The following is a 144,179-nucleotide window of genomic DNA, read 5'->3' on the forward strand; positions in this document are numbered from 1 at the left end:
AAATCTCTGGATTTCCAAGTTCTACTGGTCCAGTGAATGTGAATCTAGGTATTGCTCCCAAAACCTTCTCTTGTGCACTGTCTTTATGCACTGCTGTTAAATAACCACATAAGAACTTGAGGACTCTCTAATCCAATTTGTGTGGCATTTTGCAGTGCAAGCAAAGGCCCCTGTAAAACCTCCAGTAAAATGTGTGTGGAAAAGGGGTGTTTCCTTATAGTCATATATTAATTGCATATATGAATTGCTACTGGGCATAGAGTTCAGGATGTACAGTAGAGTGGACACATACACATTAGGACTGGAATAGGAGACAGCTGTAAAGGTGTGGCAGGGGTTTAAGAGACTGTAGAAAAACTTGCTTATCTGTGACAGTTGTTATACTTGTAATAATGATAGGACAACAGTGATTAAAAGCACAGGAAGTAGTGGTGTTTCAGAAGCAGCACATGTCATTGTCAGTCTGCAAGGTGTTTATAAATATGTCTTTTGTTTTGGGTCTATGCTTGGGTAAGCTTTTACAAATGGAAAATCACACAACCGCTTTGTGTAAGGAACACAAGCACAGTGGATCCGATCCTTCAAAAGCCACTTGTCCTCTGCTGTTTCTGCCTTCACTGGGAATTAATGGTGCTCACTGGCTTGCAGTATTTTGGTCTAAATTACTATAGATTATCAATGCACTGTCAGTATATGCACACAATGGTCTGTTTTAAATTTTTAATATATTAATTGCAATAATATTATTATCAGTGTAACATGGACTTACAACTGTCAATTCAGTATTATACTCTGCTCTTCCCTCAGTACCAGAATACAGATAATTTGGTATGTCCTAATAAAATTCTAGTTAAAGATTTAATCTTCTGCCTGGTATGAGATTTTACACAATTCCTAGCAGCTGCTTTTAAAAAGAAAAAGAAAGAAGCCATATAGTGTTACCCACTAGCTATTCTGTTCAAAATTAAAAAAACCAAAAACAAAATCAATGTACCAAGCATTGGCTAAAACCCCTAAAAAGAATTGCTCTTTGGCCATGCTATTTTATTAAGCACTATTTTCCCAGATTATTGGTCCACGTCATTGTTTAACTTTTACAAACCCACAGTCTTTCACATCTGCTAGAACAGTTAGAAGTGAAACACTGCTTTGCTGAAGTCGGTGACTTCATTGACTTCAATGGAGCAAGAATTTCACTTTTTATTTTTGAGCCACAAAATACTTTGGATCTGATTCTTTACTAGGATTTTACAGTAAGGCCACTCAGCACTATTTTGACTGTGAAACAGTTTACCTTAAGGCCCCTCTATATGACTATAGTTATGTAAAATGGTCTTGCTGCATATGAGAAATGGGTCTGTTTTTGTACCAAAGAATCTAGTTACATACCTTATCTTTGTGTTACTGAGAAGTTAGGTGTGCATGCATGTATGACCAAGTTCTTTTAATTGTATGTACTTGGAATGATTTTTTTTAAAGAAATAAAATTATCTATATTACAGAAAGAGAACGCTACACAGTTCTAACTTCATGCTGATCTAAATCTGCCCTCTAGATGCTAAGGGTATACTCATGCCCAGCTTTGGTTGCAATTCTGTTCTTCTTTTTTTTTAAAATCTGTATCTGTAGATCAGGTTCACTGCACCTTCTTGAAGACTTGCTTACATGTGGTTCCACATGCTCTTATTTCCTGAAAAGAAAATTACTTGTAAGTGCAGCATTTATACAATATGCAAACACATGTACATTGTCTCCAAAACACTTATTTGACAAGCTTAACTTAAATATTTGATTGGAAATTATAGATTCAAATTAAGGCAGATATATGGAACACTATTTTACTGAATGTATGATGCAACAAGGACCAATATTGTGTATTTGGAAAGCAAGCTAACTATTACTACAGGACTTCAGACACCTAGACATAATGGGCTAAATGTGAGGCCTTGACTGGTGGTGTATTCTCACATTTATGCATGTAGTTATTTAAATCCACTGAAAATGGTAATTTATCTGCTTTGGATGCATAAGTAGCATATTTGCCCCCAATAACCAAGCAGCTGGACAATCAGCTCTACAAGCTGTATTTCATAACCAAGGTTATTTAAAACAAACAAAGAAGACAGGAAAAAAATGCCACAGAGCCATCCATAAATCTGCTCCAAATCGTGACTATACAGAAGAGGGAACCAAAGAGGATGCAATTCTGTGAACAGGACAGGGAATGGAGAACTGGCAGAGCAGCCTACAAGTGAGTTGATAAGTGATATTACAGAAAAAGTTTTTTCTCTCTCTTTTTGGTGGGTGTGGATCTTTGTTGTGTTGGGCAACTAGTGTTGCTTTCTTGATTGTCACTTCATGGTCCATCATTGAAGACAACTTAAAAAAAATCATTTGGTGATCTTGGGGTCAAAGTAAACCTCCAGAGGAGGATTAAGGGAAGAATTATAAAAGATCCAAAGGTTTTGTAGCTGACAGAGTGAAGAAGGCTTGGAGAGTGAGTTCTGGAGGGAACCTTTTGTAGAAATCCTCAGGTGAGCATGACAAAAGAGGAATATTGGTAGTGTGAAGGGAGCAAGCAATATAGAGCAGGGTTGTTAACTGAGGCAGATGGTCTGGAGAGTTGGCATCTGATTTAAAGTTCAGTGGAGTTAGAGTTGCATTTTAACCTGTTTTACTTTATGGGTTTGAGAACTGTTTTACTTTGAAAGGGGTCTCATGAGTGTTCCACTTGCACTAATAAAATATGTCACTAGTAGGGTGTGAATTGAACTCTGAGAGGGGTGGTGTTTTTTTCCTGTGTGGGAAAAGTGACCATCAGTTGGATCCATGGTGGTAGATAAGCACCCTGGCTATAGCAGGGTGTATGGGTTGTAATAAGCAATGAGGCATGTATAAAATTATACTAAAGTTAAAGACAAGTAAATAGTGAAGAATTGGAGATGCCTGAAGGAAAAGGAAAGGTAATTTTTATTTAATTATAAATAAAATGTATTAAATTTTTTATTTAATTATAAAGGGGAGAACACTCACATGGAGACAGCCCAGCCAGGGACAGCCCGGTAAATGAAAGAGTCAATGAGACTACTGAAAGGGGGATGAGGGTTATTTGTGTAGTACACTCTGATTTGGGATTGATTAGGACAGTACCCTAGATAGGAATTCACCCTAGATGGAGTCTATGGGAGTCTTGTCATTGACTTTTCCCTTCATATGTAGGGCCTTAATTGTGCATGGTACTCTGCAGGGGTGAACTTCTGCTCCTGAGTAGAACAACACTGAAATAAGTTGATACCTCTACATATTCAAAGGGGTAGGATTGCATAAAAGAGCTTGGAAAATGTGGGCTAAGACCTAGAAACATGAGAATCTATTTCAGAATCATTAAGGAAGTAGCATCAACGATTTCATATTGATAAAAAATGGAAACTGTAACTCTAGTACCAGTTGTTTATGATGCTGTCTGTAGTACTTCCCACATTAAGTCTAGAAAAGACAGCTATAAAAGTAAATACCAGATGAGATAAATGGCCGTTCTTCCATGACTACCACTGTATGAGTTAAACCTCAGAAATACAATTCCAGTTTCTGGCAATGTGCTCTGGAGAAGATCCTGTAAGCTACAACCCTATAAGATAGACTTCAGTAGTGGGGAAAAGTATTAGGAAAACCTCCTGTAGGACAGAACAGAGCCCCACTACAGTCTCCTCAGTACAGTTAAAACCTCTAGCTTGATTTCAAAAGGGGAGGTTTTTGAGAAAGTTGATAAAGCAATCTGAGGAACTGGGAGATAGTTGACAGGCCAGCACCACACAAAAGACTAATCTAGGTCAGTCAGCTTACTGGAGTGAGCTGCTGAGATTTTAAAATGTACTAGTAAAAGGAAGCAGTTCAGTATGAATGAAAGCACTTGAACTGCAAGTGCCAGTTTTGGGACTCATTTTTTCCCATATAGATATATATAACCAAGCAGTAAGGTTATGAAATCTGCTGCTGATTTATAAAAAGAAATAAATAAAAACATGATAGAAGCAGTCAATACAAAATAAGAGTAATACAATTTGAGAGGAAGTGAGAATGGCTAGGAAAGTATCTGTTTCAAGTCACTGTAGCAAAATAGAATCTGAAGAGAAGAAAAAAAAAACCCAGACCAGGAAATGGAGAGGGAAATCAGTAGATGATAACTACTCAAGCCCATCGTATAACACTCAACACTGCAGAACTGTGCAAAGGATTAAATTAAACATTTGGACCACTGTATAAAGGTCAATTGAATCCTAGAATTATCAGAATGGGCACATCTACATATGCACTTCAGTGTGCATTAGCTTATTTTAATTAGCACATTTTAATTAATTATTTTTATTAGCACATTAAAGCATCACAAAAAAGTGCTCTTTAGCTAATACACATTAAAATAGGCAAATGTGCCTTTTTCAAGTACCTTACAATTTAGTACCTTACAATGGAGGTACTAAATTTAATGCGCATTACCTAAAGTACATTATTGAATGTGTAGACACACCCAGTACCTAATATTTGATGGTGAAGGCATCAAAGGACTTCCTAATATCTAGAGATCCAGTGATCTGAGTTGTGCAAAATCATTACAGAAAATTGAATTTTAAACTTTTTCTACTACATGGTCAATGGAGACTGGATCTCAGTGGGCATGTCTACATAAGACACTTAATGAGAATTAGACTAATTCTACTGCATATTAGCGTGACTGGCAAAGACTGCTAATATGCTAATGCACAGTAGTTTGAGTCTAATACGCATTATGTCACTCAAAAAGCATTCATCTGTGCTAATGCGTAGTAGCACCAATTTATGGCACATTAAGTAAGTACTGTTATTACAGGTACTAAACTTAATGCACCATAATTACAGCTCATCGATGAACATGTAGATGCACCCAGTAAAGTCTCCAAATGGAGTAAATAGGATGCCTTCTTAAGTTAATGAAATGCACAAGATGATAAATATGGGAGGGTGGGCCATTAGAAGCCTTTAGGTATGATATAGTGGGTGAAGTGGCACATGCTACCATGCTGACCTGGAAGCAGCAATATAGGTCACATGTTTATTTTGATTCTGTCCCTCCCCATCAATGGAGCTGGAGAGCTTTTTTTAGGGCTGTCAAACAATTAAAAAAATTGATTATGATTAGTTGTGATTTTAATCACACAGCTAAAAACTCGATTATGTGCAGAAAAACTCAAAATTATACAGGTACTTTGTATGATTGGGGGGGTAGGTGTGAGGTGTGTGTGGAGGGGGGATTTTGTGAAGGTATGGGGGCATGTGTGGGGTTTGGAGCCTGGGGAGGGGGGACCCCCTCATACTGTGGCAGGATGTGGGGTACTGTGGATCAGTAGTGAGGGGCAACAGCAGGGCTGGGGGGACTGTGGCTTGGGAGTGAGGGACAGGGCATGGGCATATCTTTGCCTTCCACCTCCACAATCATATTACCACCCCCCACACAGGTGTCCTCTTTTTTGAAACTAGAAAAATGGTAACCATACAAGAATGCTACCTGGCAGTGTGTAGAGCAGCACCCAGCAGGTAAGTCAGTGGAGGGGAAGGAGTTGGGGAGGGGGGCAGATCAAGGCCTCTATGGTGAGGGAGGGGCAGGGGCTGGGGTGAATGGGACCCCAGGGCCAGGGCAGGGAGCAGGATGGACCAGAGGTACGGGGGGGGTGGCTCCCTGCCACTGCATACACCGCTGGGTGGGCATGGGGGGCACATGCACCCCAGATTTGTGTATGGGGTGGAGGAAGGCTGCCTGCTGCAGGCTGGGGCTCTGCATCCGGCTGCCTTTGCCATGGGAGCCACATGCTGGCTGTACTGTGTCGCCTTGTTTGGCTGATGGGAGGGGGCACAACGTGGCATTGCATAGCTCTCAGGGCAAAGGCAGCAGGGTGCAGAGCCCCAGCCCACAGCAGGAAGCCCACCTCTGCCCCATGAAGAAATATGGGGGGCACATGCCCTCCATGCCTTCCCCAGGGGTGTGCGCAGCAGCAGGGAGCTGCTCTCTACTCCCTGCCCCTGGATGAGCCTTGAGCCTCCCATGGCTCTACCTCATGACCCAACCTGGCCCCGGGGGCTCATTCACCCCAGCTCCTTCCCCAGCTCCTGCCCCTTCCCCTCCTCCTCCACAAACTTACCTGCTGGATGCTACTTGACATGCCACCAGGCTACATTTCTGGCTGTGGGTGCTGTGGGGGAAGGGGGTGTGTGTCCTGCCTTCCTGTGGCAACAGCTCAGAGCCTGTGCCCTGGCTGCCCTGTGGCTCCTCTGTACTGCCACCACTGCCCTGCTGGGTAGGCTGGAGGCAGCAGTGACAGTGGTGGAGAGGAGCCTGGGCGTGGGCTCCAAAACTATATGCATGATTAATATGTTTAAAAAATTAACACTTTAATTGGTTCTTGCATTAATCACACACATTTAATACTGATTAATTGTCAGCCTGACTTTTGATGTATACTGTAAAGAAAAAAGGCAGGAAGCTAAGGAGTCTGTGGGATTTAAGAACATAGTTAAATGCTTTGAACAGGATAGGATTGTCTACATACAGAAGATTAATCATACACTTCAGTTCTTTGCTAAATAGTTCTACATTGGCATTCTGGTTCAGTAAAGAACTGGGCTGATGATGAGGTCAGCTGATCCATGACTGTATAGATTGCACTGTAGGCAAATGGTATGTGGTCATTTGGGATGGTGTATCCAAGGGAGCCAAATGCTAGATATGTCAGTCCCATGTGTGTGGTTGGAAAACAACTGCCATGCCTTTCTGATTTTAACTTGTTGGGCTGTGAGATTTAGGATAGACCCATGGCCTTTACCTTTTTGACAATCAGATGGCTCTGGCTGTGATCATAAAGAGCTTCAAGGTTATTGTGCCACTGATAGATACTTACCATCCTAAATATTGAGTGCATTTACTAGTGAATGGGAAAAGAGGTTTGATTTGATTCCTTCAGTAGGAAAAGTACCTTTTATCAGGACTGACATGATACTGATGATAGTATGAATAGCTCTCTGGGAAAAATCTGTTATAAACTTACTTTAGGTGCTGTTAACTAGGAAAGATGAAAATAATGGCCAGAATGACATTTTAAAAACTAAATTGCTCTCTTTCACTTTCTAGGCTGTAATTCATGCTGGCCTATAATTATTTAAAAAGAATAATGGTATATTTTCCCCCTATGGGTTGTTGGATATAGAATTTCATCAGTCTCCAAGCAGTTTATTTCACCAAGCATATGAAGGACATTCTTTTAAATGTCTTTGTCTGTGTAAACATTTCAAACCAATATATCAGAGCAGACAGCCAACACAAAGATTGTCTGAATTTAGAATTCTGTTCTTTATATATGGGGGCACAAAAGAACAATGGCACCATATGAAATTATTGCTTTAGAAGCAAGTCGAGTACAACACCAATACTTAATTATGCCACAGTATGCCAAGATAACCTGCAGCAAGCTGTGTGCTATTACATTTTTCCATTTGAATAAATAATGAAAAATATGATGACATTCAGAACATGTTACATGATCTTACCAGGTGCAGTTCATTTCCTTCGATCCACTGGGTCCAACCCCGACCTTCTTTTTCTCCTTTCTGTACACAAAAAAGCTTATCTCCATCCCAGCTCACAGTGGTCTGGTAAAATAGATACATTTTCAACATTACAGTAGCATTGAACTTCATTTGTTACACTTATGTAAAGTCATTGCCTTTAAATTAGGGCTTTGATGCAGTAGAATAGATGTTCTCATCGTTATACCCCATAACTAAGAATAAGTCTTGTACAGTATTTTAGGGTCTTGAATGTGATCAAGACTGATTACTGACTGAACAGATTGCTGCCACTTTGATAGTCTTGGAAACAAAGTTTGGGTGTTTGAATATTTCTTACTTCTTCATAGTTGCAAGAATTCCAAATGAAATAACAAGAGCTATTACTTTTAGAAATCTGTTTAATTTGAGTTTTACTGCAAATACTTTTTATATGATTTCTGCACAAAGACATTCAGTTTTAATAGGGAGGTGCATTATGTCCACATGCAAATGCTTCCAATTTTTGCCTCTCAGAGAGGTCTCACATCCATGAGTTCCTTCCACTAGTGTTTCAGGCTCATTTATATGTTTGTAAATAGGCCTGAAAACTTGATGTTCCCCTTCTTTCTTCCACTGCATGACCCCCTCAGTCCTAAGGAATAAGGAATTACTACGCAGCTCTAAAAAGTTTAGAAGCCATATTCACTATGAACTGTCAAAGATGGAGAAAATGTTTACTTTTACTGGAATTAAATGAAAAAAATATATGCATCTATCTCAGTTTTAAAGAAAAAAAAGTCAGCCTACATTTGTTAAGGTCAGGAGTTGAACGCAGAATTGGTTTTAAGTACTCCACATCCCTATTCTTTTTCTTTTTCTTCTTTTTTAAAAAATATGTGTATGTTACAAACAATTAATTCTTAAATGATAACCATAATAGCCGCCATCTATAATCGGGTACAGCAGGCTGTCTCTACCCAGGGGAAACTTTAGACTAAATAGGCATGAAAAATGAACTGCTAGAAAGAGGGCTAGGGTAGATAATCACAGGTAGTATACGTTGTCTGCGTGCACTGTACGGGGTCTCTGAAGACATACAATTCAAATGTCCTTGTTCAAAGTTTCTCTTTTTTTTTTTTATGGTGCATTTAAAACTTTTTATGCATCTAGCCTCTGAAATAAGCCATACTGAACCTACTAGCACATCACACTCCTTTTACTGTTTAATATATTTTTATCTGACTGAAATGTCTTTAATATTTTCATGTGCAACATTTTTTCATGGAGTCTATATCTTGAAATGTATTTAATTCCATGCATGCTTCAGTCATTCAATCCAGGAGTAGAAACAACAACTGATGACTTAATTCACAAATAACAGCTAGTCAAAGGGCTTTAAACTAGATGGCAGGGGGATGGGGAAATGCTAACTGGGGCTTACCCGGAGACCAATATACAGGAAAGCTCCATCAACAATGAAACCAAGCAAGCCACTCTTATGGGAGCTAAGAAAACAGCTCCCCTTCAATACAACAGGCAGCCAGTGACCTCAATAGAAGGACTTAGGTACCTGTACACCAATGCCAGAAGCATGGGGAACAAGCAGGAGGGAACTACTCCTCCTGCTTTCCACTGGGCACTACAATCTAGTAGAGATCACAGAGACCTGATGGGACTCCTCTCATGACTGGAATATAGCCATAAAGGGCTACATCCTTTACAGAAGGCATCGGGTAGGGAAGAGAGGTGGGGGTGTTGCCCTCTATGTGAAGGGGCAGTACACCCCTCCCTACAGGCCAATGTTAGCCCCAAAAAAGAACAGCTTGAAACCCTCTGGGTCAAGCTCCAGGGGAGGTATGGCAAGAGAGACCTGACTGTAGGTGTATACTACAGGCTGCCTAACCAAGAGAAGTAACTTGATTTAGTGTTCGCCTATGAACTAACAGAGGCTGCGTGTGCATTGGACATGGCTGTCATGGGTGACTTCAACTACCCAGACATCTCCTGGGAGGAATGCTCGGCTAGCTCAGATCAATTATGATCTTTCCTGAACAGCACTGAACAGCTTTCCTTGACTCGGGAGGTGCACAGGGCAACTAGAGGCAATGCAGTTTTTGACATGGTCCTGGCCAAAGGGAATGACCTGGTGACCAACTTAAACATAGAGGGCAGCCTAGGCGATAGTCACCATGAAATCATTACATTCGTGATCCATTCCAAGGTTGACAAAACAGATACCAAGCTCAAAGTCCTATACTTCAAAAACGCAAATTTTAATAAGCTCAGGTCAGTAGTAGAGAATGCCTTGAGAGACCAAGGACCACAGGTAAAGGAAGCACGAGAAGAATGGTCATTCCTTAAGGATACAACCCTTAAGGCTCAGAGAAAATCCATTCCCGTATGGAGAAAAAGTAGCAGAAGGGTCAAAAAACCCTCTTGACTGAGCAGGGAAGTTGCAGCCCACCTATAGAAAAAGAAAGAGGCGTACAAACAATGGAAGCTTGGGACAGCCTCCAAGGAAGACTACTTGACAGGGGCCTGCACTTGTAGAAGACAGATTAAGCAAGCTAAGGTAGAAACCAAACTAAAACTGGGTACAAGAACCAAGGACAACAAGAAGTCCTTCTTTAGATACATAGGGAGTAAAAGAAAAACTAATGAGAGTGTGGGGCCGCTGCTCAATGCCTCAGAATACCTGGTCACTACCACTTGGGAAAAACAGAGCTCCTAAATGACTACTTTGCCTGGGTTTTTCCTAAGACCAAGGGGAACAACACGCCAGGTAGGGCACAGAACAAGCAGGGCGGGGTTGACACCATTCCCACCATTGCTGTAGAACTGGTGCACAATCAATTAGAGAAATTAGATGTATATAAAACAGCAGGACTGGATGAACTCCACCCAAGAGTGCTGCAAAAGTTGGCCGAAGTAATTGCAGAGTCTCTGGCAAAAGTCTTTAAAAAATCATGGGCCCCTGGAGAAATCCCAGAGGACTGGAAGAGGGTCAGTGTTGTACCCATCTTCAAGAAGACCCAGGAAACTACAGGCCAATTAGATTAACTTCTATTCCAGGGAAAATCCTAGAATCATTCATTGAAGAGGCTATGTGTGACAAACTTGCAGAAGGCATGATACTGAATGACAGGCAGCACGGCTTCATCGTGGGCAGGTCTTGTCTGACTAACCTCATTTCTTTCTATGATCAGGTGACTCGTCACCTGGATGAGAGAAAGGCAGTTGACATCATATACCTTGACTACCAGGTCAAATACCTTTGAGCTGGTATCCCACGAGGTACTGATCAGAAAACTGGAAGATATTGGGCTCAACTGTGGGTCCCTCAAGTGGGTGCGAAACTGGTTGTGGGGTAGGACATAGAGTCCAAATGAATGGATCAGTGTCATCCTGGCAAGATGTGGGCAGTGGCGTACACCAGGGGTCGGTACTTGGCCCAGTGCTGTTCAATATCTTCATCAACTACCTGGATGAGGGGCTGAAAAGCCCATTGGCCAAGTTTACGCCAATGAGCGTCTGAAAAGCCCAGTGGCCAAGATATGGGGTTGTACGGACACACCCGCAGATAGGCTGCAGATACAAGCAGACCTAGACAGGCTAGCATGTTGGGCAGAATGGAATCAGATGAGGTTCAACATGGAGAAATGAAAAGTGCTGCATCTGGGTAGGAGGAACCCCCAGGACACCTACACGCTGGACATCGCTAACCTGACCAGAACTACAAATGAAAGGGATCTGGGGGTAACAACAGACCCCAGCATGAATATAAGCCGGCAATGCGACGCAGTAGCCGCTAGGGCCAATAAAACTCTGGCATGCATCAATCGATGCATCTCCAGTAAAGCCAAAGAAGAGATTCTCCCACTTTACTCAACATTGGTGCGGCCGCAGCTGGAGTATTGCATCTGGTTCTGAGCACTGCACTTCAAGGACGTGTTAAAGCTCGAGAGGGTCCAGAAAAGGGCCACCCATATGATCAGGTACTTGTATGGTAAGCCACATGAGGAGAGGCTGAGGGATCTTGGACTCTTCAACCTAAAGAAAAGAAGTCTGAGAGGGGACCTGATTGCGGCTTACTGCTATATCAGGGGCTGTTCACCAGGGCACCCTGGGGGAAAACTAGAAACAACAGCTACAAACTCATGGAAGATAGTTTCAGGTTGAACATTAGGAAAAACTTCTTTACAACTAGGGTGTTCAGACTATGGAACAAGCTCCCCACGGAGGTGGTGCAATCATCTACCCTAGAGGTCTTCAAGAGAAGACTGGATAGTCACCTGGCTGGGGTCATCTGACCCCAGATGTCTTTCCTGCTTATGCAGGGGGCTGGACCCAATGATCCTTCAGGGTCCCTTCCAGCCCTATGATTCTGTGATTCTAAAGTGAATAGTTCCCCAACAATTCATAGTGTGAAACAAGTTGACAAAACTGATTAACAATTCTGAAAAAAGCATACATCTAAAAAAGAACCTTTTATGTACAGATTGTTCCTGAATACCGAAGGCTAAATTTATAAAATAAATTATTCTCTGTATATACTTTGCCTAGATAGTGTTAATCATTGGAGGCAAACTAATACCATGCTCAGCCTGGTTCTGGTTTGTTTTTACAGCAGAGCATGCCAGTAATAGTCTTTAAATCTACTCTACAAATCAGTGGAGTTTTGTAGGCCGCCTCTACACATGCATGACAGGAAACACGATTGTGGGATCACACACTAGATCCCATCGTGCCTTATTGCTGAAGGCCTGCTATATGGACCCAGTGTTTCCAGCTGTGGGACTCTGGGTCCTGGCAGCTTGTAGGGTGCTGGGACCCAGAGACTGCAGCTGCTGGGGCTGAGACCCAGCGGTTATGGGTCTCTCGGCTCCGGCTGGGCAAAGTGTACCCAAGTGTCTGGGAGCCCACAACTGATGGGGCTTCCAGACACGGGGGACAGAGGGGAGACCCTGCTACACATGCAAATGAGATCACTAGCAACCTGCTATAAAGTCAGTACACATTTTCTACTGTGTACGGTCTCACTTCATAGCTGGTTGAATCCTTTAATCGTGTGATGAATACTTTACATGTGTAGCTGGCCTCAAGGGGCATTTTTACACATGCTTTGAAAAGCACCCAGCACTGCATCATTTGCAGTTGTGTAAGTGGCAAAATGCATGTCAGCGCGCAGAAAATGGTATGATCCGCTTTTGAACTAAAACGCATAGAAGGTGTTGTAGTTCAAAAGCACACTGCTGCCATTTTCTCCATGCTGATGCACATTTTGCCACTTGCACATGGCGCTGCATTGCTTGCAGTTGTAAATTAGACTCAATGAATCGAGACTGCTCCAACACACCATATCTCTGGTGCGTCCAGGCACAAAAATGTATGTGTATAAATGCCCAACGTAATTGTATAATTAGACATTTAATTGTACAATACCTGTAAAATATAGAGGGGCCCATAGATATCAAGTTAGTGTGAAATCAGAATCTGATTATCCAATACTCAAATTGACAATAAGCATTTTTTATGTATTGTTGCCTAAATTCTAAAATGTGCAGCAGTTTTTTTTACCCAGAATTCTCAGCTGCCATCTTTTGCTTTTGGAAGCATGTATATATGTGTGCACTTAAGCATAAATTAGGTGGAAATTAGGAAAACAAAGGGTGGGGAAGGGAAGCAGGGAAACGAGGGGGAAATAATGCCAAGGTAAATAAGGGAAACTCGCTGTATTTGAGGTTGCCAAGGTAGAAAAGAGGCAGTCTGTGAAAAGGTAAATAGCTTGAAATTAGGAAGACAAAGGGTAGAAAAGGAGGGGATGGGAGGAAGTGGGGGGAAAAAGAAAAGTATAAATGGTAAGGTCAGCCAGGTACCTAGTGAATAAGATGTCAGGTGGGTTATAATGTGTCGTAAATACAATTTCTATATTGAGTCCAAGATTTTTTGTATCCAATAGATTTATGAAGTAAAGTTCATAGGTTCATCTACGAAAGGTGTTTTGTAAATTTTGTAAATGTGAGGATTAGAACTGAGAGATTGGAGAGGGAGTGACTGTCTTGTGAGAAGTGTGCACCCACAGGTAATTGGGTATTTTTGTCTTTGATAGATTTTTGGTGTGCATTGATTCCAGTACACAGTTGTTGTTTGGTTTCTTCTACATATTTTCCATCAGGGCATTTGGTGAACTGGATGAGATATACAGTAAAAGCTTTGTTATCTGGCATGATGGGGTAAGCCAGGTGCCGGTTATAAAAATTCCAGTTACCTGATGGCAGGGGGTTTTCAGTTGGATGCAGAGCGGGAGGCACGTGGAGCAGTGGTAGCACAGGGTGGTGGGGGCAGTGATTTCCCCCCCCCCCCCCCCCCCACCACGTGTGAGCTTTTCCCCTCTCCCTCTCTGCGTCCGGCCAGCCGACTGGGAATTCTGGTTAATAGAGTGTTCCAGTTACTTAAAGGCTGATTAACACAGCTTTTACTGTGTAACATTTTCTGGAGGTGCAGGTGTAAGAATCTCCAGAAATGTTATATATTATAGGCACAAGCCTGTTGAGTCTCTAGGTTAGGGTCAGAGGAGAGAGCAACAAGGATGATGTTGTGGTGTGGGTCTGCTATAGGCCACCAGACCAAGAGGACGTGGTAGATGCGGCTTTCTTCAAACATTTAGTGGAAGTTTCCCAATCGCAGGCCCTGGTTCTCATGGGGGACTTTAGTCACCCTGACATCTGCTGGGAGGGCAATACAGCAGTGCGCCATTTTTTGGAGAAAGCAGCCAACTGGAGCACCATGCTCTTCTTGACCTACTGCTCACAAGCAGAAGAATTGGTGGGAAATGAAGTAGTGGATGGCAACTTAGGCAGGAGTGACCACAAGATGATTGAGTTCAGGATGCTGAGGAAAGGAAGGATGGAGAACAGCAGAGTAAGGACCCTGGACTTTAGAAAAGTAGACTTTGACTCTCTCAGGGAACTCATGGGCAGGATCCCCTGGGAAGCCAGTGTGAGTGGAAGAGGAGTCCAGGAGAGCCAGCTGTACTTTTAAAGAAGCCTTACTGAGACTGCAGGAACAAATCATCCTGATGTGCAGGAAGACCAGCTTGGCTTAGCAGGGAACTCTTCAGTAAACTAAATCACAAAAAGGAAGCCTTATAAGAAGTGGAAACTTGGGCAAATAACTAGGGATGAATATAAAACCACTGCCTGGGCATGCAGGGATGAAGTCAGGAAGGCCGAAGTGCAACTGGAGTTGCAGCTAGCAAGGGATGTGAAGGGGGACAAGAAGGGTTTCTACAAGTATGTCAGTAGCAAGAGGAGGATCAGGGAAAGTGTGGGTCCCTTACTGAATGGGGGAGGCAACGTTGTAACAGGATGCAGAAAAGGCTGAAGTGCTCAATGCCTCATTTTGCCTCAGTCTTCACAGGCAATGTCAGCTTCTAGGCTACTGTACCAGGCAGCAAAGTTTGTGGAGGAGGTGAGCAGCCCACAGTGGTGAAAGAACAAGTTAGGGACTAATTAGAAAACCTGAGCATGTACAAGTCTATGGGTGTGGATGGGCTGCACCCAAGGGTGCTGAGGCAGTTGGCTGATGTGATTGCAGGGCCATTGGCCATCATCTTTGAAAATTCATGGTGACCAGGAGTGGTTCTGGATGATTAGAAAAGGGAAACATAGTGCTCACGTCTAAGAAAAGGAAGGAGGATCCAGGAAACTACAAACCAGTCAGCCTCACCTCAGTCCCTGAAAACATCATAGAGCAGATCTTCAAGGAATCCATTTGTAAGCACTTGGAGGAGGAGAAGGTGATTAGGAATAGTCAGCATAGATTCACCAGGGGCAGATCATGCCTGACCAACCTGATTGCCTTCTAAGACAAGGTGACTGGCTCGGTGGATGTGGTGTACCTTCATTTTTAGCAAGGCTTTTGATACAGTCTCCCACAGCATTCTTGCAGGCAAGCTAAGGAAGTACGGGCTGGATGAATGGGCTGGAAGGTGGACTGAAAACTGGCTGGAGCATCGGGATCAGAGAATACTAATCAATGGCTTGATGTCTTGTCAGCCAATTTTAAGTGGAGTGTCCCAGGGGTCAGTTCTAGGGCCAGTTTTGTTCAGTGTCTTCATCATCTACCTGGAAGATGGCATAAAGTGTGCTCTCAGCAAGTTAGCAGATGACACCAAGCTGGTGGGGAGTGGTAGATACACGGGAGTGTAGGGCTAGGACTCGGAGTGAGCTAGACAAATTGGAAGATTGGGCTAAAAGAAATCTCATGATGTTCAACAAGGACAAATGCAAAGTCCTGCACGTTGTACTAATGCATGGGATTATTCTGTCCTGGCTGGGGGCTAATTGGTTGGGCTCTGCAGGAAAGGACCTGGAGGTTATAGTGGACAACAAGCTGAATATGAGCCAATAGTGTGCTCTTGTTACTAAGAAAGCTAACGGCAGACTGGGCTGCATTGGTGGTGTTAGTTGGTCAAGGTACACTTTAGCTTCTTTCATTCCTTGGAGATCTCAGAACAGCAGAGACTTGCTATGCCTGAAGAAGGGTGCTTGTGCCCAAAAGCTTGCAAAGAACTTTTTTCTAACTACTCAGTTTGTCTAATAAGACATCACGTCTATCCAAAGAAGCTCACCTCCCTATGTCCTTAGACCAACATGGCTACAACCAAAAACCTTGCAATCTTTTTAGGAAATATTTTTGTTATTTTTTTTTTTTAAAGACCAGACTCTTGTTTCTGATATAACAGAAAATGGACTGAGAAAATACTAGTGAGAACTAGTGAACAGTTCCCTTTTAACCTAAATGGAATAGGGCAATAGTTTTGGGATACAGGAACCTGAGTTTTGTTTCCCTTGATGCATGCAGTTTAGTTGGTGACTGGTGTATGAATACTGTTAATGCTATATTTTTCCAGTTATGGTTTAGCGGCTGTCACTAAAAAGCTATTATTTACCAACAGTTAACATGTAGTAAGTAGTATGTAGTGTGAATTTGAAAATAGAATATATTGAAAATGGACATAACAGTGACATCTCAGAAAGTACTGCTCTGGGCTGTTCATATGTACTGCCTTTTTCATCGTGTATGTGAACAGCAATCATCTCTTTCCAGGTTAGATCAGAATTTTTCCAGTAGTACATGTTCTTGTAGGAGTTAGGCACCATAATGGCTAGATTATTGAGAAAAGTTCTTCCTTGTTATGATGTAGAGGAAACTCTGATTAATGCCCTAATTTATATGGCAAAAACACTTTTCCTGAAGTCAGTTAGACTTTTATGGACTGAAGACTTATGAGAAATCTTAAACACTTAATAAAATTTGCTACGGTATTGGGTGCTGTGTCTTTAATAGTCACACCAGCAATGCTCTGAGTGGGCATAGAGACTGAATTCGTGCCCCTTCCTCTTTAGTCCATCTGCATCAGCATGTTACTTGAGGAACTGCCATTTCAGATGTTTACTGCATAATGCCATCTGGTGGATGCCACATATACATAGCAGAAAATACTGCAAGAGGAAATAGGCTAGATATGAAACCAGGAAGTTTGTAACTGCTGAGATTTTTAATACTCTATCATCTGGGACTCATCATGTAATATCTTTTCAGGACTGAAACAAGACTCCCTGCTTCCTTGAGAATCCTCTACTACTTATGGGGCAGACTTCAGTCTCTGTTCTTGTAAACTTGGCATTTTCCATGTGATTGTGACATCTTAAAAAAATATGCTTTGAAGAAGAACAAATAGTATAAAAGATTCTACTAAAGCAGAAGTGCTGCACTTAAAACATAATGCTGAGTACATTATAGACATTTTAGTATAGTTTAATCTTAAGCTAGCTGGGGGAAAAAGTATTCAGTCCTATTATGATTCACATGTTTGGGAGGAAGCAGTAGAAAGGGCCCTGCTGGAGTCTACTTTGTGAGATAAACACTCTTCTTTCTACACTAGAAACTTAATTATTCTTTGTATAACTGGAATATTTGTTCAGTGACTCCTGGCTGGGAGCTGCACTGTTATTCTAAGAATGTAATTTAGCTTTTCAGGTTCGTAACTGCTAGAGCCGCTTCTACTTTAAATAGAGAATGAGCCTTCTATATCTTCCCTACCACTTTTCATTTGCTTAAAATATACTCATTTAATTTATTGTAAACATTAACCAAGGCAAAGACCATTGACAACAGAAGGGAAAGATAATTGCCTGCAAAAGAAGAGCAGGCAAGAGAGAGATGCACACGGCAGGCCCACAGAATTGCCTAGCAGGCAACATGTGTACACCTGAGGATAACACCTGTCTTGAAAATTGTACAAGACTGACTTTTTAATTTTAGTCTTGCAGTTTTTCCTTCTTTTGGCAGCTCCTGAAAAGGAACAGAAAGGACAAAAGAGCTTGGTACACTGAGATAACTAAGCCTTAGGTCATTTTAAGAGGTATTGTGTAGTACTTAGAGCAGATTTCTAAGCCAGGACTGCTTTCTTATTTCTGATACTGTCACTTGCTTGCAGTGTGACTTTGGGCTAGTCACTGCTGGTCACATCTGGACTGGTAAACTAATCGCCTAAACAGGATTTAGGTGGAATTAGGCACCTAAATTGTAGAATGATAGGGCTGGAAGGAATGTCAAGGGATCATCTAATCCAGATTCTGCTCAAGGCAGGAGCATCCATGTCTAAATCACTTTAGCCAAGAGTTTGTGTAATCTGCATTTAAAGCCTTCCAGTGACAGTGATTCCACAGTCTCCAGGCAATTTGTTCCAGTGATTTTGATTGCTCTCATAGTTAGCAAGTTCTTCCTAATATCCAATCCAAACTTCCCGAGTTTCAGTTTCAGTTCTGTTGCGTGTGGTCACAGAGAATAATTGATTGCCATCCTCTTTTAAAAGTCTTTGAATACAAAAATGGTTGTTATCAAATGCCCCTTAATCTTTCTCTTCTCCAAGTCAAATAATCCCCTAAATTCCAACCTTTCCTTGTATGTCATGTTGTCTAGCCCTCTTTTCATTTTTGTTGTTCTTTTTGTTTGTTTGTTTTTAAACTTGAGTTTATCCACAACTTCCTTGAAGTACAGTGCCCAACCCTGGACATCATACTCCAGATAAGGCCTCACCAGTGCTGAGCAAAGTGGAAGATTTACTTCCTCTGACTTGCATACAATATTTCTGTTTATGAATCCAGCTGTGCTATTACCTTTTCTTTTTTTCCTCCAACAATATTTTGCTGTTGACTCTTCTGTAGTTGTAGTTAGCTCTAACCCCCAGGTCCCTAAAAGTGACCCAGAATAACCATGGTCCAGGATCCACTAAACCATTAGTTATTTAATTATTTTTATGCTTGCATTTTGAACTGCAAAGGATCTTTAAGTCTCTAACTTCCACCTAAGCGAAGCCAGGGGAGACAAAGGAAGGAGCCTGACTGAAATCTAGTGGTTGGAGCACTTAACTAGGAGAAGCAAGTCCCAACTCCAATGATGGGCTGTTGTAAAATGCATAAACAGCCCTGGGAACAGTGACTGGAACCCAGGAAGACTTTCCCCTCCCCTTGATCGCCCAGAGAGTTGCAAGGACAGGAGGACATAAGAGAAACTGAATCAGGATCTACTTTAGTTTATGCCATAAATCCTAACAAGACTGTCTATGTTGGTTCATGTCGCCCCTCCTTCATTCACAGCCTAGAACTTCTAACACCTGTTCATGCCTTTGGCTCCTATTTAGTATGGGAACTACTCTGTAAAGCTTCCCATAATGAATTATTCATCTATAATATTAAAATTTCCTTTTTTGGTGTAATAAAACCTCTAATTTTCTATATGCAAGTTACAAAAAAGTGGTTTCAAATACTGTTAATTTACTTTTTAAATATTGATGTAATAGCTGAGCACTTTGAAGTGGGGTCCTTCAAAAAATGTAATTATTGTACTCTATCCACTGGCAATTGGTCTGTATCCCTGACATTATCAGAAAGAAACAATGAAGTCTAAATGTTTAGACAGCCAATGCATTTATATTTTTTCAACCTTGTTTTGTCTTGTATGATGGAGATGAGCAGTGTGGTGTCACTGGCTTTCTTGGGTTCAAATATCTTAATTTTGCTTTGGTGTTTAAATCACCAGCAAAACATTTGATTCTTATCAGCTCTGGTGCTGTGAGCTCTAAGGCTTAAATAGATATGCAGAGGAACACCATCTTTCTAAAAGTGGGTCCAAATTAAATTTAGAACAGTAGTAACACTGTTTTCCAATGTGAGATGATGCACATTTATTAAATAGAACATTTAGTAAATACAAAACAAATCTTTTGACTATCTTTTTTGCATTTCCCCTGGTAGTAACAACACTAGAATAGTGTTGTAGGCATTACAGCAGAGGTTACTTCTAACTTTCACTGATAAGCTGTATTGACCCAAGTTAGAAATATTGGCTTCCATGATTTACTCATATTCATGAGAGGAACTGTTTTATCAGAAAACTATATATTCTTCTGTGGGCCCTAAAAGCAAAAACCTTTGATGCTAGCTGTGTGGAATGTTTCCCATTATACTATCTCTCCTCTGCTTGCAGATATGTTGTAGTATACAGTCAAAAGCTGTTTGCATATTTTACTGATTAATGAAAGACAAGAACAATAATTATTTAATCGAACTTTCTTTTTCTTGGTCAAGAACAATAATGAACTTTTAAGTAGAATTTTACATTATATCTAAAAATAGGAATTGTAGCTACTACCTTTCATCAACAATTTATTGATTTCCCTTCTATTAGGGCAGTGGTTCTCAACCTTTTTAGACTCAAGGCACTCCTTGGATAATGCCAGCTTTTAGTTTTCACTGTTTTTTGACTATGGAAAAAATAATAGAGCAAATCTTCTGTTGCAAAGAACTCAGAAAGACCACAGCAGGGCAGAATGTTTTTAACACTATGAATTCTTATTTGAAATGTCTTGGTTTATCTTGTGAATCATGTTTGCACACCTAACAGTGCTAGCATTGTATGGTACCCCACAGCATCCCTGAGAGGGTCTCAAGGAACCCCAGGGTGCTACGGCACCCTTGTTAAGAATCGCTGCCTTAGAGACCCACAGCAGCAGCCCATCTATTTTTCTCCTCGCTAACTTTTAGATAACTGTCTTTATATCATGGCACAACAAACGACTGAAGACTGCAGACCCACATTTCATAGAATGGTGCTTTTCCATGCAATGATTCTATGTTCACTAGAATGAACAGCAATTTTATGCAGTAATCACTGCAAATGCAAAGCTGGTATCTGGAAGCTGGCTAATTACTCATAACATTTAAATGACCTAGAAAAATACAATTTTAGCCTGTGGTCCAAAACCATATTGACAAATAAGCCCCAAGAAATGACAGAATTCATGACTGCATGTAGCAAAATATCCATGCAGATCTTTAGTAAACAGCCTGTAACAAATACAGAAACTGCTTAAGACAATGCAAGTTTTCATAAGAATTCAGCATGGAACTTTAGTGTTATAAGGATCATGATTACATCATTTTTCAGGTGAAATTCCCACCAGCCAAAGCGCCCATGGAATTCTTTGCCGTGAGTGTGATGCTGATTATTGTTTTAACTAAGCTTTGATAGTGCAATAAAATGAACCCACGAAAAGCTTGTGATGGACTAAGGAAGGCAGTAGGCAACTGTCAATCCTTTGGATCATGGGGTCCAGACAAAAGTGCAGCCAGCTCCCAGCTGTAACTCAGAATGATCTCTGCAAAGCATTACAACGTTACCCCAGACCAAACAGAAGTTCACTGCTGTTTTCCAGGGGGAAGGGGAACCTAGCTTTGGCTAGGACCCTGCAGCCAGGTTCCCATAGCAGCAGCCATGGCTTTCAGCCAGTGCTTGCTGTTTTCAGGGTGGGAAGGTGGAAAGGCAGAAGGAGCTTGTTCTTGGGGTTCCCCAGCCAGTGCTGAAGGGTGGGGTAGGTGAATTGGAGCCCCCCCACCAATACACCTGCCCCATCCTCGGGGGGGGGGGGGGGGGACAGGGCTGAAAATAACCCGACTGAACTTCCTCTGCTCTCTTTCCCCCTTCCCATTCTGAAAACAGCAATAGGCTGGGAGCTCTACAGACAAGTTACAGAAGAGGATACATTTTCAAATGTCTTTATCCCATACCTCATGCAATGAGGATTCAGGTTTTCACCTGATAAGCCATTTTTAAGCTGGCTGCAGCTGTGTACTTGTGTTTGGTCACAGCTATAAACTACTTCCTGTGGCCAGATTGGGCAAAAATTGTCACTTGTCTGCACCCATGGTGTACACATGTTTTGGACTCCACTAGATCTCTTACCTTTGGCACATATGCCTAGGTATGGAGGAGTGGAGGCTGCACAAAACCTACAATCTCCCCCCCCCCCCCCCCCTTTCAAACCATTGAGGCAGAACTGAAAGGCCAGACCAAGTCCGGTCAGTGCCTCGATGGTTGTAATTTTTGCCAGAGAACAACAGATAAGAACTCTTGCTGACTGCTTAAAGCCTCAGCGAGGGCATGTTTCTATCAGGGTGATGTCTCTTAGCCTTTCTCCAACCAAGAAGTTACCCAGAAGGTAGTGGAGGCTAGGGTTTTGGGGTACCCTATACTTCCCTTACTCTAGAGGTAAAATTATGGTATTTTATAGGAGCTATCCCACCACGAGTAGTCTCACCACGTTGCCTCAGGCCCTCTACTTGGATACAGCCTATGGTCATACTCGGGACAAAGGAAGGTAGGCTCCGCTTAAATGAGTTTATCTTGTTTAGGATGGATTGTTTGATTACAGACATGTTCAGAGGTGTGTTATTGATGTCTGAACCTATATACAGGTTCAGGTTGGATTTATGCTTTGTAAAATGCCTGAAGTTCATGATTTGTGATACAGTAAGCAAATGCCCAACATAGAAAATATTTCTTTCCAGTCACAGATTCTTCCTGAAGGTAGATTTAAATCAGGGCCTGTTCTTGTGGATGTTCAGTATCTGTCTTAATGAAATCAATTCAAGCAAAGAGTGCTCTGTACCCAAGGCTAGATTTTTGTGGGGGATCTCTTTTAATGGACCAATTATAAAGTTGGGGAGGCTATAGACAGGCTTTTAGGTACAAAGTTCTCTTCCTCAGGTCTTCCTCAGGAATCCAGATCTTGCTGAGGAAGGGTACTTTATACCCAAAAGCCTGTCTGCATCCCTCAGATAAGTATATGCCTGTTTAGTGGACAGGCTTAGGTTTAGTTTAAAGTGAAATCAGGTCCAATAATATTGGAGACATGGAAAGTCTAAAATCAGGACATCAAAGATATCTTCAAAATATCCAAAAGCTCTTTCAATATCAAATGCTTAAATGTCACCATAGCAACTGAATGAACCAACAAAATATTTGATTCTCATCAGCTCTGGTGCTATGAATACTAAAGCATCTTAGAGATGAATTAGTGAATTAAGTGCAAAGGCTTTGTAATGGAGTTTACTCTGTTACTCTGTACGTGTATAAAAGTCTGCACTTCAGTTGCTGCAGGACCTCTTGGATCCTCTGAGTCCAAAATGTGTCCTACTGCTGTTACAAATATGATTTATTTCAAAGGTACACCATGAAGTTGACTCTACTACATTACATTACTTAATGAAACTGCCAAGATGTCTGTTAGGTCCTGAAGTGCAAACAGGCTCTGCCTATGCAATGCTAAAAGAGGAGAGGAGAGGAGAAGAGGAAGAGGATATGAAGCTCACTAAACTTTCAGTAGGAAAATCTACTTTTCTCTCTTTTCTAGTTGCCTGAGAAGCCGGTGAATTTTCTTTACAATCCTGACTCTTGACAAGGTTCTAGGTAAATACAATGTCCATAAGCAGCTGGAAAAATATGCAAACCAGGATTTTAGCAAGGCTCTTAAAAACACAATGGATCTACAGGTGAATATGGAACTATGCTGTATCCCAAGCACAAGAGAAACTTGAGCTCCGTGATGGCCTTGTTTTGAAGGCCAAGATAAAATTAAGTTTGATGCAAAGAAATCAATGTCTTTAACATATGACTTTCTCAAAATATAGGAAGATTTTTCAGTATACATAGAAGAACTAAAATGTTTTGGTTTCTCCCTTCATTTTGGAGACAACCCAAGCCTGTCAGAAAGGGCATACAGAAGAGATGCTGCAGCTGTTCCTGTCTGAAGAGAAACTGTATGCATGCTATCAAAACATTATTGCATGCTGAGAGCATTGTTTTCTATTGCTATGAATGTATTACTTATTCTGTTCATGGAACTTAGTGCACCTGGAAGGTGCAGGCTACTGTAGATGATACGTATGTGGATAAGAGAGTGAGCCATTAAATTAGAACGTGGCTTAAAAATGCAGCCTGTGAGGGAGGGGTCATACAAGAAGCCACACTGAGTTGTATTTCTCATTCTTCCCCCTGAAAGGAATTTAGCAATAAATGGTACCTGGAATGGAGGAAAGGGGGCCAGGACCCCACTCTCAGAGTATATTGCTGGTAGAACTTTTTCTCCCCGGCCATATTATGGTAGTCCTAGAGATAGAATGGGGAAAGTTTACACCTCTACAGATCCTGCTACTGTCTGGCCTTAGTTTTCATGGCATCTGCATCATGGAAACCCCATAGTTGACTCTTCAAAAAAAGGATGGCAGTGTGTACCACAATGCATTTCTCAGAAGTCTGTCTGCCTGACATCTGGCAACAGAGGTCTGCTGCTCGTAGGACCCTGGAACATGATTGTGCAATTAGGGCCCTGCCCCCATCTTTACCGAAAGACAAACTGGCCAGGATGTGGCCTCTTGGTACTTGATTAATAAGCTCACTGCAGTCAAGTTATGAAAGGTTCAGAAGGTGAGGCACCTCACACAATATTGTGCTTTCACAATTGTCAGCATCTCCATTGCCAGCAATGCATCTTGTGACTAGATTGCCAGGCTTTACATCTGCGAGTAAAGTAGCTGTCACATAGGGTCAGGCCTTAAGTATTGAGATTAAGCATGGATTTGAAAGAGAAAGCAAAGTGACAAGGAGAGAAAACAGTGATTGGAGACAAGTGTCCAAAGGAGGATGCAGGAACTGAAGTGCACGGGGTAGACCGGGGACACGTTGCATAATCAAAAAAAATATTATGGGTAGTCTGGAACTGCTTGTGCTGCTACCTGAAATTAGCCATTCTCTGGAATGCTATTTCCTTTCACTCTTCATTCCTTGCATAACTGGTTTTTCTTATTCAAGTAGTAAGCACCTTTTGAAAAGGCAGAAAGGCTGGTACTTAGGCTGTGTTGCAATAATGTGCCAAACTGCAGTTTCATCTTACATGAAGGAAGGAGTAGGATCAATTCTAAAATGCATAGGTCAGGTTCTGTTCTATCTATTGGGCATATAGATGGATTTAGGCACCCTGGTGCAATTCTATTCCACCCCAATCAAGGTGCTGTAAATCCATTCGTGCATCTACTTCTGTAGCACCATCAGCTTGTCATGAAGACTGAGTCACAAAAAACAGTGAGGAAGACCAACCCACTTTTTTAATTAACTCTCAAGGACTCAAGCAGGGTGGAATTAGATCATCTGTAGGAGCCTACTTATGTGCCTGAAAGGTGGAATAGAATCTGACCCTTTATTGTTTAAACTTACTTACTTTATAACATTTGTTATTGTTATAAGTTTATAACAATTTAGGCTCTGTGTTATCTTCCCTTGCCTTGTATATCTCTGTCTATATAACACTTACAATTTTAGTGAGACCCGAGTCTTGTGCAGTCATAAAAAATACAGTTTGGTTTGAGTTTCCTTATGACGTACATCTTGCCACTCCTAGAGTTTTAGGACTCATGGAAACTCAGAACAAAACACAGACAAAACTATGTCTACCCAGTTTTAGTACTTTCCCATTTTCCCCTGCACGTTAAATTGATGTTTAGATTAGCTTTAGTTTTCAGCATGAAAAGTTTGTATAACTTTGTACCATCCATTATTTTTACTGCTGAAGCACCCAGAAGTCAGAGCTAAGATCACAGATCTGTTGTGCTGAGTACTGGATATATGTTCTTTGGGTAGGGCCTGTCCTATTCTGCATACAATTAATTAGGGCAGACAAAAGGTGGGATAAAGGAAACATCTCTTTTGTGTTTGTGAAGATTACTTCAGTAAGAAATCAGCATGGCATAAACTAGAGCAAGCTGGAAATGTTCTAACAAACCAATTCTTGGTTTCAAGAAAACATGTCAACAAATCTTCTGTCAGGAAGGTTCCTTGAGTCTGGGATATATTGCAGTGTAGTTCTGCAGTCAAACTTGGAGATGCAAGGAACTGGATTTCCTACATTTCATCTGGGTGCCATAAGAATGGGACATTGACTGTTCTGGAGCCTCTGTTCTTGTATCTTGAAAGGTCTTTGTTTTGATTCAGTAGGGTCTGAAAACATATTTCAAACCCTCCAACACTGCATATAATGGAATTCTTAAGCTCTAGGAGCCCAGCACCTAATTTTGCATTATTCCTACTGCTCAGTCAGACCATGAATGCTTAATGGCTAGGGACAGACATTCAAAAAGCCTGAGTCTGAATTGATTCAATAGTTGCAGGTTAGTCTAACCTGGCTAGGCTGAACTGGTTTGTAACCATAAAAATATTCCCTCTGGACTGAAGAAATGCAGGCACATGCCTGCAGTGGCTCAGGCTGGAAACTGAGGAGTGCTAGAACAGCCCTGCCTTCCCTTCCAGTGCTGAGCTGATGTGGGGGGGGTGGCCAGGCCCCGACAGAATGCTCTGATTAGAGGGGGGTCTCTCCCAACGCTTGCTGCTCCTGACCAGTGAGGGAGCCAACATGGAGTTGATAACACAGCATTTAACACCCCATCAAGAAAACAAAAGCCTCTCTTATCAGTTCAAGCTCTTCTTAAACAGCCTTTTCCAAGGAAGGAATGAAGGAACATTACTAGCTGACCTGTTGATTAGCTCCAAAAAGCCGTAAGTGGACACTGTCCTGTCTGTCTTGCACAGACACCTCTCAGCATTAGCTAGCATACCACATGCTGACTATGGTCCTGCTGTGGTAGAGAGGAGGGGGGAATCCTTGCTTGAGTGTGGGGGGGGGGGGGGGGACAGGGTTTCAAACAAGTAGTTATTTGTGCACTGTCAGCATTTAATTGGATTATTTAATTTGATCTGTTTAATATACAATGTGGTATAGGGGAATGGTATCTAGCCAACAACATGTATCTGAAGTTGTGAATGGAGCAAGCCAGAGCTCTATACCTTATGTTCTCAATTATAAAAGGAAATTATTGGTTCAATTTATTAAAAATCAAGGGAATTGTATTGGAATTGCATCATTCACAAGCTTAGAACAGTCACAGGCTCTGCCCCATTATGCATAAGTATTATAGAGCTGATCAAATGATCAATAACCCCCTGAAAAGACTCATTTAGAAAAAAAAGGCTCCCCTTATTTTTAAAATCATCAGACCCTGTCATACAGTCTTGAATTTATGTATGTTCATATTGTTTCTCAAAAACATAACTCATATAATGTTATTGTATTTATTTATACAATGCATTTATTCTTTTTCTAGAATCTGACATTTTATCTTGTAAGGTACATAGTGAATGCAGCAACCCCCACTCCCCATCCCAAAGAAGTAATCAATCTTACATCAATCAATCTTCTTTCTTAATCTATTATAATTACTTGAACAGTTACAAACTGTTTTAAAGTTCACCTTTCACAAATCCATCCTTTCTCATCAATCTGGATAATAAGTAGAAGTGCAGTTTCTATGCTTAAGAGAAAAAGTTAATTCAGATCCAGGTAATCTGGAAAGGAAAAATGATGGAAAAAAGCAACAGCTAGGCTGCAAAAGTAGGTGCTTTGCTAGCATTTTGCAAGGATTAAGACGTGCTGAACCACACTGTGACCTAGAGCTTGCTCCGCAGTCAGTTTCTGTAAGACTTGAAACATATGGAAGACCGATTTTAGCTTTTGAAGATACCTGGAGCTCTAATTAGTCTTCGTCCTCTCCTGCATTCCCATGTGTCCCTGTAGGCAGCTCTCTTTCTCTTTTGGTTTTACAAAATGTACAAATACGCCTTTGAAGCCTAACCAGAAGGGTCTTTGCATTTCTCTGTGGTCCTGAACAGCAGCAGAAAATCTTAAATGAACTGTGATCACCTTGGCTTGAAATACTCCAGTAACAAGCACCTCCGGTACGGAAACTTTTTTTGTAAGTTTGATATATGTATTTTTTTAAGATGTAGCTATGTTTCAAACCAAAAAAAGTTTTAAAATGATATTGGATACAATCGAACGAGACCTGTTCTGATAACTGTCTTGTGGGGAGTGGAGAGTAATGGCAGCCATGACATTTATTATTTATATGCTTGGGCAAGTAAGAATTTTTCTATCATTTTGTGTTGTAGAGAAAGCCAAGCTACGACAGCTCCTAAGTTGTGATACTGCAGTCACAATGAAAATCTTCAGGAAGCAGACCCACAAAACTGTCTTGGCATAGCAAAATGGGGGTTGGTGCAAAAAATCAAAAAAACCCAAAGGCAAGATGAAATTGGTGACAGTATCTTTCAACGGTTTCTGTTTCTGCAACACTATCGATTTTTGCCTTTTGCAGTAACCAAGTCTTGATGCTTAGTAGAAACTAAGTGGGGGAGGGAACCATAACAAATGTTGCCCAGCAATATCCAGCCTTATTTGTTTTACCATCCCATTCATTTTGGCCATCTTTATGCTCCAACAAAGAACTGCTTCTCTAATAAGACTCAACCTGATCTTTTTAGCCTTTGCTCATCACAGATGCTATTAAAACTTGGAATAATCCTATAGACCCTTTCAAAGTCAAACTTTTTTCCCTATCTTACTATGCTGTTCCACTATAACTTGTTCTGAGTTCTCTCTGAATTCATCTTGCTCCTCTTCATAAACCACATGCCATGGACTAATGGCTTCAAAGACTTCTAAAATAAAGGTCTTCTGACTGCTTTGCTTACATTGACGAGCATTTGATATTGAGATGTATTGTCTTGTTTGCATTAAGTTATGTGTCCTGACTGTTGACCTAGTTCAAAAGATTCTAAATGTGAATATAATTTTTCAATGGCCCAGACTCAGCAAGGCCTGACTTAAGCACAGTCTTATTTTAGGCACCTGAATAATCTCCTCAGGTTAAAGTCAGATCAACAGGAGCTCAGCAACTCTGAAAATCAAATGCTGAATCAGTAACTTATTAGCATAAATTTCTTTGTTGCCTCATTGCAGAAGAGGACTTCGAGCAGACTTACCAAATGCTCAAAAATGTTGGGTTCAGAAGTGCTCAAAAATGATGGGTTCAGCTTAAAAACTGCAAGGCTTTTAAGAAAATATTAAATTTGAGATTCTAGGTATTTTAGGATTTTCAGTGTTGCCATAAGAAACAGCAACTCAGCTTTTTAAAAGAGATTCTCACATACTCTGTGAGGGGAAAAAAACACATTTGTGGTATGACTTACAAGAAAATAGCAAGAGTTACCAACAGTGCAGAAATTTGGGAAACAAAGCAACAAACATACAAACTGCTCACAATCCCTGTATCTGCCTACTTAGTTATAAAAGGTATCATTAAACTCTCAGGTCTTGTGAACAGCAGGAGGAAATCAGTATATATACATAACATGCATTGCTTTGAGAAGAATTTTTCTTTCTTGATCCCTCTAGCCTTCTCTGGCTTTGGGTTTTCTTTACTACTATAGGAAGCATTTGGATGAGAAACCAGTTTCTTCATGCTCACTTTCCCAACTCAAGCTAGTGTGAAAGAGGAAGCATTTGGACTGTAGCTTCATCTTCCTCTGCATCTTTTTAGTAATTTGCCTCTAGGAATACCAGGCAGAAATAGTTCCAGTGTCTCGTGCATCCTTCATTTCACATGTGTCAGATACGGATGCTATTTTAATTCCCTTTATTAGTTACTTAGCAACTAAAGGCATCACTGTGCAGAGGGATCCTGGAGATGGCTCCAGACTGCCAGGTGTCTTTCTTGGGAAGAGTCAGGCTCTGATCTCCAATCTCCATTTATAATTTCATATAAAGCACTATACTATACACTACACTATGCTGCCACCCCCATTGATGATACCAAACTTTAAGGGCTTACGTTAAGAATGCATATCTGCTGCTCACTATCTGCTTATGGTGCTGAGCTAATGGCCACAATGAAAGAGTGGCTATATTCCTTGCAATTTCTGACTACAACTTTGGAACAACTGAATAAAAACAAATGCAGGTTTTACAGCAAGCTTGAATACTAGATCGGATGTTGTGAGTTTAAGCTTTGACTATGCGTGCCCTGACTAAACATATCGCTATTGAGACTCGGGTCCAGAACCACAAAGGGACTTAAGCCCTAGCCCACGTACTGGACTTCATGATCCTGAGAAAATCATTGAAAATTAGAGTTGGGAGTGACCTCAGAAGGTCAGTTAGTCCAACCCTGAGCTCATAGCAGGACTATCCCCAACTAGATCATCCCAGCCAAAGTTTTGTCTAGCTAGGTTTTAAAAACCTCCAAGGATGGAGATTGCACAACCTGTTCCAGTGTTTTACTACTCCTCCTAATGAGAATTTTTTTCCTAATATCTAGCCTAAACTTTTCTTGCTGCAATTTGAGACCATTGCTCCTTGTTCTGCCATCTCCCATCACTGAGAACAGTCTAGCTCCATCCTTTTTTGAAACCCCCTTCAGGTAGTTGAAGGCTGCTATTAAATTCCCCTCTGTCTTCTCTTCTCTAGACTAAATAATCCCTGTTCTCTCAGCCTCTCCTCAGAAGACATGTGCCACAGCCCCATCACCATTTTCATTGCCCTCCACTGGACTCTCCAATTTGTCCACATCCTTTCTGTAGTGGGGGGCCCAAAACTGAACACTCCAGATGTGGCCTCACCCATGCTGAATAGAGGGGAATAATCATTCCCTTGACCTGCTGGCAACACTCATACCAATGCAGCCCAGTATGCTGTTAGCCTTCTAGGCAACAAGGGCACACTGTTAGCTCATATTCAGCGTATTGTCCAGTGTAACCCCCAGGTCCTTTTCTGCAGAGCTGCTGCCCACCCAGTCAGCCCCCAGCCTATACCAGTGCATGGGATTGTTCCGCCCTAAGTGCAAGACTTTGCACTTGTCCTTGTTGAACCTCATAAGATTCCTTTTGGCACAATCCCCCAATTTGTCTAAATTTGTCCAATTTGTCACTCTAAATCCTAGTCCTACCCTCCAGCATATCTACTACTCCCCCCAGCTTGGTGTCATCTACAGACTTGCTGAGGGTGCACTCTGTGCCATCTCCCAGGTCATTGATGAAGATATATATGATTCTATATTGGACAAAACTGAATCCAGGACAGATGCCTGGGGCACTCCACTTGATACTGGCTAACCAACTAGACATAGTCATTGATTACTACTCTCTGAGCCTGATGCTGTAGCCAGTTTTCTATCCACCTTGCAGTCCATTCATCCAGCCCATACTTCGTTAGCTTGCCTGTGAGAATGTTGTGGGAGACCATATCAAAAGCCTTGCTAAAATCAATGTATACCAGATCCTTTGGTCTCCCTATATCCAAAGAGTCAGTCATCTCATCACAGAAGGCAATCAGGTTGGTCAGGCATGACGTGTTCTTGGTGAATCCATGCTGATTGTTCCTAATCACCTTATTCTCCTCCAAGTGCTTGGAAATGGATTCCTTGAGGATCTACTCCATGATTTTTCCATGGACTGAGGTAAGGCTGGGAAGTATCTAAGCTCCTCACATAGCACACACAGAGGTAAGTGCACAGAATGAGATTCATAAGAACCATTATGCTGAACAGGAAACTGTATAAGATAGCCAGTAGGAATCTTGAGGAAAAAGTTGAGTCTGAAATGCTTAAAATGTTGAGTCTGGGGGCCTAGGCATCTAGCTCTTTGGCTGCAGGGAAATGCTGTCAGACAGGAATTTGCAGCGTGCAACCCTTTCCTAAAACAGGGTGCCTAAGTCCATCTTGTATTAGATGGAGAAGGAGTGGAGCCTCTGCTCCTTTTAAACAAGAACTCAGGAATTGGGGTAATCATCAGGGAAAGGGGAGTTTGAGGTTCCAAATCCTGCTTCCAAGGTTATTTATTTTTACATTAAACAGTTACTGGATAAAATGCCTAAGTGGCCATCTCGCTTTCCCAGAAGAGTGCCTCAATCCTTGAGTCATACAGTTCTCCTCTCTTGTTGCCTCTCTCTAGCCCAATGAAACTTGAATTCTTTCTGGCACATGTTCAATAGGAGGATACGGAAAATATTTTCCCTTTCCCCATCCCCACATCTGTGACCTTACTCGAGGCTGAGAAGGAAGTTCAACCAGTGAGCACTGAGATACTGTATGAAAGCAGGGCAACAACCTGTCCATGTCGTTCAGCTGTGTTTTTTGAATGAATATGGTCAGGACCCCATTGTGTTGTGGGAGCTTACTGCTTCAGGTGTATTAGGCCCAGATTGGGTCCCTTAGGGCACAGGTTCCCAACCACTGGGCCACGGCCCAGAAGTTTGGCTGCTGGGCCATGGCACGAGACCCCTGTCTATCTGCCGAGTCAAGTGGCTTCCACCGCTGGCAGTCATGTGCAGGGTTAAAGCTGGGGGGCCGGGCAGCCCTGGGAGGGAGGCAGCTGGCTCCATGTGCCCTGTCCTGCTCTTGTGCTGGTCCACAGGAAAAAAAAAGGTTGGGAACCACTGCCTTAGGGGAATACTTAATTTTTGGATCATAATCAAGCTTTTGGCAGTGGTGGATGCCAAGGCAGTTGCAGTTCTGGGCACACATGCAAGCAGACTTGTAGATGTAAAGGGAACTCTCTGAAAACGTACACATCCATAGTCACTAAGTGCTAGAATTTTGGGCATCACAGTCCTGGACTTAAGCCCCCAAATTCTGCATAAGTCTTTTGCTGGACCTCGACCTTCAAGCTTCCAGTAACCAGAACTACAGCTTTATACTGTACCACTTTTTCCAAACAAATAGCCCTTTTCCTTGGCCTTTCTTAACTTTTTACATATTTTTTTTCTCTGCTTTAGCAGAGTCCCTTTTACTGGGCCTCAAAATCCTGCCCTTTTGTACTATAACAGGATCAAAAGTAGACTTGTATATCCTGGTGTTAGAAAAGTGTATTGATCAGTCATAGAGATGGCTAGTTTTTCTAAGAATGGGATCCTGTTATTTCATTTCTACTCGATTTTTTTTTTTCTGCTGCAGTGGCTTCTGAAATAATTTTCTCTTGCTTGTCAGCAACTCCTTCACTCTGGGAGACTGCAGAAATGTCATGCCCTCAGACTAATGGGAAAGGAAACATCCAGGGCTCTGACTCAGCTAAGCAGCTTGATATTCTTGAGTCTCTCCTGCTAATTGGCATTATTGGTCACAAGTTCCAAAATATTAGTCTCTTTGGCAAGAGGATAAAGCTCATAAAAGAGAGCTCATGTTGCCATTTACTGACGGCGACATTCATTGTGGTTTTGTTTTTTGAAATAGATGGAACTAAGTGTGCTCTCTCTAGTGCTCCATTCAAAATCTCCATGGAAGCAGGAAGGGTAGAGAGAGACAGAGGACAGGAGCAGCAGCAGTTTCTAAGCGCAGGAGGCCACCTTCCTGCTATTCTTGCTCTTAACGAGTCAGACCTGTCCGACCCTGAAATCAATGGACTGTTGATGTAGCAAAGTACTACTCGGTGTAACGCTGGTAGAATTTGTCTGTAAATGACTTTTTGAACAGAAAATATCTCTGTACAGCTACTTTATACTACAGAAAATGTGAATCGCGTCTCCTTTAATAAAAGAAATAGCTTCGTGTTCAAGTTTAACACGTACCTTTTTTATACAGGCAGGTTAAAACCCCCTTGTGGTACTGTCTCAGTAAAGCTGTGCAATACAAAAAAACATTCCAAGATGTCTTGCAAGTGCACCCCTTGCAAGACTTAGTATCAGTATTAATTATTCCTTATCTTTTTTTTCTCTGTCACATACTAGTAACAGTTCTCATTCTTACCATGCATTTGCGATCATCCAATCCAGTCAAATCCTCCTCAAACTCCTTTCCTATATCAAATTCCATGATGTAGTTTCTAAAAGTACTTAGCGTTTTAATGATCATATGATCCCCTTTCTGAATGATGTCTTTGTCAGGTTTTAGCAAGTTTGCTATTTTTCTTACAGCAATGTTTACATCTGAAAAAGGAAAAAAAATAGCTCAGTTGTAAATCTTGAATCTACTACAATACAAGACTTTGTAGACCTTGAAATGAATTGCAACCTACGTAAATGTTTAACTGACAACTCTAAAATTTATAATAAGTGAATTTGCTTCAGTGAATCCCGTGGTGTGGGGGAGGGAAGAACTGTAATTTAATACTGTTGGCCAAAACTTGCTACTAAACTAAGCAGCCGCTGAAAATAAATATGAGATGAAGTCCAACTACCAATTAATTTTGATGGCTTGCTAAAATTGCTATAGTAATATAAGCATTTTACATGTCTACTCGCCAAGCACCCTTTTCAAGTTCACACAATGCTTTCTCTTCTGCAAAGACTTTAGAAGTCAGAAAAGCTGCTTTTTGAACCTTCATATTCTGCAGCGTAATTTCTGGACAGGTCAGCTTTAGCATGGTGAAAAGCAAATGGGTTCCTTCAAAACATTTTTCATTAGCAAATCCTAGTGAAGGAAGTATTTTGTTTTTTAAACAAAGCACTAAAAAAGATGCTGCTGTAATTGTACAGAAGAAAAAGATTCACCTCAGTCCTAAAGTGGCATTTTACTAATACTGATGAAAGAAATATGAAGGGAATCTTACCTAATGCTTTCATATATGCCTCAAAATTTTCATTGCTGACCATTTTCCAGTAACCACTGAAATCCACAGGCATTTCTGGTGCATACAATAGCCAAAAACCAACTCTTCAGGACAGTGTGGTGATTCTGTACCACACAGCTCTCAGTGCCTGTTTCTGTGGAGAGTTTGAACTCTGGCTTCTTTTTTCTATTCTTCAGACCACACAGTTATGCGAGTCCTTCTAAGCTGATTATGACTGAAGTGCTACCATTAAATCCTTCCACAAAGCTGAACTATTTAGATTTTTAATGACAGCAGGATGGCTCGATTTAAATAGAAAACACTCTTTTTCCCTTCCCTACTATTTCTGCAAGACTACTGATTATCTGGGTATTCATTTTGTCTGTAATATTACATCCCCCTCATACTTCTTACAAACAAACAAGTCAGATGGCCTTGGCACATGGATGGGTGTTAAAATGAGTGGCTAGCTGTAGTAGACAATTTGGGTGGTTTTTGCAGACAAATCCAGGTGTTTTGGTCTGAGAACATTTCAGTGTTGTCCTTAGTTCCTTCCCATCAGAAGAGGATTCACAAAAGTTCTACCAAGGAAAATAATTGTGCATGTGATGTTAAACAATCTAATTTGCTCTGCATGCTCTGCTTAACTCTCAGAAAAGAGGGTTGGAAGAGAGGCTGCAGTATTAACTGCTTAGGTGAAGGCTCAGAAAAAGTGGGTAATTAGTAGCAGAAATTGTTATTATGGAGTGATGGCTAATTGTAGTTATTGTCCAAAGTCTTAATCAGTGTTGCATATTTTTATTAATCAATGGGTGCATCTACCCATGATGCTATGTCACTGCAGCAATGTGCTACAGCAATGCAGCTCATTGCTACAGCGATGTAGTGTTGGCAGGCACAAACTCCAGTGCCAATGCTGTCACCATGGCAGTAAGGTGCCTTGCTGTAATGCATCGCTACAGTGACAACGTGTCTTAAAAATACCCGTGCATCACTGGGATGGTGCAGTAATGGCTGTTACTGTACTGTCATTTAGTACTTTCTTAAGCAAGTACTAAATGATGGCACAATAATAACTGCACCATGGGGGTCGTGTAGATGCACCCAGTGCATGCTTTCACTTAAGGGAATGTGAACAATGTTCTAACAGGCCAAAGTAGAATGTCACGGAGACCCACTGACTTTTGTACTGAATAATGTAGTTCTTTTGATTTATGCTAGCCCCTCCCTCCTGGGGCCCTCTGAAGTGCCAGAGGGGGAGGATGTGTATCTTGCTGGGATCCTGTAACCCCAGCTGACTTCCTGCCTGACTTCCTGGGGCAGGGAGCTGGACTTGATGAACTTCCGAGGTCCCTTCCAGCCCTAATGTCTATGAAATCTATGAAACACTACAGCAAAATGCAAATCATTTTGTAATATTTAAGTAGGTGTTAATTTAGATCCAGGTTCTATATTTATTCATCTTACTCAGAAGCATACTATGCAAACAGGTCCATTTATTTCAGCCTAACAATTGTGTAGTATGAGAACACTCATTGTGAGTAAGAGTGGCAGAATCCTATTCCTTGCAAGTGATTCCAGGAGGAAAGATTTCCTTACCCACTTGCACGAACACGTTAGAACTACCCAGATAGTGAGTGTTGTGCATGGAGCTCCAATCCTCCCTCTACATCCTAGCACATCTGCCTGGAAGGGGAGATAAGTCATCTGCATACATCTTTTCTCACTCCTCCTCCTCTTTCATTAGAGCCATAACTCCTCCTGCATTTCAAGTTGCTCCTACTCGCATACTAACCTCTCATTTTCATTCTATGATCCAGTACAATGAATTTTACTGAATCAGTAAGATGTTAGCTAAGAATGTGGTGGAACAGACTAGCGGCTTAGCATGTCTGGTAAAACTTGACAGGTACAAAATAAGCTTCTTAGCTATTCTCTCATGTGAACAGTACCATCTGAGTTGCATACAGTCATAGTATGCAGTAATCTTTTGTTTTAGACATAAAAACCATATTCTTTTCCATTTGAGCTATCTAGTAACCCAAAGGATACTGCTGAGTTAGGCAATCCCTCCTCAGGCATGAATACAGCTGAACTAATATGGATCTTCAGAAACATCCTCTTTTATTGTAATTTCTGAGTGATGCATAGAAAATAGAATGAAGGATGTATTTTAAAAGCCAAAGCACGGTACAATCTCATTGTAAAAAATGAACTGCATGACAAAAATAGCACAAACAGTCCTTTGAACAACTTCTTACTTGACACACGCATTTGAGAGTCTTTCCAACTCAGTCTATGTTTAGGAAACTAGTAGACAAAGTGGCAGACAAATTTTACCACTTCCATTCATTACTAATACAACCACCTTTCAAAACCTTGGCTGGCATTATGAGGCTTGAGCAGCTTTGAGAGATCTCTGCAGGAAAACCCAGTAGGAAGGAAAATGAGCAAGAACAGAAGGAATAGGCAGGTGTCTAGACAGACATTCACAATCACTCTCCCTTCTGCTATCGTAGGGGACTTGCCTGTATCCCATGATTCCTGACGGACCTATCAACTGGCTGCTGTAAGTTATATCAGACGACCAAACTAATGCAGACTGATCTAATGGATTACAGAAAACTCCCCTTAAATATTTTATGCACAGGACTTGAATTAATTGCTTGCCTGAACCTGGCCTTTATTTCTGATCTCTTTCCAAGTCTGCCAACCCACATACATATTTTCGGCAGTACTAGTTAATGAAGTCACATAGGATCCTAGGAAGTAGAAATGTTGTGATAACATATATATTTTTAGCACAGTTCATTGAAAAATATGACTAATTTCAGTCTCACTGCTGGGAACAGCTGAGACACTTTCACATTTGAGCAGTCCCTGGCATGAGAGGACTGCCATAGAAGAAAGTACTAAACACAGCCACTGAAGCCATTTTAGTCAGCACAGCAAACCCTTGCCGTTACTGGAGATTTTAATACTTATTTTGAAAACACAAATAAAGTGACCATTATCTTGTTCTTTAATGAATTAACTTAACTGAAGATCTTAAAACTACTATGGCCCACAGTACCTAACACCTTAGAAAAGCATGGATCCAAAACAACTTCTCTAATTTGAACTTTTTCTGTATAAAATTGTAAGCTTTCAAGAAATGCAACAGTCACAATACAACAGTTCCCCATAACTAGCTTTGCACATGCAAAGAATGAATCCTTTGGCATCTTCTTTCCTGTTGACAGAACAGACGTCAATCTTTTAGAGTGCTGACTGTCACATTGTGCTGTTTAAGAGGCTGAAGCAAGTCCCCTTCATTTTTCTGCCCACTCTCTTCTGTGTAGATATTATGGTGTTTAATATATGAAATTACAGAGTCTGGAATGAGATACTTCACACTTAATCCTTTGCATAATGCAAGTCGTATCTGTGTGGCACTGATTTCATTCTGAATCCATTCTCTGACCAGGTGGATGTTATGCTCGAATCTCCTTAAAAGCTCCAATTCATTGATGTACTGCATCGGATCACAGCCAGCACGGCTAATGCAAACCAGACCAAACTTTTCTACTATTTCTTTAATATGTTCCTCCTTCCAGAGATTGGGTGTCTTAAATGTCTTCAAAATATCAGCTCCACAAAGCAGCTTTAACTGTGGTAGAACTGAAAACAAGCATAAATGAGGCTTTTAGGAAAGTTATTCTTAAAGATTAACTAAAATCTTTAAAAAAAAAAAAAGTTGGATCAAATATGCTAATTTCTACTATTTTACCCAAGCTTGTGAAAAATTATGAGAAATATCCTGCTTAGAATTTACACAGAGTATACAGTGCATTGCCCACTGTATAATCTTAATTCATATCTCAAGGTAAGACAAACTCAGTGGAGCAACTTTATCTCCATCTACTTTACCTCCACCTATAGTAATTCAAGGTAGAAAACTATCAAGACATATTTAAAGGCCTGTTTTTGGCTCACAAGGTACTAGGTTGTGTAGAAAAAACTTTAAGAAACTAGCATTTCCCCAATGATATCCATTCCCTGCTCAATATGGGATTGATTTTTTTTTTGTACTGAAGTTAATAGGAAAACTTGCCTTTACTTGTGAAGGAGCAGGTAGGATGTACCCAGCTGCCATTGTCATTCTTAGCAAATATATCAGTGCAGTAATATATTTGATTTGGAACACCATTTACATCCCCACTACATCAGATTTCTGACATGTTGAGGGAGGAGAAGGTAATCATATTTTTTCCAGATCAATTAAAACTGATGCTGCAGTAACAACTTGAATCAAATCTTCCATCTCAGAATTGCTTCATAAATAAAGGCCCAGACTTGAGACTGAGAGATGCTAATCATAATAAACACTTTCAAAATCAGTAAAATATAATGGAAAAATATTGTACAGAGATGCATCCACCCATACAGTGGGCAGGGGAATAATGTGCCCTTGCTCATACAATTACTAGGTAAGAAAAGGTCAGTAAAGAATAAATTAGAATTACAGCAATGTGAGTGTTCCTCCTTTTGCTTTATAATTATATAAACCAGTAATAACAACAAAAATAATAATAATAAATGAGGAAGTTCTAAGTACTGTGTTGTGCCTAGTTTGTATAAGAAATGCATGCAAAAAAGTTATTAAAAGAACACTATTAAGGTTGCAAAGTTAAGCACTCAAAAATCAGGAAATTCCTGAGTTAACATGACAGAAGGTGTTATCAGGGCATTGAAAGCATGGCAGCTTGTGCTATTTAATTCAGCCCCCTTGGGCACATGCATTGATTTAATTACATGATCACATAGTAGTTTCTCCTGATTGTGAAATGTGTGGGTCACAAAGTATATTTAAAATCCTTCCCTGACTGCAGAATTCTTCATTTACTCTTGGGATATTCCATGTTGGAGAGATAGTTAGCTATGTTAATCAGAAGTCAAGTAGAAAGCAGGGTAAATTTGCAACTTATAGACCAGAGGTGTCAAAGATCCATTTTCAGAGCCCCTTCATCTGGCCCCCAGTACTGCCCTAGGTCTGAATTCACCCACGTGCTGCATGATGTGCACTGAACCAGTCCCAGCACACTATACCCAGCCTGATTCCAGCCAGTCTGGTGGTACAGTGCCCCTTCCCCTTGCTCCACATGTGACACAGTCCTGGACTACCCCAAGGGAGAGGCACATATCCTGGACTGGCCAGAGTGAGCACCACATGCAGCACAGTTCCTACAGCACTGGATTCAGCATGCAGGGGAGAAGGAACAGGGGTCTGTGGGCCTGATTCAGCCCATAGACCAGCCCCAATCCACTCATATGGCCCATGGAACCAGGTGAGTTTGACATCTCTCATGAATGGCGGCTGGGGGAGGGCACAGCGGCAGAAGCGCAGCGGTGGTAAGTGGGGTAGCTCCCAGTGGCCAGCGGTGTCGGTGGCAGGCTGGTTAGTGGTGACTGCTCACAGGTGCCGCCGACCGTGTAAGCAGCACATTTCTGTAGGGGGTCCACCGCCATGCTCAGGGGGTGCATGTGTACCTGCATGCACCCTCTACATGGTGACCCTGACACCCCTGTTTATAGACTAACAAAAGTATATAGCACAAGAGTTCGTGGACTGAAGCTCACTTCATCAGATGCTGTGAAAGGACATGCATGAAGCAGTGTATAAGGAGAAAGAAATTTGAATACAAAAGGTAGAACGGAGGGGGAGAAAGTGAAGTGGGGGGCAGTACTGGAAGAGGCAAACAATCAAGCAATAAATCCATAGGAACAAAGGAGTTACAAAAGCTAATCTAGGTAATGGAATAAGAATCTACAGTCTCTGTTTAAACCTTACTTATCTTCCACAGACTGGTTTGTGTTTTTTGTTCCACAATTTCCCATTCAAGTCAGTTTTTAAAGGTTTGCTGCCTAAGAACAGTCACCCTCAGGTCAGTGACCGAGTGTCCAAGGAGGTTAAAAATGTTCTGCCACAGGCCTGCAGCTGTCAGATCACTGTTCATTCATTCTTTCACATAGGGATCACCCCATCCATGAATCCAGAGGCCAGGGGGTGGGGCACAGCGAGCTCCTGCAGGCAGCAGTGGTGCTGTTGATGGCAGGAGCGTGGTGGCAGCAACTGGGGAGCTCCCACAGGTGGCCACTGTGCAGTTGGCAGCAGAGGAAGGGGGGGGGAGCAGCAACTGCCTGAAGGTGCCGCCGGCAGTGTCAGCGGCACCGTTTCATAGGGGGTGCACCGCCACGCTCAGGGAGTATACGTGCACCTATGTGCACCCCCTATGTATCACCAATGACCTCATCTGTCCAATGTATACAACAGAGGGGTACTGTGAACTGATGATGGTGTATATGACATTGGGAGAGTTACAAGTGAATGAACGTTGGATGTTATAATCCATGTTATTCAGTCCAGCGATGATGTGGTAGACTGGCGTGTCAGTGACTAGGAGTTATGTAGCCTGCTGCTTGAAAAATTGTACTATGTATATACTTCGGTTAGTAGACACAGACATTAAGATCAAAAGTATTCACTGATTTTGTTGCTGAATCTGAGAGACCTACAACTTCGGTTCTCTGAGGCCCCATGTACACAGAAATGTGAGAATAACATTGTGACTTGTTCTTATCACGCCATTAACTGAAAGTGTGGCTGGGAACTCCATCAGCTGACCGGGTTCTCAGCTCCTGGGGTGCATTACACGCTGCTGTGGCAGTGAGTCCTGCAGATGATGGGGCTTGCAGCCACAGCAGCACCCCATGTTTTTCCATGGCTGCAAGCACCAAAGTTGATAAATCTTGCAACTGGGGAGTGCCCCTTGCGTAGCCATGGCTGTTAGTAGAAGTGCACCAATACATTGGTCCGATATCAGATTGGCACTGATATAAAGAAAATTGACTGGATCGGAAATAGGCTTTTTTTGCCTGATGTGGCTGATAATGTGGCTGATAAATGCCCTGTCCATGTGTGCAGCTACAATGCAACACATAGATGGAGAGGAACACAGCTCCGCAGCTTGGAGAGCTGCATCCAGCTGGTAAGTCTGTTATGGGAGAAGGGGTGTGGGGAGGGAAGGGGCATGGGGGGTGCAGACCAAGGCCCCTGTGGTGAGGCAGGGCATGGGGCACGGGATGCACAGCTGGGACAGGGCAGGGCATGGGACAGAGCCGTGGACCATTTGGGGGGTGCGGAGATGGAAGCATGGCTTCTGCCGATGTGCGCACCGTGGAAAGACGTGGGGTGTGTGCCGCTGGATCTATGTGGGGTGAGGCAGGCTGTGCTGGGCTCTTCCCGGCAAGGGCTGGTTCAGGTGTGCTTGAGGTGGGCGGCGGTGCTGGGGGGGAGGGAGGGTTAGGGGGACTACGATGAATTTGGGGTGGTTGTGTAGCAGAAAGCCCCCTTTTCCTCTTGCCTGCATTTGCTCTCCCCTCTTTGGATATGTTTCTCTTTTTCTACCTTTTCTTCCTTCCTCTCTCTTTCACTTTAAGGAATTGTGTTTTAAAATTTGTATGCGTGCATTTTGTATCTCCCTTTGTAGTTTGGTATTTTTATCTATTTGTGTGCCATGGCATTTGTAGCTTATATTTTATACTCCTCACCTTTCAACTTTCAACTAAATGTGTTTTAGTAAGTTATACATTGTAACAATGTTAACAAGGGTAGGAATCAAACTGCCCTTCCTTGTATCAGGCTGGCCCCTGAAAGAGTGAGTGAATCAGTGATTGAATGTGTAACACAGTAGCAGCAGGCAGCAATTAACACCTGGAAAGCTGCAGATCAGCCAAGGGAAGAACTCAATAGAACACAATGTAACAACCGGGAAATCTCTAAACCTCACTGATCAAGGGCTAGAAGCCCTGGCCTGAGTTAATCAATGCCGGGGACCAACTTTTGGGCTGAATATCTCCAGATCGGCTGCTCCCAGAGCCCTATTCAAAATTCATCAATGGACTCCCAAACCTGCACGTACGTGCGGACGACCCCTGGAGCTGACAGATGCCGTCCAGTAGCCACTGGGGGGGGGGGGGAGGGGAAGTCCCACGAGGGTCAATGACCCCTGGATTGGGCAAACCTGAAACCTGGGGAGTCACCAAAGTCTGCCAGGGACAGATAAAAGGCAGTGAAAAGTGACCCTCAGTGGCGCCCTCTTGATCTCGATCTCCAACTCGACCAGACCTGTCCAGCCAGAAGGACCAGCTGGCAACCCCCTTCTGGAGCATAACACCACGCTGAAAGAAGCCTCGACTGGCCATCGACGGCAGACTCCAGCGCTTGTAGGATAGGTATACCTGACTCTGTAGCCTGCTACTGTGTGTGCGTGTGTGTGTGTGGGGACCAGCCCCAAGGTTTATGATTACAGTGTTTCAATCTGCCTAATAAACTAGAATTTTAAGGATCCGAGTTGGACATTTGTAGCCAACAGTTGCAGCCCCGGCCCCCCCACACCCACCCAGAGTCCCCCTGCCAGTGCCACCTCTGCCTGCCCCATGCACAGCCTGGCCCAGCCCCTGCCCGCAGATCCCCCACCCAGACCGGCAGGCACACGCCCCCCCCATGCCTTCCTGGTGTGTGCGCAGCAGCGGGAGCTGCCCCCCCATTCCCGCTGAATGAGTCACATCTCTGTTGGGTGCCCTGGCCCTCCCCAGCTGGGCAGCACCTACCCCACCCCAACTCCCTCCTTCACCGCAAGGGACTATCTGCCCCTGCCCCCACGCCTCTTCCCTCCCCTTCCACCACAACAGACTTATCAGCTGGACACTGCTCTTCAAGCTGCTGGGCTGCATATCATTAATCGAATCGGTACTGGCCGATAAGCCTCCTTAAAAATTGTTTATTGGTGCACCCCTAGCTCCGAGCCTCCTTAGTTGCGGGATTCGCAGCCATGGGAATCTGCTATTTGCAAGTGCAGGAGGAGCCTGGGATAATGATCCTAGGTTCCCCCTGCACTGGAAATAAGGCATGATTGGATCTGATGCTGGATCCCACAAACACATCTTCTGCCCCTCTCCCTCCATCCCCACAAGCACTCAAAAGGAGAATGCTTGGCAGTACTGCTGCCTGTTTCTTTAGGACTTGGACCCATGTCTCAATGTGCTCCAGCTAATCAAAACCAGTTTGCAAGAAGGACAAACTCCTGCCATTTATAAATATAATTTTAAAATTCCTACGTTTCTGACCAGGTCGTTCATAACAGTATCCATAAGGGGCCTCAGAACAGGTGTCAGTGGACAGAATTTTATTTGGGCTGTTCCCAAAAACCGAGAATAGGCTGCAGAAGCTAAGGTTAAAATGAATTATTTCCATAATAGATCCAAATAGGCAGGGTCCACTTCAGACAACAGATTTCAGAGACAGGCCTTCCTCAGAGGAAACCTGGCAGCTGATAGGCAAATACTTTGACAGGCACTATGTAAACAATTAAGAACGTATCATTTGTAATGTGTTAAATGCTTGCTTTTCTGTCTGATAGGTTTTTTTTTAGGGTGTCACTATTTCAGATTCTGTCAGGATGACGGATGGCATGAAGGCAGGGGAAGTTTTTATGAGTTGGGTTAAACATCCTTGACCCTGATGGTATTGCAACTTTGTCATTCAGGATAAATGTAAAAATCAATTGAACTCCTTTATAGAGCAATAGGGACTTCTACCAAGCTCAAAGCAGCATGCATGATTGGAGTAGTAGCTAGACATGTGGCTCAAGGGGAAGTCCTGCTGTAACCTGAAACTGAAGGACAGTGGAATTGCTGGATTTAGAGCAGTGTATCTCTGTATGCGAAGGCGAAGCAGTGAGAAACCCTACAAAGATGCAAACAAAAGAAGCAGAAAACAGAGCAGGTCTGAGGAAAAAACCTAGGGCATGCTTTGGAGACTCAGTTGTGACTGTCAGGCTAAGTACAGACAGTCAAAAAGCCCAAGGCGGAATCAATTCCATTGCAGGTTAGTCTAAACTGCGTAGACTGACCCAATAAGCAAGTGAACAGACATTCACTTTTGAGTCAAGAAATGTAGCCGAATGCCTGCAGTAGCCCAGGACAGAAGCCAGGAGGCACTAGAGCATGCCTTCTTGCTCAGCTGGAGCAGACAGCTCGGATCAAGGCTATCTCCGTTACCGTGCGAGGCGGAGTTTGCAGGGGAGGTACAAAGCATCCTGGTATACTAGGTGACTGTGAGTTAACTTGAATCTGGAGGGGATCTGGGATAGAAGTTCAGTAAATCAATTTAACCTAAATCAGTTAAGTCTGACACTATACCCACGCTGATTTATCTTAAATCTGTTTTAACTATTTTGAAAGTGGTTCATGTGCACTGAACTCATTTTAGATTAGATTTGAACTGGTTTCTGACTAGTTATACTGGTTTATGTGTAATTTCTATCCCTAGGCTCAGGCTCGGACCTGCAAGCAAAAAAAAATCACTTGTGCGAATCCTCCAATTTTCAGGTAAATAGGACTTTTTACATTCACTGTAAAGACAGGGCTACTTGAGAAAAACGTCTGGCTCTATCATGCGCTTCTAATTGAACCAACTGCCAGGATCCCAAATTTTCTTTAATTGCTTAGGTCAGAAAGGGGCAACTGTTGCATATCATTTTAATAGCATATTTAATAAATTTTATGGATATCCTATTGTGCTAGTCATTCTAAAGCAGCAACATTTTTCTCTTTAAAACATTGCTGATCACTTTTCTTAAAAAGAAAAATAAGGCAGAAATTTTACTGTGTCCCAGGCTTTATTAGATATAATATAACAGCAGGAGACCTTTTATAGCTTTAGATGGCTATCTTACTTTGAATGTACTTCCAATGTACTTTGACAGATTGCTTTAAACAACCAAGTTTACCACAAGTTCAAGCTCCAGACAACACATAATCCATCATGAGAAATGAAAAATCCAAATAGCTAAGGCATTTTTAAAAAGAGGAAGCATACCCTGGACTAGAGTCCAAATTTATTAACAAATCACAGGTTTTACAGAAAGCCTGCCACTAAAACCAACACAGTTGTTCTGCCTAAAGACAATCAAGAAAAAAAATGTCTTTGGACTTTTCTAGGGCGCCCTGCTAAATAATGACCTACAGTGTCCAAAATTGATAACAGATCTAAAGCCAAAATCTTCACGCTACTGCTCCAGTTTTTGATGAGTACAACAGTTTTTATTTCTCGCCATGTCTCTAAACCAAAAGCAAGATGGGAAAAATACTGGTAAATGTTTGATTGGTGAGTCTGAGTCAATAATGGTAGACAGAAATGAACTGCAATATTCTGCAATGTCATTCTGGGAAGAAGGAGAGGGAGAAACAACCATTAATACAAAGAAGGTATCTAGATTTAGGAACCAGGAAGGTCTAATTAAGAGAGGCTGCTGCTAGACTAAGCCAGGTAAAAGCATTTGAAAAGTGACAACAAAGATATTCATGTAAGGCAACACAGAAACTTGAAATACAGGAATTCAATTTCAAATGAAACAAAGCACAAGTGTCTCCTATCCATAGGAAAAGAAATACCATGTGCAAAACTAAATTCAGTGACTGCAGCAGGATTGCAAAACCCCATTAAAACATCACATGAGTGATTGAGGGGAGTAGTAAAGTGACATCAGATACTGTAAATAATGTGGAAGTCATTTTAAAGCAAACAATTTAGAGAAAGCTAGAGCTGTTAGAGTATTACTGCACTGAATATATCAACTTCTCTGTACATCATAATCAAATTTTGACATCAAAAAAACCTCTGACCAAGAGATTGGATTTGGCTGTGGAAGAACTGTAAGACCATCAGGGTTTTCCCAGGCTACTATGGGTCACAAGCTATAACAGGCCTTGAGAATAATACACGCTCTGAAAGAATAATACACGCTCAGCTAGGTTTTAGCTAGCTGGTAAGCTGAGGGACTGTGATGCACAGGATTTGAACACTGAAAAGGGGAATGCAGAATCTAAAGGGAAGCTTTTCTTCTTTTCGCTACTGCCAGGATGAAGAACAATTAATAAAATTGCAGCCATTTGGCCTAAAATCTAAATGGCTGTGCTTGTATATTGCAAACAACAGGGGCCAGTCATATCAGGTAAGGAGGTGACTAATGTGGAACCTAATTATGGTAACTAAAGTGGTACAAAAAACCTAGGTTTTACTTTGTATACATTTTGCAGAAAAAAACATTATTTTATAGAATTTGCTTTTTTATTTTTGCACTATATAAAATTAAATATAGGAGTTATACTTAACATTATATTTTACCAACTATCCTGATTACTGATCCTTGTTTTTGTTTTTTTGAAAGGTGGTAAAAATGTCCAAATTGAACAGATTTTTCTGCTACCTGGACTTTTTCTATGCTTACAATGGCTTGCCCTAAAAATTCAGCATTTCCCAATAGTGCTTTTCTGAGGGTTACTGAGATATTGCCATGATTCTTTATTCTATGCTGGTATCTGTTAAAAAATGTTGGTGTTGTAGTAGCAATGGTCAAGGGTCCCATTATGTTCCATTCCCCTTGTACCATTTTTATGGCACAAAACAAGTAGAAACTGCCCACATCTACTCAGGAAGTATACAATCCGTACCAAATCCCCAGCCACAACATAGTGTAAGGGGCAGAGAAAATGAGTGACCAGACAAGACCTTGCTTTCACTATCCTCAGCCATGAGATGGTTCCTTCGGGAGGGTTGCCAACTGGCATAGATTTGAGAAAGCCCCAAAACTCTGAACTTCATTTGTGGCTGTGTTAAGAAAGCAGCCCTACTGTGCTGAACCAAGAAGAGTTTGGCTGCAGAAGAGAGTCTGGCATGTTGAAGTTTGTCAAAAATGAAACACTTCATGGAGTGGTGATTAAAAACAAGATAACTTCAAATATGGAAAATGGCTGCCAAAAGATGTTCCTATACAATGGAAAATTAAAGCCCCACGGGCTAGGTAAGAAAAGTATTGTCAAGGGATGGAAGTGATAACCAGGAAGTTGTGAATCTTGCCATGTGGAGTTAATGGCTATCTGAGTAAGTAAAAATGATTCAAATTTAAAGTTAGATAAAGTATATCAGGGAGCTCTGGGAAGCATCTCAGGGAGCTCTTGGAAGCATGAAATGTCATCTGGAAGAGCCAAATATTTATTCAATTCTAAAATAGGAATGATGAGTTCATTTAACTATGCTACACAAACTGAGAAGGATGCAAATTTAGTACATAGCTCAAGAGGTAGATACATCGTGACTTTTTTTCTGTGTAATGTACAAAATTTAACTCAACCCTGTAGGGCACCACCTTTTGGAGGTGAGAAGTATTAAAATTCCTATGCAACTATGAGAAAATTTAATGCAAGGGAGGGGAGATTACAGTGTTTTGGGAAGGGGAAAAAATCCTATCAAATTTGGTAGTATGCCAACAAACCATGCCATTAGGGAGTATAATCATGAAATAGAAAATCTGCAAGTATAGGATATTCCAATATGCCTACAATATTTCTTTTGTTCTTAATGTCAATGTTATTACACTCTCAGTTGGAAAATACTAATCCTCTATTAATGGTCATATGTTTAATCTATTACAGGAGTACCACTTTCTGAACCTCTCTTGCCTATTAACACTGAACAACTAGAAGTCATTTTTATATTCGTCACTGTTTTAAACCATTCTTTGTATTCTCATCCTTACCTGGCACAGTTAACAAGAAAGTAACTTATGCTTTGGGTATAGCTTTGAGGGACATTTATTTCATAAAGGCTAATCAGAAATTACAAACCAAGAATGTATAAAGCCAGCCCAAAGGGGAATCACATTTTATTTCAGTGCCAGTCACTTTAATCCAAGTTGCAGCTGCAGTACTACTAGCAATCTGGCTAGTTTTTCTAGCAGATAACTCTACCCATCAAAATATTGCTCCTCTGTTCAACCTTCCAATCCCAATTAGGTTAGTCTGGTAATGGTAAAGTGTCTACACTACCCAACAAGGAGCACTGTTTACAATAATGAACAAACCTGTGTGCTGCAAAGAAAGGGAATCAGCAGTAGCTCTTTGTACACGGCTATTGTTTCTCATGAGTCCCTTCCTGAAATCAAGCGGCCCAAGGGATTCATTGTAATGGTACCTGTGTAAAATAAATAAATAAATAAATAAATAAAAAAGGCTTCTCTGTAAAGTAATCCTTTTAGAGATATACAAAGTGATTATCTAGTGCATTTGGCTTCGAGAAAACAATCTGCTTTTATGCACTTTGGATTTAATAAGCCATGTTAAGAATTCACCATATTCATGCTCTACCCTCTATAAGATTACTATCAGCAACAGTTAACACTCTTGCCAAGTCACAAACACTTTGTGCACTGGCATATCATTTGTAAATTACCTTTGAAAAAGCCTCTTTATTAGTTGTGTTGGTGCTAGTAGCACTCTATATTTTAAAGCATCACTTGAGATTTACTAAAAGCAGGATTAAAATCTATTTCATGCTTTAATCGTTGCATTTACTTTCTGGATTAAATATAACTTCTCAGAGGACCCAGACATTTCAATAATGTGTTTTTTAAAATATTCAGTCTTGGAAACGAGATGTCTCCAAAGTTTACTCTCCAAAAGTCTGCTTTTGCCTTTCCTTTACTTAAGGGACCACAGTCCAGATAAAGTCCAAGTACACAATTCTCTTCAGATTTCAGACATTGATACTTTTCAGATTTTACTGCATCTAGATAGACCATCATAGGTGCCAGCATTCACCAGTAACTTCCAGTCTCCATCACTGCTTCACCAGTCGTCCTCCCTTGGCTCCCTCCATGGTTCCTGGCAACAGGCCTTCATGGTTATGTGCTTCCTGCTACCAGTCTCCCTGCAACTGGATTATCCTCAGTAGTAGTAATCCAAGTCCAAATGCACTGACTTAAATCTGACATACTCACAGTGAGTTTGCACCAAAAATTGCTTTTATAGAGCTGTAGACCTCTGTTCCCTAATATCTTTGCCAGTCAGTATCCTCTTCTCCACTACATCCCCAGTGCTTTCCCAAACAGGAGGGATAGTGTCTTAGACAGTTGGCTGAGAAGGCAGATTACTCATCAAGTAAAACTTAGTTGTTGATGCTATACAGAGACCTCTTTTGTTTCCCTGTTGGATGGGGAAAGCCTTAATGTGCACCTATATATGTGCCAGAAGTCTGCTCCAATGTGTGCTAATTAGCATGTCAGAGCAGGCTCAATTAATTGAGTCGGCTGGAGTGTGGTACTTAACACAATCTAGCAGCCTTCGTGTGACATCTATTCAGCATCCCTGCACTTCAAAATGGCTGCAGGGGTGCTTGAACTACAGCTCATTGAACATTGAAATGTTGTGAATGGCAAAAACTACTTTTAGCACATCAGACAACTGGGGAGAGGGACTGTGTTAGTTGAAAGCTGGGGAGCCAAAGGAAGCTCTGTGACCCAGATGTCCATGCCCTTATCTTATGTAATCATTGGGATATCTCTGTAATCATTGGGAACCTATACACATGCTCGGGGGCAGGGAGGGTGCTTTAATTTAATTAAAGTCCTTGCAGAGTCACATGTATCAGCATCCCTGCCCCCACTTCAAAATGGTGGTGGGACAGTTGAACTAAAGTTTGTTGAACAAGCACTTTAATCAGAGTGGTTCATAGAGCCTTTCTAATTAAAGCACCGTCTCCTCCACCCCAGAGCACATGTATAGATACCCAATGATTATAGAGAAGATAAGGGCATAGACAGCTGGGTCACAGAGCTTTCCTTTGGCCTCTTAGCTTTCAATTAACTCTCTCCCCCTCCCCAATTGTCTGACGTGCCAAAAGTAGTTTTTGCCATTCACAACATTTTAATAAAGCCGCAGATAGAACATTTCTGGTGGGAGGTAGGGAACTGCCTTCATTGTTTAGAGTCTTTTATCACTCTAGCTGTAGTTTTTGCCTCCTTTCCCTTATTTCTTTCTCTGTTCCCTAACCCTTGGTTTTAGACCTCCCTCTAGCACAAGTACTGCTACCACATTATAGCTGTGAACATGGCAACAACTACCAGTGACAATCTGATCTCAGTGCACCAATGAGAAAATATTCACAGAAAATAAGTAAAGCACTTGCAGAGCTTCAAATGGTTTGTTGATTAGGCAGATATACATTCTTGGTGAACTCTGAAACCTCTGTATATTGCATAAGGAACTGAGGACTGTTTTCACTTTGATTGTTAATGTGCGGAATTTTGTGGCTCAAAATAAAACCCTGGAAATTTTACAAGTACATTTCTAATAAGTTCTGTTGGTATTTTACAATACACTTAAAAATCAATCCACTTTTCTATAAAGTGTGGCAACATAGCTTGTCAGGCAGGTGTCAATCCACAGTATAAATCTATAACATAGTGCTTCTTGGGTTTTGCTTCCACAATAAGATTTCTTTGCAGGCCCCCATAGGGCTTGTGTATTACAAAATACTGTGTCTGTACAGAACATTTAAATGCTCTTAGTTTTTCATTTAGAAAACAACATAGATTATAATCTGATAATTTCTCAAGATTCTTATGCCTAACACTAGGTAAATAAAAATGTACACACACTATGGTATATGGTTGGATAACTAGACAGGATTATTATGTATTCAACCTCCAAGAAGGGAAAATATGTTTCCTGTAATTACCAGGACAACTTGTTGTGGCTTCTCTTGATCATCTTTCACTATAAAGCTGATTTCACTGTCCTAAATTAAATTGTGGTAGACCTGTACTCCAGACAACACTGAGTCATATAAGGGGTGAATGTAGTTCAGTGTGTTCACGAGCACAGACTAATAGTCAGATATAATTAACTAATTATCCAAATAAGTCATGCTTGTCCCCTGACTCATGGGCCACATCCACACACAAAGGCATGTGTGGTTTATGGCACCACAAACTGCAAGCATTGAATGTTAAAACGTGTACCACGCTGGTAATTTGCAGTGCAGTGTCAAAATTGCTACTGGGATTTCCCAGGAGCAAAAATAAAAAAATGCTGGAAAAATGCAGTGCAGAGTATGTGTAAAAAGTGTGTGCCAGGAAGAAAAGAGGCCTGGTCCTTCAGTGTGATGTTCTGGCTGCTGGCCAGGTGTCTCTATTGCTTTGTTTGTGCCTCTGCTGCTACAGTATGTTATGTGGCATACTGAGAGCAAACAGAAGTGCAGCAGGGCTCACAGCTGCCTGCTTCTGAGCCTGCTGGGCATTCAGGGCCTGGCATCCGCAGAGGCACCCAGAGCCAGCAGGGCTCCTTAAAGCTGGGCACTTGGGGCAGCCATACCACTGCTCCAGAAGCCCAGCCACTGAGGCCTGGGCCTGAGCTACCAGCCCCAGGACCTCTGTATGAGGGCTACCTAGGTCACAACTGCAGGCACCACTGAACATCAGGAGGCACCAGTGTCCACTCTGGGCAGCATGAGTGACTGTGGTGATGCAGATGGGGGGGACCCAGTCACAAGAGTCTGCCCAGGGACCTGGCTGGTGGCCCGAGGTTACTGACCTCCTGGCCATTTGGGGCCAGAAGGCTACACTGCAGCAGTCTGCCCAGGGACACTGGAATAAACATGTTTACTAGGCAATTGCTGCACAGATGGCCAAACAGGGGCATGCCAAAACGTGGCAGCAGTACCAGAGCAAGGCCAAGGTACTGCACAGGTAATTTCATGCTGTGAGCAATGCCAACCAGGAGGCAGGGCAGTCTACCATGGCCCACTGTCAGGAGCTGGCCAGAATCCTTGGCCCTACAGCCACAGCCCCCGCCCCCCTCTCCGCTACTCCTTCACCACCAGGGGAGGAGCAGAGCCTGGAGCAACCAGCCCTGTGACCTGGCTGGAGTCCCCAGAGGCAGGGTCCTCCTGGAGGCCTGCAACAGCACCGCCACCCAGTTGCCAGTCAGGCTCGAGGTGACACCAGAGCACCAGCTCTGCCAGCTCCTGCCTGACACCAGTGGTAGCGGAGAGGAGGCTGAGTAACAGGCCGGGGTATCGCATATATTAATGGAGGCCACATCCTGGCAGCCTCACTGCCAGGCCTCAAGGCCTCATCCTCATTTGAGGCCAGGTCCAGCTATGGCTCTGATTTCCTGCCCCCCAGGTTCCCTCCTCCCTGTGTCTCCTTTCCTGGTGCCATACTCCAGCTAACAGGCCTGCAGATGGGTGGTGATGGCCTCACATGCTCTGGCTCTTGTGTACTGCCATGGGGGGGGGGGAGTGGTCCTCATCTACAACAATGTTTCTGGCTGGCCAGCTCTACTGCTACTGTCACTGGATGCACCGTGATACATGCATGGCTGGATGCAGCTGTGGTACTGCAAGGCCGAGGGGGTGGATGCTGTGGTGGGCAGAGTACAGGGGCCACTCTAGGTCAGGGCTGCTGCAGCAGTCCAGCTGGCACAAGGGGCTAGCATCCCCAAACACCAACGCGTCCGGCTTGAGAAGCTCCTGAGGGAAAGTAGCCATGAGCTGCTCACCAAACCACCAGTTGTTACTGCTGGGGCTAACACAGGTGCTAGCCCCAGCCTCCAGCTCTCCCTTGCTGAAGAGCTGGGAGGAGCTGGGCAAGGGTGGTTTGCCCAAAGTAGCACAATTTGTTCTGCGGTTAAGTGTACATTCAGGCATATGCGTCTATACACAAATTATTGGCACAAATTTGTGCTGCTACTATTTGTGCTGCTTCAAGCCCATGTCCCTGCATGTGTGGATGCAGTCATGGTGTACAAGGAACCTATGGCACTTCTGTGCAGAATCCTAAACTCACAAAGAACAAATCTCATTTTTCTGCATTGCAATGAATGCTACTTACCTCAGAATTTATTTCACAACTAAAAGTAGGTAGCAATTCACAGAAAATGCATTTACTTGGATCCACATCTAGCAAAGTGCACAGAATTTAGTAGTTCAGAGAGGGAGAGAGGAATACGTTTTATTACTCTTTTTAAGTATACCGAGCAATGTAAAGCTGCTGAAGCCTTTGTGCAGCACAGAAGTCAGGGGGCTATTTCATCAAAACAAATCCATAATAAAGAAAAAATATGATCAAGAATTTACTTTTTTGAACTTCTAAATCCCTATGCAAAAGTTTCAGGGACACAGCCCAGAAAAACTCAGGGAAGTCTAAATTACTTGCCAAACATCAGCATATGTAAATTAGAGAAATAAAAATAAATATTAAATATATTAAATTTAAATTTTTATTTCCTACTACTTTTAATTAGGGGGAGAGAAAAAAGATTTCACCAAAAAGTCTGTAACCTTTGCCAAATTTAAAAACTAAATATGATCAGATCTATCTATAACTGACAACTAACAATATTGCCACAAGGATCTCTCCTTAAAATTCAGGCTTGCCACATCTATTGGGAAACTTATGCAGTATCTACAGCTTCTGATGAAAAGTGACAATTTAATCAGGTTAAGAAAAAAACAATATAATATCAAGAGCCTTTTATGTGCCCCTTTATACCACACAGTATACCAGCATAGTAAAATATGTAGTTCAAAATATTGATGAGAAGAAACATCACAGTACAATAATGCTGTGCCTTTTTTTGACCTGTACCTTCATTATATTAGAATACCTTTCAGTTTGCTTCTGGAACTCTAGAAAGATTTTCAGTAGGGAAAGCAAGCACTTTTTCATTTAGTGATCAGGATAATAATACAAAATGCAACAGGATAATAGTATAGGTCATATGTAAACTGATGCAGCTTTATTATTATTGGGCACGTTTGTGTGTGCTCTGGGGTGGGGAAGAGCACTTTAATTAAAGTGGCTCCCAAGAGCTGCTCTAATTAAAGCACCCTCAGCATCTTCTGTATTCAGTGTCCCATACTTCAAATGGTGGTGGGGGCTGCTGAACACACATGATGCCAAGGCTGCTGAAGCGTACTAATTAGATTTAATTAGAACACATCAGAGCAGGTGTCAGGCATGTGTATAGGTGCTCATTATGTCTTAATTAAAAAAAGACTGTGGTATTTAAAATATTAATAAAATATTTAGACATAGCATTCCTTGAAACACCACCTCTATGTGCAAAGGACAGGATTTAACATAAAGTATGTCATCAATGTTGCTCAGTTCAGCTAAGGAGGGGAAAGCTAAGTGACTGCTTTGAGATGAAGCGTGTTACCGTCATTCTTGATTTTATGCCTTTTTCACGTTTTCATTTTATTAACAGGCTTACATTTTAGCATTTAACAAAGATTTACTTATAAAGTTTGAGATACTGACACAATAAATGTTTACTTATTAGCGCTCTATACATTTTGAGATGGGTAAAAGGAAACCAAAATGAGCACATTTTGCCTTGAAGAAAAAGTGATGTCTCCACCTGAATAACTGGTGAAATTTCTCCATAATTCCATCTAGAGGTAGCTTGGAGGGGCATTGTCCTGGCCGAAATGCACAGAGCTGTTTGCAGCATATGGAGACAATACATACATGCATCCTTTACATTTATACAGTGCCTTTTATCCTGAAAGATCGCAATGTGCTTTAAAAACTAAAAGCCCAATCTAATGAACAGCATGGACTTCAGTGAAAACTGTGCATACAGAAAGTTTGCAAGACCAAATCCTTTATAATCCCTTCACCAAATCCAGGTGATTCTCTGGAGGAAAAAGCCAGTTGCTTAAGGAATAACACAATCTAGTTTGGCACTAGATTTGAATAATACCTCACTCAGCTGACACTGTCGGACCAACAACATAATTCCCCATATCGGAATGGGAGCAAGATAAAATAATAGTTTTGTAAAGATAGGGCAGAGAGCTCCCTACAGGACTTGGCTGAAGGAGGGAAGTGCAAGGCATTTCCCAGTCCTTTAGCATTTCACTGTATTTATTATTCTGCTGCATATGAGGAAGGATGCAGGAGAACAGAGAAACTCAGATGTTGAAAGTTTAAGCCAAAGAATGGAAGGATTAAAAATCTGTACTTGTTTCTTTGTAACCAAAATATCTGTGGATACCACAGGTTTGCTTTGTAAAATAATAGCTGTGAAGTTTGTCCTATTTTAAAGGCTTGGAAACAAGAGTAGGATTTGGGCAATGCGTAGGAGCAATAATGTGTTTGAACAACGTATAACAGGTCAGATTACTGGCTCCAGTCAAAGGGAGAAAGATCTCATTCCCTAACATTTGTTTTCCTTGGAGCACTCCCATCCAAATACAGGCTAAAACTGATCCTACCTAAGATGTGGCTGTCAGTGTATTCATTCTACAATTTCTTTGCTCTCAAACAATAAAAGAACAAAAGGCAAAACTGTGCTATGACAGCATCCACTAGAATGTATTTATTAGTAAGGATGTGTGTGGGAGGGAGGACATTATCAGTACAACACTCAAACTTTCAATGCCTAATATTACTTAATTTCTCAAACTTACACATAGAACCTAAATATTTTAGTTTTCAAGAACGACGAGATTCTGGGTATCTCAATCTCTGCCTAATTTGAGGGCTGGGAACTCACCTAAAAATTAAAAAAAAAAAACCCCAAAAAACCTCCAATAGTGTTTTCAAGTCAGACAACACAGAACTGAGGCAAATAAAATTACTGTTTTGCTTTTGGAAACGTGGGACTAATGTATAGACTTGGCAGGCCATTCAGAATAAATGCTCCAGTTATACGACTATGCAAGCCCTAGTATTTGATGTTAGGGGGATACATAAATCTCTAAAGATTCTTAACCTCATGCAGACAAGTGCATGCCAGTGTCATGGAGAACCTACATGCTGAAAGGCGAAGCATTCTAGTTTTCAGCTAACCTCAATTTGGATCTCCAATTTTTTAGTCAGGCCCATATGCATAAAGGGTGTTGGCCCACATCTCTGCATGTGAAAATGAAGAGACTGTGGCAGCAAATTTGTTCCCTGGGCAGCTTCTGTGCACTATTAAAAGTCCTCTTTAAAAAGACATTTCTAGATTTAAGGTTGGCTTGTCTTCCTCCTGCCATCACTGAATTGAATGCAGATAAACAGTCCAGAGATGTTTCCAATATGCCAAGGAGATGGAACTATTATCTAGTTGCATAAGGAATTATAGAATCATAGGATCATAGAACACTAAGGCTGGAAGGGACCTCAGGAAGTCATTTAGTATAACTCTCTTCTCAAAGCAGGACCACCCCTTAAAGATAGACCATTCCAGCCAAGGCTGTGTGTAGCTGGGTCTTAGAAACCTCCAAGGATGGAGATTCTGCAACTTCTCTGGATAACCTGTTCCCATGCTTTACTACCCTCCTAGTGAGAGGGTAATATCTAACCTAAACTGCTCTTGCTGCAGCTTGAGACCATTGCTCCTTGTACTTACTTACATAGTAGTTTTGTTTCTCTCAACTCATCACTCTGGTTAGTTCTTGCTACTTGTTCTTAGCGCACACAACTCCCCAAGATCAGCAGATAGGGCATATCACTTCATTACTGGTGGGCTCATATAATTCCCTCTCCGTTTTTCTCAAGCACATACATGCCTTATCTGTTTCACTTGGAACCTTCCAAGTAATCTTTGATCAGGTGAAAAGAAAATATCAGCCAATCACAAGAACAAAGTAGAGAGTTGATGGCTTAAAGAGAACAATGAAAATAAGTATAAAACACCACCTCAAGAAAGATCCCTTTCAAAGACCAAGGAGAGAGACAGGTAGACAGATAGGTGTGTGAGAGAGAAAATCTTGCCAGAAACCAATCTTCAGAGAAGTAGAATTATAAGGTAATCTTCACTTGAGAGGGTGTCTACCTCTTGGAGGTGGATAAAATAAAAAAAGTGAAACCAGAACAACTTCAATAGGCAACAAAAGCAAGGCCTATATAAAGAAATAAAATATGGAGGAAGATACATGCCAAAGCCCTACAACTTTTGATACTTTAAGATGTGTGGGAGTGTTTGGATTGCTCTGCTTCATAAAAGGTTCCACAGGAATAAGAGCACAGTAGGATTCTTCATTAGAGAGGCTGCATCCAAGTAGCAGTGCTTTGTAAATCTATGCAGTGAGAACTACACTTCTTTATTTATGGCCAAGATGGAAACACTCCTGAAGCAAAGATGGAAAGCCCTTCTACTTCAGATGAAATGAGTCTTGATGTTGCTCTCAAGCATTAGGCCAACCCAGAATAGCAATGTAAAATGCATCTGGAATGCTACTGCAGCATGTTTCTGTTGAGATTGTCCAGCAAATCCATACTAAATGAAATAAAAAATCTTTTTTTAAGGACCTGAGATCACTCCTAGGATAAAAAAAGATCTTAATCAACAAAAAGAACAGAAAGGGACACAGCAGGAAAGATTCAGTTCAGAGAGGACTGTCTGAAAGGTCTACCCAACTTGTACATTATCTTATACCAAACTGCTCACCAGCTCTTTGGCATTATTTCTGTTCAAGTTCAGGTACAACAGGTGCTGCTGCTGGTGAGCTGCTGCAGCCTCTGGCAACTCCATTAAACAAACAAAACCTGCATAATTACCTCAGCACTTTTACTGTCTCTGTCCATGTCTCCTGCTCACTTTCCCATGGATCCACTCTAAGCCAGTCTGATGTCTCCACTGCGAGCTGAGCCATTGCTATCCGGTGCTTTGCAGAAGCTAAACCTTTCTTTCTATAGCTGTCACTGACTGGAGAAATTATGCCTTTAATCACGCGGTATCTTCCTTTGGAAGGCAATAAAGAAAATCAGTATTTTATATATATTTTTTTAATGACAATAAAAAGGAAATCATAATTTATGTACACACTGAAAAGCAATATTCCTCTTCTTCAGTGATTATGCTGTTCAAAGTTCTGTTATTGAAGTATTTATCCATTAGACAATATTAAAAAGAAAGCTGGCTGAGTATAGGACTTCCTGCAAATAGAAACATTTATCATTTATAATGTAGATGATCGAGCTCACTGAAGATAAGGTTAATGAATTTTTAGTTCAAGTAACTGTACTAGTACAGCTTCTCGATAACCCAGATGATGAATGTTTTAATTGACCACTGTTTATTTCTAAGCATCTGATGCATACCATTTAACAACATTATCGAGCCTTCTCATCATGCTAAAGCAAGAATTACACCATGTTTCTGAAGAAGTTTTTTTCTGTTCTATTTAATAGCTCAAGCCAAGCAAATCTGTAGGTGCAAGAACTGGGTTAGATAATGAAGGAATTTTAAAACAAGACTTAAAACACTATGGGCAAAACATCCTTGCTCAGCTTATCTGCCATGAAGCTCACTTTCCATCTGGTCGATCATGTTAATTAAATGTGAAAATATGCCCATATTTTTCAACTCCTGTAATGTAATGAAATCATTAACGCAATAAGCTCTTGTAGTCAGACTTTGCAGTCCCAAATTCAAGTGAGGAAATAAACCTAGATAAAATCTTCCTATGAAAGCTGTAACATTTATCTAATTAAACAACAGGAAAAGGCAGCAACAACTTGAGAGCTACTTCCCTTGAACAGACAGGAACTGAGTGCAGAATAAAGCTGTTTCAAACAAATACGAATCATGAAGTTAAGATATTTCTGACCTTAAACACAGGTACTTTCCAATATCTCTGATATAAAATTTCCCACCTAAAACAGAATTAATTATAACTGACTTTTTATGGAATTAAAATAATAAAGAAATTACTTTAACAACTTTGCAAATGTTCTCTATTTTGCAAAGAAAATGAATCTCAGGGTTTCATCATTACTCTCTAGTTGAACAGGACATTGTAACTTGACAGCTTGCATCTTCATTTTATGTTAAGGGTGAAATTCAGGACACAGGAATTGAGACACCTATATCCAATTAAAATTTCAATAGAATATATCTGTCTCCTTTGAAAGTCCCAGCCAAATGCTTCTCTTACAAACAGACAAAGTAATCTACATAGCAGAAAAATATTTCAGGAATAGGCAAAGATGAGATATAAGTTAGGGTAATTAAATCCATCTCTTGGCCTGAAAGGGTATTTCTGTTCTACAGACATAGTCTATATGCTTGCTAAACCCACAAACCAGTTTCTAGTCAGGACTAGGTATGCATCATTGCATTTGGGTTAGCTCAGAGGTTGCAATGTGATACAAGCATGTTTTAGGGCAGAAATGAAGTGGAATGAAAGTAATAAGGTGGTCTTTAAAACAGACGTCTGCTACTTGACACAAAGGAATCTCCATTATTAGCTATACCACTCTTGCTTGTATCCTATGCAGTTAAATGAATGTTCATACACTTGAGTACATCCAACTTTCCACTGTACAATAGACTCATGTGTTTAGATTACAAGCTTTTAATAAACTCTGACACCCCCCCCTCCACCCTTTAAATTTCCATTTGAAATCGTGTCTCTTTCTCAGAATCTAAACCTCCTGTAACTTACTGCAGTTCCATTCTCAATTTAACGTGTCACCTATTCACGACACTCCAGTTTGCATTGACAATTCTCCTTAAATTCAACATGCAGTAAGGTACCATTTACTGATAATAATTATTCCTAAAATACCCAGAGCCTATTTCTTTTCAGCATCTCCTCATCCAAACAAGAATTCAGCTTTGTATTATAGTTTTAGGATCCACTTCTAGTTGCCACCTGTGGTCAGCCTGAAGTTTTACAGCAAGTTTGTCCTTATGTTTGTATGTAACACTGGCTTTTTATTCATTCTGTTTCCTTAAACTAACATTTAGATAACTAAAAAGTAACATATTCCTCAGGTAGGATTGCTGGCTTCCTCTAAAGCAGGCCAACCTTTTTGACAGTTGTGCCCCAAATAGTACTTCCTCAAGTGCCACAGTAGTATTACCACTCCAATCCCTTTTCCCTGCCCAAGGTGCTTCCTTCCCTGTGCTTTGTTTTCTGCCACTGTGCTGCTTCTCTCTTCCCTGATCTGCCATGTGCCACACAGGCTGCCCATGCTACTTAAGGTTAGTCATCCCTGCCCTAAAGGATGCATGCACACTCTGGGTGCTTGTATACTTGACAGGGCTTAATCCTCATTAAATTAAATAGGTTTATTAAAATAAAAATGATGCATCAATGTTTACAGGTGATGGACTTTAAATCAAATTAAGCTCAGCACGCAGTTCACAGTAAATTACAGCAGGGAGAGCCACTTACCAATCCATCCTGCTGAGCTCTTTTGGTACTCAGTTACGGGAGGGGGTGCTGGCAAACCAGTAATCCCCTCTCTCCCAAAATGCATTCCCCTTTCCCCTCTTCTTCCCCACAAAGCATAGCTGGCTGCAGGGATCCCCAATGCCAAGTCACATTCATCCCCTCCCACACCCCCAAACTGCATGGACTCCCACCCACGCCAATCTGCCTACGAAAGGAAACACAATACATCTGGAAGGAACTGTATCAATTGAAACCTTTATTTCAACTTTAATTTTTTTCCCATGACATGATTATTATGTTCCTTAAAAAGAAAAAAACCTCATTATAAAACACATTTAAAAAAATAAATAGCTCTTAAAAATAAATAACCTTAAGAAAAATAAATAATTAAAAAAAATTAAAAGCATTTACCTTAAAAAGAAAAAAACGCCCCATATAAAACACAGTAAGAAAATACAGGATACAAACATAAAATTCTTTATTGCTTCCTCACTTACATAAATTTTTAATAAATAACTGCAAATAAGCAAAAAATGTCTATTCTTTACACTATGCTATCTATATTTATTCGATATTGTATCTATACTAGTCTGTCTATATACTACTCTATCTATATTCTAATGTATTTTTATTATATCTGTATTCTATAGCATATTCTATAATCTTCTTTTATCTTCTATCAATGTCTTTATTCTTCATTCTATTCTTCTATTTCTGCTCTTTTACGAGTCCTGCAAGGGAATAAAGAAGATGAGTTTTGGCCCGTACTCCCAAAACTACCTTCTTGGCTTCCCCACTACAGGCTACAAAATCTTCTGTGGGAGATTTCTGTTATTACTTAAATATTACCCAGAATGCTGTGTAGCTCGGGGGGCAGATCTGGCATGCAGCATCTGCCATGTGATGGGTTTTTGGAAGGCAACAATAAATAAGATGAATGTTATCCTGAAATATTAAAGTATTAAGAGGTGCCAAGGTCCTCAGTTGCAAACTTAACATTTGCTGCTGCTGCTCCAGCTGCAGAACCTCTTCATAATTTGCAGCTGCTGGTCCAGGCTCAGGAGTACAGAGGGGAGCGGGGGATCATGTAACTACTAGTAGGTAGTGTATGGACCACCAGGACCATGGGGTAGATCAATACAAGTGGCACCAAGGCAGCGGGGTGGTGGGGAAGTTTGTGTTTTGCTTCTCTGTGTTTTTTCTTTTGTGAATGGATTCCATTTCCCAGCAGCCCCTGCCTGGACAGCTTGGGCCAGTTTCCACGGAGACCCCTGCAGCAGCTGCCCTGTGATAGTGTGGCCCTAGGGTTTCCATGGATACTGGCACAGACGTGTGTGGCTATGTGCAATTCTGGGGTAGCTATAGCGCTGGCCCTGCTGGCAGGGCACGCAGGCATGGTGCAGAGCTGCACCGCAGGACCCCCCTGGCATCTTGCTGCGGTGACAGCATTGTCTGTTGCTGGGGCAGAGCCATGATCTGCAGGCTGCCATGCCCCAGGCCATGCTGTCACCACCACGGAGGTGCGGGGGGTGGGATGGAGTTTGGGCTTTATCCCTCCATGTTTTTTCTTTTGTGAATGGATGCAGTTAAATCGCAAAAAAGGACAATTTGTTACGTGTACAAGTGCCTTCTCATTCCACACTCAGATAGGATTCATTTGCTTTGTCTCCCTCCTACAAATAGTCTTGCACTGGCCAATTAATGGTTCTGGCTTTTTCAGACAAAATTGTTTCTAATTGGATGCTCAGAACCAAAGATTCACTCGGAATTTTATTAGATTGTACCATTTTGTTTCCCTGAATTTCTTTGAGCTTCTCTGTCTTTCTGTCCACCCCGCTTTACGGTAAACCTTAGGGTGTACTATCTTATAACTTGTGTGCCCCTCACATTGTGATTTTATAAAATTGTTTGGTTTCTCATCCGAGTTCATTAGGGCATATTTCAATAAGCAGTGATTGATTTTCTGGGACCTCTGCCCCAGTACTCTAAGCATTTTTTTCTTTATTACTACCTGGGCATGACCTGAGAGTATAATCTGATTTATCTGACTATAATGCTCCTATATAAACAGGCATTATGTAAAGCTGTCTGCTCTAACATATGATGATAGCTGATATAAGCAAGAGAGAAGTCTTTGTGATAGCTGTTAATTTCCTACAACTATTTAGTAATCACAGTAATACTTATTCATTTTCTGCTTTTTTCAGGTATTACCTAGTCTTTTTATTCAGCTTCAGTTTGACCTGTAATTGAGATCTCATCCTGTTATAATTTATCTGGTTTTAAATTCTTCCACTGTTTAGAAGAAGAGCTGTTGTTCCCAGTTGGGAATATACCATACACACTCAATGATTTCTCTAACAATAAGATACCCGATTCCCCTAGTTTTGTCTCCTAGCTAACAGTTTTAAATTAGATGGCTCTCAGAACTGAAATACAAATCCAAAGTCACACTGTAGAAGTGGCTACATTTATTGTCTGTTGCTATTATTCAGCTTAAAAATAAAAAGGGTTCTGTAATGCTAGACCAGGGACACAGGAACTGATCTAGGCTCTCACCTCCACATGCTTCAACACCTGCCCTCACTGATTAAAGCAGGTGTAAATGACTAGCACAGTCATTTAAATTTATCAAACAGTTCTGCTGACAGTGCACAAGAACAGAACCATTTCACTTTCTCTTATCTCTATAGAGTAGGGGTGTCCAACCTTTTTGAACGTGGGGCTGGATCACGAACTTTTTATCACGCAGTGGGCCCGCGAGCCATATTCAAAGACCTCACAGGAAGTGACATCACATCAGGAAGTGATGTCATGTGACCTTTGACATGCCTCCTTCTTGAATAGTCCCAATCAGCTCCTCTGTGCAGGAGCTGGAGAAATGGGCAAGCAATCAACAAAAGTGATTTCCCTTCCTAAAAACTGTTAGAGGGCTGTAGCTTCTCATTGGTTTCAGCTCCAGCCAAAATTTTTCCACCACTATCATGAGAATTGGCAACTCTGAGTATCTGAACCAAAAGAGATGGTGGCATTAAAAAGTAGGAATGTATGTAATGAAAAAGACAGGAGAAAATGAAAAAGAAAGGAGAATGAACTGAAAATGCCTGAGTATGTTGTCCCTGGGCCCACCCAAGGTACTTTTCTGAAATTCAATAGGAATTAGTGTATCATTAAAAAAAAAAAAATCAACAAAAATAAGCTAGACTATTTATACGTAGGGTGACCACATATCCTGGATTGGCTGAGACAGTCCCAGATTTTATAGGCTGTCTCAGTGTCCCAGCCACAGGAGAAAATTTAAGAAATGTAAGTACCAGATTGGTGGGAATCTGGGAGCGGGGGGGGGGGGTTGGGGCTGTGCATGCATGCATGCATGTGCATGTGTGTGTGCTTCCAAGCACACGTGTGTTGCAGCAGACAGAGCCAAAGCAGCTATTGGGATGTGCTGGGAAGCACACACACATGCACATGCATGCATGCATGCACGCACACACACACACAGCCCCAACCCGGCCCCGAGTCGCCCCCAGCTCCGCACGGGAACATACCTCGTGCCTCCGTCTGCCCTCAGCTCTGTGCAGGAACATACCCTGTGCCTCCGTCTGCCCCCAGCTCCGCACGGGAACTTACCCCGTGCCTCTGTCCACTACGTATGTGGGCAGGGCGCGGGCCATGCTGCAGCTCCCCTGGCCACGTGCTGGGGGCAAGGGGCAGAGCCTGTCCCCAGCTCGTCCAATCAGGTGCAGCTGCGGCAGCTCCGCTCCATGCAGCCCTCAGGGCAGCTGTGGCAGGACCCGGCTCACTGATGAGCTGGGCCCCGCAAGGGTAAGCAGCTCCCCTCCCCCTCGCTGCCAGCTGGGGCCCGCGGGCCAGCCCTGCCTGCCTTGCTGCTGCCCCGCTGCCACAGCTCCGCTGGTGCCGCCGCCGCCGCAGCTCCGTGCTCCGCCACCGTAGCTCCGCGGACCAGATACTATGGCATGGCGGCCCATGGGCCATATATTGGACAAGCCTGATATAGAGCAAATAAGGCTGAAAGGTGGACTACTGCACAACTAATGGCAGCCAACACAAGCGGTTGCAAATCTGACTACATGCATATAACAGCTCACTGAGGCATAGACAGAAGGATGGTCTTCTCATCAGAGTTCAATTGAGAACTAAACCATGCTTCAGTTCCCAGGTCTCCCACAGATATCCTGTGTGATTTTGAGCCAATGATTTAAATTTCTTTGCATCTCAGCAACACAGGTGTTAAAAAGGTTTAAGAAGATAACTCTATCTGTCATATCTACTCATATCCTAATGCTTCTGAGAACGTCTAATACAAACAGACCCTGATCTCTACTGGGCACTTACAATCAAATAAGAATGAGTCAATTTTATGTAGTCACTTTTCAGAGTAGTATTGCACTCCAAAGGTTATTACTTCTTCTTTCGACTCTTATCCAAACAAAGACTTTCTGATAAAATATACACCTGAATTTTCCTTTTGCCTGATCAGAATTTTTTTTTTTTAATCTAGGGTATTTGTTAAAATTATGTTTCAGATTTTTTCTCTTAGCCAAATGCATTAATCTCTTCACATAGGCCAAAATGTCTTAAGCTGGCTTCCTAAAGCATGTGGAAAAATCTTTTAGGCATCTATGTAAATGGCTTGATTTTACATGTACCTAGTACTTGAAGGTCCTATTGAAACAAAATATTATTTACTTATATCCTATAAGAACTACTCACAAACATGAGCAAGTTTTAATTTTCTAAAAGTAGAAGAGCTCAGAAGAATCCTCAAAAAAACATAAAAATGTTTTACAAATAGATGTTTTTACAGAGAGAATACATTGAAGTATAAAGAATGAATGTACAATAAATTCATTGTGGCCCCACCAGTACTGAATAGAAGGGAACAATTACCACCTTTGATCTGCTGGTAACATTCCTACTAATGCAGCCCAGTATGCTGTTAGCCTTCTTGGCAACTTAACGACACGCTGTTGACTAATATCCAGCTTATAGTCCACTGTAACCCCCAGGTCCTTTTTACAGAGCTGCTGCTGAGCCAGTCAGTCCCAAGCCTGTAGTGGTGCATTGGATTGTTCCGTCCTAAGTGCAGGATTTTAACTTGTCATTGTTGAACTGCATTAGATTTCTTTTGTCCCAATCCTCCAATTTGTCTAGGTGATTCTGAATCCTATCCCTGTCCTCCAGCGTATCCTACTACCCCACCCCCAGTTTGGCATTATCTACAAACTTTCTTATGGTGCTATCCATCCCATCTTCCAGATCATTAATGAAGATACTGAACAAAACCAGTCCCAGGACAAACCCCTGAGGCACTCCACTTGATACCAGCTGCCAACTAGACCTTGAGCCATTGGTCACTACCTATTGAGCCCAATGATCCAGCTAGCTTTCTATCCACCTTACAGTCCATTCATCTAACCCATACTTCCTCAGCTTGCTTGCAAGAATGCTGTGGGAGACCATAACAAAAGCCTTGCTACAGTCAAGGTATACCACATCCACTGCTTTCCCCATATCTGGAGAGCCAGTCATCTCATCACAGAAGGCAATCAGGTTGCTCAGGCATGACTTACCCTTGGTGAATCCATGCTGGCTGTTCCTGATCACTTTCTTCTCCTCCAAGTGCTTAGATATGGATTCCCTGAGGGCCTGCTCCACAATTTTTCTGGGGTTCTGAGGTGAGGCTGACTTGGTATATAGTTCCTTGGATCCTCCTTCTTCCCTTTCTTAAAGATGGGCACTATATTTGCCCTTTTCCAGTTGTCTGGGACCTGCCTCAATCGCCATGAGTTTTCAAAGATAACAGCCAGTGACTCTGCAATCACATCGGCCAACTCTCTCAGCATCCTCATATGCATTGCATCTGGCCCCATGGACTTGTACACATGCAGCTTTGCTAAATAGTTCTTAACCTGTTCTTTTGCCACTGTTGGCTGCTCACCTCCCCCCCAAACTGTTTTCTCCGGTGCAGTAGTCTGGGAGCTGACCTTGCCTGTGAAAACTGAGGTAAAAAAGGAAATGAAAAAACTTCAGCTTTTTCCTCAACATTTGTCACTAGGTTGTTTTCCCCATTAAGGGACCCACACTTTGCCTGACCTTCCTCTTGTTGCTGACATACTTGTCGAAATCCTTGTTACTCTTCACATCCCTTACCAGCTGCAACTCCAGTTGCACTTTAACCTTCCTGATTTCATCCCTGCATAACCGAGCAATATTCTTATACTCCTCCCCAGTCATATGTCCAAGCTTCCACTTCTTGTAAGCTTCCTTTTTGTGTTTACGCTCAATGAAGAGTTCTCTGCTAAGCCAAGCTGGTGTTCTATCATACTTGCTAGTCTTCCTGTATATGATGATGGCTGCTCCTGCACCCTCAGTAAGGTTCCTTTAAAATAAAACCAGCTGTCCTAGACTCCCTTTCCCCTCAGACTGGCCTTCCAGGGGATCCTGCCTCTTGGTTCCTTGAGGGAGTCAGTTTGCTTTTCTGAAGTCCAGGGTCCATACTCTGCTGCTCTCCTTTCTTCCTTTTCTCGTGGTCACTGCTGCCCAAGTTACCATCCACTGTACTACATTCCCCACCAATTCTTTCGGGACCCACTATAACCCATCACTCTCTTTTCATGGCAGTGGTATCAATCTTCCCCACTTTGGGGATTCCTGACTTGGCCTCTTCCACCAATGGAATGTGCTCCTTCTCCTGTGTTGCTAGCTCTCCATATATGATCTCCAGGCAAAACCACTGCAGGTGAGGATGATAAGTTCTTTCTGCTGCCAGAGGTCACAAGCTTCCAGCGCCCACCATCCCCTTTTCTTTTTCTAGAACCGCCTTTGGCAGTCCTTCTTCCACAGTCCTAGAGGTTTCCTCCAGCATGGAATCAATGAAGTCCTCAAGATGGAAGATACTTTGGAGCCTTGCTACCTCCTCTTATGTCTCTCTTGCTTTCTCCCCGAGAGACACCCCCAGAAGGCACTGGTCACATCGCAGACACTCCCTAACCTGGCTGACACTAGAAGGAACCTGCAAACTGCAGTCTTCACAGCACCAAATCAGGACCTGGGCGGAAGCTTTGATGGTATGCAGCCCTACCGGGACAGACACCTCACAGGTGGAAGCAAAGGAAGAGCTGGAAGTGGCAGTGGCTCTGGGATTGCAACTGTTGGCACTGGATATAGGACCCAGATGCCTTGTTCCAGGGGGACACAAAACCCTCAGACCGATCACAACCTTTCCATTCGATAATAGGCAAATATATTGATACACAGTGATAACAGAAAAAAATAATACAAGCAAGTCTATAGCTACCAATCCTAGGGGTGTCAGAGTCCAAATGCATTCAGCCAGGATGTGAGATTCACTCTGAGGTTCTCTCAAATTCTGCACCCCCCAGCCCCCGCTCTCCTCCCCACGGACTCCAGTTAAACAAGGGGCTTAAGTCTTGGTCTAGCTCAGGGGACGGCAACCCCCGGCACACATGCCAAGCATGGCACACGAGGCCATTTTCCTCAACCTGGCACGCGTTGTGGCTAAGGAGGCAGCAGCTGTCTGCAGCCTCCCAGCTGCAGCTGGCCCCAGCTCTGGGTAGCTGCTGCCAGCCAGGAGCCCAGGCTGTTCCCAGTAGGCAGCTGGGATGCTGCAAGCCTTGCTCCGTGGCTATCAGCAGCTACCTAGAGCTGGGGCTGGCTGCAGCCGGGAGGCTACAAACAGCTGCTGCCTCCCCACCCCTGGTCCCAATGGGAGCAGTGCCAACACCTGCTGCTTTCCCAGAGCCCAGGGCCAGGAGACAGCTAGGGCCAGGTAGGGAGGGAAACAGCTGTTTGTAGTCTCCTGGCTGCAGCTGGCCCCGGCTCTGGGTAGCTGCTGATAGCCATGGAGCCCAGGCTGCTTCCATGGAAGCCCTGCTGCAAGCAGCCCAGGCTCCGCGGCTGTCAGCAGCTACCCAGAACCTGGGCCAGCTGCAAACATCTGCTGCTTCTCTGCCCCAGCCCTGACCTTGGCCCCAGCTGCCTCCCAGCCCAAGATCCGGCCCCAGGTAGGCAGCACATACCGGCAATACTCCCTGCTGTGCTGTCCTTGCTGCTTCCGCAAAGCAGCATTGGAACCCGGAGTAGTAGGACACAGTGGGGGGCATTGAAAGCTGCCTGCTTCAAGCTCCCCGCTGCCTTGCCACACTTCCCCTGTTTGCACAGAAGCAGTGTGGGCAGCAGCGCAGGGTTGTGCCTCTTGCTGCTGCCCCCACCTGCAGGATCATGAGTAGGGTTGGGGGGCAGCAGCTTTGGGTGGGAGGCAAGGGTCATGAGCAGGGCTGGAGGGCAGGGTCTTTGGGTGGGGGCACAGGGCAGCAGGGCTGGGGGGTAGGGGGCAGCAGGGCTAGGGGGGCAAGGGGCTTTTAGTGGGGGACAGGAGGCAGCAGGGCTGGGGGGCAAGGACCATGAGCAGAAATGGGGGGCAAAGGCTTTGGATAGGAGGCAAGGATCATGAGCAGGGCTGGAGGGCAAGGGGCAGCAGGGCTGGGGGGCAGGGGCTTTGGGTGGGGGCAAGGGGCACAAGCAGGGCATCCTGCCATGTACCCCTTGCCCTCATTTTGTTTTTCTGGTATGCCGGCACTCCGGCACCTTCCAAGGTAGGCATTGTGGGGTTTTTCAGCACTCTGGCCAAAAAACGTTGCCTACCCCTGCCCTGGTCTAGGTGCTGAGTTTTAGCTGCTTAAAATAAAACTATGTAGATTAGTTAGTCCTAATTATGTATATATATATAAAAATCTTATCTTACAGGCTCCCCTTCAAAGAGGGGAGGGGTGGCAAACTGACTTGTGAACGGACTAGTGAACTGCTTGCCAACTGTCCTGTTTGCTGCTCCTGTGGTCGCTTGGACTGTCTCCTTGTACACATCTCCTGGGCCTGGACTGGCTAGAGCCCTTTTTCACACCCAGGAAGTAATCAATCAGCCCACACAACTGCTCTCAGCACACCCCCAAGTGCACAAACCCACCAAACAGCCCTCAACAAGCCAAACACACAGGGTGCAGACAAAAGTGCAGCTCCAAGCTGTAACTCAGAACAATTTCTGCAGTGTTCTGAGTTACAGCCTTACCCCAGACCAAACAGAAGTTCACTGTTGATTCCAGAGTGGAGAGGAATCTAGATGCCAGCTGGAGCCTGCAGCCAGGTTCCCATAGCAACAGCCAGTATTCACTGTTTTCAGAATGGGAGGGGGGAAAGGCAGTGGAGGGCTCCCCAGATGGCACTGAAGAGTGAGGTGGGTGAATTGGTATTGGGGGGGCACGCTTAAAAAACCCCAAACTAAACCCCTCTGTTCCCTTTCCCTCTCCCATTCTGAAAACAGCAACAGGCTGGGATCTCTGCAGAAAAAAGTTACAGAATACGCTACTTTTTTAAACGTCTTTATCTGATACCTCATGCAATGAGGGGTCAGATTTTCACTCAATCAGCCATTTTTTAAGCTGTCTGCAGCCCTGCACTTGTGTCTGGTCACAGCTACAGACTGCTTTCTGTAGCCAGATTGGGTGAAAACTGTCACTTCTGTCTGCACCGACAGGCAACCCTGGCTCACTAACCTTCCCAGAACAGGATCTAGTGCCTGGTTCCTCTTCTTCTTCCTCCTCACTGCTTGCAAACTGCCCTGTTTGCTTCTCCCCGGCCACTGTTTTTAAATTATTTTGCCTTTGTCCCCTCATTACAATCAATTTTCTCACTACAGTCTTTTTTCATTCTCTTAATATTTGTATTACTTCAGAAGTACAAAATGTTTCATAACTACTAAGTACTGGTATTATTTTAGTAGCATCTAGTTTAATCTCTAAGATTCTAATTCATTGCTGATAAAAATAATGCAATGCCTACACATTTTCTGCAGTTTCACTTCTGTACTACAGTGAATTAGGCCCTGCTGTCTTTAAGCCATATTAACTGTCAAAAATAGAATTTTTTCAATAATGCAATGGAGCTTACATTAAACACGTCAGTGTATATGTGCAATTGAAATATGCGAATATTACCATCACCAAAAGTTGTATGTTCCTAGCTCAACACGTGGAAAATTTACTTCTGTTCAAATGGTTTCATTTGATTAATAAATCTTCTGAACTAGACCAAGATTAAAAACTGCAGCATAATGAGTTTATATATTTATTTTATGTCTCTTTGCACCCCCCCTAAGCTCCAGAGCTTTGAAACTGGCACTGCTGCAGTCTTAAATAGAATTATTACAGATTATACTCCAACCTCATCTGTAGATTACACCGAAACACCTTATCATGCAATATTTAATTTTTCCAACTTACACTTTGAAATAGAAAATCAAAGTCAAACTCACAGCAGTAACTACTATGATATTAATTAAACCTGACACTGACCAGACACTTGGGAGTATAGACATTTTCTTTACTTAAATACGGCTGTTAGTTCATATGCATTATAACTCACAGACTAATCTTTGTTAAGCAGCATGTGCCCTTTCAGCCTACATTCTGTCCCAAGTACCTCCTCTATAGTTCCAGTATCAGACAGTGGGCATTAGGGAAAAGTTTCTGTTTCCTTGGTTTTAGTACTGAAAAGGGCTCCAATTTTCTTGTTCAGATGCCTTCGGTCAGGCTGTTGGATAGGACTGAGGCTGAATGGGAAAAGGAGCAGCTGTAGTAAGGTCTTCTCATACCCTTCAGATGCCATCACATCACTTGGTGACACACCAGGAAGAGATGAGGGACAGCAGAAGTTGTAAAGCTGCATGCTGCTGAAAGAAGCTTACCAGAAAAAGTCTCTGCATTCTAATATGTGACCTATCCAAGAGTGGTAGTCCCTGAAGGACATGCAAGCTCCTCCTGTCTGCTGTCACTGTTTCCAGCTCAGCTGGCTAGTCTGCTGAGGTTTACAAAATCAGGCCAAAACATCATTTTCTACATGTTCTTCTGGGATTAAACCAGGGACATGCTTGATTTTTTGGGTTTACAAAGTCATCCTATTCACATAAAAGCCATCTGAGACTGCGTGGGTAATTCATGGTAATGCAAAGTGATGTATGAACATGGTGGACAGAAGTCAGGTTTGGGGAGAAGGGAGGCTGAGGCCAGGCCTCAGTGTTTTTTCTACTTCAGTGAGTGCTCACAGTGCAGCAGGCACACAGCACACATACGACTTTGTTGCACTAAGCCCACATAAAGTTGCAGAATTCTAAATACGTGTCATTTAAAATTTTTAATTAAAGAATTACATTTTAAACTTTTCTAATTACCTGAAACATTACATGCATGTACACATGTATAAGCCCAATTCTATTTCAGTTTTCAAAAAACAATCTACAAGTTAAAGAATATTACAGAGGGATAGTCTCTCATGTTTTGCTGCCACAACAAATAGAGAATGTCAAGAGAAAAAAACCCACAACAACAGACAAGAAAAATGTTTTTTGCTTTTGTTTCTGTTAATCCTCTGGGAAGCGATAAGAATGCAATGGAAGGAACACCAACTCAGAGACAGCTACAACTTGCACACTTTGGAAGAGGCAGTGATCTACTGAGGCATCAGTGAAAGAGTATATGGAGGTACCACTAGCAGCTTTTCACAGGATGGGTTTTCATCTCCTTCACAGGGGAGGAGAAAAGGAAAAATCATTAACCTATATGGGGCATGTGAATGCCATGGTGGTAAGCTCTGTGGAAGAACCCTGTCAGACTGGCAGGCATAAATCAGCCCCCGACCTGGTTGAGAGCCATAGAAGGCTTCCTCTTCTCTGTTCATGCTTTAATCCATCTGACTAACAGTTTTGGAAGCCTCCTCTCCTTCAGCCAATTAGGAATTGAGTTCAATTAGTTCTCTGTTTGGAAATGAGGGATAAAGCCTCTGTCCTAACAAAAATATAAACATTAAAGAATTTACAAGACTCCAATCTTTCCTGGCTGAATGGACCATTATGCAGGAACACCAATCTGGCTAAAAGTAGAATGATTTGATATGGTATATGAAGGAAGCAGGTGATAAAAATGTCTATACCAAATACAGGGCATGACAGAAATACCACTGAAGACAATACAACCCTTCCACTGACACCACTGGGCAGCTTTACATGTGCTCCGGGGTTGGAGGGACATTTTAATTAGAGGGGCTCTCGGGAGCCGCTCTAATTAAAACGCCCGCAGTGTCTCATGTATTCAGCATCTCATGCTTCAAATAGCGGCAGGGACACTTTAACTAAAGCCTGTTCAATGAAGTTTAGTTAAAGTGCCCGATACAATTTTGAAATGTGGGGACAGAGACTATGTGACACTAAGGTTGCTGAAGCATTCTAATTAGAACATGTCAGAGTAGGTGTCAGGCACATATATAGGTGCCACTGTGTTTTGGACTAGAACTGGAGTTTCCAAATGCAGAAAGTGGAGCACTTGATATCTCTGCCACTTAAAAAAAAAAAAGGGGGGGGGGGGGCTGTTGTTGCTTTTTGGTATTCATCAAGAAGAAAGCAGAGCTGAATTGTATGCACTAATAAAGCTGTTCAAGGCTGCTCTGGGTAATATCAGGGAATTTAGTTTTATAGACTAGGAACAATTTCTTTAGCAATCTGCCAGGTCTAGGAGCTCCATTGAAATCTATGGTTTATCTGCTTTGATTTGCACCAGTGTTTGACTCTGAACCAACTATGAAGTACGCTCTGTCAGTTTAATCTCCTGTAGATGCCAAGAGCATACCAATCACTCCTTTCATATATCTTTCAATGATACAGCCCAGTAAATTTAAAACATATAATGCCATATTTTTTATGAAAATGCATTTTAGTCTATCTATGGCTCTTAATACAAGACACAGCACTTATTCATCTTAGTTTTAGCACAATTAGTTTTAATAGTGCTTGTTAGTATTTATTGTATGTACAGTGAGCAGCTCCTGCATGTTCGATCCCTGCCACTTCCTCACATTTCTGTCTTGCTACGCATTCAATGCAAAACATTTAGATCAAAGATCTATACTTAATGGCTGCTTTAATCCATCAGTTTAATCTAGCTCCCTAGCATCTGTATAGATCAGGTGGTTCAGCGGGACTTTTATCTAACAGCTGATTGAATCAGCTGATGTGCATGATCTATACAGACACTGGGTGAGCTGGGTCAAGCTAATGCGATGCCTCTTTCTGGCATGTGCTTGGGGTGGAGGCACTCCAAGCTAAAAGTAAAGCACTCTTTTTTCCCCCTACCTCTATAAGCAGCCATAATTTATTGCAAAAATTAAATTGAAGATTTTTTAAACTCCTACAGCAAAGAGGTTTTTGGTAAGCACTTAGAAAGCAGAGTGATGGTGCTACAGAAAAAGCCCAAGTAGTATACTTGAAGCCTGAAAGAATTATCTACCAAGCCTTCTGGGTTGACAGGGGTAAAATTTCCATTATTATATGATACACTTAGGTGATCAGCATTACAATGATAAAGCAAGTCTGTTTAGAAAGATCTGTACAGATCTACTGTACAGTGTGCGTTTCTCACTTACCTATGTTGACACTAATTCAATGAAAAAGTCGAAGCAAGTTCATTATACACAGTAGCAATGACCCAAGCATTGGTAACATAGTCATTCTGCAAGGCAAAGCTTTCATTCCAACCTTCCAAAGTTACACTGTTAACAAAATCTATGATATACAAATGTGCATGTGGATGTGACATACCTTGATTTAACAAAGCTTTTGACACGGTCTCCCATGACAGTCTCATTAACAAGCTACAGAAATGCAGACTAGGTGAAAGTACTGTAAAGTGAATACATAACTGGATAGATCAACATGCTGAACAAGTAGTAATCAATGGCTCCATGTATAGTTGGGAGGAGGGATCAAATTGGGCTCCCCAAGGGTCTGCCCTGGGTCCAGTATTGTTTTAACATCTTCCCTAATGAATCAGACCATGTAACAATGCATGCTTAGCATATCTGCAACTGATACCAAGTTGGGTGGAGTTGCCAATACTCTGGAGAGTAGGGCTAGGATTCAGAATGACCTGGATAGACTGGAAAAATGGTCCACAGTCAATCAAATGAAATTCAGCCAGGACAAATGTAAAGTCCTGCACTTGGGACAGAAAAACTGCATACACAGATGCAGACTGGGGAATGACTAGCTAGGACTGCCATATTGCACTGAAAGACCTGGAGGTTTTTGTGGACCATAAGCTGAATATGAGCCAACAGTGTGCTCTTGTTGCAACAAAAGGCAACAGCATGCTGAACTGTATTAACACAGGGGTGGGCAATTATTTCAGTTGGAGGGCCACTTAAGTTTTGGTGACCTGTTGCAGGCTGAACACACACACCCACCCGTCCACCCACGCTCACATACACGCATACAAACGTGCATGCTCCTGGGCCCAAGCCTGCCCACCCCCCATCCAGATCCTGCAGCTGGCACCTGCTGGCAGAATCTACAGCTGGTGTGGGCAGGGAATGGAACCTGGCCACAGGCCTCTGCACAGTCCTGCTCCTCCATAAGGGCTGACGTGCGTATGACCCCACCCTACCCCCCACAGCTCCTAGGAGCCCCGAAGGTAAGGCAGGATGGGACAGTGAAGAAGCCTGTCGCCAGGTTCCATCCCCCGCAGGCAGGGGCTGGATGAGCCACGCTCAGGCCCTGGCAGCTACTGGGTGGAAGCAGCCTTGCCCACCTGTCCAGAACTGCATGGCAGCAGCAACCAGAGCTATCAGAGCCTGAGCATGGCTTGCCCAGGGTCTGCTGCACAGGGCAGGGTGGATGGGGATGCTTCTGCCCAACATCCCCCGTGACACCTGGGAGATGCAGTCTGGCCCCGCCGGCCCTAGGCACCATCTTCCAGCAGGGGCCAGGACCAAGCACAGCTCACCCAGGGCCTGAAGGGCTGGAATGCATCTCCCAGGTGCCATGCAGGATGCTGGGCAGAAGCAGCCCCATCCATCTGGCACCACACGGCAGGTCCTGCTGAGCCACTTTTGGGGCCCCGCCTCTGCTGGTGCTGCATAGTGCCAGATGGCGGGGGCTGCTTCCACCGAGCATCCCGTGGTGCCTGCGAGATGGAGTCAAGCTCCATAGGCTTAGGGAGGGCCAGACTATTTCCCAGGCTGCCTTGCAGTGCTAGGCAGGTGGGCAGGCAGGCTGCTTCCACCCAGTGTCCCCTGTGACACCAACAAAGACTGGACCCACAGTTGCCACCCATGCCACTAACCAGCACCCGTGCCACTAACCAGCAGAGGCAGGGGCCTGAGCACAACTTGTCCAGGGCCTGCCACACAGTGTCACCGCCTATGGTGCCTGACTGAGCTGGATAAAAATCAATTGGTGAGCTAAATTCAGCCTGTTGACCATATTTTGCCCACCCCCGTATTAACAGGAGTGCCACCTGCAAATCAAGGGAAGTAAATCTTTTACTCTATTCAGCACTGGTGAAGCCTCACCTGGAGTACTATGTCTAGTTTTGGGCCCCTCACTTCAAGAAGGATGTAAAGAGTTTGGAGACAGGCCAGTATACAGTTACAGAAAATGATTAGGGTCCTAGGAAGAAAGATTTATGAAGAAAACTGAAAGAACTAGGGTTATTTAGTCTGGAGATGAGAGGACTGAAGTGGGATTTGGTAACAGGCTTCGAATACCTGAATGGAAATTAGAGAAAGGATGGAGATGTACTTTTTTCTGTGGCTGTAAGGAACAGGACCAAGACCAATGGCCTCAAGCTGCAGCACAGAAAAATTAGCTTAGGGATAAAGCGCTAGAAATAAAGTTGTGGAATCTCCATCCCTGGAAATCTTCAAGAACAGACTGGACAGGCACTTATCTGCAATGACTTAGTCTGGGACGCGGAATCCAGCCTTCAGCAGGGAGCTGGACTAGATGACCTCTTGAGGTATCTTCCAAACCTACTTTCCTATTATCCTGAAATTTGGGCCAGACTGTGACTTTAACAATCTGCTTTAAGTCTGAGGCAGGGTATGGCTGCTAACTAATTTCTGGAATCACAGAATCAATGAACCGGAAGCGACCAGTTAGATCGTCAAGTCCAGTCCCCTGCCATAGGCAGGAGGTTAATGAGCTCAAACTAGCTCAACAAGGTGCTTATCCAGCCTCCTCTTGAACACCTCCAAGGATGGCGACCGCACCATCTCTGCCAGGAGTGTGTTCCAGGTTCAAGTTACCCTAACAGACAAGTTCTTCCTTATGTCCAGCCTAAATCTTCCCTCTATTAGTTTGTGACCACTGGTCCTTGTCCTCCCAAGGGGTGCGTTCCTGAAGAGTTGTTCCCCCAGATCTTGGTGTTTCCCGCTGACATACTTGTAGGCAGCTACCAAGTCACCTCTTAGCCTCCTCTTACCTGGACCGAACAAGCCCAGCTCCCAGAGTCTCTCCTCACATGACCTATCCTCCAGCCCTTAATCATGTGGGTGGCCCTTTTCTGTACCCTCTCAAGCTTATCCACATCCTTCTTTAAGTGCAGTGCCCGAAACTGGACACAGTACTCCAGTTGAGGCCTCACCAATGCTGAGTAGAGGGAGAAGCACCTCCCTGGATCTATTGGCAACACATCAGCTGATGCATGCCAGAGTTCTATTTGCCCTGCTGGCAAATTTCTCACTGTTGGCTCATGTCCAACTTCTGGTTGATTGTAACCCCCAGGTCCTGTTCAGATGCTGTGCCAGCCATCACACCTATCCTGTAATTGTGGTGAAGGTTCTTCCTACCCAGATGAAGGACCTGGCACTTTTCCCTGTTGAACCATATCCGATTTCAATCAGCCCATAGAACCAGTCTGTCAAGGTCATCCTGGATCCTGTCCTCTGGTATGCCCACATTTTCCCACAGCTTGGTATCGTCCGTAAATTTAATCATAGAGCATTCCACCCCTGTATCCAAGTCATTAATAAATACGTTAAAAAGCATGGGTCCAAGCACCGATACGTGTGGGACACCACTAGACAGCCCTCCAGAATGAGGCCGTCCCATTGATTACAACTTGCTGGGACTGGCCTCTAAGTCAGTTATCCACCCACTTCACTGTAGGCTGGTCCAGGCCAGTACCCTCCAGTTTAATTGAGATAATTTAATGGGAGACAGAATCAAAGGCCTTACCGAAATCTAAGTAAATGATATGTACTGTTGGCTACAAAGGACCAACTTGTAGGATCGTCATAAAATTCTAGTTTATTAGACGGATGCAAAAGTCAGATCATAAACCTTCGGGGCTGATCCCCTCAAACACACACACACTCACAGTAACTAGCTATGAACACTAAGCACTGGTGTCAAAATATACCTATCCCCAAGCACTGAAGTCCGCTGTCGATAGCCAGTAGAGGCTTCTTTCAGTGCGATGTTGCTTCAGAAGGGGGTTGCCGGCTGGTCCTTCTGGCTGGGTAGGCAGGGTGCTGGTCAGGTCAAAGAGGGCGCCATTGGGGGTCATTCTTCGCTGCCTTTCATCCCTCTCTGGCAAACTTTGATGACTCCTCAATTTTTGGGCTTGCTCAATCCAGGGGTCGTTGACCTCGTGGGACATCCGTCTTGGTGGTTGCTGGGTGGCAGCTATCAGCCCCAGAGGTCACGTCTGCAGGTACGTGCAATCTCGGGAGTCTGTTGATAAAGTTTGATTAATTCGCTGCTGTGATTATTAGGGCTCTGGGAGCACTTAATCGGGGGAGGAGAGGTGGTATTCAGTCCCAAGAGTCGGTCTTTGGCATTTATTAGTTTAAACTGGAGCTTCTGTACCTTTAACAGTGAAGTTTCAGGGAGTTCGTGGCTCTGTATTGATCCTTTCCTCTCGTTAGTCTGTGGTTTCATAGGTGTTAATTGCTGCTGGCTAACTTGTTTTCCTGGCTAGCTACTGTGTTACACAATGTCATGATTCATTCAGGGACCTGCTCGATACAGAGAAACCTCGATCTGATTCCCTCCCGCCTTTACTAACATTGTTACATGGTACAACTTACTTTTAAGCTTAAAGTACATTTGTTACAAAGTTAAAAAGCATAGAATATAAAACATAAAAGGGTGAAATGCCATGGCACATACAACAAATAGACCAAATACAATGTGGGGGGACATACTGATGCAGAATACTATTTTATACCCATAATAGCATCTACAAATTATATTTTTATTACAAGTACACCTTATAGTCTATAAAAGTAATAATAATATAATAAAAGAAGAAGAGGGAGGAAGGAAGAAGAGGTAGAAAAGAGAAAGCATCCCCAAAAGGGGGCAAATACTGCAAAAGGGGCTTTTGCCATATGGAGGGGCTTCACATGGGGGGGGGCAGGAAAAAAAAGGTTTCTTGCTACACTACCTCATGTCCCTTGTCTAGCTGGTTAGTTACCTGGTCATAAAAGGATACCAGGTTTGTCAGGCATGAACTACCCACCACAAAGCTGTGCTGGTTGTTTCTGAATACCCTTACAATTATAAGCTTGTGATTGATGGCCTCCTTAACAATTTTTTCAAAAGTTTTTCCTAGTATCAAAGTTAGACTGACCAGTCTACAGCTTGCAGGGTCGTCCCTTTCTTAAAGATGAGCATCACACTGGCCCTCTTCCAGTCATCTGGGACCACCCTCAAGTTCCATGACTTTTTGAATATCTTCGCCAAAGGCCCTGCTATGATTTCAGCCAGTTCTCTCAGGGCTCTTGGATGTAGCAGGTCATCTGGCCCTGCAGACATGAAAACGTTCAATTCTTCTAAGGACTCTCACCTGGTCAGGACTGACTTCATGATGTCTGTTGGCTTCCCCGTGTTCCCTGGGCCTCTGGACAGGTGCACAGCTCCTGTTAGTTTTCTGGAATACCGATGTGAAGTATTCATTTAGGAGCTCTGCCTTTTCTTGGGAATCAACTGTGGGCTGCCCCTCCATATTTAGTAGGGATCACACAGTGGAGCTTTTTTTTTTCTTGCTCCCCATGTACCTGTAGAAGGACTTTTTGTTGTTATTTATTTCAGATGCCAGCTTGATGTCCATGAAAGAAGCGACTCTGGAATTAAAGAATTAATCAAATGTAGAATATGATCCTTTGTGCTGCTTTAGATTTTTGCTTCTTTTGGGTACTTGATGCTGCTAGGCCACTTGGTGTTTTCCTTTGTTGCTCTTACTTTCCAGCTTGCTGTGATCTAATTCTTTTGAGCTCCTTTCTGTTGTTTAGAATATGCTAGAGGAGGAAAGTCCTAGCTCATAATGAATAACAAATATATTTTCCCCTGTTTCACCTGACAGTCAAAACTTCAAACTGTACCACTTCTTCATATTAAATTACATCATCATCATCAAATCATGACATTTCAACATAAATGTCTTTTCACTGCTTCAAAGAAGTTAAGGGCACCCTTTTACCAGGTTCAGCTGCAGCTGTTTTCCCCTGAAAATCTAATCTTAAAACTGTTCCCAAACTTTAAATGCAATTGTGTGAACACCTTGTTATAAAATCTCCATTTTGTGCAATTAGACTCAAAAAGAGGTAACAATGATAGAATTTCTGTATTCAGTGTGCCATGAAATGTGTAATCAACATCTCAATTAGCAATAAAAATACTTTTAAAGATGAGCAAGTTTTAAAATGACAGCGCACACACCCTCAATCCAATCCCTTATAACGAAGTATATCCCACCCCCAAGAGATGCACATTAACTTCACCATACTGACCTGTTTGATGGAGGTGATCTCTGGCGAGCTCAAATAAACGCATGTGCATGTTTGTGATAGGATTAAAGGAGCCACAAGCTAGGAGAATGAGAGGTATCTGGTTTTTCATCTTGATATCAGCACTTCTCCCTAAAGGAAGTACAACCCTTATAAAATAAGCAGTGTTACAGAGAGGTTTCCTAAATCAGTTTCTCAAAACAATACATAATGGAGCATCATTTGCAGACTGTATATCCTTGAAGCATTAGAAAAATGCCAAGGGACCAGCATGCAGCAAAAATCAGAACACAGGATAGGTAATTAAATCAGAAATATAACCTGTACTTCAGCAAAAGTTATGATTACACCCCTAATTATGCTCTCTGATAGCCATAACAAGTAGGAAAATAAAGGCAAACAGAAAAAGTAATGGCTGCTGTTTCAAGTCTCTGTTTGTGACAGCTATCATAGAAAATAAGGGTTGGAAAGGACCTCAGGAGGTCATCTAATCCAACCCCCTGCTTAAAGTAGGACCATCTCCAACCATCTCATCCCAGCCAAGGCTTTATTTAGCCAAGTCTTAAAAATCTCCAAGGACTGAGGTTTCCCTCAGCCTCTCCCCATAAGTCAAGTTCCCCAGACGCCAACAATTTTGTTGTCCTCTGCTGGACTCTCTCCAATTTGTCCACATCGTTTCAATAGTGGGGGACCCAAAGCAGGACACACTACATCAGATGTTGCCTCGCCAGTGACATATAGGAGGGGAAGAATTACTTCCCTCAATCTGTTCACAACACTCCTACTAATGCAGCCCAGTATGCCTTCTTCGCAACAAGGCATACTGCTGACTCATATTCAGCTTATTGTCTGCTGTAACCTCCAGGGTCTTTTTCTGCAGAGCTGCTGCCCACCCAGTCAGCCCCCAGCTTGTACCTGTGCATGGGATTGTTCTATCCTAAGTGCAGGACTTGGCACTTGTCCTTGTTGAACCTCATGAAATTTCTTTTGGTCCAATCCTCCAATTTGTCAAAGTCTCTCTGAATCCTAACCCTAACATTCAGCATATCTACTACTCCTCCCAGCTTGGTGTCAACTGCAAACTTGCTGAGGGTGCACTCTATGCCATCTTTGGGGCATTGATGAAGATACTGAAGAAAACTAGCCCCAGGACACACCCCTGGGGCACTCCACTTAATACCGACTGCCAACTAGACTTTAAACCACTGATTACTACCTTTGAGCCCAACAATCCAGCCTGTTTTCTATCCACCTTACAGTCCAGTCATCCAGTCATCATTCTTTAGCTTGCTTGCAAAAATTGTGGCAGAGTGTATCATAAGCCTTACTAAATTCAAGGTATATTATATCCACTGCTCTTCCTGCTTCCACAAAGCCAGTTATCTCATCATAAAAGGCAATGAGGTTGGTCAGGCATAAAATGCCCTTGGTAAATCCATGCTGACTGCTCCAAATTACCTTCTTTTTTAAGCGCTTAGAAATGGCTTTCTTGAGGACCTGCTCCATGATTTTCCCGGGGACTGAGGTGAGGCTGACCCGTCTGTGGTTCCTCAGATCCTCCTCCTTCCTTTCTTGAAAATGGACACTATATTTGCCCTTTTACAATCATCTGGGACCTCTCCCAACTGACATGCATTTTCAAAGATGGCCAGAGACTGCAATCAAATCAGCCAACTCCCTCAGCACCCTTGGGTGCATCACGTCTAGACCCTTGGACTTGTACACATCTGGATTTTCTAAACAGTTCCTAACCTGTTCTTTTGCCACTGATGACTGCTCATCTCCCCAAACTGTGCTGATAGGTGTAGCAGTCTGGGAGCTGACTTTGTCTTTGAAGACTGAGGTGAAAAAGGCATTGAGTACACTTCAGCCTTTTCCACATTCTCTGTCACTAGGCTGCCTCCCCATTCAGTAAGGGACCCATACTTTCCCTAATCTTATTGCTGAAATCCTTACAGAAACCCTTATTGTTGCCTTTCACATCACCTGCTAGCTGCAACTCCAATTGCACTTTGGCCTTCCCGATTTCATCCCTACATTCCTGAACAATACTCTTATACTCATTTGTCCAAGTTTCCACTTCTTGAAAGGTTCTTGTTTGTGTTTTAGCTCACTGAAGATTTCCCTGTTAAGCCAAGCTGGTCTTCTGCCATATTTGGTAGTTTTCCTGCACATCAGGATAGTCTGCTCCTATGCCCTCAATGGCCATGTAAACAAGCGTGGCTGTGCGGCACGTGGTGCCCTAGACACACCTGCAGTGCTACATACCACAAATTCAAGTGTTCTCTGCACTGTAAGGGTAACAGTGCAGGCAAAGGGTGGGGGTGGGGAGGGGGGGTTGACCCTAGGGTCAGAAAGACCCATGCAAAAAAATAAACAAATAGAAGGGGGGGGGCGGTGTATGCAGGGGCAGTGTGTGCTGCCTGAAACAGCGTGAGCAGCCATGCTCAGCTAGGTTCCAAGTGGCAGGATCACTGCTGCTACACAGGACCCCAGGTAAGGCTGCTGGGGCCAGCCCCAGCCTTCCCTACCCAACTCGGGTTAACTTGCCATGTGCCACAAGGCGTGCCATTGGTTCTTGTCCCTGGGGAAACAAACATCCATGCTTATGTGGATGTGGCCAATAAGGTTTCTTTAAAATACAACCAGCTGACCTGGAATCCTTTTCTCTTCAGACTGGCTTCCCAGAGGATCCTGCCCATCTGTTGCCTCAGTGAGTCAAAAGCTGCTTTTCTGAAGTCTGGAGTCCTTACTCTGCTGCCCTCCTTTTTTCCTTTCCTCAGGATCATGAACCTTTCTTCCTTTCCTCAGGATCATGAACTCAAGTAGTCACTGCTTCCCAAGTTTCTATCCCCTTGAACATTCCCCACCAGTTCTTCCTGGTTTGTGAGCAGCAGGTCAAGAACAGCATGGCCCCAAGTTGGCGTCTCCAATAATTGCACCAAGAAGCTGTCCCCCACACTCTCCAAAAACTTCTGGGATTTCCTGTGCACTGCTGTATTGCCCTCGCAGCAGATGTCACAGTGATTGAAGAAGTCCCCCCATGAGAACCAGGGCCTGTGATCAGAAATGTTCTGCTAGTTGTTTGAAGAAAGCCTTATTCACCACTTCCTCCTCGTCTGGTGGTCTATAGCAGACATCCACCATGATGTCACCCTTGTTGCTCTCCCCTCCAACCCTAACTCAGAGACTTTCAACAGGCCTCTTTCCAGTTTTATGCTGGAGCTGTGAGCAATGATTCAGCTCTTTTACATAAGGCACAAATCCTCTTCTTCTCCCCTGCCTGTTCTTCCTCAACATTTTGTAGCCATCCATGACAGCACTAAAATTATGTGAGCTTCCCCACCAAGTCTGTTAAGAATTTCCAATTCTTCCTGCTTGTTTCCCAGGTTTTGTCCCTTTGTGTACAGACTTCTGAAGTAACTAACCAATTGCCTCACTTTCTCAGGAAAAATGAGAATGCCTCCTCTGTTGCCCACTCCTGCTTGTGCTTCCTTTAGGATGCCCACTTCCCCACTTACCTCTGGGCTTTGGTCTCCATCCCCCCCAGTAAACCTAGTATAAAGCTCTGCTCCCTAGGTTAGGAAGTCCGTCTGAAAATGTTCTTCCCTCTCTTCATCAGGTGTTTTCATCCCTTCTTAGAAATCCTTCTTCTTGGAACAACATCCCAGGCCCGAAGAAGCCAAAGCCCTGCTGGCAATACCATCTGCCCAGCCATGCACTGAACTGTATCATCCAAGTCTTGGTTTTAAGATTTTTGCAGAATTAACTTTAGTGTCACTAAGACAGCCTGCCACCAGTCTAAGGAAACCTGAATATGTACTGGTCTTTCCAGGTAAATCACAGATTATAAACAATAGTGAAACTGTTGCATCAAAACCGATTATAAATCCACTACAATGACAAGTAAATGTCATCTACACTACACTGAGCTCAATGCAGGGAACAACCTAATTAGAATGAGGTGGCACCCTGAAAAGAAAAACAGCTCTGTACTATAGCTTACATAGGACTTAAATGGATTTTAACTGTTAGTAGAAACCAGAGTAGCAGCATACTTCAAGGGCACAATAACATCACAGTTGGGTCCCATCTATTCTACCAGTCAAAAGTACGTTCAGGTATTCCAGTAAGGTGATTGTTCTAATATAGCCATCATAGATTTAGTTAAAATCAGAGTGGATTAAATCACCGATTTTAATCACAGTTTAAATCAGAAAGCAGGCAACTCTGATTAAAATCTATCTTAATCTTGCTTTGCATCTGTACTGTTTGTTATTTTCCTAAAGAAAGGTTGATTTTCATCAGCTTGTAATGATTAAAACAAGCTGATTTGCAACTAATTACAGCCTTTTCACTAAATATGGTACTTTTTGTTGCAAACTAGGAAGACATCTCTATACACATGTATTTATGCTATTATGTACCATTACATACGTTTCTTCAGATCCTTAATTTTTTATGTTTGTATATTAGAAACTAGAATATTATATTCCTTATTTACTAAATGATGCATATTTCTGCTCATGAGTTTGGTCAAACTGCTTTGGAATGGAATTAGAATTCAATTAAGAGGCACTAAAACAGCATTTTCAACTGGTTTTATTATTTAAATAAAACTACCTTTCAGTTGCTAGCTATATAAGGAAAAAGTTTATCAAATAATGTTTAGAATTTAGAACTAAGTTCTAAATAGTTGGAAAACTAAATAGCTTTTTTCTGTCTCCATAGTCTTCCAGATTTTAAAAGTGGTAGATTTCACCCCCTCTCACCTCATTTTTTATATTCCTAAGACTAGAAGAGGAAAACAATGTTTCCTGCTTTTTCCATTTCCCAATCTGTTTCTAAATTTTGAATGAACTAGCCATAAAAACTGGCCCTCGCTAAATAAACTGAAAAGAAAATATTCATTGTGCACCTGCAAAAGAGGCCACTGCTGTCAAAAGTTGCTGTAGCAATTCAGTGAACTCTTGATCATAGGTGCTTAGCCTGGGACTTAGAGAAGGTTTGTGGTTTGACTTTCCTTAAACCTTCACTAGTAAACATGTACTACACAAGTACTTTTCATTAAGATTAATATGTAATTGAAAGTTTAGACCTTAATATAGGTTGTCACAAATTCAATTAAATTTGAATAGGATTGTTTTTAAAAAGAAAAAAAAATACATTTTTAAATGGCAAATCTTAAATTTTTACCCACTCTGACAGGAGATATTCTCAAATGATCCATAATGAACCATCTTTTCTTCTTTGCTACCTACTTTTACTTAAAATAGCTTAAATATTAATGTAAAGGCAATGATAGGGTTGACATTTCAGACCAACAAAAGTCAGCCGATCAGCATGTATTCTCTATAAGATGGGTATTTCTGCTCAGTTATATATCTACTTTCTACTGTAAAACCTGCTTTGCACTAATTTTTAAATACCTTACCTAATAAAATGTACGCATTTGCAGACTGCCAATCAAATGACTTGTTTGAAGGAACATATATATTGTATAATGTCCTCAACATCCAAATAATATGCCTACATACAGTAGGCTTGTATTATAATGACTGTATTTTTTAATCCTTTTTTTGGACTTTCAGTCAAATGACAGCAGAAATAAAAGTAAAATGCCTCCTTATTGCTTTCCCTGATCAGATTATGTACAGGAAACGGGGTAGGCAACATTTTAGGCCAGAGTGCCGAAAAAACTATGATGTCTACCTTGGAATGTGCCAGAATGCCAGAAAAACAAAACTAGGGCGAGGGTATACAGCAGGACACACCCTATATTAATATAGTTAATAATCATAAATGTTGCTTTTTTCAGTAAATTCCAGGTTTTCTAGAAAATCTAAACCAGATGACAATAAGTAAAACTTCATATACTACCTCTGTTGTTGTGTACTGTTTTTGTTAAGCTCGTTGTGATCAGAGAAAAAAAGAGAAAGAGATAGGAGAGAAAAAGGAGAGAGAGAGAGAGAAAAGGAAAAGAAAAAAGGAGAGAAAGAAAAAAAGAGAAGAGAGGAAAAGGGAAGAGAAAAAGGGGAGAAAAGTGCTGGAAGGATGGCTATGGGGACCAGGGGGGCTAAGGCGAATTTTGGGGTGGCTATAGCGCCCCCCCCCCCCCAGCACTGCCCCTGTGCACCGGGCTCCAGAGCCCCAGCTGGGCGTTGTGCCAGCAGTGCCTACACGCACCCCTCTGGGTGAAGGGGGAGGGGCCTGAGGCAGTGCAACCCCAGGCCCCTCCCCCACCATCTGCTCTCAGGCACAGGGGGTGCAGGGTGGGAAAGGGGCTGGGGCAGTGCCACCCTGGCTCCTCCACTGCCAGCCACCTGGAGGCATGCATGTGTGTGCTGCTTCAGGCCCCTCCCCCGCCATCTGCTGTCAGGTGTGTGTGCAGTTGCTGTCGGTACGGAGCTGATGCTGGAGATCTGAAGCTCTGGCACCAGTTCCGTGCTGGTAGCAACTGCATGAGCACCTAAAAGCGGATGGTGGGGGACGGGCCTGGGGCTGTACTGCCTCAGGCCCCTCCTCTGCCATCTGCCCTAGAGGGCTATGTATGCAGCCACCACTGGCACAAAGCCTGGTGCACAGGGGCAGTGCGAGGAGGGAGATCTAGGGGGCAGGGCTATAGTCACCCCAAAGTTCACCTTAGCCTCTGCCCTCGTACCCACCCCTCCAGCACCACCTGGGCCACTGCCTGCCCCACACACCTGAGCCTGCCCTTTCCAGCGCTGCCTGGGCTGCGCAGTCTACCCTGCGCAGCTGAGCCCGCCCCGATCCCGCCCACAGTGCAGTCCCTCCTCTGGGAAGAGGTTGGCCTAGGCTCTGGGTAGCTGCTGCCAGCCGAGGAGGTCAGGCTGCTTGCAGCATGGCTTGCAGCCTCCTAGCTCCCTACTGCGAGTAGCCCAGGCTCTGTGGCTGGCAGCAGCTGCCCAGAGCCCAAGTGGGTGGTGGCATGCTGAGCAAAATGGCCTCATGTGCCATGCTCTTGCACTCATGCCAGGGATGCCGACCCGTTTTAGAAAATCCTTGAACGTTATTAGCAATTTCATGGCCTGCACGTGAAAAGGAGATTGCTGCTATATGTTATGTTTCCTACAACTTCTACACCTCTATTGATTCCAGTTCATTCTCCCTCCACAGCTACCATTCTCAGATTATTTTTTTCAAAGTTAGGTGTATACTTAATGTGTTCCTTCCTTTGAAAAACTAAAGTCCACAACATTCTCCTTCATGCAATAAATGATTCACCAGGGACTTTTTAATTTACTCGTGATGGTTTTTTTCAGCCCGAAAACATAACCACAGCATTAACCGAAGTAGTTGTCCCAAGGAAAAAAATGTTGCCAGACTAAGCACTGATATTTGGCCCAGGTTCTTGCTGGATGAACTCTACTAAAATTGACTACGTTGACTTAAGTTCAATGAATCTTGCACCATTAATAAATGAGTTCTTGTCCTGGTCTTAATTGATTTATGTTGCTCCTTTCTTTCACCAGCCCTTAAAACACAGAAAACCGCACCATCCCCATGCTTAGATGGCAAGGTAATATCAGCTTCACCTCCTGGCTTCCATTCAGTTGCCTGCTGCTACAGATTTATTTAGGGTCTCCCTATTCCAAATAGCAACAGACACATCAACTCTCCTTTGCCATGAGTGTCAGTGGCAGCAGCAGCTCTGGAGCTGTCTCTGTAGATTTAGAGATTACGATATTAGTTATATTTCATTTATATATCTTTTGCCACTGTGAAGGCTATAAATAATTTATTTTTAATGAAGGCTTAGATTCCACAGCAGTTGGTGGTTTCCACCTCAGAGACCGTCCTATATGCTTACGATTGTTCAATACATCCCTTTACATATTTATACTTTGAAAACTCTCAGGGAAAGCTCCAAATTTCTCCTTCTATTAGCAATAACCAGACAGTACTCCTGATACAAACCATGTATTTATCTTTTACTTAAAAGCTCCACACAAAAGAAGACCCTCTAAGCTCCCAACATAAATTTTAAAACAAATGATTTTTGCTTTGCAGTGCCTCCTTTGTTAATCAAAGCAGTAGTGATTCTCCTCCCACCACACCACACTCAGCATCCTACCTCATATTTAGCAGGCCAGATCAAAACTTGAACTCTCATTTCACCTCAGCCTCAAGCAAAAATCCCAGCTCAACTGTTCTGGTAATGCTTGATTGCACACTCACAAGGAGAAGCTTTACAGTACACCTGGAAGATCAGGTGACTCAGGCTGTTTCATGCTAGGGAAAAACACCTTTCTTGTTTTGTACCCAGATGGAGGAGTCCAGTAGAAGGGCCCTACTGACTACATCCATTTTCTTCTTTCCTGCCCTTCATCTCTGATCAGATAAGCTCATTATTCTAGGATTTCAACCTCCCCCAACCCTCAAGTATCAGATCATTTGATAGCAGGTCATTACAAAATAAAAAATTCTTCCCCCAAATGTGGGAATTAGTTAAAAACATCTCCTGCTTATTCCCCCTACTGAAGTCCTGGTCTAGATAAAATTCAGTACCAAACCACATTGCAGCTTTTCTGTAACTTAAACGCACAAAGATTTCAAATCCAGCATCCTGTGGCACTATGTGGCTAGTTTTATGTCAAAGGGAAAGGGAGATCTCTAGCTTCCTAACGTGACCTAGCACTTGTTTGACCCCAGATAAGTATGCCGAAGTCCCACATAGGAGGATGAAAAAATGCTCTAAGTAAACCAATTCGTCAAGAAATAGCCCTGATTCAGATGTCAGCGTAGATAACCAAGTACTGTCATTAAACCTAAAATAAGGCATATTGGGGATTTGTACCAACTGGGTTAATCAGGGTTTACCTCTTTCTTGCCGTGGTTTGTGCTTACAAATCTGCACCAATGCAGCTACCTCAACTGCTTAGTAGCAACTATCCTCAAGAGTAGATAGAACACAAGCATTCACATAGCCTTCCAAGGTGGTATATTATTAACAAAAGCTGCTTACATATGTGGGAAAAAAAAACACCCAACACTTCACTTTCAGCTCAGTGTGCCCCCACGCCAAGAGCAGAGCACACCCAGAAGAGACATCGTGTCAGTTTGACCCAGCTCGCTCACCATTTATATAGCTCACGTGCTTCAGCAGGATTTTTTTGGTGCTTTTATCTAATAGCTAATTAAAGATTTGAAATCAAGCCAAGAGAACAGGATAAGACAATTTAGCATCTAAATAAGTGCCAAAAAAAAATCAAGTACAAAAAAAAAAATGGTGTTAAAAATTCTTATAAAAGCAGGGCTTTGATCTCTCAGATTCAGAGTGATTCTGGCCAACCTACTTTTTCTTCAAGGGGGACTATTTCAGCTGAACTGATGGAGCTAAAACATTCATAAATAAACCTGCTCATTTTAGCAGCAACTTAGAAAGATTTAGGCCTGAATGGACATAGACTGAAGGACTCTACAAAAGCTGTTCAAGCTGTAAAGCCACTAGCTAAAGACCTGTCTCCAGAGTGGGGAGGGGCGGGGCAGGGAGTACGGACTCTAGATCAAATGCAAAAATAAACCCCAACCTCCACCCCCCCCCGCCAGCAAAACCCCCTTCCCAGTTCCTTTCACCAAGAAGTTTAAACACTATACAGTTCTCTTAAGTAAACAACATAATGTAATCCCAGCATAGCCACAACTTCTTTTAAATATTACTGAGTTCTATTGTTGTTCTGCCTGCAAACTTCTTCAAGCATTCAATAAATATGAAGTTATAGGCATAGAATTCTCTTACCAAATCACACTGTCTAGAAATAAACTTGCCAATTAAAGTGATCACACTGGGTATCAGATACTTCTGCTGTAGGTGCACATTGTGCCAAAAGGCTGCCACTTTCATATCATGAGTTACATAAAAATATAAACCATTAAAACCCTTCTGAATACTGCATTAGTTTTTTCACTTGTTTAATGCTCTACTAGCAGCAAAGCAGCATTAAGTTAGTAAAATACCTGCACCTATTTAAATGCAGATCAACAAACACCAATTTGCACCTGTTAGTGTCACTGTATATAAACTTGCAAATAGCACCAGGTGCCACATCTATACATTGTTAGTAAGTGAAATCAACCATGCTGAATTTGTTTCCTAGGAACTGCCCCTGTTTTTTAATGGGTGTGCCATTAATGGTTTTGAGTAAAAGGTACAATTTGCATCCCCCTCTCCTACATATTTATGTCTCAGAAGAAGTTGCACTCTAATAATTCAGTGTTTTTAACTACTGGTTCACTTAAATAAAAGTTGTGCAAGAAGAGATATTGAACTAGGCACATACATTTTGCAAACTAATAAGAATGGAGAGAGTTCTATAGGAAACAGGCAATACAAGAAGAAGGGATGCATAGTTCTGTGGCTACAACTGAGTATAGTCAGGAGAAGGAGTTTTTTTCTTCTTAAAAAAAAAATGGTGGAGGAGCCATGAGGGGCCTGGGTCCTTCCTTGCCATCCATGCTGAGGCACATGTGCCAAGCAAAATGCCTTTGCATGACATACTCTAGTTCGCGTGCCGGGAGTTGCCTACTCTGTGTGTGTGTGTGTGTGTGTGTGTGTGTGTGTGTAAAATGCATATATATGGAAGCATTTACACATACTCGCTTTATATCGTATATAAAGCCCCCCAGAAACCCTCCAGCAGCCGCGGAGCCCCCCGCTGACCCCCAGCACAGCCGGGGTAAGTGGGGCCCGTGGAGAGCGGGGGCTAACCCCTTAGTGTGTGTGTGGGAGGCGGCGGCTGAGTGGAGCTGGGCCGGGTCAAGCCCCGCCCAGGCCCCTACTTGGCCCAGCCCCCCAGGGAGCCATGCGACCGGAGCCGCGCGAACAGGCTGCGCAAACAGGCGCGTTTCTCTGCCGGCGCGTGAGTTAGTGCGGAGTTCGTGCGGGAGGGCGCCAGACCCTGCCTGCGCACCCCCCAGGTAGACAGCCCCAGCCGTAGCCAGCCTACCAGAGGCATGACACGGATGGGCACGCGCCGCACCACGATGGTTCCCTCGGGCTCCGCGGCCCCCACCCTCTGGCACCTCAGAGACGGCCACCCAGACGGAGCCCCTGGTTCCGGGCTCCACGCAGACGGAGCCCCTGGCTCTCGGCTGCGGGGCTACCTGTCCCTTTTCCAGGCTCTGGGGCCTGGGAGCATGGTGGCCTCCCCTTGCGGGGTCTGCTCCATTTTGGGGTCTCTGGTGCGCCAGCTGGAGGAGCTCCAGGCCACAGTCCAGAGACTGCGTGCCAACAGGGACTGCGAGCAGGAGATAGACTCCTACTGCCAGGCCCTTCTCCCCCGGGAGGCAGAGGATAGATCACAGTCTCCCTCCACGCCAAAGGAGGACTCTGGGACCTCCTGCTGTGTCCAGCCAGGGGCATGGACCAAGGTGGTCAAGGGCCCTAAGGCCCGCCGCACCAAGGCCTCTCCCCCACCAGAACTGAGCAACAGGTATGCACGTCTTGCTGCCCCAGCAGAGCCTGCTGAGTTGCCGGCCCCCACAGGCAACATGGGCCCAACTACAGCTCCCGCCCCTGCTCTCCCCAAGACAAAACGTAAGGTGTTTGTTGTGGGAGACTCCCTCCTGAGGGGGACAGAGGGGCCCATCTGCCACCCCGACCCCTTAGCCCGGCAAGTCTGCTGCTTCCCAGGGGCCCACATCCTGGACATTGCGGAGAGGATCCCCAAGCTCCTTAAATCCACAGACCACTATCCCATGCTCCTTATTCATGTGGGCACCAATGACACGGCTCGGAGCACTCCCAGCCAGCTCATGAGGCGCTATAGGGATTTGGGAGCGGGGCTTAAGGGTCTGGGGGCACAGGTGGTGTTCTCGTCGATCCTCCCAGTCTCAGGCTATGGGCTGAGAAGGGACAGGAGAATCTATGTGGTCAACCAAAGACTGCGGCGCTGGTGTCGTCAGGAAGGCTTTGGCTTTCATGACCACAGCCCACTCTTTGGCAAGAGAGGCAGCGAGCTGCTGGGAAGAGATGGTCTCCACCTCTCTCCCCTAGGGAGGAGGCTCTTCTCAGCCAGACTGGCTGACCTGCTCCACCGGGCTTTAAACTAAGCCCGCTGGGGGACGGGGGGACTACCGCCACTGCTGGCCCGCTGAGCAATCCTTGCAAAGCCAGCGGATCACGGTACTCAAGGGAGCCCACCCCAGCCCCAGCCCTGGTAAAATCTGTGAGCAAGGAAGGAGCCCCCCAGGGGGCACTTGCCTGCCTGTACACTAATGCCAGGAGCTTGGGGAATAAGCAGGAGGAGCTCATCCTCCTGCTCAGTGCAAACAATTACGATGTCATAGGGATAACGGAGACCTGGTGGGACTCCACCCATGACTGGACCACGGGGATAGATGGCTATACCCTGTACAGGAGGGATCGTGTAGAGAAAAGGGGCGGGGGTGTAGCTCTCTATGTTAAGGAAAGCTACGTGTCCCTGCAAGCCAATATTGGCGACCAGGGTGGACGGCTGGAGACCCTCTGGGTTAAAATCCGTGGGGAACACGGCACAGGGGACACAATGGTGGGAGTCTATTACAGACCTCCCACCCAAAGTCCTGAGCTTGACCAGGAGTTTGCCCGGGAACTGGCTGAGGCAGCTTGCTCCAGGACCATGGTTGTCATGGGTGACTTCAATTACCCAGACATCTCGTGGGAGGATCGCTCAGCAAAATCTGAGCGGTCGCAGAGCGTCCTCTCATGCGTGGATGACCTCTACCTGACTCAAGAAGTCTATGGGCCAACAAGAGGCAAAGCGCTGCTCGACCTGGTACCGGCTACTGGGGATGACCTAGTCGGCAACCTAGTGATTGATGGGAAGCTGGGTGACAGCGACCACGAGCTGATCACCTTCACCATCCGTCGAAAAGCTGGCAAGTCGGTCAGCAACACGGAAGTCCTTGACTTCAGGAAAGCCGACTTTGACAAGCTCAGGAGGCTTGTCAGTGAGGCCCTAAGGGACTGTGACCACAGGGAGAGGGGAGTTCAAGAAGAGTGGTTGTTCCTCAAGGGAGCAATCCTCAATGCACAAACTAAGTCTATTCCATCTCGGAGGAAAGGCAGCAAGAGGGCACAGCAGCCCCCCTGGCTCTCCAGGGACCTAGCAGACCTCCTGAGGCTAAAAAGAAAGGCCTACAAAGGATGGAGGATGGGAGTCACCTCCAAGGAGGATTATTCTGCACTGGTCCGGTCCTGTAGGGAGCAGACCAGGAAAGCCAAGGCTGCAACTGAACTCCAGCTAGCTTTGAGCATCAAAGACAATAAAAAGTCCTTTTTCAGATATGTGGGGAGCTGGAGGAAAAGCAGGAGCAACGTTGGACCCCTGCTGAACCAGATGGGGCAACTGACAACTGACGCCCAGGAAAAAGCCAACCTATTAAATAGGTACTTTGCGTCGGTCTTTCATCAGCCCCATGGGACGCCCATGCCCGCTACAGGGCCGGGAAGTCCGGGTGAGGGTGATCCCCTGCCCTCCATTAATGCTGACTTCGTGAAGGAACATCTTGAGAAGCTGGATACCTTCAAGTCAGCCGGCCCTGACAATCTTCACCCCAGGGTACTCAAGGAGCTGGCGAGCATCATAGCCCAGCCTCTAGCACGGATCTTTGAAAACTCTTGGCGCTCTGGTGTAGTGCCTGAAGACTGGAAGAAGGCCGATGTGGTGCCTATCTTCAAGAAAGGGAGGAAAGTGGATCCGGCTAACTATAGGCCCATCAGCCTGACTTCTATCCCGGGGAAGATCTTAGAAAAGTTTATTCAGGAGGCCATCCTTAATGGACTGGCCGACGCCAACATCTTAAGGGATAGCCAGCACGGGTTTGTTGCGGGTAGGTCTTGCTTGACCAATCTCATTTCCTTCTACGACCAGGTGACCTATCACCTGGACAAGGGAGATGAGATTGATGTCATATATCTTGACTTCAGAAAAGCCTTCAATCTGGTGTCCCATGATCGTCTCTTGGAGAAACTGGCCAATTGTCGCCTTGGGTCCTCCACGATCCACTGGCTGGAAAATCGGCTCTGGGGTCGGACCCAGAGGGTAGTAATTGATGGAAGTCACTCATCGTGGTGTCCTGTGACCAGTGGGGTCCCCCAGGGCTCTGTCCTTGGACCCATACTGTTCAACATCTTCATTAATGATGTGGACACTGGAGTCAGAAGCGGACTGGCCAAGTTCGCAGATGACACCAAACTTTGGGGCAAAGCATCCACACCAGAAGACAGGTGGGTGATCCAGGCTGACCTGGACAGGCTCAGCAAGTGGGCGGAAGAGAATCTGATGGTGTTCAATGCCGATAAATGCAAGGTTCTCCACCTTGGGAAAAAAAACCCGCAGCATCCTTATAGGCTCAGCAGTGCTATGTTGGCTAGCACTATGGAAGAAAGAGACTTGGGGGTCATCATTGACCACAAGATGAACATGAGCCTGCAATGCGATGCTGCGGCTAGTAAAGCGACCAAAACGCTGGCTTGCATCCATAGATGCTTCTCAAGCAAATCCCGGGACGTCATTCTCCCCCTGTACTCGGCCTTAGTGAGGCCGCAGCTGGAGTACTGCATCCAGTTTTGGGCTCTGCAATTCAAAAAGGATGTGGAGAAGCTTGAGAGAGTCCAGAGAAGAGCCACGTGCATGATCAGAGGTCAGGGAAGCAGACCCTACGATGACAGGCTGAGAGCCCTGGGGCTCTTTAGCCTGGATAAGCGCAGGCTCAGGGGTGATTTGATGGCCACCTACAAGTTTATCAGGGGTGACCACCAGTATCTGGGGGAACGTTTGTTCACCAGAGCGCCCCAAGGGATGACGAGGTCGAATGGTCACAAACTACTACAAGATCGTTTCAGGCTGGACATAAGGAAGAATTTCTTTACTGTCCGAGCCCCCAAGGTCTAGAACAGCCTGCCACCGGAGGTTGTTCAAGCGCCTTCATTGAACACCTTCAAGATGAAACTCGATGCTTATCTTGCTGGGATCCTATGACCCCAGCTGACTTCCTGCCCTTTGGGCGGGGGGGCTGGACTCGATGATCTTCCGAGGTTCCTTCCAGCCCTAATGTCTATGAAATCTATGAAATCTATGAAATAAAGGATGTGTGTGTAAAATTCATATATATGGAAGCATTTACACATACTCGCTTTATATCATATATAAAGGATATAATATCAAGTGTAAGTAAGTAAATGTTTCTTTATATCTCAGAACTTCTACTGGTTAACATTTCTTTAAGTGATTATCCCAGTACCCCTTTGTGGGACATTGAAGGTATGCAGAAATTGTTTTTACTCCACACTTTAATGTTACCACTTCTGCAATAGTATGCAGTATTACTGTATATCATTAACACAGGAAATGAAGGAAAACAGCCAGGAAAATATAAATAAACAGAATGTAATTACATTATACATTCTAATTCAAGTACCAACCAAACTGCTCATTGAAGTGCCACATGATCTTAGAGTGTGAAGGGGTTAGGACCCTAGATTTATATATCTCATTCAATAGCACCACTCCCTATCTGTGCACTGGAGCTGTGGACAAGTACTAACTCAGAATGAAGAATGTCACCTAGCAAACACCCCACCACAAGTTTGTGTGGTACTTGGTTTCCGCAGCCAAAGATGTACCCAGTATAGCTAACAGGTTCACAGCATAAAGAGGTATGGCAAAGGAACCATGATGTACTGCTACAAGCTCACTCAAACACAGTTTGGAAGAGAACTTCTCAAACTTTTTATTAAAAAAAAAATCTAGCTGCTGTATTTTATGATGTGTCCATTTTCTTATTATGGCCTGTCACTGGAAAATGCACTTATTTTTTTTAAAGCTTTGGTCCTGAAAGGTGAGAGAGGTAACATCAACCAGAAACCTGCAGCTGTGTATCTTATTGTTGGGGCCAGATGAACTATTTTCTTCAATAAGAAACAAAAATATTAAATGGCATGGTAGCATTTTATATTGATTGAGCACTTACCACATAGCAAAACATTTTCAAGTCTGCTCTTCAGCCTGACAAAAATGGCAAGGAATCATTACATTCCCGGATAGTTCTTTTTCCAAATAACTACTGTGTTTCAAAACTGTCTTCGGATACTTAAAATGATTTGCTGCTACATTGCTTAAAGAGTGCAAGATGGCAGACAACAAGCACACTCTTCTGTTTCCTGCACAGGTACCTTATGTAGGAGACACATCTGCCTTACAGCACTGAAGTCTAGGAGCTTGAAATCCTATTAAAAGAAACTCCCATTTAAAATAAAGGTTCTAGCCTTAGGAATTTCAGCATAAAAAAAAATACTTCTATTGTATTTGTGAAATAAGGATTATTAAAGCAACAGAAGATGAGGTTAGTGATTTTAAAAAGATTTTTAAAAATACTTTATTCTCCCAGATCAAAACATAGCTTTGATAATTTGCTCATGGTGGTTCTATATAATAAGAAAACACATTTGTATTTAAGTACCCTCACAAAACAGGGGATACAAGGTTGAGAGCAACAATACTGTTAAAATTAATATGCCATGCAGACTCTAGTACTGTAGAACCCAGATACTTTGCAGGATTAGGTTCTTAACTGCCGTCCCCTACAAAATAAGGGCTTGTGAAGTAAGTGGGGGTGTGCAGACCTGCAGCAAACGGCTATGCAGGAACACTGCGTTGCTCCAGCTCATTGCTTCAGCTTTTATTTCACAGGGCACAACTTTTCTGATCAGCTACACACTGACACATACTTGATTCAGCAACCCACTGTGAATTAAGCAGTTTGCAAATCGACCAGATATGAATGATCCAGATTCTATTGTACCATTACAATGCAAAGGTTTTTATTTAATCCTAAGACTAAATGGCCTTTTCAGGATTTTCTAATTCTGATATTAAAATAATCATTTCAAGATGATCAGATATGCTTACAGTTAACCTCAACCAATAAATCCTTTGGACTATATTGCACTTTCAGTAGCCTTGCAAAACAAGCACAGAAGATTCACCAGCCCAGACACAAGACCTGCTTGCCCACTCATACCAGGACAGTAATAACAGTAATATTTTAGATGCTCATCAAAATAGTTACTCAAAGTAGGCAAGCTGAATTATGCCAAGAACAAAGCAGGGAAAAAAAGCATTGGTGCAAGACAGAGGTCTTGGTACAAGGCACATCAGAGGCATTTGGTATCAACAAACTACATTTTTAACTGTTATATGTTCATTTATTAAAAAGAGGAAGCTGGGGCTAGTGTTATTTTCTTCAAGTAAGTTCAACTTTAAAACAAAGTTTTGCATGTTACAAATAAATTTCCAGCCAAACCAGCTAATTTGGTTCCCTCTACTTATGGGTGAAGAGATACTGCCTTCTGCCATACTTCTAATCAGCCAAAGCTAAGACATAGTTTTTGCACACTCTCTTTTAAGTATAGAGGGAATGAATTAGTCAAAACATCAGGCCTGAAATAGAACTACAGAATCACAGAAACAGACGAAGAGGGCTACTCTGAACAGTACAATACAGCACGTGGTTCACAAACCAGATAGTAAACACTTTTAAAAATATGGAAGTTACTCTTGATCCATAATAGAAAATATTTAGGAAGAAAAAAAATCATTATTTTCATTAGGGAATCCCTGCAAGTTTTTTATTGCTTATATTGCTACAATACATCAATAACAGATGATGTTACAGATGACCACAGTATGTTCTGCTGAAACAGCTAGTAATTGGAGCCATTTCTGATTAATTACTAGAACATACCACATAGTGCTGAGCAGTGCAGTTTTATTTATGAAGTGCCATACATACTACAAAATTAGTAAACTAAAGGATAAGACAGTGACACTTGCACACTGAGGGCCAGATCGGCCATTTACATTAATATTTTAATGTAGGAGACAAGCCCACAAAGTTAATTTTAGAAACAAAGGACAAATGTGATCTTTGTAACTGGGAAGAGAGGGGTTGGAAGTAAATCTGGAGTAACTAACCTGAAATTAGATTTGCATCTGACCCATACACTTTCATGGGTCTGGTTCAGTGATTCTCAACCAGGGTCCTACAGAGTGCTGCACAGTATTAATGCTTTCAGGTGTGCAAATGTGATGCAGAAGATAAACCCAGAGATTTCAAATCAGAATGCATAGTCTCAATAACACACTAACCTACTGTGTTCTTTCTGAATTTGTTGCAACAGAAGAACTGCTTTATTATTTTTCTGTAGTTAAACAATGAAAACTAAGATCCTCAGAAAATGCCAGCTGTCTCAAGGCTAACAACATTGGGAATTACTGGTTTAGTTACACAGAAGCCATTTCAGTTGTACCAGTTTGCATCAGCATACAATAGGACCTAAAGATAAAACACCATATGTCATAAATCACAAAATAAGCAATTAACATCTTATTAACCCTCACAGCCTGGCAGGAAACTTGGGCACACCAAACCCTCTCAAAAATATAGTCAACAATCAATCCATTCGAACAATATTAGCACTGGGACCATCTATAACAGCCTACCATAGTCACCAACTGGTAGATTATGATCGACTGGTCGATCGTGGAGCCTCTGACAGTCGATCTCACTCTCAGTCCCCCATCTCATTTTTTTTCAAGCTAAAGTTAGGCATAAAACAGGGGTGGGCAAAATGGCTGATCCAGCCAGCAACCAGACTCCATTTCCCAGCAGCCCCTGCCCTCATAGCTTGGGCTGGTCTCCATGGAGACTCCTGCCACACCTGCATAGGAAAGCTCAGGCTAGGGCTGCCATGGAGACCAGCCTGAGCTGCGCTGGCAGCACACATGGCAGAGCTGCTGGGAACTTGGGATGGGGGCAGCTTGCTCCAGAGCCAGGGCACAGCCACAATCTGTAGCCTGCATGCTCCAGACAGGGGTGCACAGGTAGCAGATCATGGCTCTACTCCGGCTTCTTGCAGCAGTGACCATAGGCGGCAGAAGGCTGGAGCTAATGGGGCTCAGTCCCCACAAAGACAGAGCAGCAGGTTGGGCCACAAAGCAGCCCAGCCGCAGGCTTTGAACAGCTGCAGTAGGAGTGGAGAGAGACATGCATGCAGCCCGGCGTGTGGATCACTGGCTGCCCAGCACAGCAGGCAAGTACCAATCTATTCTATGAAGGAGAAGGGGCTCTGGAGGGCAGATTGAGGCCCCGCCCTGCAGTGAGGGAGGGAGTGTGGCGCAAGCACGGGCAGGGGCTGGGGTGAATGGGGCCCAGGCCAGGCTGGGCGGTGGGACAACTGGAGCCCAGGCGGCTTGTCCAGTGGCACCGGGGGGATCCCGCCGCTGTGCGCACCTTGGCAGAGGGCCAGAGGGCACGTGCCCCCCAGATCTATGCACAGGGTGGAGGCAGCTGCCACTCCGTGCTGGGCTCTGTGCCCTGCTGCAGCTAGCCCAGGAGTGGCAAGACGCCATGTGCCATTGCACTGCTCCTGGAGCAGTGGGGCTGAAAGCACAATGCGCAGCAGCAGCCACCTCCGCCCTGTGCACATATTGGGGGAAGGGGGGCACATGTCCTCCTGGCCTCCCCCAGAGCATGCATAGTGGCAGGAGCCCCACGGCACCCCTGGACGAGCCACCCAGGCTCCGATTGTCCCACCACATGGCCCAGCCTGGGCCCCACTCACTGCAGCACCTGACCCTGACTCTACCCCACTCCCTTCCTCCCTTACCATGGGGGCCCTTGATCTGCGCCCCTCCCACAATGGCCCGTTCCCCTCCCTCCGCCCCCTCCCCCACAGACTTACCTGCTGGGCAGGGCAGGGCGTAGTGGGGTGCGTGCGTGCATATGTGCACTCTGCTCCCCCCAAATAATTTTTTCTCCCTCCACCTATGGTGGTATCAGCCTGTTCTAGAGGTTAGATCCTGGGGTTGCACTTTAATTCCAAAAGTGATCTTGTGCTTAAAAAGGTTGGAGACTGCCGATCTATAACAAAAGAGTTAAGCTGATCTATCTGTCAGTGTGCAGTTATATCCAAATCCTTTCTGCCTAAGGGCCATGGAAATTCACTTGTGTGTTGACAAATGAACACCATAGCAATTAGAAAAATGTAAATACAGAAATAATTTTAATGGTACAGAATCATATTTTATTTGCCCATTAAAAAAAACAACCCCAACTACCCACTTCAGGCGTTAGAATTTTACAAGGCAGGTACAAACATTTTAAATGCAGCCTAACATGAGTGAGAAGTACCCATACAGATGGCCACTAAGTGTCATGTAAACAACCATACTGTTCTGAAATTTCAGTGATTTAAGTATTCGTCAGCTTTTGCTTTCATTTGATCATGTCATTTGCTATACACTGTAACGCTTAAAAAGACTACATGAAAGAACACCAGAGTTATCAGTTCTAGCATATCAAAATACAATCCAGACTCTACCTCCAAAGCTTATACTCAGAACAAACAACAATCTGTCCATAGGTTGGTTTTTTTCTTCCTCCCCCACCCTCCCCAATCACCTACAAAACCTCTGAGCTTGTTATTCTGACAAATTCTAGACTTCTATAAAGCAGCAACTATCTAAGACAGGGGTGTCCAACCTTTTTGAATGTGGGGCCAGATCATGAACTTTTTATCACCCAGTGGGCCAGCAAGCTATATTCAAAGACCTCACAGGAAGCGGTATCACATCAGCAAGTGATGTCACATGACCTTTGACACCAATGAAGTTGCTGAAAGTGGCAATGAAATGGGTCTAACCAGTTCAAAACTCTCCCTCTATAGCATCAACCTCTGCCACTGTTCAGGACAAGATACTGAGCTAGATGGACCATTGGGCTGACCAAGCATGGCACTTTTTATACTCTTACGTTCTTTGGCTGAGCTTCCAAACTATGGCTGAGATTTGCAAAAATGGGTAGATAGGCATGTTACAAGTTGTCATAAAAGATTTGGAACCCTCTAAATCCCATTCATTTTAATGGAAGTTGGCCTTTTGACTCAGCTTTGAAAATCTCAGCCCAAGGTGCCAACCAAATAAGTCAAAATATATTTTGCATTTCTATGCAGTGCATCTCCGTGGGGCTCTCCAAGCATTTTACAAACATTAAATGAACCTCAGGATATCCTTGCTTTTCAGAAGAAATGTGGCGGTAAGGACATTCTGGGAACATCTCTCACTCTCTGTGTGTGATCTGCTTCTACTGTCCTTGGACTACCCTAGAAGGGCCCTTGCTGCCTCATTTCCAGTTCAGAGCAGGTAAAGTGTAAGTGGGTAGGAAGGGCTTATTTTCTGGCCCCAGGTTTGAGTGGCTTGAAGCTAGGGAAGATGTACCCACAATTAGTCACTGACCAGAGTGGGAACACAGTTGTCCTCAATTAACGTGGCTCCAAGGCCCTGCACTGTCTCTGTCTACATGTTGCTCTCATGTCCACTTGCTTTCCTAAATCTCATGAAAGTAGAGGATTCCCATCATGCCTCCTAGACTGCTGTCACCGATAGCTGTCCTGGTTCTAAAGTTCTGCTTCTGACTCTTTCATGGCCTCTTTTAGGGTGCACACTTAGAACTCTGGCTTTTCCTTTCTGCCCATTTTGCTGAATTGTGATTACTCCCACGGGGCATGAATTCAGTTCAGTGGCTATGATGCTGCTCTCTCATACAGAGGCAATGACTTGCACATAGTATGGCATATTTTAGTAGGATAAAAACATTTTGAAGGCCACACAGAAAGCAATAAGCAGTCTTTACTCACATGAGCTTACCAGGTATCAACCACCTGCTACTTGGGTTCCTGGCAGGTACAGACACAAGTTTATTAGCATGTTGTTCCAGACTGAGTCTCTGTTACATAGCTTACATCAGGTCTCAGATCTAGGGAGCCTGACCCCACCCCAGCCATAGGCTTGTCATGTTATACCAATCTGCTGGCCGGTACAGACCCGGCCGGGCTCCTCCCATCCCCAGCAGCATGTGGGGAGCCAGCTTCAGCAGCATGCCACTTTTCCTGGCCAGTTTTGACCCAGCTGGGTCCGTCCCATCCAGAGCAGCATTGGGCTGAAGTTGGCTTCCCACGAGCTGCTGGGGACAAGAGGAGCCCGGCCGGGTCTGCAATGGCCAGCAGAAGCGGCGGCAGAGCCGTGTGCCGCTCGGGATGGGACAAGCCCGGCCAGAGCGGCAGGGGCTCAGTTGCATTTTCCCCTTACCTGTACTGGTCAGTCCCGAGTGGCACACAGCTCCACCGCCACTTCTGCTGGCCAGTGCTGACCTGGCCAGCCTCCTCCCGTCCCCAGCAGCACGTGGGAATCTGGCTTCAGCTGCATGCTGCTCCGGATGGGACAGACCCGCCCGGGTTGGCACCAGCCAGCAGAAGCAGTGGCGGAGCCATGTGCCGCTCACAACTGACCAGCGCAGGTAGGGGGAAAGTGCAGCTGAGCCCCTGCTGCTCCAGCGGGGCTCATCAGCAGCCACTGGGAATCTGCTGAGGGGCTGGGGGGGGGACAAGGGGTGGGAATGAAAGTAAACAGTGTTTACTTTCGTTTCCTGTTGCAGCACCTTGGGCCTCAGAAAATGGCTTGGTGGCCCGCATGGTGGCCCGCGGGCCGCATGTTGGACAAGCCTGATCTAAGAACATGAGGGATCATTTGGGCTTTTTCACATTCACTTGCTGCGACTGACCCTGACCTATATATGCAGAAAATTACAGATGTAGGGATGTGAATTTTGACTTCTTTAACATTAATTTGTTAAGTAAATACTTCTCTTGCTGAGCACACTACATGAAGTTCAGCTTAATTTGGGTCCTGTCGTTATTAAAGCTGAGAATTACTATTTGGCCTAGGAAGCAATTTTCTCAGCAAATGGCAGCTGGCAATAGTATATCCATGGGCTTGATGCCTTGCTGGTAAGCTGCAATATGTCTCTCTACCATGAATTCCAAATGCCTGAGGTGATAACAGAGGGAGTTAGCCACTTTGGAACTGTCTGCTCCTTTCCTGAAGCTGGCATCCCTTCAAATCACACTGTTATGTTTAGCTCTTTAGGTTACTCTGCTACATCAAAGTAGATTTCCCTTCCCATATGAATCAAAGAGACCTCTTTATATTATTTCAATCCAGTTGTAATTAAATTATTTGCCAGGTAGCATGGAGAGTGGCATCCAGTTGGTAAGTCTGTTGTGGGGGAAGGGGCAAAGGGGGGAGGGAAGGGGCGTAGGGAGGAGGCAGATCGAGGTCCCCGTGGTGAGAGGGAGTGGGGCAGGGGCAGGTGTTGCACAGCCAGGGCAAGGCACAGAGCAGAGCCGCAAGTGGCTCATCTGAGGGTCACAGGGGGGAGGGGGGGATTGTATGTATCCTGGGAGGGCATGAGGGGGCGTGTGCCCCCGAATCTGCATGTGGGGCAGGGCTGGGGTGGCGCCAAGCTATTCCCGGTAGGGGCTGGGCTGGAGCTGCACTCAGGGCGGGGTGATGGTGCTGGGAAGGGGCTATGGGGGGAGGTCTGCAGCCGCCACCCCAAAATTTGCCATGCCCCCTGCTCCCAGGGCTGCTGCCACCCGCTCCAAATGCAGCCCAGCCCCAGCCCACAGCAGCAGCTGCCCTACCCCATGCACAGATCCGGGGGCACACTCCCCCTATGTCCTCCCAGAGTGCATGCAGGGGTGGAAGCCGCCACCCCTACCATGTACCCCTCGGATGAGCCACTCGCAGCTCTGTCCCCTGCTCCACCCCTACTGTGCAGCACCCACCCATGCCCCAGTCCTGCCCTTACCACAGGGCCTCGATGTGCCCCCTCACACCCCTTCCCTCCCAACAGACTTACCAGCTGGACCTGGCTGTTCTCCACACTGCTAGGCTGTGCTCCTGGCTGCCTGAGTGTTGCACTGCAGCATTTATTGGCGACATTAATCGGCCACATCACCCAAAAAGAGCCGACTGCCAAGACTGTCAATTTTCCTTATTTTGGATAAGGAAAATTCCACTGATGTATCGGTGCACCTCTACCTATAATCATTCTAAAAACTGCTTTATTTCACAAATATTATGTCATTAAAGAACATATCTAAACTGAATAATCAAATCCTTCAAGGGACTGATATAGTGATGTTACAAACATTTACATGAGTAGTTTTACTTAATAGTAGTCCCCCTGAATTGAAAGATGCTGATGCACAATTTTTCAGGGTTGTGAACACGCAATATTAAGATCCGATTCTTGTCTAGGATTTGCTAGTGTGGACCTCTGCATTCCGTTAATGGGTCTGCACAGATGCTTCAAAGGAAAGTATTGTAGACGTATTTCTTCAGATTCCTGATTTGGGCCCTGATCCTGTGCATGTGGGCTGGTTATTTCATGAACAACGCTACTTAATTCAATGTTTACATGCGTAAGCTTAAGCTTGCATGTGCTTAGGTGTTTGGGCTCTTTGTTAGATTTCTCTACTGTCTGTCCCAATGTATTGATATTTCTCATGTTATCAGGGGCAACTCTTCCCCCCCACCATATTCCCCCTGTCTATTCTACAGTAAAAAAAATATTGAAATATAACACATCACATATTTGCCTTCAAATTGTAATTTCTGAGTTCTGCACTTAGTATAATTACATAAATATACCAATGCAGTTATGCTCTGTATACAAAGGTGCTGTTGCATAATTACAGAAGCTTATTTGTTGATTTAACCATGCAACAAAACTCAAAGAAAATTCACTCACCAGTACTATGTGCAAAAGCAGTCAACAAGAATGGCTATGAAGGCTTTACCATAATTGATGTTTACTGGCAGGAATGTAGGCTCCTGAATTGCTAATAGAGCCTCATCAAAGTCAAGGGGACTGTGGAACAAACAGAAGTGTCTCACATGCAACCTAGTGCAGCCCTAGGCAGCAACTCCTGATATGCCCATGCATGTAACAGAGTTGATTTTTTTTAATCCTTCTGCTAAGATCCTTATCCTGCAGGCCTAAAACTTTCTCCACAGAAGATAATGAATAAGATGATCCATCTTGGGTACTAAACACAAATTTGTTCTTTGCATGTAATATTTTGTGCAATATTCTGTGCCTTTTGTGACAAAAACCTGAAGTATCAGTATTCTTGGTATGCAATCTGCTGATATAGCCTAAGTAAGCACCGTCACTTACAACTCAGTACGCTCTACCACTCCTTTAAAATGGTCAAATTGTATATTAAACCGTTAACTTACTTTATAATTAGTAAAAATAAAAGTAAGCAGAATCAGTAAATGTAGCAAAATCAAATGAAGTAGAACTGAGAACAGAGCTAATCAGGAAATCACAAACTGAATACAAATAATATGTGGTGATTGTTTATTTATCTTTAAGTACTCCCAATAGCAATTGTGCTTGGGACCCTAGCTACAATTAGAGGGAAACTAACGCAGTCACCAGGAATTTCTATTGCAGAACACTTAACCCAATATGTCCCCACAAAACACTATATTACTTGTTCTCAATCTTTTTTGTCTCAAAGCACCCCTCGGAAAATGCCAGCTCTTAATTTTCACTGAATTTTTTGCTACAGAAAAATAATAGAGCAAATTTTATGTTGCAAAGAACTTGGAAAGACCACAACAGGGCAGAACATTTTTAACTATGGATTCCTATTTGAAATCTCTGGGTTTAGTTTGTGAACCATGTTGTGCACCTAGCAGAACTAATTACATTGTGTGATACCCCCTGGCACCCTTAAAAGTATCTCAAGGCACCACAGGGTGCTGTGGCACACTGGTTAAGAATCACTGCATTATATACAAGTGTTGTATAGGCTCCTGGTAAACATATAAATCTCACAGCCATGTGAGGGATTTCCAACACATTTTAGCGTGTGACTCTATTCTCCAAAACTTTTGAAGTAGAATGAGGCTCTCTTCATTCACTTTCTAATTTCAGAAAGTGATAAGCATTTGCTTGCATTTTTACATTTGCAGGTTTTTGATTAGCAAGATATTTTAATTGCTAATTATTTCTTTCATACTTCAATTATTCTCTAAATTTCTTACTTACAAAGAACATAAGTGAACTAGCTCTTGTGTCAGAAATTGCAGAAAGGGAAACATTATACTTTACAAATTATACAAATTATTGATAATATTAAGTATTTGAAAAAACTAAGTCAGACATTTTCTCCAATGTCTGACTCTCAAGATCCTACATGTGCTGCAAACACGATGGCAATGCAACCTACAGCCTGCAGATGGAATCTGCCCCATGAAGTTCTGATTTGGTTCACATTTTATTTACAGTCCATTTTTTACTAAGGGCAGGTCAAGTGCCTGCTGCTTCCCCACATACTACACCCTTTGCTTATATAGTCACTGCCAAATAAGCCACTCCAAATTAGTGCTTGACACCCTTTTCAGCACTATTTTTTGGCTGACGTTACATTAAAGGGGTAAAACAGCAACCCATGGGGTGGCAACCCTCAGTGGCAGCAGGGCTAGAAGCAGTGGCCTGCTGTTAGTAAAAGGTTGCTAACCCCTGCACAAGAGATCAGTTTGTCTAATGAATTAGTTTTAAAAAGCCCCAAGTAATCCTAAAGTACAATTACCTGTCCTGTTAGGAGAAACTACTTCTTGTCAATGTATACAAGGGTGATGAACATAGTTCTCAGTGGCTTCCTAATCATGTATCTTCCACTAAAGAAGCAAGATAGAATGAAAAAAAAAAATCACATAAGCAAAGTTATCATTTTAGCATTTCAAAAGATACAGGCTAGCCACTTGCAGTGACTAGAGGAAAAACTCTTCTACCATGGACAAAAATGGAAAAATCAACTACATGCTTCGTATGCGTTTTCATCTCCCTGTCAAGCTTCATGTATCTGTTGCTGCCTCAAGCAGACAGATGATTCAGAAGTCCATGCTCACATTGAATGAATATATATATATATATATATATATATATATAAAATGTTGCTATTTTAAACAAAATTCAAATATGTTGAGATGATGCCAAAGTAGCAAACTTTCATAACTAATGAGATATTTGCCATAAAGACTTAGGTAATCCAAACTGAATGAAGAGACATAAAAGGGCATTGATTTACAAACAGTTTCCCAGCTAAAACTGAGTGTTTTTTTACAAGTGTGCTGTTTAAGGAAACGGGTTATAAACTTAGTAGTTTAAACTCTATTGTTTCTTCATGGTAATAAACCTATCTGATTAGAATTTCTGCCAGTGAATGACACCTAGACATGACCAGAGACCTGGAGAGTATTAAAACTCCTTTTTGTGGCACATCTACAGTACATAAAATATTTTGCCTACTCAGATTAACCAATTTCCTTACAAACGGCTGATCGAACAATAAAAAGTTTAAACCTGGAGTTCAGTCGTTCAGGACCCAACCACTGAACCCCCATCTCCCACAGCTCTCTGGAAAACCCCAGCCTCGGAGTTTACAGCTGCTTGCTTTAACCGAGATGGATATTCAGAACCGGGCATCAAATTCTACCACCGTGTAACGAGGGGCAGATCACACGGTTATTTACCTGCATGCTTCAAATGACCCTTATTTCCCGAAACAGAAGTATCTGTATTTGTTCCGGGTTCACTACTGCCTCCCTACTCGAAGCCCTGGCAAGAACAACATTGAAAGGCAGGGCTGTTTCTCCGCTGTATTCAGGCCTTCAGCCCTTTGGAAGCACAGACAATCTTTTGGTGCTGTGCTCGTGCGGGGTCTGACAAAACGAGGCCCTAAGCCGGGTTCGTCCTCATCGCAAGACACCGGCAGCTCGGTTCATTTTTCCAAAAATGACACGAACGTCCTCTCGTCCTGGGAAGGCCCCAAGCGCCTTCCAGGAGAGACAAAGCCTCGTCGTTGCCCCCCCGCGGGGGCGGCCTGGGCTCGCGCAAGACACGGCGCGACAAGCCGCGAGCAGCCGGGCGGCCCCGCGCTGGGCTGTGACCCCGCTGGCGCCAGGGCGGGGGCCGCAGCCCCTCGCAGCCAGCACGGCCCGCGCAGCCGCGGCCGCCGTGGGGCGGGGCGGGGCGGGGCGGGGCGCAGGCCCCACAGCGGCGCTGGCAGGGCCTCTCCGGGGCTGCAGCTGCGGCGTTTGGTGTGAAACGGGGCCTCCTCGGCCCACTCCGCCCTTACCGCCGCGGGACGCTGGCGTCTTCTCGCTGCGGCGCGGGAAGGGCCTAGCTGGCACCGCCCTCCCCCCCAGGCACTAGCCCGCGCCGCGTCCCGTCCCGTCCGGTCCCGTCACCTCCGCGCCCGCGCGCCGTCCCGCGGGCCCCGCGCCAGGCGGCGGCCCCACACCCGCGTCCGGGGCCCGGCGCCGCGCTCAGACCCTGCAGCTTCTCCGCCCTGTCCTGGCCGGGAGCCGCTCGTGGGTCCTTTGCAAGCGACCCCCTGTGCTCTGAGGTGCGGTGCTGTGGGCGCAGAGGCCTTTCTCCCCTGGGGAGGCGGGTGCCAAGGAATTGCTGAAACGTGCCACCAGCCTTTCCCCCTAGCTCCGGTTCCTGAGGGGGGCCTAGAATATTTTGCCTCCGCGGTACGATACTTCAGAGGAAGGAGCTCTTGAGCAGCTGCATCTTACCTTTCGATCTCAGTCGACAGTAAAAAGTAGTGTAATACATAAGTGGGGGTCCGGGTTAGTCCCTGGTGGGCTGGCCGCCACAGTGACCACCCCATGAGACTTAGGTGAGGTTAAGCATGATGGCCTGAACCTCACACCCAGAGTCAAGCCGAGTACGTTTGCTGTTCTGTAAGATGCCCTTGCACGCCTGTCCATGAACACGCTGGTCCCGACCACCAGATAAATGCCAGGCAGGGAGCAACAAACCTTCCAGAAGCAATTTTAACAACTGAAGAAAAAGAAAGAAATCAGGATGCACGACTTCTGGGGTGTGAGCCCCAACTTTGCAAACACAAGATTTTCTCTTCTTTTGGAAAACCCCCCTTTGCCTCCATCGGGATGCAAGGAACTTCGGAGATCTCCATGAGGTTTCTGTCCTGCCTTGGCTCCTTCCTCAGAGACCTGGTATAAGGAGTCCATGCTCCCGTCTGCCGACTTCCCCAGGGATGGCCCCAGGCTGCAGAACCTGTGGAGTGAAATCCTGACTTGTCAGTCCAAAGCATTGTAGATTCTTGCACTTTACTGTGTGCCTCCTACCCCTTCCCTGACCACCACTTCCCACAAGAGCATCTCTCCCCCTGGCTCCTAAAATCTGTGGGTCTGGGTTCACCTAAAGAGTAGGTAGTTTAGGGCTGACCACATACACATTCTACCTTGAAGTAAGGATGCAGTTTCCTAGAAGAGATGCTGGAGGCACAGCAACAGCTGGAAGTCACTGCTGTTTCCTGTGCACTGCTGTGGCCACAGGTGCCTGGCTGTTTTGTCAGACAGATGGTTCTTCCCTGAACTCTGGTAAGCTGACAAATCACAAATGCACAGCTAGAAAGTAGTATAATAGTCATGTTGTAGCTATGATGGACCAGGAATTGTGTGGGAGGCAAGGATTTCTTAGGGTGAAATCTTTTACTGGACCAGCTGCATAGATGGGATAGTTAGACAAGTTTTCCAATGTAAGACATTCTTCATCAGGTCTGACCAGGGCAAGCCAAGCACAGCCAGAAAGTAAGCATGGACTACTTTTGTGGCTTGATTTCAAATCTGTTTTGTGAGTCAACATGGTGTGGTTTCCAGGACATGTTAAGTGGGTAAAAGAGGGCGCCGAACACAAAAGGAGAGGTAGAAAATTCGTGCATAAGTGTGGCTAAGGGGAGAGGGAGTTTTCCTCTTTCATTTCAGGGGATCATGGGCAGTTTCTCCCTCTTGTTGAACAGTAAAGATCAAAGTTACATAAATACTGTTTCACTGCCACACGGTTAAACATCTAAGGGTAGTTTAATGTCTTGTCAGGACAATAGTAGTTCTCCCCTCCCCTTTTTTGAAGAAGGTTATTACCATTTATTACCATTTAGATGAATTTTCATCCCAGGATCTCTCTTGGTTTCCCTAGCTAAACTCAGTGGGGCTTTTTTCCTGAATAATATACACAGTCACATTCTTTCCCATTTATCTATATCATATGTGATTCATTGTAGGCAATAATTCAGACCAGCACACCTTGAAAGAATGGTGCTGGTACACAATAAAAGATTCACTTATATGAAGAACACTATAGTCCTTTCTTTCTGCCTGTTTTAAAGAGGTTTCCAATGCAAAGCTTATGTAACAAAAACATGAGAATAGTATTCTTGTTGCCTCTTTAATTATTGCAATAAATATAAAAAGATTGATTTAATAATTTCAAGATCAATCTATGTCTACGCAACACTTGCATAGCATGAAACTTTTGCATATAGTATTTTCTTAATTTTCTGTAGAAATTTTACTAACAGGAGGCAACTTTTGGCTTAAATGTAAATATAGTAATCATTTGTGCACTTTCACCTTTCAGTCCAATCCCATTCTACCGCTCCAGCCACTCAGTTGTCTTTCTTATACTCAGATGTGCCACTGTGATATCAAGATTTCCTTAATATAAATCATTGACACAAACACTTTATTCTTGAAGTTATAGATGTATTTGTTTGTGTTAAAGGGATTCACTCTGCATTATTAAAAATGGGCATACAAGGGGGAAATATTTGTTTACCTTCTTTTGGGCTTTTTTATAATATGTAAAAAAAAAGTTCTGATCCTGTTACCTTTTCTGCTTGAACAAGGGTTTTCGTAAGTGGTTTTTATACTTTAGGCCCCTGACAGACATTCAATTAAAGGCATCATGCTGTGCTACACATGCATGGCAGGAGGTGTAATTGTGGGATCAGGGATCAGATCCCATTTGCAGCACATTGTTGATGCAGAGTGAGCCCAGGACCATGATCCTGGACATCCCTTACAACAGCGAGTAGCAAGCCTGTTAGCTGATTGGGGCTCCCAACCTCAGTGGCACATCAGAACCCTTATCTCTATGTGCCCCCATGGGTTAGGATCCCTGATCAGCTGCTCTTGAGAATGGCAACTGATCAGAGCTCTCAGTCCCTAGGGCACAGCAGAGCCCTTGGTAGAATCCTTGGATCTGATATGCCATTGGGGGTTGAGAGTGGTAACTGATAGGGGCTTCTGACCTTTACAGGGGTGCATCAGAGTCAAGGGCTCTGATGCACTTCTGAGACTGGGAATGGCAGTTAGCTGATCATCTTTCCCAATTTCAGGAGTGCATGGGAGTCAAGGAACTTCATGCACTCCTAAGGATGGGAGCCCCAGTCAGCTCATGCCAAGTCATACATGCAGTTTAAGGTGTGATGAGAACCAGCCACAATGTTTACACAAAACATATTTTGTGTAATAACTTTGTAGCTTATTCGTTGTTTTGTAGTGCCATGAATTGCATTAGTGTGTGGGTGGGGTACTACTTAAGGCATGATTAATTAGTTAATCATGTCTTGAGTGTAATGTAAGCCAAGAGTCTTAGTCCCTAGTTTAGCAGAGATGATGTTTCTCATTTTGCTAGACACCATACAAACCCAGCACCAAAAGATTGTCTCCGCTTCCAGAGGACTGAAGGCCTAAATACAGCTGAGAAATAGCCATGCCTTTGAATGTTGTTGTTGCAAAGTTGTTAGAATGAAAAACAGTCTTCTCTACCCTAAAAAAATCTTCAGCCTCAGTGATTACATCTTTCACAATGTGTTTGAATTAAATAAGTTTTATCAAAAGCTAAAGGCTGCAGCAAAATGTGCAGGCGCATGCGGTTTGTGGTGCCACCGTCCTTTTTGTGGCAGCGCACACTATGTAGCAAACTTTATAATATGTTACTGGGATTTTCCAGTAGCAAAAAACCCCCAAACAAACAAAAACAGGCAGAAGAAGTGGCACAGCACACGCAGAGGTCAGGCCATCCGGCCAGGCCTCCGTGCTGCCAGACTTGTGCCCCTGCTGCTCCAGGCCAGCAGGTAAGACTCTCCCTGGCTGCAAAAGCAATCTGTCCCATAACAAAGGCACATGCAGGAGCGTGCACTGTGGCAATTTGTGCCACTACAAATGCACGCCCCTGCATATCTAGACATGACCAAAGCATTTTAACTCATCTAATTAAACTCCCTCTCAGTTGCTCAAAATTCCTTTCTTGTGTAGTGTGTTTCTGCAGCAGAACACAGGTTTTGCCTGCCACTTAAAGGGGTCTGAGCAGGTGGCAAGCAGCCAGCTGGTGGACGCAGACCCAATCAGGTGGTCACATGTTAGGCAGGAGGCCACCTGATTGGTGAAGAGGTTGCGAGCTTGGGTAGAAGGCTAGGTCTCAAGAGCAGAGTGGACAGTTGCTGCAGGGGGCAGAAGGAACAACATCACCCAGCTGGAGATTTGCTGCTCCCAGATTCTCTGGAGGTCAAGGGTAAGAGCTATGGGGATGGAGGAGGTTCCTGGTCCTGGGAAATGACCTAAAACTACATCCTGCTGGGGTTGGTTGGTGTGGTGGGGCTGCTTGTGGCAGGGCAGTCCCTAGGAAATGTCACACCTGTGCCTTCCCAGTGAAAGGTGAGTATGGAGCACTGGAAAGCCTCAGCCCCTGCTGCCTTGTGGGTGACCCTGTGGAAGAGAGAGGCTAGGGGAGCACACCCTGACAGAAAAGCACAGGGCCAAGGCCCACTGAATGAGGCCTGAGGCTCAAGATGCATTAGGCCCAGCAACCCAATAAAGGGCAGGGTAGAAGCCCAGTGAGGGAGTTGGGTGTTGAAGTCTTAATGTGGGGGCATGGGGAGAAGCCCCAGCAAGGGGGGCATGAGGTCGAGGTACGTCTGAGGAGGCTGAGGCCAAGTTTAGGCCAGGTGAGGCCAAGTGCAACCCAGCTAAGGGGCCAGGGAAGTATTAGTGGATGGAGATGCCATCTGCAAGGCATGGGGCATGGTATAAGGGAAGGTTTGGAGCCGTGTATTCACCCTTGGCATCAGGGCAATTAAATGGGCAGCCTCCCACCTGGGAACACCTTAAGTTATATCAAAGGCAAGGCAGATGGGGAGACTACCCTAGACAAGTGGGTGGGCCAATGTTTGGACCGGCCCCAGGATGATGACCCACTTGTTATAGCATCTACCAGTTTTCTAGCCATCCAAAGAGTCTTCCAACAAAAATCATTTTTTGTAACAAAAATATCAGCCATACCCAAAGCTTACAGGCCTACATTTTACATTGTAAAAATAGGGTTAGAAGCACATCAGTCAGTGGCTGGTACTTTAAGATACTAAAACTGCAGAACTATTAATACAGAAGCTGTTTTATCTATATATGACTGGACACGTCCACACAAGATGCTTAACTTTGCATTAGCATAGCTTACCTCAAAGTAAGCATGTTTGTCTACATGTTCATATACTTACTACACAGCAAAACTCCCTAATCCCAAATAAATTTGCTACCTGCAAATGCAAGCAGCAAACTTACTGGTGATTAGTAACGGAACTGTAGCACTTGTCTAGATGCCTGACGGGGAGCAAAAGTCTGCTGCTGGGGCAGACTCCATCACAGGAAGTCAGGCAAGGACTATGTTCCCCTGTCCTGGCAGCAGGGAGCTCGGGGCCCCTGTTCTGAGATCATGATCAGGGAGCAGGGGTTGGGAGATCCTTATGTCCCAGCCCCAGCTCTGCCATCACAACTGGGAAGCCTGTTCCCCACTCAACTCCACAAGCATGGAGCTAGGGGAAGGGGAGAGAAAAACAAGCTCCCCAGCCACCCCCATGCCCCCATACTCATGGAGCTGGGGGAAGAACAAGCTCCTCAGCCCCCCTCCAGGGGCAGGGGCTGGGAACTGTTCTGGTCAGGGGCAGGGCCCATCCCTGTGCCCCAGTCGAGTGATTGAGGTACGTGGCTTGGAAAGAGCTGCAGGGGTAGGGTAAGTCCCAGCCCCCTACCCCAGTCTGCTGGTGGGGCATCTAGCTTGCTGCCCCATCAGTGGATCAGGGCAGAGGGTTGGGACCTGCCCCTCCCCTGCAGCTCTTTCCAAATCCCCTGCTTCTAATTGGGGAGCTAGAGCCAGGAGCTCCTTACTGCCAGGGCAGGGGGACATTGTCCTTGCCCCAGCAGCAGGCAGCCCCCCTGGAGCGAGGAGATAGCCGTCTTCTGTCCCGGTGCTCCCTGCCAGACCCTGAGCTGGCATCCAGTGCAGAGGCAGGCAATTATTTCAGGTGATGGGCCACTTACTGAATTTTGGCAAACTGTTGAGGGCCATGTGGGTGGCTGCATGGGTAGCTCCACCCCTTGACAGGCGCTCTGCCCCCTGGTTGCCATCTTAGGGCCGGAAGTCCTGCCCCCTAGCCCCTGCCCTTTGCCACCAAAAGTCCCTCCCCTTGCCCCCAGAAATATTCCTTTCAGCAAGGGGTTTTGCCATCTCAGAACCAGAAAAAATCCAAATTTTATTCTAAAAAATGAACATCTACAACATTAATTAATTTGATTTCAAAGAATATTTTTGTCTTGATTTACATATGTTTGTGTAGTGTACCCAGAGGGGATTGCACAACAACTTAAAATGAAGTCTTACTCTTGTATACTGTGGGGGGGGGGTTGGGGGTATGGGGGGGTGGGTATAGATTTGTATGGGGTGATGGAGCACGCTGGTGTGTGTGGATTTGTGGGGTGTGGGGGGGTATGGGGTTTGTGTGGGGATGTATAGAGGAGAGAATGGCTGGGGTGTGTATAAGCAGGTCTGCATGTATGGCAGTGCAAGGGGGTATAGGTGCATATGTATAGTGGGGTGTGCTTGTGGGGTTTGCCCTATGAATGCACACACAAATGCACTCTGCTTCCCTCACTACACACACACACACTCTCTGCTTCCCTCGCCGCCACCCCCCCACACACACACTCTCCTTCCCTCATTGCTCTGTCTTTCTCCCCCTCCCTAATTGCATGGATACACACACAGTCTTTCCCTCCCTCATTGCACAGATGGGGACACACATACACTGTGTGCCTCTCTCACTACACACACGCACACACCCACCCCACTCCTGGCCCTGGGGTACCAGTGTGGCCCTATGGTTGGGCAATACAGCCAGGGCCACATGGCGCTAGAGCAGCTGGCTGTATGCAAAGAAAGCTGCAGCAGGCAGACACTTCTGGTTGGGGGGGATAGGGATGGAAGTGGGGGGCAGGGGAGTGAGCCAGGAGGGGTCTTGCTGGTGAGTCCTTCTGGCTTCCCCTGTCCTACTGCCTCTGGGTTCTGTCATCTTTGACAGGCAGCGAGGAGCAGATAAATATTAATCATTTAAACTTTTTAGGTGCTCCATGAGCTGGATAGAATGGCCTGGTGGGTCGGACCTGGCCCGCAGGCTGTAGTTTGCCCACCCCTGATCCAGAGGGAAACTGGAGCTTCCCCCGGTGGTGACAGAGGCCCATTGAAGGGCTGTAGGAAACTTGATGCAAAGGGCAGCAAACCTCCCTAATGTCCACATGTGTAGAAGGCTGCCCAAAAACACTTACTCCAGAGTAGATTTCACCAGAGTAAACTTAGGCCAGAGTAAATGCATGTGTAGATGTGCCCACTGTATATTTCTTCAAGACTTTTGCTTTTTATTTCAGGTGACAGGGAATAATTTAGAGTTATCTTGCAAAAGTATGTAAGGTATAAAATAAACTGGACCGAAGGACTAATGAAATAATAGAACAATATGTTGTATTTATAAACACTCAATATTAGAGGTGAGTGGTGCCTATAACAATGAAAAGCCCTGATATAATTAAAGATCAGTGAAACCTAGATAACTACTTCAAGATTAAAAAAAAAACAAACCAGTGTTTAATAATACATTGACTTATGTAGCTCAGCACATCAGAAGATCTTTGAGTGCTTTGGCAACATTAATTACACAACACCCCTTTGAGGGAGAAAAGTCTGACTCTTAAGTGATTTCTACAGCTGACAGGTGTTTCTGCTCATCAGGTTTATTAAATGTAAAGCTCATTTTGACAACAAGAGATAAAGCTATGTAACTACTAGAGATAAGCAACAAATCTAAATTCCTGTATCACGTATTTTGAATTACTACTTTGTCATATGCTTTTGGAATAGATGAAGTAATCAGTATTATCTAGTCAAGAAAACAATGTTTCATTTGCAAAAACAATACCAAAATTAAGTCTTCTGTATCAAGTGTTAAGATTGAGGGTCAGATCCTCAACTGACATAAATGAGTGCAGTTCTACTGATGTCATGGGAACTATGCTGATAGACACTAGCTAAGGATCTCGCCTTAATCTTTTTACTCTCTAAATCTGTGCTACTGCTGCACAGTCACAGTCAACATAGTAAGCATTTCTCAGTCATTGACTTTAAACCCAAATGTTCCTTGGCCAATTAGAGTTTCAGGGATAGTTTCATAAATAAAATGCTTTCGCAGCCAAGTCATGCACAGAGCAATTTGCTGATATCTTAAGAAAAGTGTGCGCAGTAAAACTGATTCTCATCTTCCTTTCACTATTGTAACTCTAGAAGTAAATGTAATCATGTCTGATTTACCAATATCAGGAAGAAAATTAGAATCAAGGAGATTAGGTTTAGATTTCGGTCAAAAAATGTAGTAGTAGTAGGCATGTTGGCAGTGTTGTGAAGGAATAAGGAAAGTGCAAGGAAAGCTCTGAACAAACCATTTATGACCTTTTTATAAGCCATACATTTTCATAAAACATAACCTTTTTATGAGCCACCTGAAAGAATTCCTCAAGGACTGCACCATCAAACCCTTGCTATACTTAAGATATATTGATGACATCATCATTTGGGCTGAAAACCTGCAATCTCTAATTGAGTTCCATCAGAAATTCAACAATCATCATCCTTCCATCTGACTATCTCTTGAATACTCCAGCACCAGCATCTCATTTTTAGACATGATGATCAGGATCCAGAATGGTAAAATACAGACCACAGTATACAAGAAACCCACAGACCAACATACATGTCTGTGTAGAACCAACAATCACCCTAAACACACCAAGAAAGCTGTGATATACAGCCAAGCCCTCAGATACCACCAAATTTGCACTGAAGAGCACCCGGGATTGCCACCTCACCAATCTTAAAAAGGCTTTCACCCAACAAGGACACTCCTTCAGAGAGAGAGATTGCATGTTTGAAAGAGCCATCCAGATACCACATGAAGAAATGCTGCAGTACAGAAGAACCCCCCCCCCCCCCCAGATCGCACACTGCTGATTATGACATATCACCCCTCCCTTGAACCTGTATGAAAAATCCTCAAACCATTGCAACCCATACTAGAAGGAGACCCTATTCTTAAAGAGATCTTTCCAGAACCACCTATCCTAGCCTTCAAACAAGCATCAAACCTCACTAACATCATCACCAGAAGCAAAATTCCTCAGGCCCAGAACACATTGAATGGATCCAGACCGTGCCATGACAAGAAATGCAAAACCTGCCAATACATCACCACCACCCCCACAATTACTACACCCACAACAGAACCATCAGCATTTCTGCATCTTACAGCTGCACCTCCAGAAATGTGATACATCTCATCCAATGCACCAAATGCCCTGATGGAAAATACATAGGAGAAACCAAACAACAACTGTGCACCAGAATGAACACACACCGGAAATCTATCAAAGACAAGAATACCCAATTACTTGTGGGGGCGCATTTCTTACAAGAAAACCACTCTCTCTCCAATCTCTCAGTTCTAATGCTCAAAAGGGAATTTACAAAACATTTCCCAAAGACGAACCTATGAACTTCACTTTATCAACCTCCTGGATACAAAAAATCATGGACTAAATATAGACATTGGATTTATGAAACATTATAATCTGCTTGACATCTGACTCCCCAGGTACCTCTCCACTATTTAACTAGTGCATTCGTTTCCCTTTTCTCTCCCCCACCACCTCCACCCCGAGCCTGTGTCTCACCCACTGACTCCTCAATTTACATCTTCACTGACTGCCTGTCTTGCATACATACCAGCTCAGTCTCTGGCTTCTTTACTATTCATTCCATCCAGGAAGAGCACACACCAACTGCACAGGCTTCCTCAGCCCGACAAAGGGTTTTTAAACCCAAAAACTTGCTAAAAGAATTTTTTCCAACTATTTAATAAAAGATCTCTAATTAAAGATATCAGATTCACCCAAAGAACCATGTCTGCCTATGTCCTGAGACCAACACAGCTACCTATGGATAACTAGTAAATGCCTATCTTAGTTTTGTAAACAGTTAAAAGTGTCTTTCTGCAATTAACTGAGGTAAACCATTGCTGCTACTACAAAATTAGGTGATGTTCTGACAGCTCAAACTTCTATGGCTATAGTCAGCAAGATAAAGTTTGCTCTGAATTACACCAGTGTAGTTCCATGGTTTTTGTGAATTCGTGATGAATTGATGCCGGCATAAGAACAGGACCTCATGAGAGATTTGCTGTTGCATTCAGTGGAAGCAGCAGCAGACCTGAGGATGTTCTGTATGTGGTATGTCATAGTCCCAGTCAAGGATGATCGTTCCCCTGGATCAAGTAAAGGGGAGCAGATGAAGCCGTTGATGGCTAAGGCAGCCGATCCTAAAGCTGCAGACTGGTGTTTAAAGGGAGGGTGGGATCACAGATTTCTTGTTCTTGTTTCCATTCCTTCCACTTCTGTCGTTTTTCTTCCTCCACAGCAAGACAGTATTCCTCAAAGTAAGATGTACCTTCTCTCACAAGGTGTCATGTAGCTCTGTCCCAGGTTACTTTCCCCCCAATTTCCAGTTTCAGAGTGACACTTCTTTATGTTCACCTTTACGTTTGTCTTGAGGGTGTCCTTGAAGCATTTCCTATGACCCCCACGTGTCCTTTGTCCTTGGGTGAGTTAGGATTACAGTAGTTGTATTGGTAAACAAATCAGGCATGCACACACAATGCCCTGTCCTCTGCAGCTGATGTTGAATAACAAATGCTTCCATACTGGTGGTATTAGCATCAGGGAGGACACTGTGCTATGTAATATGCAGTTTAAAATATTCCAAAAGCTGTGCCCAAAGGAGGAAACTAGAATATGAAATTTCAAGCAAAAGTTGCCAGCTATGTTTTTCTCTCTGGATGCTGTGGATCGGCAGTTTTGCCAAAACTTTGCTTTAACTACAATCTATAATATGCCAGTCCCACAGACTTTGTGGGTTATGTTTACATAAAGACTGCAGAATTGGGCCTCATATTTGTAAAATATGCCAAAACAGAAGCAGTACACGTTAACACAATCTTTCAGTTTTTTGGCATCTAGCCCTTACTGATGTGTACTTCTGGTCTTCAAAGAAAAAAAAAATCTATTGGGAAGAGACGGGGGAAAGAATTGAGAGAAAGTGTTCATTAACCTTTACCCTCCTTAATGGTATTAGTGGGAATTAGCTAAGAGTGTTGGCATGGGCAATGAAGATACTGTTTTCTTTTCCTAATCTATAAAGTAAATACACATAATTTTACTTTTTCATGATTTTTAGCTGTTTTGCTCCAATTAGTGTTTGAACATTAAATCAAAAGGATTTTATAGAGACAAGTTGACAAGAAATGTTGACTTTCTATCATTGAAAAATCATCCAGTTACCTAATTGCTTTTAGGAGTGGAGAGATGCTAGCCAATTCATTGTTATGGATACAGCCAAGAAGAAACCAGAGAGCTAAAATGCAGCACTGAAACAAAGTGAAGTAAGTTACAGTGAACTGTATTCCTCTGAAGCTGCAAAAGATAAACGAGCATAGGTAGAGACAGGGCAGGACACAAAGCTTTATCTGAAAGCTAGGGGGGGGAAAAAACAACTTAGAAAGGCTCAAATAACAACCATAAAACTTTAACTTGGCTGCACAGAAGATTTGTCTAAAAGATAACATACAAAAACTGAAAGGCACATAAATAAAACTTATTTATAAATTTTATAAATTCCTTACTTTTTTTAGGCTTTGTGCAGGATGAAAGCAGCTTTTTGTCGCATATGAACAGAATGGAAAATATCTGTTGGTTCATTTCTTTTTATTCTCTCTCTTTTATTAAAGACCCTGTCAAGGACTTAGGTTCTACCCACCCTTCCTCTCCCATTCCCCTCCCAGTCCTCTATTGTTTGTAAAGCCATCTCCAAAGATTGGTAGGAATTGTCTTCTATTCAATTTGTCCTTTGCAAGAAGCCACTGATTTTATTTTTCTGCATTTAGAATGAAGCTCAAATTAACATAACTGGTTTTGCTTGCATAATAGTATTATTCTAAATGATCTTTCTGCAGTAGTATCATTGATTGATATAGTCTCAGCACTTGAAATTATGTTTGTTAATATAATGCTGCTACAATGGGATCATAAAGGTCCTTAAAAAAACTATAGGGCATGTATAGATGAAATGGGGGTTTACTTCACCTTAAATTAAAGCAGTGGGTTTTTAAAAACACTGATTCAGTTTAGGGTGAAGTAAACCCCTGTGTCATGTACAGCTGTGTCTTACCTGCCTCTCCCTTGTCTCCCCTCCTCCAGCAGTGGGGAGGGGAGGCAAGCTGCTGGCTGGTGGAGTGGTCCCTGGGCTGGGGGGTGGGGGTAGGCAACTGGTCCTTCCCTCCACGGCAGTGGCAGCCCCCGCCTCAGATGGCACCCACCTGCAGGCAACCAGCTTGCATGGTCCTGGGGGGCACTGCAGCCATGGAAGGAAGGACCGGATTCCTGTGCAGCTCATGCAGGCAGGCAGGCTCCAGGGGGGAAAAAAAATAGAGATCAGGCACACCGCTTTTTCCTTTTTTTCCCCCACTTTGGTGGTGCCTGCCTTCCTGGGCTGTTACCAGGCTGTCTGCATGGGCTGCCTGCACACTCCATAAGTCACATGGAGCCCGCTGCTTCACTCCGTGGCTATAGGGCAGCAAACTAAAACTCCTCAGAGGTGTTTTAGTTTGCTGCGCTCCAAAGTCATTTAAGGCACATTACACCATCAATTGTGCTACAGTGGCTGGTATTAATGCACAATACACTGCCGACGTGTGCAAACACCAACACCATTAAAGCAGTGCAAAAGCATTTAACTCACTTTAAAGTGTTGTGCAAATATGCCCTTGTTTCGTCTACACATGCCTATAGTTTCTTAAAACTGGGTTGGCAGTGGAATAAAGTTTTAAAGAAAGAAAAAGAGATATTTAGAATCAAATGGATCAAATCATTTAAAATAAGTTTGAATGTCAGATAGGACTGGATAGTGTCTGTTCAAATTGGATTGATATGACAACACTGGAGAAGCTGCTTGAAAATTCTTAGTCAATGTGAGCAACTTGTGGGAAAGTTAAAGAGCCTCATTGTATGTTACAATGGACCCAAGTTCTGCAACTGATATTCTGTCTTACTATAGCAGAAACCTTCTAATTAATTTCTGGGCCAGTAATAGCTTTTCCATACATAAAAGCTGTAACAGTGTTAAATAACCATGTGGATCCAGAAATTGAAGCTTTATCATATTCAAGAAGAGAAATTCCCAGTTTTCCAATGGGATGTCCTACCCTCAGGAGAGCATGAGGTAGTGCACATTATAACTGTATTTTAAAACAAATAAATTAAAATAATTTTGCTATACATCTTTGACAGGCATTATTTTTATTATGTTAATTTTTCCTCTCCTTTTTCTGCATACCTAGGCTAATGGCACCTAGCTCTTTGTTCAGGAGACTATGGACAATATAATCTTCAGAAAAGCCCTCTCAAACAACATAGGTGGGATGTTCTGTTGATACAACCTGTTAACAGCTGTTGGAACTTTCCAAGATAAAACTGACTGACTCCTGCTGATACAGTGACAAATGCTGCGCGTTAAATCTAAGAGATAGATAGATCTATCTAGGAGATAGATGGAGCTAGGAGTAGCTCTATGGGTAAAGGGATTTAGGAAACTAGGAGAGAAATCTCCAGAGGGAAATCCTAGGAGCAAGCAAGACTGGCCAAGCATAAACAAGTTTTGGGGACATTTATTGAAGTACTTGGTAATACTGAATTATAGAAAATGTGCATCTGTGACTAAGTGTCTTTGAGTACTTCCCAAACCCAAATCATATGGGGTAAGAGAAAAATCAAGTCCATGTTATTAAGATTTTATTCAAAGTAGATTGGGAATTGCACTTGTTTCCAATGTATTCAAGCTGTTTGGAGCATTTAAAAAAAAAATTATTGAAATATGCCATTTTGTCAAAGCTGGACTGTTCTGTGGCAATACATTTGTTTCATTAAAGTTTTCCCAGAACCATTCTTTACACTCAGTGTTCTCTGGTCACTTTTGACTGGAGAGAGAAGATCAGGTTTCAGTCCAAAAACAAACATCTTGACTTAATTCCATTTCAGACAAACATTCAAAGTGTTTTATTTTGTTCTAATGCAGACCAAAACCAAAAAAACCCCCCAAAAAACAAACAAACAAAAACAAACAAAAAAAAAAACCAAAAAAAAACCACCAACACATTTCAGGAAACTTTCAAGTTGCCCTGAAATCACTTACCAATTCTCTACTGTGAGTAATAGAAGTAATCCTCAAACTTATGCTACTACTACCTGTAGTACAATGGGGTCCCAGGGGTGGCCATGACACCCCCTAGTGGCTCTGTGACCCGCTCCACCCCTAGGGTGTCTTCCCTTCTCTCCTGCCATGCCTTGATGGAATGATAATAATAGAGAGGCTGGCCACAGGCCTTCGTGTGGGCCTCAGTTCAGCGGGACCCCCACTGGCCTCTACTGCTCCCAGGCCCCTCACTGGGCCTCTCTATGACTGTGTTGCTGCAGGGCACCTAAAGCCTTAGGTGCTAATTCTGTGACTCCAGTCCTGCCCTACACCATGCCCCAGGGTGTTACTGTACTGTTGTTCACCTGTTGGTGCTTTCACCTTCTCAGTCTCCACCCCTTTACTCTGGCTAGGCCTTCTAGCCCAGGCCAATGGTGTCATAGAATCATAGCAAATTAGGGCTGAAAAGGATTTCAGGAGGTCATTCAATCCAACTCAATGCTCAAAGCAGAAACATCCCCAACTAGATCATCCCAGCCAAAGTTTTGTCTAGCTGGGTCTTATAAACCTCCAAGGACAAAGATTCCATCACCTCTCTGGGTAGCCTGTTCCAGTGTTTTACCACCCTCCTAGTGAGAAAATTCTTGCTAATATCTAACTTAAACTTCCCTTGCTGCAATTTGAGACTGTTCCTCCTTGTTCTGTCATCTGCCACTACTGAGAACAGTCTAGCTCCATTCTCTTTTGAAACCCCGCTTCAGGTAGTTGAAGGCTACTATTAAGTCCCCTCAGCCCAGTTCCCTCAGCCTCTCCTCAGATGTCATATGCCCCAGCCCCCGCTGGACTCTCTCCAGTTTGTCTACATCCTTTCTGTAGTGGGGGCCCCAAAACTGAGCACAGTACTCCAGATGTGGCCTCACCAGTGCTGAATAGAGGGAAATAATCACTTCCCTGGACCTACTGGCAGCACTTGTACCAATGCAGCTCAGTATGCCATTAGCCTGCTTGGCAACAAAGGCACAGTACTAGCTCATATTCCCCCCACTGCTGCTGGATTAGCTCCCCCCTTTCCCCTCCTCCTGCTGGATTAGCTCCCCCCACTGTAATCTGTGGTCCTTTTGTCCACTATAACCTGTGGACCTTTTTTGCAGAGCTGCTGCCTAGCCAGTCAGCCCCCAGCCTGTACTGGTGCATGGGACTGTTGCATCCTAAGTGCAGGACTTTGCATTTGTCCTTGTTGAACCTCATGAGATTTCTTTTGGCCCAGTCCTCCAATTTGTCTAAGCCACTCCGAATCCTAGCTCTACCTTTTAGCGTATCTATTAACTCCCCTCAGCTTGGTGTCATCTGCAAACTTGCAGAGGGTGTGCTCTATGCCATCTTCCAGGTTGTTGATGAAGATATTGATCAAAACCAGCCCCAGGACCGCACTCCATTGGATACCAGCTGGGGGACACTCCACTGGGGGGCACTCCATTTGATACTGGCTGCCAACCATACATCAAGCAATTGATTATTATCCTCTGAGCCCGATGATCCAGATAGTTTTCTATTCACTTTATAGTCCATTCATCCAAGCTGTACTTCCTTAGGTTGCTTGTGAGGATGTTGAGAGAGACCGTATCAAAAGCCTTGCTTAAAAAAAAAAAAAAAAAAAAAAAAAAAAAAAAATCAAGGTGTACCACATCCACTGGTCTCCCCACATCCACAGATTGGCATCCCAGGGATTCCTGCCAATGAGTTCCTTGAGTGAGTTGAAGTCCACTTTTCTGAAGTCCCAGGTCCTTACTCTGCTGCTCTCTATCCTTCCTTTCCTCAGGATCCTGAACTCTGTCATCTTGTGGTCACAGCTGCTGAAGTTGCCATTCACTGCTACATTGCCCACCAATTCTTTCTTGTTTGTGAGAAGCAGGTCAAGAAGACCATGGCCCCTAGTTGGCCACTCCAGCACTTGCACCACAAAGTTGCCTCCAATACTCACCAAAAACTTCCTGGACTGCTTGAAAGGCAATACAGCCATGCACATGCAAATGTCACAGTGACTGAAGTCACCCATTAGAACCAGGGCCTGTGATCAGGAAACTTCTGATAGGTGTTTGAAGAAATCCTCATCCACCACTTCCTCCTGGTCTGGTGGTCTCCCCTCTGACCCTAACCCAGAGACTTTTGACAGACTTGTCTCCAGTTTCATACTGGAGTTCTGAGCAATCACATGGCTTTTTTACATGAAGTGCAACTCTACCTCCTCTTCTCCCCAACCTGTCCTTCCTGAACAGTTCGTACCCATCCATGACAGTATTCCAGTCATGTGAGCTATCCCACCAAGTCTCTCTTATTCCAATCATGTCATAGTTCCTTGCCTGTGCAAGGACTTCCAATTCTTCCTCCTTGTTTCCCAGGCTCCGTACATTTGTGTACAGGTACCTAAGGTAACTAGTTGATTGCCCTGGTTTCTCAGGAAGTATGAAAGCACCTCCTCTGCTACCCCTTCCTGCTTGCTCTTCCTCCAGGTCTCTCACTTACTTCAGGGCTTTGGTCTCCATCTCTGACAAACCTAGGTTAAAGCCTTCCTGACTAGGTTAGTGAGCTTGTTTATGAAGCCGCTCTTCCCTCTCTTTGTCAGGTGGATCCCATCTCTTCCCAGCAATCCTTCTCCCATGGTCAAAGAAGCCAAAGCCCTGCAGGTGACACCACCTGTGCAACCAGATGTTTATCTGCTGGATGCACCTGCTCCTGCCTGGGCCCTTTTGCTTGACCAGAAGGATCGATGAGAACACAACCTGAGCCCCAGACCCCCTCACTTTGTACCCAGAGCCCTATAGCAGTGTTTCTCAACCTTTTAAGTAGCAAGTACCCCCCTAACTTCATGGATATCTGTGTGCCTACCCTCCCCCTCCTGCAGCAGCCTGTGGCCAGTTTGGGATGGGAGAGCAAGCAGCTGGATGCTAATCCAGCAGCAGTGGGGGGAGCGGTGGCACCCTCTTGCTACAATGGGGTTTTGGCACCAACAAACCCCTGCCTGTGTTTTGCGTACCCCCAGGGGTACACATACCACAGGTTGAGAAACTATGCCCTATAGTTTGATAATCTTAGGGTCTCCCCTGGCAGTATTCTTGGTGAGCAGCTTGGGATGAGCAGCATGGGATGTAGTCAGAGGGCCAGATGAGCCTCAGTAGTCCCTCCTTGACACGTTGGATCCAGGCTTCAGGCAAGCAGCAGACTTCCTGAGACAACAGGTCAGGTCAGCAGATGGAGACTCCCTTCTGCAGAGGATGGAGGGAGCCTCCAACTACCACCACCCATTGCTTCTTCTTGGCAGCAGTCATCTCGATCCTTCCCACCTTGGTGAGGCCTGACCTTTCCTCCTCCACCAATGGAACATGCTCCTCCCCCTCTGCTGCTAGGGCTGTATATCTGTTCTCCAGATGAATGACTTCAGGTGGAGGTGAAGATCTCTGTTTGCTGTCAGGAGTCACGAGCCTCCAGCTTCCACCTTCATGGATGCCCATGTCCTCTTCCTTCTCTAGCGCTGCTTCTGGTATTTCTTCCTCCAGAGTCTTGGAGGTCTCCTCCAGCATCAAATCAATGAACTCCTCATGGCAGTGGATGCTTCGGAGCTTCATCACCTCCTCCTGTAGCTTCTTGCCTGTTCCCTGAGAGACACTACCAGGAGGTACTGCTCACACCAGAAGCCTGACTTGGCCATCACTGGCTTTGAGGCTCTAGCTCTGGTTCTGCCTTTCCAGGCACTGGATCCTTGTCCCTATCTGCCAGACCCCCTGGCCTGTGCCCTTCTCAGGTACCAGGCCCCTATCTGGCTCTGGCCTCACCCTATGTGTGCTCAAGGCTCAACAGTCACTCAAGCCTCGAGCCTGCCCCAGGCAGGGCTCAAGGCAATCATGTGGCCCTGGGGCACTAATGGGACCTCCATATACCATCCTCAGTCCCAACCCAAACTGCCGATGTAAACTACAACATAAACAATAAGCCTCCTGGCTATAACCTAAATATAAAGGGGAAGCAGCCCTCTTCTCCTTTAAGAGGGAAAACTTCCCTCATCTCCAGCTGGCATACCTTCAAGCTCTGGGCTCCTTGTGAGCTCCTCAAGCCTCACTGTTCCCACAGGCAGCATAGCACTTGGTCTAGGCTAGCATTCCTAAGTAGCTCTTCTGAACAGGAACTCCTTCTTCTGCAGCTGCCCAGGAGAAACTAGCTTGCTAACCCAAGCCTGGCTTATATCCTCCCAGGGCCCTGCCCCCTCTGGTCTGCAGACTGCAGGGACTGCCTGCAGTTGGCTGTTAATTGCCTTATTTGCCCTGTCCTGGCAACCTGCAGCTGTTGCACCCTGCCTAGCTCCCTCACTGGGCTGCTTCTGCATTAAAGGAAGAGAGAGTCCCCGGCTCTCTGTTACACTACCTTAATAACACATTGTACCATTGTGTATTCTAAATATAATGCACTGTTTGCTTGTATACTTGGAGAGCAGATGAAAGCTGGAGTGTTTTTGTGGCTTATTTTTTCTCCCCCACACCCCTCACGAACATGTATGGAAAGAAGAAGTTTTGAGGCTAGAACTGAGCCTTTGATTTATAGGCCAATGCTTTTAAGACAGGGGCTCATTGGCTGGATCTGGCCCAAAAGCTTGTGCCTGCCAATTGATTGGATTTGGCCCATGGCTGCCCCTGCAGTGCTCCATGTGGGGCCGAGTTCCACCTGCTCCTACCTGGAGCAGCTCGTGCTGTGCTGCCGCCCATGGCCCAGATGGCCCTGGCCCCAGCCAGTGTGCACAGCTTACCAGTGTGGCTGTAGCCACCTGGGTGCTGTTTGGCTCCCCACACCTCCAGCAGCTCTTCCTCCTCCTCCTCCTCCCCCTTCTGCGCCACACCAGGAGGGGGCGAAGCTGCAGTTGGATGGCTCCTGCCTCAGCACACAGAGTTCCAGTTCCAACTCCAGCTCCTGGCTACCTTCCACCCACTCAGCCACCCGCAGGTGGCTGCTTATCATGCCCAGCAGGCAGAGTGGGTGGAAGGTGGCCTGGAGCTAGAGCCCCGTGTGCTGAGGCAGGAGCCATCCACCTGCAGGTTCCCCCCACCTTGAACAGTGCAGCAGGGGCAGGAAGAGGAACTGCTGGAGGCAGGTAGAGGCAAGCACCACCTAGCTAGCTGCAACTGAACTGAAAGCAGCCCCTCCAGGAAGCTGTACATGCTGGCCATGACTGGGACCATCTGGTGGGCATGGGCAGGAACACAGAGTGGGCTGCTCTGGGTGGGAGCAGGTGGGGCTTGGCCCCATGCAAAGTGCCACAGCGGCAGCCCCAGGCCACCTGGGGAAGGGGCAGAATGCATCTGCACCACACTGCCCCAGGCAAGCATTGCTGCACTTGCCTCCTTTCCTCACTCTCTGGCCCCCTCCCTCCCCTCACCCAACCAACTTCTGGGACCTAGTGCACGGGTAGCCCCCCACACATGCCCCACCCTGCCACACACACACAAACACCCCCTACCCACCCCACAAACCCCCACATGCACACCCACACCTCACACCCCCTCCACTCCCCCTACACCCCACACACACACACCATACAAGAGTTAGACTTTATTTTGAGCTATTATGAAATAGCCTTTATAGACACTACCAAAAAGAATCAGGACAAAAAATGTTTTTTTAAATAAAATTAAAAAATACTATAGTTAGGGACCACTAAAATTCATGCCAGGAGTGTTCTACACAGTTGCTCCTTTAATCTTGCAGTTGCCCTCGCGCGCCCCCTTGCTGCTCACCCCTGCTCATCGCGGAGACAAAAGCTGTACTTTTAGATATGCTGTGATTTTTGCCTCCTGCTACTGATTGGTGGAGGGGCCCCAGTGGCACTGCTGCTGCCGCTGACTGGACAAATGGGGAAAACTACGGCATGGGGTCCCTCCACCAATCAGCAGCAAGGGAGACGTGCAGGAGAAACTGCAAGATTAAAGGAGCTGCCGCACAGCAAACTTCTGGCTCAAATTCCAGTGGTCACTAGTTATAGTAGATGTTTAATTTTTAGTATACGATTTTTTATCTATTCTTTGTTAAAAAGGTATCTTCTGAAAGATTCTATTTGTGTGGCCCTTGACAGCTCACTAAAACTTGTTAAGTGGCTCTCCAGCCAAAATAATTGCTCACCCCTGTTTTAAGAGAAGGATCAAGGGAAGCAGTGACCCTATGGAATGTTGTCTGTGGGCAACTAATATGCTGTAGAAAGCACAGCATGGTTCATGTATTCAATAGTGCCGTTCCTACCAGGAATTTCTGTCTGTGCAGGAAATACTGTATAACAACACGTGCACTCAAAAAGCCATATAATTTCACTAACTAGACCTCTGCAAGCCTCAGTATGGTGGCATCTTATTCTATTTAGTCAGCTGCATTCCTTTAATGTACATCTGGTTTGTCTTTCTTGCATAGTGGCTCTTGCAGTCTTTCCCTTGGATTGCTGGACCCAGAACAACTGTAATTATCTCTGACTGAATGCGTAATGGTATTCAGATTTGTCTACTGTGCTTGATTGCTTTTAAACATGTACATGATAAATCAGTGCTTCATAGTTTCATAGTTGGTCGGGTCAGAAGGGACCTGAGCAGATCATCAAGTCCGACCCCCTGCCATGGCAGGAAAAAAGACTGGGGTCAAACAACCCCAGCATGGTGTTCATCTAACCTCCTCTTAAAGACAAGATCCTAAATCCATAAAACCAGTGGAACCATGACCTGTCTTCCCCCTTGGATGTTTACTTTACAACAGAAACCTGTACAGGGAACTAAATTGTTTCTGCTGTTATGCTGAGAGGTTGTCTCCCTTCCAGTCTAGAAAGTGTTTTAAATTGTTTCAGACAAATTTTAAAAAGATGTGATAGAGTGCACATAGGACACCTGAGATATTGGTTTGAACATAATTTAATACACAAGATCTTTCACAAAGCAGTAATTTGTTGCACAAAGCATTGAGCCTTTCATCCATCTTTATTGTTTCACATTTAGGCCCAGATCCATGCTTACATGCCAGATGGCAACTGCAGCAGAGTTTCAAGTTATAGTTGCAATAGATGAGAAGATAAGTGCCTCTCGAGAAAGGGAAAGCCAGACTGCATGTTCCCTTCAATTGCACCTGATGACTTATTGCTAGTTGCTAATTGGCTTGTCCGCTCATAGGCAATTCAAAATATGACAGCAATGCTGAACTTATATGTAGTCCTGCTCTTTCTGCAGAGATCACCAGTGAAATAAACTTGAAGAGAAGAATATTTTATGTGAAGAACTGGAAAGGGCAGACCTAAGGGCTTTTTCTTTTCATTATTGCTGTGTCAAGATTTTTTGCTTGAGAGCTATAATATTTTGTGTAACTGTCATTATTAGTTATTATGGCAAACTAGACTAGCTGAATATAATGTACTAATGTTGTATTGCTACCATATAGCCATTAGAAGAGAAAGACAGAAACTTGTGATAAGCAAGATTGGTTTTCTGCTTAAAAAGGTGTACGGTTTCCTTCTTGGGATGTATACCATCTTTTATATCAGATATGTCTTTACATCCTTTCCCCCACGCTTTACAAGGGCACTTTCACTTTGGTTGCAGGTGAGGTAGTTGACAACTTCTTCAGAATGCTTGCAGGAAACAAAAGAAGTCAACTATAGACAGCATAAAATAACCCATGAGTGAGTGATGCTTTAGTTTCACTACTTATAAACCATCAGCAGCTGGAATGCCTCTGCAGCTCTGGTACAATATTGTTGTTTGCTGCTGTTGTTATTGAAAAGATGAAATTTGAGTGTAGTGCCATAGTCTATAGTCAACACTATAATTAGCCCTTTGAAAGGTGAAGTATCTACTTTAAAAAACTAGCTTCATTCATACAAAGAAGTGTCTGTAATTTTCCAGACAATTCAGAACATATAGTACTTATGTAATTATCTCCCCAAAGTCTTCAGTTCAAACCATTTCTTTTTTTTTTTGTTTTCCCCAGGAAAAAAAAAAGGTCTTTAAATGCAGTGAGAGCTAAACAGAATTATTTGCTAAGAGAAAAACAACACCTTGCTGTTTTAAATAAATATAATTTATAATGAGATCACAGTCAAAATGAAAACACTACCCATATAGGTGTGAAAGTACAACACATCAGGGTTGCAATTCTGTATAAATAAATAAATGAAGTTTCCTATTAAACAAACATTAAGCACAGTAAATCAACAGGACCAAATATTTGTCTAAGAATTTTGCAAAAGGAAAAAGTATGAACAAGCAGAAATATTAATGAGGAAACACAATGAAGACCTGATCCAAAGTCCATAGAAGTAAGTGGAAAAATTCCCATTGTCTTAACTATGCTATTGATCAGGCCCTGCATTTTTTCAATTCATCATTTGTTCCTGAAGATTGGAATATTGTTAAAACTTTGCATTTTTTTTAAATAAAGGATCTCAGGAAGATCCCAAAAATAACAGACCAGAAAAGTTCACTGAATAGTACCCAATACAAGCAAGATCACTGCATTCTCTCTTACAACACATACCTTTTTCCCCAAAATTGGCCTTTCAAAATTCAGATGCACTTATTAAGTAAGGAAGCTAATTTTCTGTCCATGACAGAAGTATCCTGCTTTGATTCCTGCTCTGACAGTATTATTCAGACAGCTGGGGGAGTCAGTTGACTTAATGGCTCATTGCTCTTCACTCCTCAGGTGTTAACAAACATCTCTTCTTTTTAACTTTTCTTAATCAGGCTGTCCAAATGTCAGTTTGTGGGCCATGTGTGACCTATGAGGTGTTAAGTTGCAGTCCCTGGGCTCCTACCCACTTCTTGCTCCCTGCATCGCTCCAGCTGTAATAGCAGGTATCATCTCCATACTCCTTCTTCCTCCTCTAGCTGCCATTGGGGCAGTACAGAACAACGTGGGGAGCAGAGAGTGAATCTAAGCTGCATGCATGGTAGGAGGGAGGGAGGGAGGGAAGATTGTACCTATGCAGGGCAGCAGTGGCAGGAGGGGATGTGCGTTGCAAAGAAGAATTGCAGCTATGCAGTTCAGCAGTGGTGGAGAGTCTGATGTAAAGTGGGTAGAGAGCACTAGGGGGTGCTCTCAACTGCACAGTGGGTCTGGTGGCCTGTGGATCACCTGGTATGTCTTGCGTGGTGTGTGGCTCCTGGGGGTTAGAATCTGGACAGCCCTAGTCTTAAGGTTCCTCTAATCAAGCTAATCTATTTTAGGTCTTTTTGCTGTTTCCTAACTGGTCCTGGTTTCTCTCCTCCTGTTTCACAGCCCTGGAGACTTGTTAGTGCTTGTCAGGCTATAGAACTAGTGCATCGAGAACAGCCTTCAGTAGGAGCTTGAGTTTTAGTTTTGTTAAGCAAGAAAGAGAGGGCAAGTCAGCTGAAGATTAGGGTCTGTCTCTACTCCATAATGAAAAAAAAATCTTAATTTTGCTTTTCAAAAACAAGCTGCGTATTATATCCTGGGGTGAGTCATACATGAGAAAATACAGTCATGCAACAGGAAGGGAAGGATGAAATCAAACCATCAGGCCTTGACAAAATGAAAGTCAGGCTTCTCAAGCCAGTTACAATTTCTTGAAAAATGTTAATGAATATGTATTTTTTAAAATTATATTCTTAGATCTGATATTTCCCTAATGTCTCACATCCAGAAAGAATCCAGTTTTTATCCCCAAGAGGTTTACAAAAAATAGAGGCACTGATATTGGCTCCATTGTTAAGGCTGAGCCAGTATTTTGTCTTTGACAGGATCTTAAATCCTTTCCACATATGTATAGGAATTACTTTGCCCATCAGTGCGCAGCATCAGCCACATTTGGGTGAAATACAGCAGTTATTTAGCAGAACACAGCAGCTCTGCACAGTAGGTTCAGCAGGGGAAGCAATGAATCAGTCATCCAGTTGAAAATAGAGGGTGCCTTTCAATAGACCCAAATTAGAATTTGGCAGAAACCTTAGGATCGTGCTTACTTTCAACTTTCACTTATTCACAAAGCTACTGCATGAAGGTCCTTTCTATGAGATCCCTACATGGGGATTAAAGAGCATACACTTAGCTTAGGGATTTACTTTTGTGCTTTTAGCAAACCTTTTAGGCAAGGTACTGCAAGACAATGACCAGTGTTTTCTTCCCTTCCCACAAGATATTGCTGCACCTGAAAGATGCTATATATACAGGTGCTCCTAAAGTGCTTGTGATCATTCAAAATGAGGGATGCTCTGTATATCGTAAGACTACATAAACGCTATTAAGAAGAATAAAGAGCCACATTGTTAAGGATAAAAGTTTTGCTGTGGATTTAAAGCATTAAAGGACAAGAAATGAACTGTAGTAAATTGGTGGAGAGACTAATATTAGGACAAGCTTGCCAAGGTGCATTTGAAGCAGAAAAGTCCTCATCAGTTAGCTCACTCTGGTTTCTCTGTACTTGGATCATTCTTTATTTCCCCCACATAGCTAGATGGTGGGACCATCAATGATCAAGGAAGAATTCCTGATCTGTATTTCCTTGTCTAGCACTTGGCTAGTACAGCTGCACATTGCCTCTGAGCAGGGAGTGGCTGCAGCAACCAATGAAGAAAATTCAGGCAGGGAGTTTGCAAGCAAAGAAAGAATGAAACTACTCAAAAGACTTGAAGTGGAGAAAGGAAAATAAAAGAGAGTAGGTGGAAGAGGGCAAATGTGCAGGGGAGGGGGAACTCTTTGGTTGTCTTTCACAGCTTGTTTTCACTGCCAAACAAGCTGTGATTTTTCACCTTGGGGTAACTAATGCATACAAGCTAGGCTTTAGTGTAAAAAAAAACATAATGAAGAGAAGACACTAATGCTTACCTTAAGGTAAATTCACCACGATCGGCCGTATACCACTACCTGAGATTGATACTGGCAAGTACATCTCATGTTGAAATTAAACTACTTTTTTTTTATGTTTTTAGTTCAAGACAATTCACACCAGTGGTAACCTTAAAGTAAAGCAGATCATTTAGCTGTGAAACTTCAAGTTGTGCAAGACTTCCTCCAGCAATTAAATCACCCTCCTCTGTCAAAACCTGGCTGCTCTCTGGATCCCTGATTTGAATTGGGAGGTATTTCTATTAAGCAGCATAAATTGAAATGGAACTAGCCAGGTTATTTTTGATGATGATGAAATGTTTTGGATTTCCAATGGCTACAGAGACTCCAGAGAGAGACATACAAACGTAATAATGGATTGGAGGAATAGGCAGAATTGGACACAAGGGACACTTGTTTTGGATGAATAGTGAGATGTACTGGCAAAAACAATCTAACCTCATGTACACTGATGAACTCTGAATGTATAGGATCCACTTGGGAGGGGGGAAAGATTTTGAAGTCCATCTTGCCAGTTTATAGAAGACTGCTGCCAGTAGCAGTTAAAAAAGCAAACAAACATGATACCAGTCACCTCAACTTAAAGCAAGTTGGCTGAGAATAAGCAAGTATTATCATTTACTAATTTAAAGATGAAATAACTAAGGTACATGAAGTAACTTGCCAAGATAATATAATGAATCACTGATATGTCCAGAAATAGAACCTATGGTTCCTGACTCCTAAATTGTTCCTCTCTTTATCTCATTGTTTTCCTGGCAGTAAGACAGAACTTTCAGATGACAAGCATTTACAAATATTTAATATTTTTAGTTTGGAAAAGAAAGGGTGTTTTGTCTGAAAGATGCAAAATTATGAGGAGCTGAATGAAAACTGATCACTTACCCTATCTTCTCTGTCCCATCATGTAGGCATAAGCCATCCCTTGATAAAATTAAGGACTTAATAATTTTGAATGCAAAAAGAAAGAAGATGCAACTTCATAATGTTTCTAGTCACCCTGTCAGATTCATTATGTAGAATATTATTAAGTTCAATAATGCATATGTAAGTTGTTAAAAGGGGCTGGAAAATGTTGATATATTTTATGGTTTTGGAAGCCAAGTAAAGATGATAAAATTTCATTCTTCAGGCATAAGTTGATCATCAGGAAGGATTTCCTCCCCCTCCCCCCCTTTTACACAGTACATTATTTCATAGTTAGTTCTGTTTAGGGTTTTTGCTTTCCTCTGAAAGATCAGGTATTGGCTGTAGCTAAAAGTATTGATGGACTGATGGACCAGTAGTCCCATCTGGTACTTGGATGGCAAACCAACATTACAATTCTTCATAGGACTTCTAGTGCTTGTAGTAGGTATTGGATTGATGGAAATCTTAGGTCTATTTACAAAACAGGAGGAGGACAGTGCAAGATTTTTTACTGTCCTGCTAAAGCATTTTAGCTTTGTTTTCAGAGGAACAACCTCTAGAGTTGAAAGAGTAGTTTGGCCTCCATACCTGTATCTAATTATGGACAGATTTCCCGAGGGAGAAAAATGTCTTCTCATTCTTTATCAGTAAAATTAATTGAATGAAAAACACTGGAAGCACCCTTCATCCTACTTCCCTTTCTCAATTAACATTCCTTCTGAATTCAGTGGGATTACATGATCGAAACCTTTACATTTGTGGTAATGTTGGTAAATTTATGATCCAAAGTCTGTTGAAATCAACAAGTCTTTATGTTAACTCCAGTAGGGCCCATAGTGATAAAGAAATGACAAATATACTTCTCTGGGTTGAGACTGAACATCATATACTTGTAAATAACCACTTTATTAGGTATCATTTTTGCTGAGTTTATAGCAACTCCAAGATTCATATTTATTCAACTTCAAATCTGATCAATAAAAGTAGGACAAGAGGTCTGCATGAAACAATGGGGGGGCTTCCCTTTTTGCTGCAGAGAGATTAATATGTATGATAAAATGTGTGTCAGTTTCTTCATGTTTATTTTACGGGTGCAAATAGAGTACTACTATTTTTATTTTTAAAAAAGCTATGCCATGTTAATATGAGCAAGTATAGCAGTGAGTGATTCAGTAAAAACTGAGCTTGGAGCTTATAACATGATGTGCAGCTTCCCAGATACAATTTATAACTGTATTCCAGTCACTACTCTAATAAAACATAGTTTATGTGTACTAGTCTACATGTTAGGATATTGTTTTTCAAGCAGTGTCTGGCATGAAAAGATTTTTAAAACCTACATTGAATACTGCACATGGCCCTCACAGCACTTGTGAGATCATGTCTGTAATTCACTGTATTTTCATGCTGATGCACAGACAAAGGTGAATTAGTTCCAGACAAAAATGCATCAATGCTCTATTGAATAGTCAATTATTAAACACATAATGGAATCTGTGGTTATCAAGGCATGCAAAGGATGTGCACAGTCTGCACAATTTGCACCAGAAAAGAATGGTATCAGACTATTCCTAAAAAAAATAATCAGTCAAAATGATATTAACATGGACTTTAGAAATATTTATAGTCCATCTATAGTGAATGATTTCCTTTCTTTCCCTTGCTTACAGTTGTCTATAGCTAAGTTTGGTTTCTGACTGTATGTAGAAAACCAGCAAAATAATGAAAGAAACATTATTTTCTATGCTGCAAAGAAATAGTCTGTACAGTTTGCAAGCTTCCATGCTCTGGGGAAATAATTTCTTTGTGAGTCACACATGTTGGTAAATGCTACATGAAAAATAACCCAGCAATTCTCTTAGAGCTGACTGAACAGTCAAAATACAGTATATAAATTACTTGCTGATTGATTTTTTTTAAAAATCACAAATAATGTATTTGATGCATCTCAGCTGAGTGGGGTTTGGAATATTGTTCAACTGCCTAAATCCATAGCAAATACTTTATTCAGGAATACTGTATTAGCTGACAAGAAGCACATTATCAAATACATTGTTTGTGATCATTATTCAACCAGTTCTACTTTTTTACTCCAAAAATATATCTTCATTCAGAGGTATAACGATACATCCTAGTACTATAGACAAAACTTTGGTGGCCGGTGGCAGGCATTCCTTTCTCACATCTGGAACAGGCTTCTGCACCACCCATCCTGGTCATGGGAACTGAGCTAGAGAAGCCTGGCTATAGGTGGTGGGTGCTGGGACACAAGAACACCTGGCCCTAGAAGCTGAGGAGCAGTCCCACACAAGCCAGGTATAGAAGAGGCTTATCTGCCCAGGGACTCAAGGAACCTCATTGCTCCTGCTGTGTCCCTGTACCCAGTTCCTATGGCTGGGCAATGCAGGGCTTCTCCAGACTGGATTCTAGAGCTGAGTGGTGCAGAGCTGCTCCTGTTGTGTCCTAGCACACGGGTCCCTAAAGCTGGGCAGCCACAGGGCTTCTTCAGCTTCACTCCAATGGCCAGAAGGAGCAGGGCCATTCCAGAGACTGGGGGAGCGGGGCATCATTCTTGCACCCCCTCTAAGTTGGTACCTGGGGCTGGTGCCCCTCTTGCCTGCCCTAATTATGCCACTGCCTTCATTAACCTGTGTGTTGACACATTGCTCCAGTTCATATTTCTGATAACATTATGAAGAATGTAGAGGTTCTGCTTTGGGATAAAATGTACCAACTGTATTGGTAAAGAGTTATTTTATAGAATCATAGAAAATTAGGGTTGGAAGGGACCTCAGGAGGCCATCTAGTTCAACCCCCTGCTCAAAGCAGGCCATCCCCAACTAGATTATCTCAGCCAAAGCTTTGTCTGGCCAGGCCTTAAATACTTCCAAGGATGGAGATTCCACCACCTCTCTGGGTAACCTGTTCCAGTGTTTTACTACCCTTCTAGTGAGAATGTTTTTTCTAATATGTAACCTAAACTTTCCTTGCTGTAACTTGAGCCCGTTGCTCCTTGTTCTGTCATCTGCAATCACTTCTCTCACGCCTCAAAAGTGTGTTTTAATGGAATGTTAATCTTAGTTTTAACTTGTACAATGTTATATGTAGTCATAAGAAATTATTATATTGCTTTTAGGGATGCACTGATATATCAGTTGGCTATCAGATCAGCACCAATAAAAGGAAAAATAATGTTATTGGCTATCAACTTTTTTTAGTTGTTGCAATTGATAATTATGGCCCCATTCCCAGAGCACCCTGGTGAGCATAGTCCAGTCCCCATCCCCCGCCACTGGCCTGAGCCCACAGCAGACTCCAGGTCCTGGCGAGCAGCGGGAGGGGGAGAGAGTGCTGGGGAGCTGTCACAGGGTGCCACACTCAGCAACAAAGGGAACGTTACCTGCTGCTGCTGCTGCTGCTGCTTCGGCAATGCTGCACGCACAGGAGAGGCCTAAGCACTGAGGCTGCCACATGGACGTCAGGCTGCGCATGGGCGGGGTAAGGCGCTGTGCGAGGGACACTCCATTCCACAGGGCATTGGGCACCTTTGCAAAATTAAGTTCTCCCCAGCAGCAGTGGGAATTCGGCTGTGCGGGGCCGACTGGCACTGAGGCAGTGGTGGACTCTGGGGCTCCAAATGCACCCAGCACCGCTGTCTGCATAAGGGTCCCCCCCACCTGCCCCAGATGGCAGTACAGGTTGTGCGGGGAGTGAGGCTGCACGTAGGAGCTGTGGGCGAAGGGATGACGTGTGTGAATAAGGCAGCCAGTGCCTTCCTCACAGAGGGCTGGAGCAGGCAGGAGGTGTGTGTGAGCTTTATACATGCAAAACAAACAAAATAAGGTTTATTCATGTCAGTAGTTTAAAATGCCTTTCACTATTACTAAATATCACTTATTGGATCAGCATCAGTTGATATGGTTGGTTAATCATCAGCTATCAGTATTAGCCACAAAAAATCATTATTGGTACACCACTAATTGCTATACTTTTTTCTTGATTTATAATTATTTAAATCTTACTGATACATGTGACTTCCAAATTACTATTTATTATCATTTCTGCTGCATAAATTACTCAAGGTTATTTGAAAGATTATTAGAAGTGAATAACAACTGTAATATCTCTTATTTGCATCACCTCAAATTTCATTGTTTCATTTTCAGTACTGAAAGAACTGGACCGGTAATGAAGACATCGGTTGCTACTGACATTTCATCTATATATATTTTGTCTATGTTAACAGGAGTTACATGTACTGGAGGTATTGGATATATAAACCAGTACATCCATCAAGAATACACAACTAAAATTTGTTTAAGTGTTCATGGGGTTTCTCATATATTTCCTGCCAGGAAGCTTACAACTGCAAATGCATACGACTGTCTGAAAATAAAAGGTCTCTCAAGTCTGAAGTTCAAAAGGAAAAGTTGTAAGTGTTCACTACTTTTCCAGATATGCTTTCTTGGCTGTACCATTTGTGTTTACTTGAATATTTAGTAAAAATTAGTTCCTAATTCTGTAATCTACTATGCACTGCAGACTACAGTGCCTGTAAAGACTCTCTGTTTTCCAACTGTACTGTTAATAGCAGGATTAATGTCTTATGGACCGGAGTAGCTATAAGCTAGGTGTAAAAATTACTTAAGTTTAGCTACTAGAGGTTTGAGAGTATGCATCACAAGGAAACTTTTAGCTACATGAGCTAATATTCCTTCATCCTCACACACAACTTCATTATTTTAAGGTTTGAAGGTCCAGTAATATAGGTGATTTGTGTATCAGGGTACTAAAGCACAAAAGAAACATTCAGCAGTGGGATAGCTAGCTGCTGATTTTCTTCATGCTGTCAAACATGATATGAGATGTGACAAAGTCACTCTCTTGAGTAAATTGTAACTACTATATGAAACGTCACAGTACCTTATGATATATCACAAGGTAACTCTTGGGAGTTAATTCATGTGGAGGTAACTTGCTATAAAAGAATTGAAACAGAATCCTAGAAAATGAATGAAGTTAAAATTATCAGCCCACATCTTCAACATATAATGCATCATTAAATCCTAAGCCCCTAAAGCCTTGATGTACCAACAGTGCACCAGTAAAAAAATTACCTTCTCACTACCCATCAACTCCACTGGGTATTCTTTAACTGTGGCCTCCAAGCAGAAACCCATCATCATGATTAATAAACAGCAAGACATTTGCTACAACAATTGTCAGTCAGTCAGTGACTTCTCTGAGCTCATTTATCCTTCTGCTGCATTCATTGATCTAGCACCCTCTGATCTCCCTCCCCCCACTTCTTTGGAGTACCTTATTGATACTGCAACAACTCTAAGTGCATTCCATGGTGATTCACTCTGTTACTTCTACTGACCTTTCAGAGTCGTTTTGTTCTTCCCAAAGAAGAGAATATTTTTGTTGGCTGTGGGGCATTTATGATTAATGATGCATTGGGGTGTGGCGAGATCTGTCTGGAATGCATAAACATCTCATAGAATGAACGGCAGATGCCTTTTTATGCACGGGGTCTCTGTTTATATATTTATATCTACAATTGTATTTCAAGTATAAAGCTCAGAATTTATTTGCACTTACCTAATTATCAGTCAGATAATCATCAATGTTCCGGTTAAACTTAGGACAGGACTTTCAGGAAGGAAACTTTCTAAGCAGTTCTCCCTATTATCCATCCCTCAGAGATAACTTTTTTCCTGCAGAGAAGCTGTCTCATCAAATCCAGGAGATGCTAGGAGAATTAAGTGAGGTGGAACCATGGAGATCATGTCCTTTCACACCTGCTGTAGACTCTAGAAGCCTGTAAGTGTGTTGGAGGTTCTTTTTGCCCAGGTGCAGCACTTTGCACTTGTCTTTGTTGAACTGCATCCTATTTCGTTCGGCTCATTTTTCCAACCTGTCCAGATCCACCTGGATCCGTTCCCTACCCTCTGGTGTTTTAAATTTGCCCCATAATTTGGTATCATCTGTGAACTTGGACAGGGTATTCTCCACCCCCTTGTCCAAGTCACTGACAAAGATATTGAATAGCACCAGTTTAAGGACTGAGCCTTGTGGGACTCCACAGCCCACATCTTTCCAGGTCGATATCGACCCATCCACCACCACTCTCTGGGTGCAACCCCTAAGCCAATTTGCCACCCACTCGACCATGTAATCATCTACATCACAGCCTGTCAGTTTATTTACAAGACGAGCATGAGATACCGTATAGAAGGCCTTCTTAAAGTCTAGGTAGATGACATCTACCTCGACTCCTGCGTCTAAGCATTTTGTCATAAAAAGAAACAAGGTTAGTCAGGCAGGATCTACCTGCAATGAGTCCGTGCTGATTTCCTTTCAGCATTATTTCCCCTGCTGGGCTCCCACAAATGTGATCCTTAATGATTTTTTCCAGAGTTTTTCCAAGGATAGAGGTGAAACTAACTGGCCTATAGTTTCCCAGCTCCTCCCTCCTCCTCTTCTTGAAAATAGGGACCACATTGGCCCTTTTCCAGTCCTCTGGGACCTGCTTGGAGCACCATGAGTGCTTGAACAGCTGTGCCAGTGGCTCTGTTATGACACTGGTCAATTCCTTCAGCACCCTTGGATGAAGTTCATTTGGGCCGTTGATTTGAACACATCCAGCCCCTCCAAATTCCCCTTCACTAAGTCTGCGCTAACAGTTGGTGGGCTGGTGTCCCTCCTGTGTCTATCTATGATTCAATTGGGAGATTTGTCTTGGTCTGTGTCTAAGATTACAGATGCAAAGAACTCATTGAAGAGTTCAGCTTTGTCCCCCCTCTCTGTCACCAATTGCCCTATGTGGAATCAGAGGGAATGTATGCCTTGGACTTTGATTGTTTTGGTTGTGGGATGACATGGCCGCTTTGTGTGGAGTTGCTGGCTCGGTGCAGTGGAGCGGATGGGGGCAGGTGTTTGTTCTTTGTGGCTCTTCTGCCGGTGCTTCGCTCACCGCGGCCTTGAAGGTGAAGGGAAAGGGGTGTGTGCAGGGTGGATTTCCGGGTGCGAGAGGGAGGTTTGTGGGCTGGCCCTACCTCCCCCATGGTTCCCATCCTGGTGGCAGCGGAGAAATGATGAAGTAGTGTTGTAGCCGCTTTTCATGCTGGTTTCACTGTGTGATCACATGAGTTGTAAGCGACTGTTAAAAAGTATATAAGCCTCCTGATTTTGCTTTTGGGGGGGGACCCCTTCCAAGTGCTTGGGAAATCCATGTCACTTTGAAACTCCCCCTACAGCTGTAGTTTCTTTTGAATAAAAGCTTCTGCTGACCTGACCCAAAAGTACTCTGTGTGTGTTTCCACGACAATTCCTGGTGCCGTGACTTGGATCCAGAACACAGGCTGAGGAAGGAGGACCGCAGGCTACCCCCCCCCGAACGCTGAGGCGCCAAACTTGAGAGGTAAGAGACCTAATTCAAAATCTCTATTGGGGTTTCGGAGGAGGACTGCCTGTAGGCTCCCAACTTGGCCGTGGTAACTGGATCTGAACCTTGTTAAAACAGGTCAGTCTGAACCTTACTGCCGGCTAAAATTTTCTGTCTGGTAAAGGATCCCATTTTGTGTCTGGTAACGTACGTTTTAGGGAGAAACTGTTTGAGGCACCTTCATCCAACAGCACATCGGGCTTGTAGTTAATTAACTAAGGCGGTGTGGGGTAGGAGGTCTGGCTGACTGAATAAATGTGCGTGTGTGTGTGTATTTAGAAATATGAGCCACTGACCAGGACTGAGACTACGGTTGGGTTCAGCCGCCCCAATTCTGCCTGACAGGGCAGTTTTGAAAGCAAGGGGACCCAACTGGAACCCTGTGACCCAGTGGACAGGGCGTCTGAGTGATTTTGTCTTTTCCAAACCCCTCGTCCCAGTAGCTTCTGCCGAAAGCAGGAGTGAAAGGATCCCTCTAGTGTTTCCCTCCCCATTTCCATTTTATGAGCCGGTGTCGGGTCAGAAGCCTTTTGTCTGGGCAGTGAAAAACTGCGGGGCAAGGCACTGAGTGGCCGGACATCCTAAATAAGCCTCTCCTACATCTCCCTGTGTGACTGAAAATGGGAACAAGTCAGTCTAAACAGGTTCCTGTCCCCCCTAAGGGGACTCCGGCGTACTTTATGTACACACACTATTCTCCCGAGACTTGCAAGTACCTGGATAAGTGGAACTGGTATACTAGGGATGATCCTGTGAAACATTTTCCACAGGAAGGAACATTTGATCAGGATAAAATAGTGCACTTGAGAGGGGCGTTAGAGTCCCGTGGATCCAAAACACCACAAAACCAGTGGGACGTGTTCTTTTATTGGTATGATGAAATGTCCAAAAGGCGGACAGAATCTCAAACTAGGAGCCTAAAAGACTCTCAAGAAAAATTAAAACAGCAGTTAAAAGCTGTTCAGGAGAAATTGGCTGCTCCCCCAAATTACACGCTGGCCACCGCTCCGATGTATCCAGCATTGCCCGGGGCGCCCCCACCACCGGAGCCAGCAGAGGATATCTTTGACCTTTGTTCGAACCCTGCTCTCCTGGGACTCCCACATCAGCAACAACCGGTTCAACATCAGGCTGCAGCCCAGGCTAGTGACCCATTAGCTGAAGCTCCTTCAGGAAATCCATCCACGGAGCTTAATAGTCCGGACTCATCCACCATATCTGCCACTCAATCATCACCAGTGTGGCAATTTACTCCTGGGTCACAACCCACCACAGGTGTATTTAGAAGAATGGGAATAGGCATGGAAAGATCTCCCATCAATCTGAGGTCCCGAACTGCACAAGTTTACCCCCTAAGGCAAATGCCAGGCATTGGCACTGATGGACAAAATATAGTAACTGTGCATGCACCCTAGACTCCAGGTGATCTCTGCAATTTAACTCGGAAGTTCCCAAAAATCAGGGAAGACCCAGAAAAATTTCAGGAAGAATTGCAGACTGTTATAAATTGTTATAATCCAACATGGGCTGACATTAATCAGCTCATGCGATCCATTTTGCCCAAGGAGACTATGCTACATCTGTACGCTGCCTGTACTTGGCCAGATCAAAACCCAGGGATTGGCCAAGACATTATTGACAAGAGAAATGCTTTGGTTCAGGCAGTTCTCACAATTTGCCCAAAAAAGGCAGACTGGACCAAAATAAATACCTGTAAACAAAACAAAAATGAACACCCCAGTGACTATTTAGAACGCCTCAAACAGGCATTTGAACGATACTCAGGAATGGATAACCCAGTCGGAAATGCTAAACAAGCAATAGTGGCAGCATTCGTCCAGGGACTTAACCCTAAAATTGCTGAGAAAATTCAAACAGTAATTATTGGCTGGGAAACTAAAGATTTGACTGAAGTCCTTGCTGCGGCTAACCATTTTCATAACAAATTGGAACGGTCTAAAGACAGTGCCGAGTTTAAGTTAATGGCCTTACAGATTTCTCAGTTGCAGGGTCCAGGTAGAGGAAGGGGACGAGGACGGGGAAGGGGAGGCCCGGGTAGATTCAGGGGAAGAGATAGATCCTTGAGCCCACAAAACCCAGGCTATGGGAACCAATGTCATTATTGCAAGCAAGAAGGACATTGGAAATCAGAATGCCCCAACCGCCCCGGCCAAGGACCCAGACCCCAGCCCCCACCTCCACTTCCTGTCAATTTTCCCAGTGTTGAATAGGACAGCCTGAGGGACAGTGACATCATTGCTCCTTTGCTTGCTACTGACCAATCTGGTCCGTTTGTTGAATGCCTTATTTCTGGTAAACCTGTCTCCTGTCTTGTCGACACCGGAGCATCCCGCTCCACGCTAAAGGCTGCTGAGTTTCCTTTTCTACCTTATTCTCCTGAAACTGTAAATG

General features: G+C 43.7%; 3 protein-coding genes across 18 annotated transcripts in view; 1 reads left to right on the top strand and 2 right to left on the bottom strand.

Moving 5' to 3' along the window:
* Positions 1-706: 706 nt before the first annotated feature.
* Positions 707-34,962, bottom strand: RBP1 (retinol binding protein 1). The gene is made up of 4 exons (XM_006257984.4): positions 34,405-34,962; positions 33,603-33,781; positions 7,573-7,674; positions 707-1,690 (listed from the first exon to the last, which is right to left on the bottom strand). Exons 1-4 carry the CDS (start codon positions 34,475-34,477, stop codon positions 1,637-1,639), a joined length of 408 nt encoding a protein of 135 aa, XP_006258046.1. The 5' UTR covers positions 34,478-34,962; the 3' UTR covers positions 707-1,636.
* A 1,545-nt stretch (positions 34,963-36,507) lies between these two features.
* NMNAT3 (nicotinamide nucleotide adenylyltransferase 3) lies at positions 36,508-109,125 on the bottom strand. Of its 6 annotated transcripts, XM_019478719.2 has the most exons (7): positions 107,575-108,111; positions 106,632-106,719; positions 99,867-100,045; positions 80,123-80,251; positions 57,840-58,023; positions 48,369-48,478; positions 36,508-38,064 (listed from the first exon to the last, which is right to left on the bottom strand). In XM_019478719.2, the coding sequence occupies exons 4-7, from the start codon at positions 80,229-80,231 to the stop codon at positions 37,655-37,657; spliced, it is 813 nt and encodes a 270-aa protein (XP_019334264.1). In that variant the 5' UTR covers positions 80,232-80,251; positions 99,867-100,045; positions 106,632-106,719; positions 107,575-108,111; the 3' UTR covers positions 36,508-37,654. The 6 variants fall into 6 exon arrangements, with proteins under 6 accessions (XP_019334264.1, XP_019334265.1, XP_059586910.1 ...); XM_019478720.2 differs by lacking the exons at positions 99,867-100,045; positions 107,575-108,111 and adding an exon at positions 108,625-109,125; XM_059730927.1 differs by lacking the exons at positions 99,867-100,045; positions 107,575-108,111 and adding an exon at positions 108,292-109,125.
* A 28,512-nt stretch (positions 109,126-137,637) lies between these two features.
* LOC109280969 (syncytin-2-like) overlaps positions 137,638-144,179 on the top strand; it is a 12,743-nt gene continuing 6,201 nt past the window's right edge. For 2 of the 11 annotated variants that reach the window (XM_059730928.1, XM_059730930.1), the window contains exons 1-4: positions 137,664-137,815; positions 138,484-138,749; positions 140,044-140,143; positions 141,603-141,743. Coding sequence is in view for 2 of the 11 variants with exons in the window: in XM_059730938.1 (XP_059586921.1) it covers positions 137,789-137,815; positions 138,673-138,749; positions 140,024-140,143 (224 nt within the window). In the remaining 9 variants the exon portion in view is untranslated. Of the gene's footprint in view, positions 137,816-138,483; positions 138,750-140,023; positions 141,744-144,179 lie in introns of all 11 variants that reach the window. The other 9 variants (XM_059730938.1, XM_059730937.1, XM_059730931.1 and 6 more) reach the window with 7 other exon arrangements.

The sequence above is a fragment of the Alligator mississippiensis genome, chromosome 7 (assembly GCF_030867095.1).
Source record: "Alligator mississippiensis isolate rAllMis1 chromosome 7, rAllMis1, whole genome shotgun sequence".
NCBI classification, from domain to species: Eukaryota; Metazoa; Chordata; order Crocodylia; family Alligatoridae; genus Alligator; species Alligator mississippiensis.

What these genes read in the sequence shown, in the direction of transcription:
- RBP1 (XM_006257984.4), bottom strand. Translation starts at nt 34,477, where the DNA reads ATGCCTGTGGATTTCAGTGGTTACTGGAAAATGGTCAGCAATGAAAAT. An exon ending in GGCATATATGAAAGCATTAG is followed by an intron (nt 33,782 to 34,404) that starts GTAAGATTCCCT and finishes TTCCTTTTTCAG; the next exon opens with ATGTAAACATTGCTGTAAGA. An exon ending in AAGGAAATGAACTGCACCTG is followed by an intron (nt 1,691 to 7,572) that starts GTAAGATCATGT and finishes TTTTCTTTTCAG; the next exon opens with GAAATAAGAGCATGTGGAAC.
- NMNAT3 (XM_019478720.2), bottom strand. Translation starts at nt 80,231, where the DNA reads ATGAAAAACCAGATACCTCTCATTCTCCTAGCTTGTGGCTCCTTTAAT. An exon ending in AGATCACCTCCATCAAACAG is followed by an intron (nt 58,024 to 80,122) that starts GTCAGTATGGTG and finishes TGCCTTCCAAAG; the next exon opens with GAAGATACCGCGTGATTAAA. An exon ending in GAGACAGTAAAAGTGCTGAG is followed by an intron (nt 48,479 to 57,839) that starts GTAATTATGCAG and finishes TATTTTACACAG; the next exon opens with GTACCATTACAATGAATCCC.